Here is a 144,179-nt window from a genome sequence, read left to right as displayed (position 1 = left end):
TGAGTTTACAGGGATTTAGGCACCACAGTGCCTCTGAAGAGCTTGCCCTTTTGCTATCTTTCTGACAATCACATTTTAAATATCCTACATGTTAAGGCAAATAGATTGAATAATCTATAAAAAGTACCTTTAATCTCTAACATTTGAACACAGAGATCATAAAGAAGAGAACAAAGGTTGAGATAGACAAAAATGTGATAACTCACATTCTTTTCCATTCTCACATGTGTGAATTTTGTCTGTCAGACTACAGGATCAGATCTTTCATTTCTTAGATATCAGACTCCAGCTGGATTATATTGCCAGTGAGGTTTTCCATGTATTTGAAGTGGAAGGGGCTTAGTGTGAAAAAGAATTGTGCTTTTCCATAGCACAATTCTAACTCCATACCAAAATACCTAAAACATAGCATGGAAGATTGATCTAAGAAGATTTCTAGACACTTCTTGTGATCCAACAATTTCAAACGCTTCACAGGAATAACCTTTTGTGTTCTTTGAGATTGTTTGTAGGGGTTCTACTGGACTACAGCATATAATTATGTAATACTACCTGTGTGCATCCATACAACATGTTTTTGAAATTTAGGCTTTTTCCATCAGGTAAATGCCAGTCTCCTTGTTCTCATCACACAACACCATTTCATTGAAAATATCAGATCTATTTCTTTAACATCATGGTCTCCGCATCCCTACATCAACAGTCATAGTCCCTGAATAAGCTTATCAAGGTATCAAGGTTTTAAATATGTTAGGAATACCACTAAGTATATTAAGGTCTCTTGTTACTTACTACACGAATAGCTCAATACTGGTCAAAAGAACTGGATGGATGTCAGGATAACCATGGCTGAGAGTATAGTTATTGCCATGTGTAAGGACTGTGGAGAGCTCTTCTAACCCAAGCCTTTCTCTCCTCTGGTACAGCTCTTGGGCCCTAAACAATGCAAAAAAGAATGAGCATCACTTAGCAATCTTGACTGGTAGGTGGGAATCTTATATTTGTATCATTGGAAGGTCTATATTCCTGGTAAGCACTGTGACTTTGAACTATTTCAGACTTGATTCTCTCTCAAATTTCAAGTGTCTCCCCACATTTCTTGTACCAGTCCCCTTTCCCATTTACTTTTTGTGTTTGCATTTTTACTGTCCTAACAGCAGACATTAACCTGTCTAGAACAGGAAAGCCTATTTTCTAATCCTTTATATCCCATTCATGTCCAAAAGTGGCAAGCATAGCATTCTCCTTGCTACTAATCTTCTAGCTATTTCACCTCAAATAAGAGAAGGATGCTCAAAACTTTTCTTATCCACTATGTGTCACACATGGTCTTTCTAATTACTTTCTGCATGTGGTGATAGTATTACTTTTGGCAGCACCATTGTGGAAAACCAAGCTCTGAAGACCTATATTGGGATATGGGGAGAGACCTGTCCACTTTAAGTCTATCATCATACACATACAGCCTTTCCTATGCCATTACTGTCCACTCTTCTTGCTGTAGTATGTATGGAAGAGAGGGTAGGGGGAGGATGTGAGCATTTAGCATCAAGCAAAACAGGAAACAACTCATGCCAAATTCTAAAGCATGTCAGAAGGATGCAGTGTGCATGCTTTCAAATCTTTATCCCACCGCCCACTCACTCTGGTGTAAGTAAAACCTACTAGTCTTCAGGTAATCTGCTTTTTTATTATTATTATTATTTTTCTTCCTTTTCCACATAAGCATCTTAGCATGTTGTCCTTTCCACAAGAAGATAAAAAGCCAGTCTTAGAAATATACAGTGTCCAGTCCACTGATAAGGAACAGCCTAAATGGGTGTAGTTTGTACTCCATTATGATGGGAAGGAGGGAACAATGCAGAGAATCTTTTTCAGCAAGGCCTGTATGTAGAGATGCACAAGTTGTAAAATGCAAATATACTTTAACCAGGAAATGTTTCCAAGTTTTCTAGCAAATTATATTGCCTTCATGGAGAGAGACTTCTGACAAAGACTGAGCCCTGAAAGACAACAAACATTTAACAGTCCTTGAGGAGTCACCTTCTGCTTTGTAGATCTGGGCATGGTTGAAAATCCTCTGCTACAACTGGAGTTTCTAAAAATCTCAGAGTTGGCTCTCTGCAGCCTGTTTTGCTGAAAGAGTGGTATAACAGTCCTGCCAAACTGCACCACTAACCTGATGTTGCTGCTCCCCACAATGACTGTGAACAAACTGTGAATCACGGCTGTCCTCCTTCACATGGTTAACAAGTTATCAGGTTATCAGGTTTGCTTGCAAGCAAATGACTGCAGGCCATGCAAGTGCATGGCTTGGTCTCTGTGTGTGAGGCCAACATTGTGTGGCAGCCCTTCTGCAGAGGTCCAGCTGATAGTGCAAGACTGGGATCAAAAACTGATTTAAATGATGTATCTTCCAGTAATAATGGTCTCAGATCTATGCTTCACTCTTCTTTATAGATTATTCTTATTCCTCATCCCTAGACTCTTTCTTCCAAGATGTAAAAAAAGAGATTAATCAGCACTTGGATCCTGCTCATGCCCATATGGTGGGTTATTGATCTGGTATCTTTGAATCAGTCCTGGAGCGGGCTATGACAAGTTAAGTTGGCATTGTGGTGAGGAGCTAAGGCAGATGGTGGTTTACCTTAGCCTGCAGCAAGACGGAGGGCCTACTGTGTATCCTCACTATAGATCTCTAGGAATATTTCTGTGAATGAAAGTTTGGGAATCCTTTTCCTCTTTCTGGGTGAAGAAGTCTATCCAGTAAAGACAAATTCTGCATGAGCATCATGACCATTTTCCCCAAAACATTTTTAGACTGTCTTTTAGTGAAGGACAGTGCTTGGCATCCTTGACACTGCTACAGGCTTATTTCAATTTCTTTAGTTTACTCCCACCAAAATGTATCAAGACCAACACATGGAAAGCTGTGATTCCCACATTCTCCTTCATTGAGGATGAAGACACAAGTCTGTCTGAGGAACCAAGTGAAATAGTGGGCATATGACATATTCAGTTTTGTCTGAAGTGGTTGCATATGTTCACATTGGTCTGATAGAGGATATCCTAGGATCAAGACAAATGTGGAATCCTTTGCAGACTGCAAAAGGACCAGAGGATGAAGGAAGATGTTCTCTTGGCCATGTTGCTTTTGACACAAGTTGTGTTTTTTTTTTTTGTTTGTTTGTTTTTTTTTTTGTTTTTTTTTTTGTTTTTTTTTTGTTTTTTTTTTTTTGACTGGGCACAAGATCCTCAGCAGGAAAATAAAGTAGGAGGAAACCACTGGATCTTTTCTTCATTCTAGCATGCAGACTTCTTATTTAAGGGACCGTAACCTTTATCTTGCAACTTTTTATTTTTGCTTTTATTTCTCCTTCTGAAGGGTACAAGGGTATGAAGAAAAGAAGGGTTGGCTGCTTGGTTTCTAGGTTTCCAGTGCCCCTCAGTTGTGTTGGCTTTGTAATCTGTTGCATGCAAAATAAGAGAGGATCTTTCTCTTGTTATAGAGAAAGCTGGGGAGAGGGAAAAAAAAAAAAAAAAAAAAAAGGTATTTTCTTTGTTTGAAAACTGTAGCAGATGTCTGTGGCAATAAAAAGGCAATTATACTCATATTATCATGAGAATTTCCAGCAGGAAATCTTGACAAACTCAAAGTTTACTTAACTGAGATAAATACAGTAGATAAATAGCAAACTGAATTTAGTTTACTCTTGTACACAGGTGTACTACACATTTCCTCGAGCCATGATTCACAGCCATAACCTTTCCTAATCACAGGCACAGCAAGATATGTCAGGAGTAGAAATAGGCTCATGTTATAAAATACAGCTATAGATCCAAACTTTGGAGAAAGTTTTGGTGTATTTGGAACTGATAAACAGATTTGGGTTCATTTTTGTGTCTCAAAGGGGGAGGAACCAAAGAGCCCACCCTGCTTTTCACCCTAGACATGCTGCTCTGAGGCTGGAAGTTTTTGATTGAAAATATCTATAGGGTGTCCTCTGCTGGCATGGAGCCTGTGGCACAGCTAAGAATTGATTGCTTTCCCCCTCTTACAGCAACCTGGGAAGCAGCTACTCTCTAAGGCTGCTCTGACTTATACTGGGAGCAAGGTAGATCCTGGCAGCACTTCAAATCTGGGAGGTCTATAGACAGCAGGAGTGCAGTAGTATAAATAAGGGGCAATACTCAGGGAATTTGGAGAGTTCATCTCTTGGAATAAGGATGCCAAGCAGTACTTCAAGAAAAATTCTCTGTTCAATATTGTTTCCAGGCAGGCAAGCAAAAAATATGTAAAAGCCATATGTACTCTGTTTTTACTACTCACCGCTACTAAAAAATCCATACATATCTGTCTGACAATACACCAAAGTCTTACAGTTATGTTTGTTGAATTAGTTCCTTTCACCTCAGTGAGACTCCATTTGTATATCAAGAGTTGCCCTGGCCTGCAAAATCAAATTTGAAGAAGGCTATTTACGCTTTCCATTTTCTTCCCTATCTCTAACAGCAGCTCAGAAATGTGTATGCTCTTTACTGATTAAACTGCTATACTTGTGATACAGATATACCCTCTGGATATATTGACAGCAGAAAAAACATTGCCTTTAGGACCATCACTGACTTATTGAATAGCAGTTTTCACTGTATTTAGTTATTATAAAAACAAATTATTGAATTAACTGCAGATAAATACCCAATCTTCTTACCTGTCTGCCTGTAGATGAAGTTGTATTCAAAAAGTAAAGATTATTGTTTAGATGGAAAAGACCATTTTATAGTTACTTAGAAGCTCTTGCTCTTCAATAATATATACAGACTGTTGGATGATTTGTTTTGTCAACAACTTAATCTTCTTTGAAATACAGCATGCTGTACCACTTAAAAAGACTTCAAACAAATAGTTACTGTCACAATAGACTATATTTGAAAGGACAGAACATTAACCCTTTGTTATCCAACATAGCTTTTTGCTATTCAGTATGTGGAGGTCCATCTGCAACTCTGTTCTTTAGGTCCTCTGGTGCTGCCAAGTTGTGTGCAGGGATTTTAAGACACTTCTTTACCTGCTCTCTTCGCAAGGGAGTTGTTTGGCTATTAGAAGAAGCATAAATCAGCAATCTAAAGTTTACTCTGTTCTATGCCAATTGCTATCAGTATGTTGCTCCAGTAATTGAGTTGCTAGGTATACAGACCTTTCTTCCATATACTATTTTGCCTAGCTGTGTGTGTCCTGCACAGTCGCCAAGGACGAATATCAGAGGGGTGTCTCTATAACATGTTAGAGATCCCCTGTATGAAGAGGATCTTCAAATGGCTTTAACACAGCCCTTTGGAAATACAGAAAATAGGCCTGGAAGGAACCCTTAAGTCTGGTCAACATGCTGACCCGAGATAGGACCAGCTGTGCATTTACTGTTTGCCACATCCTGCCATGAAAGGATAGTATAGCTATACTTCTTTGTGATTGAATCACCCTGCTGAACACCAGTCTTAATATTGAGTTTCATTTTGTTGTTAGCTATTTTTCTTTTCTCAGATTGTGTCTGTCTTGAAAACACTACACACTCACTCAGGGTACCTCATAATAGGCAGAATTCAATCATGATGGACTAAAATGAAAAACAAATTTCACGTTGACCTACAAGAGTATTTTATGCATTCGGTCATGCAGATCACTACTCTGGAGTGTTTGCTATAATATTTATGTTACCAGATAAGGGAATAAGAGGTTACATATATAACTGCCATATAAAAAGGAAACCCAGCTAACCAGAACCACAGTAATGCATACTGCAGTTGTTTTAAGATACAGCGATAGACTGAAAAATGCATGTTAATCTCAAACAATACATTTAGTGTAGGAAATTGACAATTGCTTACTGATACGTTTTGTGTAATAAGTACTGTATGATTAACTGGTCATAGATACATATTCATGTGGATCTGCAAAAATAAATAAACAAACAAAATAATACTTGGGAGTGTTTTTCCCTCTCAACCTGTATGTACTTACTTGCATTACTTCTTTTGTTATCATTGTGGACAGGGTGAGAAGTGTCAGTCCTGGGTATCGATGTTAAAGCCCACTTATAAGACTGAATTTCATCTTCCACCCCTCCATGGGGAAGAAGTTGCTGAGCCTTCTATAAGCTACATAGAAGGGACAGAGCAGGCAAACATAGCCATGATAAAGTTCATGTTTTCAAAAGGAATGAGCGAGTGGGTGCCAAGCAGAAAAACAGTAAATAAGTTCTGGCAAAAGCAACTATCATGTCACTGAAGTAGTGAAGATAACTGCAGAGATCAAGGGCATTAGAAATATCAGTAAGCTTTGCACCATGCTTAAAAACAAAACAAGCAAGCAAGCAAACAAACAAACAAAAAAAAACAACCAACCAACAAAACAAACAAACAAACAAAAAATACATGCTTCTGCAGTGCCTACTGATATGATCTGAAAAGGAAACTTTTCCTCCTTTCCCCAGGCTTTGGTCAATGTAATGCAAGGTGGGAGTAGTACTGCTAACCAGGCAGTGGAGAGTTTTGACCTCTCAGGGGACATCACTGCTTCCTGCAACACTTCCTGCTGGGGTTAGCAACAGGATGTTAGTTTTCCCTCCAGCTACAGTGTGTGCCTCTGTATTATGGCTGCTGGTCTGCCTGACAGTGACAAAGGATTGAGAAAACTGTTTCACTTGTGTACAGATTTAAGTCTGATACATATGGAGTGGTAATTTGTGTCGAGAAAATGGTTGATATTAATAAAGAAGGGGGAGATGTGGGAGTGTGGCCATGGGGGTCGGAAAGCCCCATCGTTGATGATAACATCAGACTCTTAACGATGAGACCATCAGGAATGTAAAAGAGTTTAGAGGGAACAAAGAAGGGCGATTCAGGAGACTCCATGCAGTCTCGGGTTGCTTGTTCTCCAGCCGCTAAGACATGGAAGTTTCTGGGTGTTTGCTGTTGTTGTTATATGCAAAGTTGTTTCACCAATGAAAAGTTGTTTTGAAAAGAACTGCTGTGGGGAGTAGGGTATAAGAGGGGAGCCTGTCCTCAAGATCAAAAAAAAAAAAAAAAAAAAAAAAAAAAAGGCAACACGATATGATGAAGTTATGTCATTAATAAAAAAGCAGGAAAAAGGAATGAAAAGGAACAGGCTGGCAGAATGGAGACCACGACAGGAACAGGCACATTGATCACCTCATGAAGATAGGTTTAGCCAAACTCAGAAAACCACCCTAAGAAGCTCGTACAGAAAGTCGCTGGAAATAGGGCGCACTGGAGCTGGAAAGAAGCTCAAGTTGAGAGAAGCGTACCTGTGCACACAACTGCACCTCGCTGGTAAGCAGGTGTGCATTATGGGGAATCATATGTCCTTAGAAACAAACACTGTCCTGGTAACCTTACAGCTTATTCTCCTTATTAACAATCGGACAGTTTATGATCCTGAAATATGGGACCAAACTGAGGTCAAGGTGTGGGATGCTGCAACTAAAAATGACAAGGTTGCAGTGGGATTGCTCAGCAGCTGGCGAGCAATCTCTGAGGCCTTAAAGAGCCATGTGGGGCCACAATCAGAAACATGTGGTTTGCCAGACAGTGAGGGAGCTGCAGGCTTGTTTACTGATCCGACTGCTACACCATCGGCCCCCCCACTGCTACTGCCATTGAAGGTTTTTGCTGTTACACCCCCTGGTGACCTGGACGTGCCTTTTGACCCAGGCCCTATTGGACTTGAAAAGGAGATGGATATGCTTTTCTTTGATCCAGGAAGAATGGGATACATAAGGCCTGAAGACCGAGTTGCTTAACAACTTAAAGCAAGACATATTGTTCACACGACTAGCCCTGGAATTATAGAAAATGGAGACTGTTGTTTGTAATCAGGAAAATGGAGACTTTTAAGTCATCGAACTTAAAGGATTGTTTGATACCTTTTCTGATTGTATAACATAAAAGGATTGCTCCTTACCTTTCCTGATTGTACGTATGTATAGGCATACTCGGGTTTAGTATGTAAAGCAATGTTCTATATATTTAGAATGTTTGATGTTTGTGTGTGCGTGTTGGTGGAGCGTAGACTCCCCGCACACCCAGCGCTGTTTACTTGCCTTTTATATCTTTTATACTTTTTATGAATATTCCTTTTATGAATATTACTAAATTCAGATTGAGTTGAGACTTCATTTATTACAAGTCCATGGGGAAGAACTATGGGGAAGAACTATTGGCTAAACTCCCTAGTTGCACCACAGCTCAACATGTGTTTTAAACTGCTTTGTCTCTCCTTTGAATATCTGAGAGTCCCTGGCAGTCAGCAGAGCCTCCAGTCTAACACAGAGAAGCCTTGGAGCTGCTCTAGTGTACCTAGATCGCCTCCAAGATGCGGCTGCTGTGCAGAGTGCAGAACAGCCTGGTTCTGGCAGCCCTATGCTGCATTGGGGAAGAGGATGCTGTGCTTACAGCTTAATGAGCTAACTACTGAGGTCTGGATTTATGGTACCTATACTCTGAACAAACATGGCAGGGACCAAAACGCAGCTCAGAATTTATGCCTGAGTTTACCCAGTGTTATGACAAAGGAGTATCTTTTCCCTGCTCTGGAGCCCAGCAGTGCTCAGAATATGAGTGCACAGGTGTATTGCCTAAAGATCAAAATATGTTCCTCAATTTTGATTGCTGTAAGACAGAATAGAAGGAATGCCAGGAAACTTGTCAAGGAACAGATTGTAAAAGCATGTTTAATTTTGTTGTCTGTGAGAGAAATAGTCGGTACTAGCTAAAACCCTTTGAGTTGTAATTTCTAGTACATTACTGTTAATTAGTATATGTGTTACAGCCTAACATGATCTCTCATAGAAGGCACCTTTTTAAAAATAAGATTTATTTTTTAAGTGGTTATACATGCAGGAGGCTATTATAGGTTTTGTTTTTTTTGTTGTTTGTTTTTAATATATATATGTTAAAATATATAATATATCATAAATAATAATATATATATATACACATGTATATATATACATGTATATTGGCCTTTTCCCTAGCACTTTCTCCCATCAGAGGTTGTTCTCATCTATTGGTCCTACTACTGTGCAAATAGCACATGCACAAGGCTATTAGTTCTGCTCTGTCAGAGCATGCAGTGGATGTGGGTGCTACACCAGGGAGGGTGGGAGTGTTGAGGCCTGTCACAGGTAATGACCAGGGGGTGCTTATTTCAAGTGTGATCACACAGTAACCATTATGAAGCTTCCTTCTCTCCCCTTCCATCACCATTGAGGGAGTGTCAGGCTGTGAGCTTTCGTCTTGCAGTTTGTAGGACTTTTCTGAATCAAAGGTTGGGGACCGGGCTGGTGTTCATTCTTCTCTCAGATCCTCACATTAGGATCCTGCAATTGCCTCAGTGGAGCTGCACTGCGTACCTGAGGTGTACCTCTATGTATATTGGTGTACACCCACATATCATTCTTGTTGCACAATCCAGTGCTCTTATAGTTTCTTTGAGTGACTTCTATACTTGATTTTCTAGCCTCTTGTTTTCCAGAACTGTTAGCAAATGACTAATAAGGGAAAAATATTGCTTTGGTATTTAAAAAATGATTTTTTTTTTTCTCCTTCTTTTGATCAGGCAGCTGTTTAAGCTGTTTCCAGAGGCTCCATTTTTTGTGCTGCCTTTTGGTGGAGACAAACCCCTATCAATAAGTGTTTTTTATGTATTGAAAATTTTCTTTTTTTCTCATTTCTGCCTTAAGTGATTCTGTCAGCACTAAAACACACAAATGTATGCATATACACATGCATGCATACACAAAGAAAAGCAAGCATCAAGAACAGTACAGAAATGACTTACTGCATAACTATTTCATTAGGTGTAGATATTGGTTAACTTTTTTGTTTTCTTTGATTCAAATGCTTCTGAATTTAGTTGGATTACACACAAATGTGAGGTTACTCAGGGAAGGAGGCTTTTGCTGGTTTGGAGCCCCGGGTTTGTTTTAGTTCTGTTTTCACTATGTGAAAATACTGTTTAATTTTAGAAAGTATGAAACAACATAAAATATCAGAAAAATAGCTTTACCTAATTGCATCATTCTTACTTAGTCTGGTTTTTGTTTCTGTTTTCCAGCAGTATTGATTTATCTTCTAAAAGACTTCCTCTGATTTTAGACAGAACTGAAATCAAATCCCTCAGGCTTTGACTGTGTAGCTGGAGAAGCCTATTAGGATTTTTAACATTCTAAGTTGCTTTCTGAACAGATTGCACCAGCTAGTTGATGAAACTTGAGCTAATTACTCTAATGTTGACAAATGCACTAGCACAAAAAAGTCACATTTAAAAAAAAAAAAAAAAGGTATCTCTTCAAGAGATGCTAAGTAGATTCAGTGATTTTGTGGGTGTAATACAGCTATTTTTGCAGAGATTTCTTTAGGGAGAGAAGAAAAAAACCCTACTATTTATAAAACAAAAATATGTGCCTTCACCGATCGTTTGTGAATTAATGTTAATGGAAAATGTTCGGGGCTTTAAAAGACTGAAATAAATCTGTTTAATAGTTGATAGGGGTTGAGAAACAGCCTTTACGCTGTGGTCTTGCTCTGTTAAGGGATACTAAGAATTTATACAGAGCATTGTAATGTCAGAGCAGGAGAGCTGGGTCATGATCCCCTAGTGCAGCCACCAGCATCACAGGCTTCTGCAGTTCACAGATCTCCAGTGTGCCAAGTTGGTTGGTATTTCATCAAGTTCCCTGAATTTGACTTACCAGAAATAGACGATCTTACCCTCCAAAGTACAGGGGAATTGCTAGCACTGACAACCTCTCTACAATTCAGTAGCATACAGACTATCAGATCTATAGATGAGATTAAATCCAGTTTTGGAATAACTGCACTAAAAGAGGGAGGGAAAGAAATGTAGCTCCTGAAATCAGGATAAGTTCAGGTTCATACTCATCAGTTAAGAAAGCTTTATTACACATGACTATGTAAGTGCACACTCATTGATGAGAGCAAAGAAATAATAGGAATATCATACTATCATACTCTTAAAGAAAATTTTAAAATAAATAAATTAATTTGAAGACCCTTAAACCTACCCAAATTTTGCTTTTTCAAAGATCAGCCAAAAATGCTTAACTAATTACTCATATTCCAGTTCAATACTCATTACGTTTAAGTGAAAGCAGTGTGGCTGTGGCATGAAGGTTTCCTGTCATTTAAACTTACTATGCCTCAGAGAAATGCACTTTCACACTTTTTTTTTTTCTTTTACTATTTACTTAATAGTTTTGACCTTTCAGCCAATTGTCCTTATCCATCATTACAGTGCATGATCAATCATTTCAGGCCTTGTCATGTACAAAATAGCAGCAATAAGGAAAAGTTTTATGTTCTATTGCTTTTATTTATTTATTTATTTATTTTTAATAGGAGTATCTTCATGTATATTAGAAAGAAAAGGAAAAAAAAGGCTTCAGTTTGCACTGGTTTAATCAACTTCATGGATTCATGAGTGCAAGTAGAAGAAATTTACTGGAAGTTTATTTAATTTGCTAATTTTGATAGATGTTAATGGTCAGTATTTTTAAAATTCATCAAACAAACTGTTTCTGTATGTCACTAACTTCCTTGTGGATTGTTGAGCAATAAACAGAGGTAGAAATAACCAGTGGCATTATATACCTGTGCACGTGCACACACATGTTTGAATATGCTATCTAAAGATGGTTGTTCAGTAAGGAAAGGGCTTTGGGTTTCTGCAGATTCAGGTAACCTTGACTACAACCACCTTGTGCAAGGGTAAATTTTTTGTGAACAGTGGTGCTGCAGGAGCCTAAGCAGCATTTACAAACACAAAGCATTATTTAACAGGATTTGTCTACAGCAGAAAGCCAGAACAATTCAAGGATCGTGAGTTAGTAAAATCGTTGTAATACAGAGTGACACTGAGCACACATTTCAGATTAAGATCTGCAACTAGTCTGCTATTCTGAAAAAGGCCTTTCTGCTTTAGGTATCGTGTTGTGTAAGCACCTCTGTTTCTGTTCCCAGAAGCAGCATGCGAGCTGCTGTGTTCCGGAGAAGACAACACTGCTGGCTTACATGTATTTGTACTCTTATGGGAGCAGAGCACAATACTGCTTATAATGAGGGTTAAGTGATTTAGGATCTAAAGTACTTCTGGAAACCATGCTTTTTGCTTCTCCTGTCTTCATTTTCCCGATTATAAATCAGAGATAACAGCACTTCTTGACTTCCCATGGGCATAGAAAAGATGAGTAGGTAAAAGATTGAGAGATTTGTAGCTACTGCATGGTGACCTGCTAATGGGAGAGCCTAAAATACCTTTTTGTAAACAACTTCAGCAAAAACATGCATTTGCATCCCTAAACTCAAAAATGTCAAGTGGATGTTTGAAAAGATCTTCTCAAATGGTTTGTGTTGTTGTTTTGTGTTGTGTACTGGATTTTTGTTGGTGTTTTTGTAAGGGGGTGGTTGTTTTGTGTTGATATTTTAGGGAGATAGAATAGTCATGCAAATGATTTGGAGAGAATGAAAGAACATGGGGGGATACATATCAGATGGAGTAAGAAGGAAGGAGACTGAGCATGTAACAAACTTCAGGCATGCATTATTTTTGCAATTATTTGGCATTCCTTCTTAACTGAAACAAGTTACTTCCCCTAGTGCCTGTTAACAGTGAGGGCATCATTCATTATATGAACCTTTAAGGTATTCTAGTTTTATTTGGGATAATTGGGGTTGTTCTAACAACAGATTTTCTGTGATCCTAACGCAGAGCATGAAATGGATAATATAAAGAAAGGTGAAGATACAAACATACTACTAAGGTTTGGGGCTTGTAAGGCAAGTTTTGCACAGGTCTAGTTGTAATTCTTTAAAATATACATATGTCCCTTTGATGTTGTATCGAAGTAGGAGCCAGACATAATACTAGCAACTTAGTGCCTTCAGTGGTGAATGGCAACTGAGCAGTACAGAAACAGGGGAGTGTGCTTTGAAGTGCTTGATATTACACAGGAAAATATGCACTTCAATAAGAATGTACCATGTGCAGGAGACTGCTGTTGAGATGAGCTTTAAAGTCAAAAGAAGGGCAGAAGCCAGAAAGTTCATGTTCAGGTTTGTATCTGAACCTTCTTGAAGCTTGTGGGGATATTCATATCCTCAGTCAATGCAACTGATAAAGGAGCAAAGCTTGAAGTTGAGGTCCAAATCAAAACTTTCAGGGTTGATGGATCCATGTTTTCAGTTCCAGTCTCGTTTTGATCTCTAATACCTTGCTCTTCAACAGCTTTTCAGCCGTGTAGTTCAAAGGCCTCTGTAGAAATGGAGGGGAGAACTGTATAATTAACTTCATTTTTGCTGAACAGAATCCAAGGCACAAAGCAATGTCTCAGGGAGGTGACTCGTTCATGCTCCCCCAGCTCTGCAGTACAGTGGGGGTCTACACCTCCATTGCTCTATTCCACAGGGCAGAGTATTACTAAAGTCATTCTCTTAATAGGGTTGCTTCTTTTCAGCTGATTACACACTTATGATTTATATTAAAAAGTTTAATGCATATTGAACATGGGACAAAACTAATGCAGTTGGACCAAATGCGTGATGTCCATTGTCCACTTATCAAAAGATCAACAACTTCTTCTGTTTGCCTGTTTGCTTAATATTTAAATGTTCATTCTGTTATATATGGAGTGGTAATTTGTGTCCAGAAGATGGTTGATATTAATAAAGAAGGGGGAGATGTGGGAGTGTGGCCATGGGGGTCGGAAAGCCCCATCGTTGATGATAACATCAGACTCTTAACGATGAGGCCATCAGGAATGTAAAAGAGTTTAGAGGGAACAAAGAAGGGCGATTCAGGAGACTCCATGCAGTCTCGGGTTGCTTGTTCTCCAGCCGCTAAGACATGGAAGTTTCTGGGTGTTTGCTGTTGTTGTTATATGCAAAGTTGTTTCACCAATGAAAAGTTGTTTTGAAAAGAACTGCTGTGGGGAGAAGGGTATAAGAGGGGAGCCTGTCCTCAAGATCAAAAAAAAAAAAAAAAAAAAAAAAAAAAAGGCAACACGATATGATGAAGTTATGTCATTAATAAAAAAGCAGGAAAAAGGAATGAAAAGGAACAGGCTGGCAGAATGGAGACCACGACAGGAACAGGCACATTGATCACCTCATGAAGATAGGTTTAGCCAAACTCAGAAAACCACCCTAAGAAGCTCGTACAGAAAGTCACTGGAGATGGGCGCACTGGAGCTGGAAAGAAGCTCAAGTTGAGAGAAGCGTACCTGTGCACACAACTGCACCTCGCTGGTAAGCAGGTGTGCATTATGGGGAATCATATGTCCTTAGAAACAAACACTGTCCTGGTAACCTTACAGCTTATTCTCCTTATTAACAATCGGACAGTTTATGATCCTGAAATATGGGACCAAACTGAGGTCAAGGTGTGGGATGCTGCAACTAAAAATGACAAGGTTGCAGTGGGATTGCTCAGCAGTCCCACTGGCGAGCAATCTCTGAGGCCTTAAAGAGCCATGTGGGGCCACAATCAGAAACGTGGTTTGCCAGACAGTGAGGGAGCTGCAGGCTTGTTTACTGATCCGACTGCTACACCATCGGCCCCCCCACTGCTACTGCCATTGAAGGTTTTTGCTGTTACACCCCCTGGTGACCTGGACGTGCCTTTTGACCCAGGCCCTATTGGACTTGAAAAGGAGATGGATATGCTTTTCTTTGATCCAGGAAGAATGGGATACATAAGGCCTGAAGACTGAGTGGCTTGACAACTTAGAGCAAGACATATTGTTCAAAAGGAATGGAAAATGGAGACTGTTAAATCATCGAACTTAAAGGGTTGTTTGTTACCTTTTCTGATTGTACATATGTATGTACATACATATTGTACATACTCGGGTTTAGTATGTAAAAGCAATGTTCTGTATATTTAGAATGTTTGATGTTCGTGTGTGCATGTTGGTGGAGTGCAGTCTCCCCGCGCACCCAGCGCTGTTTACTTGCCTTTTACAGCTTTTATAAATATTCCTTTTAAGTATTACTAAATTCAGATTAAGACTTCATTTATAACAATTCTACGAGAAGGGTCATCCTTCACAGTATAGTTTTAGCTTTGTATTAATATTCCTGAACTTAAAAGCCTGTTTCTTTATACTGTAGAGCACTTTGTATTGTTATTTACAGCACCACTGTGTTGCCAAATAAGAACATTTGTTTCCAGAAAATTGGACAATGGGTTTTTGTGCAATTTTCACATTGTATGTCCCAAGTGTGGGAGGTGTAGATGTAAAGCTTAGGGATATGGTTTAGTGGGGACTGTTAGTGTTAGGTCAGAGGTTGGACTCGATGATCTTGAGGTCTCTTCCAACCTAGAAATTCTGTGATTCTGTGATTCTGTGTCAAAAACTTGACATTATTCTGTTTGGGTATAGGGGGAAGTCCATCAATTTAGTGTCTGTTAATGATTAAACAAAACAAACAAACTTGCTCTAAAAGTAATTTTCCCACTCTTTGTTTCCTCCCTCCCTTGAACCCCTGAGAAAAATACAGAATCCTTTTTTTTTAAATAACTTTATTTAATCTCTTTCAGTTCAAACTGAAAAATTGTGAATGATCATTGCCTAGTCACTTTGTCCATGATACACTTTTTTTTTTTTTTCTTTTCTTTTTTCCCCTTCTTTCAACTACCTCTTCCTTCACAAAGAATCCTACTGGATCTCTCCTTGAAGAGAAGCCATAAAACATTTGTTACTCCTGATTGCTTTTCTGACATGATATATATATATATATATATATATATATATATTTGTAATTCTGTTATATCCTTGTTTAGATTTAAAATCACAATTCAATTGAATGCTAAGTCACAGAAACTTGAAGCAAATAAAATAAATTTAATGCACCAAGTTTTAATAGGGAATTGGTGAGAAGGAAGGAGAGTGAGGTGACTGTGGTGAGTTCATCTGATCATCCTTCTGTGCATTTACTCTTTTGTGATCCTGTAATATTCTCAAACAACATAGCTGCATGAGACCCTTGTTGGACTTGAGTATTGTCTCTATATCTTTAAAAGCCTTCCAACATCTCTCCTTAAACTAAAATGCTCAGTAATATGATGTTTCTAATTTTTGTTTGTTTGTTTGTTTTTAAGATTTTTTAGAAACAACTGCAGCTGCCAGAACACCTGACTTCATTGGGATTTAATTTTAGTACAAAGTCATTGGTATAGATGTGCTGCAAAGATGAGTTTGAGTGGTGAAAAGAAAATCTGCTCATGCAGATGAGAGTATTGGAATAGAAAAAGTAGTGACAGAGAAGGATTTGAATGGTGCAGCTGAACTATGCCTGCTCGGCACAAGGAACGGAGATAAAAATAATTCCTATCCCAAATTAGCAATAAGATAGTTCACTGTTACATGCAGGGAAACTTTAACTCCTTACTGGTACCTACTGGGCTGTTTGCTTACCTTCTTGTTTTTCCTTCCTGTCTATTGTCAGTTTCAACAACCACCTTACAAGCACCCTGCTTTCACAGGCAACAGCTGGCCCAGCTGCTCACTGTCAGAAAATACTTTCTGGCCTTTGCTTACTCCTGTTTTCATTAGCACAACCTATTCCTGCTCATTCAGTCTGAACAGTCACCAAAGAGTTAATTTACATCTTAACATAAATGAAAGGATTAAAATTTCTAATGGGGAGAATAGGAAACAGTAATAATTTTCTTTTTCCAATCAGCTACTGTTTGTGCTTAGAAAGCAAAATGTACATCTCTTGTTAAGAAGGATTAGCTGCTTTCACTTCTTGTTAGGTTAAGTTTTGTTTTCATGCACCAGCAAAATGCTATAATGCTTGGTTTGCAAAACCTTCCTGAGAAAAGTATTGGTGAATATATCAATTAGATGTGCTTTTATTTATTTATTTTAAGATTTTTTTTAAGAAAAATAAGGGAAAAAAACAACAAAGCATGAATTTGAGAGAGCTTCTTTCAAGACTAATTTTGAATTATATTAATCTGTATAATACACAATTTAAAAAGTAAACATACAAAATGCCTAAACCATACAAAGGCAATTAATAAACTAGCAAGGGAAGAGGAGACTGTTTTAAACAAAAAAGGACTCAAAAAAGGACTTTAGCATTTTTATCTAACCTATATTGGAGTTATATGTCAGTTAAGCTTTCAATCCCTACACAAATGACTGAGTATAAATGATTTTCATGTGGCTCTTTAATGTTAAGTGACAAAGAAAGGCAGTCAGTTAAAAGTAGTTGACATTCATAAGCATCCAAAAGACTTTCTGTCATCTTCTATTTATTCATTCACTAGACTAGAAAAAGCTACAGTGCAACAGTAGCTTTTTTTTTCTTTTTTTTTTTTTTCTTCCCTTTTCTTTCAGGGCAGCAGTCAATGAATCTGTGTCTTGGCTCTTCTCATCTATGTTTTGTGGTGTCCAAACCTCTTGCTGCTTTTTCTCTCTTTGCTGTAACCAAACAGCTTTTGTGTGCCTGTTAACGGCAGGGAGTGCCACATCTAGAATTTCCAGCTCTAAGCCTGAAAGGATTAAAGGGACACTGGGTATGCTCCTGCTTCTCCTGAAGTCGATAGCAAAGCCCTTTTCAGCAGAAGCAGAACCAGACTGACTTCTGAAGGAAAACTGCCCTTTGGGGAATGCAGAGAGACCAAACCACTAAACAGTGGTGCTTTGCTCTATGTTTTCCTTGAGCACAGTTGAGTGGTTTTCTGATACAACATGGAAGCTTTTAAATATATATATCTACATATATATATTCAATATATATTAATATATATTGATAGTATTCTTCAACACTTTGGATTTTAGCTGTTGCACACTTGGTTCATATATTTAGCCTTATGTAAATTGTATTCAGGTTACCTGTAATATTCAAAGCAGAACATGGGAATGTCTGGGGTTACTGATGGGAATGTCTGGGATACTGATGAAGGATGCAGGGGACAGGGACATTCAAGTAATCTGTGTGTATCCTGTCATGCCAGCAGTTGCAGGATCTCAGAAATGTCTGTGCAATAGTGGGTGCAAGTGCCTCGCTCCTGAAGTAACAGAAGCTAATGTTTCAACAGAGAGAACAGAAGGAAAACCAATAGCTGTTCTTCCAGCTGATGTAATGGAAGTGGGAAAAATACGTAAAAGTAATAAAGCTTCCTTTTGGAATGACTAATACTAGTGTTAAAACAGTGATGTTAATAACACAAACATGCCAACAAACAGTCACACATTTCATGCTTTCTTCTTGCGGTGTTTGGTGTGTGTGTAAGCACACAAAGGGTATTTTAGCAACATTAGGACTAACATAAAAAATTCATATGAGCATACAGTTTGTTATGTAGCATTGTGCATGCTTCCAGTTACAGTCTGCCTTATATATTTAATTTCAGCTTCAGTGAAAACATGAGACCTGGGAAAAACAGGAGTTTAACAATAGAAGTGCTACTGACGACACAGCTGTAGTTGCAAATGATGCTGTTTTAATACTTAGCTGATATTCAGGAGCTTTCAGTCCTGGGTTGAAGAGATCTGATTGAAAATCAGATACGGGCATACATGGAGAATTCCAAGTTCCCTAGTTGCCATGAAGTTAAGTGGAGTGGGCACTTGATTATTATGAAGGCTAGAATTGGATTGAAGAATCATACTTAAAGGTGTAATAGAGCTCAGAAAGTGTCAGACCTTGGAAGTACCTAGCCCTTGATTGTAGCAGCTGGAAGTGATTTAACAAGTACTTGAGGTGACAGAATCAAATGCTTTATGTGATGAATGGGCTGTTTCAATATAGCAAATGATTTTGCTCTTTAAAAATCAGAATTAAACAGTTTTTTTTTTTTTTTTTTTTTTTTTTGTGGGGATTGAGATCAGGGAGCAGTGAAGTATATGCTTGCACGTGCCCAGAGACAGAGCATTTGATGTTAATCTTTTCTTTATAATATGTTCACTTATTTTTGAATTTACTGTTATGCACTGGTCCTTCTCCTTAAGGAGAAAAATACAGAATGAGGGAGTGTGTATTTTATGCATGACAGTGTCCCTGAGAGGTTGAAATAGCTTGATCTAAGTAGATCCAGCTCTTTTCCTTAATGACTTATTTAGTGAATGTACTTTTCATTTTATAATGTTAGCAGAATTCAAGAGGCAAATAACTTCAAGTATCTGTCACATATTAATATTTGGCAATTTGTTATCCAGGTGGAGACCAGACTTAAGAGGAGATTCCCCAGATTCATGCATGGCATTGTTGTTGTTGTTTGTTTTTTCTCCAACTACTGTGCCAAGTTAGTTTCAGTCACGTCTTACTTAACATTTGCAACTGTAACAACAAACGAAGATTAAAAGAAGTCTTTAAAGGAATTCTGCCCCAATACACAGCAGGAAGACTGTTCTTTCATTCACTGTGGCCAAGTCCATAGTCCTTTATCTTTTCTATTATAGAAGTAGAAAATTCCCCATCCAAGCCTTGCCTTCCTTAAAAATGAAGTCATATAACAGTGTATAGCAATCCAGTGAGCAGAAGAGTTAATTATAATTATATATATATATATGTATATATATATATATTTTTTTTTTTTAAGGAAAAGAAGAGTGGAGATTTTGGAGAGGAAATTTTTATTAATTCTTGATCTTAGTACTGATCAGAATGATTTGGACTGCTCTGATATTACTGAGGTTTGGTTTTTCAACTGCTTTGTAATTAACACAGCCAATTCCAAGAGATAAACAGACAAGATGATGCTTTTTTAGGATTAGTGCTTTAACACATCAACTAAGGGAACACCTCTGGATGGCAGTGATGACATTGTATGGAAGAGGAACTGCACGTACACAGTTTGTTCACTGGCCCCTCGTGGTCTTCATTACAGGACCTAAGAAGATTGCAGAGGGCTGGAGGTTCTTGTAGGGCACGTGACTGGTTGCTTTAGGGATAAATAGTTGGCAGTAAATTACCTTCCTCTCTCCTTTTGCTTCCTCTATTCAGAAATAAGAAAGATGCTGATCTGTGAAGCGGACTCTGAGCTCCTGCATTTGGATGGACTCCAGCCTGGATTCACAAATGCTTGATGTTGTCTCTCTTGCTTGCATCTTTTGAGTTTTATATTGACTGCTGACCTGAGTACTGCTGAGTGCAGACAGCACATCTCTGCAGACTCTCAGAATTTTGACGCAGTCGGTACTGAAATGCTTCTGATTTGACTATTCCTCACATCAGGTATAGGGAGAAACAATGTTTTTCTTTAACCTATGCAGTACCTCTTGACCCCCGAGGGAGCACCATGTCCAACTGAATGGAACGGGAAAAGTTTGGCACATCAGGTTGTTTGGTAGGACAAGGCCTCCAGTCCTACACTAGAAGAAGCTAACACCACTGCTTATTTGGCTGCACATCCGAAACACATAAGGAAAAGCTATACATTTACAACCAACAAACTGATAGAGTTCAGGAAATAGGATATTCAGATATAACAGAGCACATCCTAAGCAATGAGATATCATAGAATTCTTAAGGATAGAAGGAATTTTAGCAAGTCCAACCTCCCTCTTCAGGGCTGGGTGAACTTCAGCATTAGGGCAAAGGTTCAGTATATGAAAAGATTGAGCCACACTGATTTTAAGAAACTGTTCAGTTTAAGTTAAGGAAATGCTTTCAGTAGTGGTATTTTTGTAGGTGCTACCTTTTGGCATCTTAAAAACATATGTTGTTACATTTTTCCTAGAACTGAAAAACGGGTTTGAAATGAACATTTTTTCTTCAGATATATTTACATAATTACACAGAGTGTGAGTCTTAATGAAGAGCTAGTAATAAAACTGGATGAATTAGCATGACTGAGTGACTTAACGCAATCCTGTTGATCATAGAGTTATGGGTGGCTTACGTTTTGCCAGATTTTTTTTTTTTTTTTTTTTTTTTTTTTTTTTAAGTAATCTCTTGCAATTGCACATTTGAATTTGAACTTTCATTAATTATGGCTTTATTTATTTCATGAACATGAAACTTCATTGACTTAAGTGTTTACATCAGTAGAACACCTATTCTAAAATATGTGCACCTGACAAAATTGTTAATGAACAGCTCACCACCCCCCAACATTGAGTGTATTTTGGAGTCTCTCCAGTTAAGGAAAGTTACATTTTCTTTTTTTGAGCACCGTGAGTACTTTTTTTCATTTTTGTATGCCTTTGAATTTTAGACACTTGAAACTAGAAATGGCAAGGTATGTGAAAACGGAAAATGTTTGTAGAAGCTGCATACTCCTTCAATAACAACATTATTCCTCTTTCATCTCCTTCTCTCCTACTATTTCTACTGGTCCTAAGTTGAGTTGGTGACTTCCTCTCTAATACAATTAGCTAGTTGAGTCATGCAAGCATGTTACAAGAGCAGCTGAGAAAGGTGCTCTTAACTAAGACAAATGACCGTTTATTGAAGAGGAGCCACTGATGTGGTTTTTTTTTGCTACTGACTCTATTATAAGGGCAATCACTGGAAAGTATTGAGTGCTGGATTTAAGGAATTAATGTCTTAATTTAAACAGGAATATAGGTGCCAAATCAGCTGGGCACCTATGGCTTTTGTTCTTAGGTCCATTTAAACACCATTGTTTTCAATGAAGCTTGGTCACCGGGCCAATAATCTCACCAAAATTGATGTTGTGCCCCCTTACCTGCTCAAATGTGACTGAAAAGCACCAGTGTGTATTGCAATATGATTAAATAATTTAGATTTTCCCTTCAGCTCTCTCAAAAATTTTACCCTTAAGCTAATAATGGCAGAAGATTTTTGTCATGATATGTTTGAAATTTCTGCTGTCATAATCATTTTGGCAGAGAAATGCTAGAAGTTACAATATCAAGTTTGTTTGAAGGACATCTTTGTTCAGAAACTCTGCATATGTTCAGTCAGAAATGAGGTTTTCCATTAGAGAGTTTCTCACTCTCATTCTCACATTTCTATGATTCCTCGTATTGCCCCATTTATAGGACTGAAACATGGAGAGTATCAGTCCCTGAAGCTAACTACTAAATATTCAAGCACAAAGAAAAATGCTGAAACTTAACATTGAAAGTATTCCTTCCTTGCTACCCTTCTGCCTCCGAAGAAGGAAAAGGCAAGGAGATATCTAAAAGATTTGGTTTTATGAATTATATGAAAATGATCATTTTAACCCTGAAGAGATACACAATTTTAATTCTTTAGTAAAACAAAAGACTGAGCTTGTATAAAAAATGTGACCTGGTATATGATTTCACTACTGAATATGGAAAGTGAGCTTGTAGTTGATGGGTGATTTCAAGTGAAAACTATCACAGGAGTAAGGAAAGAAAATTGGAATAGCACTCCAGAGTTTAACAGCCAGAAATATGTATATTATGGTACATACAGTTTGTGAGATTAATACTGTCAGAAAGTATGGCAAGGGTGAAACAAGTCTGAAGTGAAGTTGAAATAAAGTTGGCAGGCCATGCGTGGTTTTTTTTTTGTTTGTTTGTTTTGTTTTGTTTTGTTTTGTTTTGTTTTTGACAGCAAAATAAATAAACCATTTTGTATGGTTAATGCACTGTAAAACAGCCAAGTCCATACTGAATACCAGGAATTAAGAGATTCCCTTCTGCCTAGTCAAATGTGTCTGAGCACTCCTAAAGTGCTGTTTGTAGATACAGATGAGACAGGCTGGTTCAGAATTGATCAGGTCTGTAAGAAAATAGGTGAAGGGGATCCCCATTCAAAGCAGGACGTATTTATAGAGAGCTTTGCTAAACACAGAATCACAAAATTGTAAGGGTAGGAAGGAACCTCAAGAGATCATCAGGTCCAACACCTCAGCAGGTTAGTTAGAGCAGGCTGCCCAGGTAGGCATCCAGACAGGCCTTGAATATCTCCAGAGAAGGAGACTCCACAACCTCCCTGGGCAGCCTGTTCCAGTGCTCCATAAACCTCAGTGTGAAGAAGTTCTTTCTCGTATTGGTGCAGAACTTCCTGTGCTCCATTTTGTGGCCATTACCCCTTGTCCTGTCCCCACAAACCACTGAAAAGAGGTTGGCCAAATCCATGTCTCCCACACTTCAGGTATTTATACACATTGAAGAGATCTCCTCTCAGTCTTCTTTTCTGCAGGCTGAACAGACCCAGGTCTCTCACCCTTTCCTCATAGGGAAGATACTCCAGGCCCTGTATCATCTTTGTGGCCCTCCGCTGGACTCTTTCCAGGAGATCCCTGTTTTTTTTCTACCGGGGAGCCCAGAACTGGACACAGTACTCCAGGTGAGGCCTGACCAGGGCAGAATAGAGCGGGAGGGTCACCTCCCTTGACCTGCTGGCGCTTCTTGTGTCAAGTGCCCTTGACACTCATGCATGCCAGAATCCTGTTGGCCCTCTTGGCCAACAGGGCACACTGCTGACTCACGGTCAACCTGTCATCCACCAGGACCCCCAGGTCCTTCTCCTCAGAGCTCTCTCCAGCAGGTCATCTGTGCTGTACACCCCAGCCTGTACTGATACTTCGGGTTGTTCCTTCCCAGGTGCAGGATTCTACACTTGCTCTTGTTAAACCGTTTCTTCCTCACAGAATCACAGAATCACAGAATCACAGAATTTTCTAGGTTGGAAGAGACCTCAAGGTCATCGAGTCCAACCTCCAACCTAACGCTAACAGCCCTCCACTAAACCATATCCCTAAGCTCTACATCTAAACGTCTTTTGAAGACTTACAAGGATGGTGACTCCACCACTTCCCTGGGCAGCCTGTTCCAGTGCCTCACAACCCTTTCAGTGAAGAAGTTCTTCCTAACATCTAGCCTAAAACTCCCCTGGCTCAACTTAAACCCATTCCCCCTCGTCCTGTCACCAGGCACGTGGGAGAACAGGCCAACCCCCATCTCGCTACAGCCTCCCTTGAGGTACCTATAAAGAGCGATAAGGTCGCCCCTGAGCCTCCTCTTCTCCAGGCTGAACAAGCCCAGCTCCCTCAGCCGCTCCTCGTAGGACTTGTTCTCCAGGCCCCTCACCAGCTTCGTCGCCCTTCTCTGCACCCGCTCAAGCACCTCGATGTCCTTCTTGTAGCGAGGGGCCCAAAACTGAACACAGTACTCGAGGTGCGGCCTCACCAGAGCTGAGTACAGGGGGACGATCACCTCCCTAGCCCTGCTGGTCACGCTGTTCCTAATACAAGCCAGGATGCCGTTGGCCTTCTTGGCCACCTGAGCACACTGCTGGCTCATATTCAGCCGACTGTCCACCATCACTCCCAGGTCCTTCTCTGCCTGGCAGCTTTCCAACCATTCCTCTCCCAGCCTGTAGCTCTGCTTGGGGTTATTGCGCCCCAGGTGCAGGACCCGGCACTTGGCCTTGTTAAACTTCATGCAGTTGACCTCAGCCCATCGGTCCAGCCTATCCAGATCCTCCTGCAGAGCTTTCCTACCCTCAAGCAGATCGACACACGCACCTAACTTGGTGTCATCTGCGAACTTACTGAGGGTGCACTCGATGCCCTCGTCCAGATCATCGATGAAGATATTAAAGAGGACCGGCCCCAGCACCGAGCCCTGGGGGACGCCACTAGTGACTGGCCTCCAACTGGACTTGGCTCCATTCACCACGACTCTTTGGGCCCGGCTATCCAGCCAGTTTCTAACCCAACGAAGCGTGCGCCAGTCCAAGCCAAGAGCAGCCAGTTTCTTGAGGAGAATGCTGTGGGAGACGGTGTCAAAAGCCTTGCTGAAGTCAAGGTAGACCACATCCACAGCCTTTCCCTCATCCACCCAGCGCGTCACTCTGTCATAGAAGGAGATCAGGTTCGTCAGGCATGACCTGCCTTTCATAAAGCCATGCTGACTGGGCCTGATTGCCTGCTTCCCCTTCAAGTGCTGCATGATGACTCTCAAGAGGATCTGCTCCATGAGCTTTCCTGGCACTGAGGTCAAACTGACAGGCCTGTAGTTTCCTGGGTCTGCCCTCCGGCCCTTCTTGTAGATGGGCGTCACGTTTGCTAGCCGCCAGTCGATTGGGACCTCCCCCGATAGCCAGGACTGTTGATAAATGATGGACAGTGGCTTGGCCAGCTCCTCTGCCAGTTCCCTCAGTACCCTTGGGTGGATCCCATCTGGCCCCATCGACTTGTGCACATCTAAGTGCCGTAGTAGGTCACCAACCAGTTCTTCATGGATAATGAGGGCCACATCCTGCTCCCCATCCCCTTCCACCAGCTCAGGGTACTGGGTATCCAGAGAACATCCGGTATTGCCGCTAAAGACTGAGGCAAAGAAGGCATTGAGCACCTCCGCCTTTTCCTCATCTCTTGTAACTAAGTTTCCCCCCGCATCCAGTAAAGGATGGAGATTCTCCTTAGTCCTCCTTTTTGTGTTGATGTATTTATAGAAACGTTTTTTGTTATCTTTAACGGCAGTAGCCAGATTGAGCTCCAGATGAGCTTTGGCCTTCCTAATTTTGTCCCTGCACAGCCTCGCTACTTCTTTAAAGTCCTCCTTAGTGGCCTGCCCACTTTTCCAAAGCTTATAAACCCTCTTTTTCCTCCTAAGATCAAGCCACAATTCTCTGTTGAGCCAGGCCGGTCTTCTTCCCCGCCAGCTCGTCTTTGGGCACGTGGGAACAGACCGTTCCTGCGCCATTAAGACTTCCCTCTTGAAGAGCGCCCAGCCTTCCTGGACCCCTCTGCCCTTCAGAACCGCCTCCCAAGGGACTCCACCAACCAGTGTCCTGAGCAGCTCAAAGTCAGCCCTCCGAAAGTCCAATACAGCGGTTTTACTGGTCCCCTTCCTGGCCTCGCCAAGAATAGTGAACTCCACCATTGCGTGGTCACTCTGCCCTAGACAGCTCCCGACGATCACGTCCTCCACCAGTCCTTCTCTGTTTGTGAAGAGAAGGTCTAGCGGGGCACCTCCCCTGGTAGGCTCACTAACCAGCTGCGTCAGGAAGCTATCTTCCACGCTCTCCAGAAACCTCCTAGACTGCTTTCTCAGGGCTGTGTTGTGCTTCCAGGATATGTCAGGGAAGTTGAAGTCCCCCACGAGTACAAGAGCTGATGATTTTGCAACCTCTGTCAGCTGCCTGTAGAATTCCTCATCCGTCTCCTCATCCTGGTTCGGCGGTCTATAGCAGACCCCGACCAGGACACTAGCCTTGTTGTCCCTGCCGATCCTAACCCAAAGGGACTCGACCTTGTCATTCCCAAATGGGCATTCCTGCCCATCTCTCCACCATTTCCAGGTCTCGCTGACTGGCAGCACAGCCTTCTGGCATCTCAGCCACTCCTCCCAGCTTTGTGTCATCGGCACACTTGCTGAGGGCACACACTATTCCCTCATCAAGTTCGTTGATGAAGATGTTGAACAAGACTGGATCCAGCACCAACCCCTGGGGAACACTGCTAGTCATAGGTCTCCAGCTGGACTCTGCGCCGCCCATTACTACCCTCTGAACTCAGCCAGTCAGCCAGTTCTCAACCCACCTTACTGTCCATTCCTCTATCCCACACTTTCTCAGCTTTGCTATCAGGATGTCATGGGAGACAGTATCGAAAGCCTTGCTAAAGTCAAGGTAGATGACGTCCACTGCTCTCCCCCCATCTACCCAGCTGATGATGCCATCATAGAAGGCAACGAGGTCAGTTGAGCATGACTTCCCCTTAGTGAATCCATGCTGACTACTCCTCATAACCTTCTCTTCCAATTGCTTGGACATCGCATCCAGAACAAGCTGATCCAACACCTTTCCAGGGACAAAGGTGAGACTGACTGGCCTGTAGTTTCCTGGATCCTCCTTCTTGCTCTTCTTGAAGACCAGAGTGACACTGGCTATCCTTCAGTCTTGAGGCACCTCTCCTGTTTTCCAGTATGTTTCAAAGATGATAGAGAGTGGTTCAGCGATCACCTCTGTCAACTCCCTTAGCACACATGGACGCATCCCATTGGGACCCATGGATTTGTATGTGTTGAGCCCACTCAGACGCTCCCAAACCACTCCCTTGTCAAACAGGGGGGAGCTCTCCATTTCCCAGACCCTGTCTCTTCCCTCCAGGGTCCAGAAGTCCCGGGTAGGGGAGTCCTTGAAGCAAAGACTGAAGCAAAGAAAGGACTCAGTATCTCCACCTTCTCAGCGTCTCCCATTAACATGACACCCCACTCGTTCAGCAAGGGACCCACATTATCCCTGGTCTTCCTCTTGCTGTTTACATACTTAAAAAAAAAAAAAAATCTTATTACCCTTTATCTCTTTTGCAAGCTTCATCTCTAGGTGGGCTTTAGCCTTCCTTGTCGCATCCCTGCAGGCCCTGACAACATTTCTATAGTCCTCCCAAGAGGACAGGCCCTTTTTCCACATTTCATAGACCTTCCTCTTCCTTTTGATCTTGCCTGTCAGGTCCTTGCTCATCCATACAGGTTTCCTGCCCCTCTTCCCCAATTTCCTACTCTTAGGGATGCACTGATCCTGAGCTTGGAAGAAGTGCTGTTTAAATGTTGCCTGGCTCTCACAAGCACCCTTGCCTTCTAGTAATCTAGCCCATGAGATACCCCCAAGCAGGTCCCGGAAGAAGTCGAAGGTGGCTGTCCGAAAGTCCAGGGTTGTAATCCTGCTTTTTGCCCTACTTCTTCCACCGAGTTCCATCTTGAACTCCACCATCTCATGGTCACTGCATCCCAAGCTGCCCTCAACCTTCACATCCCTAACAAGCCCATCCCTATTGATAACGACAAGGTCAAGAAGCACCCACCGCCTCATCTGCTTCTCCACCACCTGCGTCAGAAAATTATCTTCAATGCATTGTAGGAACTGTAGGACTGCACGTGCCTGGCTGAGTTGCTTACCCAGCAGATGTCTGGAAAATTGAAGTCTCCCATGAGAACCAGTGCCCAGGACCGTGAGGCTACTACCAGCTGATTGTAGAAGGCCTCATCGACCTCCTCCTCCTGATCTGGTGACCTGTAGTACACCCCCACAACAGTGTCCCCCATATCAGCCCACCCCTTAATTCTCACCCACAAGCTCTCCACTTGTCCTTCACCCTCCCCCACATGGAGCTGGGTACACTCTAATTGCTCCCTCACATAAAGGGCAACCCCACCCCCTCGCTTCCCCAGCCTGTCTTTCCTAAAGAGGACATAGCCCTCCATGACAGCATTCCAGTCATGTGAGCTATCCCACCACATCTGTGTGATTGCAAAGAGATCATGGCCCTGCGACCACAGATCTCGAGCTCATCCTGTTTATTTCCCATGCTCCGCACATTGGTATACAGCCATTTTAGGGAAGCAGCAGGCACAGTTACCCCTGAAGGGATGCAAGAAGATTCCAGACAGGGTATCGGGATCATTACCTTCTCTGAGGAGCCCTCAGATAATCCCATGGGACAACTCAGAGGTTTTTCTTCAACAGTGACAGCAGTGACAACTTCCCCCAGCCCCCCTCTGTCACTTTTAGCTCCCCTCCCTTCCCCCATCAAACCTAGTTTAAAGCCTTGGTAATCAGCCCAGAGAGCTCACTGCCCAACACACTTGAACCCACTTGCTGAGATGGAGTCGGTCAGCAGCCCACATACCCGGCTTCTCAAATGGCTTCCCAAGATCAAAATACCCAAATCCTTGGCCCAGACACGCCCCCCCCTCAGCCAGTCGTTCATCTGTCCCGTTCTCCTCCCTCTTAACAGGTCCCAGTCACCCAGCAGGAGGACAGAGGAGAACACTACCTGCACCCCCAATCCCTTCAACAACCTTCCCAGGGCTGTATAGTCCTTTTTAATATGACTCATTTTTCTTGTCTCAGCTTCCCAGGACCCAGCCTGAATGACTATTAGGATAGCAGTCTTCTGGTTTAATGAGCTGTGGCAGAGCTTTCCTAACACCTCTGACACATGCTCCAGGAAGACAACACACCTCTATGGAGATGTTATCTGGGTGACAGATGGGAGCCTCAGTGCCCCCCAGCAAGGAGTCTCTGATCGCTAAGACTCTCCGCCCTTTTTTTGTGGAACTGGTTGTGACGCAGTGCACCGTCCGGCCCCACTCCCTATGCTTGGTACTTCCCATGATCTTGACATGCTTCTCAGGGTTGATTCCTGGCTTCCGACTACTGTCCAGTCCCTCTACCTTTTTATTTTCCTGCCTGAGAGCCTCAAATCTATTACCCAAGGACACCATGGGGGTTGGTGGAACAATGGGTGTTAAGGGGCAGTTGCCTCTTTCTGCTTCAAGCTGACATGAGGGTCCAGCCCCTTTCCTCTTGTGGGCAGTCAAGCCTTCTGTACTGCATGTGATCAGCTGGGTCAGCTACTACCTCATGTAGGGACTTAGGAGGGGTCTGCTGGGCAACAGCAGGGGCAGGTTTACACCTCCTGTCTGTCTCCCTCAGAGGCTCCCAGGAGCCCCTCAGGCTGCTGATTTTTCACTGCTGCTCAGCCACCTGCTCCTTGAGCAGGGCACACCTGCACCCATGTCAGCCCTGTCTTCCCTCAGGACCCAAGGGGGGCCTCCAGATTCCGGATCTCCCCGCAGCCTCCAGTCTGGACTGCTACTTCCTCCCTCAGGGGATCCACCTGAGTACCCACATGAGCCCAGAGAGGCTGTATATCCTCCGTGTGTGTTGCCGCCTTGGACCAGCCGCTGCATTGGGTGCCCACCATGACAGGTGCCCACCATGGTGAATTCTAGGTTCTAAGGGGCAGAGTTCCCCAAGGAGAGGACGAGAAAGGGAGGTGGGAAAGGGAGGAGAGGATCCTTCTATTCACTCCTCCCTGCCCTGCCTGAACTGCCCGCGCTAACTGCCGAACCAGCCCCGTGACCGCATTCTGTTGGTGACGCCTTTAGGCCATGGCGCTCCCTTGGATTGCTTTTATAGCACCAGGGGGCAGGTGGGTGCGGACTCCTGGCTCCGCCCTTGGCACGTGAGCGCCCGGCGGCTCAAGCACAGCTCCTACCTGCTGTGGGGGGGTGATGCGCCGGGTGGCGGGCTGTGTCTCTGAACAATGTCTCTGTATTGGGGGGGGTTAGGATTGAGGGGGGCGGGGGTTGGGGGTTGGCTCTGTCCCTCTCCCTCTCCCTGCCAGGAGCCCTCGCTGCAGCCAATCTGCGCGAGGTCCTCGTTAAAAAGTCAAACAGAAGCAGAATTCTGCCCCAAAGCAGACACAGTGCACATTGTACATTAAAAAGCAGGGCTTCCCCACTATTTTATTCTGGGCTTTGTTGGGCTTTGGTGCAACAGATTCATACTTTCTCTCTTCTTACCTGCTGTAAAACTATGCTAGTAAATTACCATGATGTTGCAGTTCCTGAAGATGCCTGTTTCAAACACATACTGAAAGAACACAGGAGGGAGAAAGACAATGGGATTTATGATTTTGAAATTATCCAGGGAGAGTGACTTGTGGAAAACGAACTCCAGTAAGATTGTAAAGTAGGTATGTTTATTCAGCTCTGGGCAGCACGGGGTGGGGAGAGGGGGGTAGTCCCGCCAAAGTTGTGCACACCTGACGCAGCAACTTGCCTTGGCTTTATGCAGTAAAGAGTTATATATGCATGAAGTTTCACAATACGCCTACACATATTCATAACCTGTCCCTGCCTTGTATTAAAATTAGTTCCAAGGAATCATTTCCATAAACTCCTCCCATCTGTGCTTGTGCAGTGTATTCTGGTGGTGGTCGTCAGGGATTGTGGGAATGAAGGTTGGTGACTCTTCCTCATCACCGCTAGTTGACCTCTTGTCTGTGCAGACTCAGTTGCTCCTTGGCTCTTGTCCATCCGCAGGACCAGTTTCTACCAGTTTCTTAAGATAGGCTCACACTCTTGTTAGGAGACTGACCTTGGTAAGAGGCCCAAAGCTTCTTGCTTTAGTTAATTTGCACAATGCACCATAGTTAGCAAAGACCCTAAGTAGCATCCCAATTTAATGCTGTCAGTACTCTATCACTACTTGATAAGATTATCCTAATTCCCTCTCTCAAGAGTAGGTCTGTTTTAAAAATGGAAAACACGAGTTGTATTTTTTCCAGTCAGTCTGTTCCTGTGCTGAGTTTATAACTTATTTCTAAGAAATAATTTCAATTTTAAACATTAATTTTGATTGTAAACATGTAGCTATATCCTCATAGATTTTCCAACAGTTATTAATTTTACCACAGTTAATTATTATCTTAGTAGTTTTATTCCAAGTTCAATCTTTTTCCTACCTTTTCATTTTGTCAGCTAGCTATCAACACTCTCTTGACTCATACCATTACATGTGTATAAGTGGTATTCATAAAATTGTCCTTTCCCAAAATGATTATCCCAGAACATTTGAAGGCCACTAAGCAAAGTAAGAGTGGCATTTTTCTAGGTGCTCCTTCCCGATAAAGACTGGGAGTTTTGCATATTGAACTCTTGGCCTACCCTTGTTCTTCCTCTCCCATGTTGGAAAGCTCACTGACATCTTACACACATTTTACAGTGTTATTTGTCTGAGACCTGGTCAGCTGCTGTGGAACATCCTTGGTGTAGCCGGATGAGGGAAGAAGGCTCTTGATATGGGAATAAGATATGACATAATCAGCAAAACAATTGTAAATGCTGAATTTTAAAGCTCTGTACAATGATCAGAACTGGCAGCTAGGTCCATACAGAATTATTCACAACTTTGTGAATTTCAGTCTGAAGGTTTCAATTCAGGCCCACTATGGAGAGCTCTTCATCTGAAAGTGAAATGCTGCAGGCTCCTCTAATTTCTTCTATGTATGGAAAAACTCTTCTTCTGCTTAGAGCTTCTGGTTAAAAGCACTTCAGCCTCTTAGCCTTGGAATCTACTCTTTCCAATTGTCTTCCATAGGCCATGTTACAGCTCTGCAGGTCACGACTGTCAGGAATGCTCTATGCCAGTCAGTTTTCTCCTGGAGCGAGGTTTATCTGGTGCCAGAGTGTCGTGGAGGGAAGTGTTATTACTCTAAAGCACATCTAGTGATGCTTGGAGAGGTAGGTTAAGAGAAGCTCTGGTTATCTGTGCAAGAATGACATGCTCTGTTCTCTCACACTCCCTGCTTTGATCTTGCTTAGCAGTCTGTGAATGAAGCACCATGTAGCTAAGCTCCTCAAATGCTCTCCTGTCCTGTTGTACTTTCTGATATTTGTCTTGAACTGCTTGCCTCTTACTGGTTAGGAAATGATCTGTCTCTAGTTAACTTACACAGGGGCAGCCATATTTCATGGCACCTTGACTTCTGTTTTTCCATTTGAGAATTCAAGAACTTTTTTTTTTTTTTTGTATTTGTTTTTTCTCCTTTAACAAACCCAACATTGATCTTGCAGATCATGCATGCTGCACTGTCAGACAAGATAGATAATGACTTGAACTGCAGAAAATGGGACTATATGACATCACACTTTTGTGAGCAGACAAATCTGTAATCTTATTTAGTTTGACAGGTATAAAGGGCATTTCAAAAACTGATTATATCTCCTGTGATTTTAAGAAGTTCTAGGATATGACTGGAAAATCTTCACTCAACCTATTCCCTAGGGAACAAACTCTTCAAAAGAATAATGCAATATCACTTATTTGGGGCATGAAAAAACACATTGTGTTTTTTTCCATATCATGGAAAATCCATAATAATACCCCCTTGAAGACTGCAAGTGTGAGTGTGGGGTGCTAGAGCTGAATCTCAATCAAATCTTGAGTCTGCAGCCAAGCTTTGCAGATCAATGTGCAAGAAAGCTGAACAGGAAAAATCATCTGAACTGCTTAAATGAAATTCACTGCAGGTCTGGAGGATATATGGATCTTCACTGATTCTTTTTTTTTTTTTTTTAAATTTCTTCTCTTATTATGAAAGTCCCATGACCAGTTGGGGTGAGAATCAAAAGCATTTTCTGAAGTTTCCATTAATAGTCCCACTGACTTTCAGTGCCGTGTTGGTCAAGATCAAAAGGTGTGACAGCACCTGCTGGTAGGGGCCCAGTTTTAGTGGGGGTACACACAGACATCAGCTGGATCCTTAATCTCATAAAAGAAGGGTTTTGGTAGCACCTCGATTGTTGTGATTGCTCAGCTGCACCCCTGGGAAAGGTTGGTTAAAGGAAACACTGAAATTTAGTCACCTTTGCCTCTCTAAAACCAAGATTTAGCACCTCTGGGTCTGGGATTCACAGAGCTGCTTCTGCTTGTAAGTGTCAAAATGGCCTCTTCAGATGCAGATAGCACATCCTATTATTTTTTTTTTTTAAAGTATAGCTGAATAAGTGCCCCTCATTTACATAGTAGACTTGTTCTTAGAGAACTCACAGGTAGGAGGGCTTCATAACACGGATGGCCAGGCTACTGCCCCCATCCCACAAAGGGCCCTGATCGGCTGGCTGTTGGCACTTCCCCTGTTCTCACAGCTGCACCTTTGGGCAGGTGGATAAAAAGGAGGCAACCAAGTAGAGGGAATGGTCCTCAGGTTAGGGACAAGGGACTATAAAGTACTGTCCTGGGACACCCAGGGGACAGTTTGCATAGGACATGAGGCTGACCTCAGCCTTGCTCCTCATCCAGTTGTTGAGCTGCCCACTTTTTTTTTTTTTTTTTTTTTTTTTTTTTTTTTTTGTCTAGCCCTAAGATGCTAGGATATGGTCATCTGTTGGAAAATGAAAAAGTTGCATCCAAATTGCATCCAAATACACTTTCCTGAAGTGTATTGCTGAAACAATAGTTTCTAAATGAATTAAGCATAGCTTGCATGTTTTACTCTAGGGTCACTAGAATTTTGTCATGAGAAGGTGATTTACTCTGCAAGTTGTCTCTGATGCCAAAGGAAAATATTTCTGCATATTCTTAAGAAAATGCATAAAAATAATTTTTTATTGTTATAAACCATTAGAAAGTGTGATTTGTCACACTGATAAATCTCTAGATGTATCTCTATGGTTTAAATTGCCATCCTTTAATCTCGGGCTGCTAGTCTAATCTTTACAAAGGCATTTCTATTGTAAATATTTTTGTGAATTCATTTCTTCTGGCTTTTGATACTAAGGGTATGAGATGAATGGAAATATTTTACTGATTAAGTCTGTGATGACAGAGCTGTGTATGGGTATGTCTTCCCATTATGTCCTACTGGAACTTAATGATTTTGCCAGTGCTTGTATTAAAACTTTTAAGCATGCCTAGTATGAATATTAGTGAACTGGTAGAAGAGATGCATCATTTCTACATAATGCACCTTGCAGTACTCATGCAGGATGAAATTAAGGTTGGTCTCACAGAGTCTGGGGTCTTGTCACACAGGGATTTTCTTTCTATTTCTCCTTTTGGTTCATGGAGCATGGTGGTTCCTCAGGTGGGTCAGGCCCATATTCTTCAATGTCTGAAGAGCAATGCTCCTTTGTGGTCACTCCTCATCTGAGCAGCCTGGAAGCAAAGGAAAAAGAGGATGACTGTAAACTTTCTGCTGCTGAAGGACAGTCTGTGTGCCAGAGTCCTGATACAGCGTGTTTTAGAGTGTGTGCTTTGGTCCCTGAAGAAGCAATACTGTGTGCCAGAGTACTGATTCAGTGCATCTTAGAGGTTGTGCTTTGGTCCCTGAAGAAGCAATTTTGTTGAGTGTTCTCTGAAGTCTGCTTGAGTGTACAATGAGGAGTGAAATATCAGACCTTGAAGAACTGGACAAGTATGTTATTGGCCCAGTGCTTCTTAAAATTTTGCTTTTGAAAGAAAAATGAAGAAAAGAAAAAAGAAAACAACATTAAGTACCTGTATGACATCTTTAAGAAATCACAACTCACAACTTTGGAAAAATCTGTTTATTTCTGAAAACTGCTCTCTGTAAAATCACTGTCGTCTTCATTGTTTTGTAAGCTCTTAGTGAGGGGCAGCTTTGAATGCAAAATCATACTGCACTTACTGTATAGTTTGAAACATCCTCAGTCACTTGGTAGTTGTAAAAGGACAAACAAAGGACAGATTGGAAGTGGAAAAATCCCATTTCACTACAATCAGATCTTTTTGACTGTTAATTCTGAATATGAGATAAAGACTCTAAATCTTAAAAATAATATTTTTTTTCTGACATTTGAGAAAACAAAAACCCTGATTAAGGGGGAGTGGGAAAAGGCATTGACTGTTATTACCCCCACCCCCAAAAAAGAAGTCCATAAAATGAATACTGGAAATCAAACCCACAAAATAGACTTAAATATTTGTAGTGTCTCTTCCTGTGGGGAAAATAACCTATTGTGTTAAATACTAACAATGAATAATCATGTTAAGATTTGTATTCATTCACATTCTCCTTGACCTTATGCTGGTGAAAGCCTCTTGATTCACCTAAGAATTTTTATTTGGAAGGCAATTTAAGCACTGTATGACTTATTTTACTGATAGTCTTAGGTATCAGAGGTGGAAGGAAGAGGAGAGAAAAAACAGCCTTACCTAGGGTATGAATAAGACTCTATAGTATTTTTTACCATTTGTGCCCACTATGCACACTTTATTTCAGACATTATTAAAATATTTAAAAAATACACTAGGTAGTAAACTGAACAATATAAGTCTTAAAAAAAAAAAAAAAAAAAAAGTAATACTAAATGAAGGTTACATAGCATTTCTTGAGGACAATCTAGCAGATTCCTACTGTGAGCTTTGTAAATTGTTTCTTCATTTGTTTTTTAAATTAGCAAAGGTTTAATTTAGTTTATTTTCTTTACTTCCTTGTTCTCTCATAGATATTATTATTATTATTATTTTATTTTTAAGGAAACCTGATCTCTTGCATAAAACTTGAAGTCAAAATACTCAGGTTTTAACTCAGATGTTCATGGTTTTTGTAATTGAAATTCATGGCCAGTGGCTAAATCCTGATCAGCAGTCTCGGTATAAGTCTTCATGGGGGAGCAGTTATTGTACTAACTCATTGTTTCTGTCAGAGCATGGCAGTTCTTGTTTGCTATACAAGCATGTAACCAGTGGGTTTATCCACCAAAACAAGCTTCTGAAAACCATTTTTAAAAAAGAGAGAGAGAAAATAAGTGCATCCCTTAGGCCACCCCTCAGCCCGGTCTATTTTACCCCTTTAGAAAATTACTTTGGTTTTCCACAGTATCCCTGGAAGAGACTGAATTTCTACCAAAGAATGTAAAATTCCCTCACAGCCTGTCAAGTGACACACTGTGACAACAGTACTTTTTGCTTCTGTGCCTCTTCGTTCCAAGTGTTAATGAATTATGCCCCATGAGAATGTCTCAGATAACAGGCTTACAATAAAAAGACTTTAACACAAGTCTGTTGTCAAGCAATTTTTTAATTTTTTTTTTAAATATACAAAAATTTTGATATAAAATGAGACAAACAGCTGTCCTACTTGCCTTATTTTCCCCCTCACTTCCTTGGTTCAGAAAATGTGATTAACTACTTTTCAAACTTACAAACTGTTTTGCAAGCCGACAGTGCCATCAACTTCCTAATTCCATATGGAGCTGCCTGTTTGTAGGGGAGACATTAACACAGTCAAAAACATGTGGATCTGTAATATGACATCTAAACATGGATATGGATCTAGACATGTTTACCTCTGAAGTCTTAAATGCAAAACTACAGCATGCTTCGTCTATTTTGTGTTCTCTGAATGACGTGAGCCCATTGCAACCATTCTCCATCTTTGAGCAGAAAACCACTGTAGTAAATACATGTCAAAGACCAACATCTATACTTAATTTTGCAACATGCACAATTTTATGGAAATAAGGGGGGATACCTGCCCACATTTTCAGAAGCTTTGAACCACAAAAGGAAAGTTTCCTACAATACTTAAAGATGAGGAACCATAACAAAATGCCAAGAAAAGACAAGAACAGATTTGAGTCAAACTCAAATGGAGGACAGTGAAAGTTACTTTGCAAAATATTTTTTGACTTCTCTTGTGCTAAATTCTATTAAAGTCTCTTTGGAATACCTGTCGCTTGTGAAAATAATTCATTTTGTCATGCCCAGTAACATACTCGTAGTCATTTTGTGAAAGCTTGTGTAGCAGTTTCACCTCTAGCTTTACCCTCTGTTATACTACATCACAAACTAATTTAAATAGTGATATTAATGTTTTTAGAGATCACTACAAATGGTTGGCAGCATCATTGCAGTTAATGTCTCAAGGGAGCTATACAAGGGAATTTTATCAGCTTGAGGCTGAGGTATTTGATGAAGTAATAACAAACTAGCTTTGAATTGTCTTTCATTACCCTTTATCTCTCCTAGAGAGAATATAATCTTATTCAAATTATAATGGCCTCTGTTATCAATGAGGTTTACTATTTATTTACTTGCACATGGACATGCAAATGTACAGGCATTCTCTTCTTTTTACCGTACCTGTAATGAAATTCCTTCTCTATCGGAATCATGCATGATCACAAATTACAAACTAGTTACTAGGAAGTGTAATTTCCTTAGCATTAAAAGCATTAAAAAATGAAAATAAAATCCAACTTTTATTTATTTATTTATTTTTAGGGAAGAAAACAGTACCTTGATAAGAAGTAAAATCCAATCAGTAGAATTTAAATGTAGCTTCATTTATCTTTAAGACAAATATGATATTCTACTTCAGAAACAGATAGGCTGTCTCATGTCTGGGCAGAGAAAGAGATAGGAAGAAATGTTTGAGTAACGGTCCTGGGGGAGTGGAGTCCTGGGGCTGGAGCAAAGAATGAAATTCAGGTGGCAGAACCATCCCTGAGCAAACTCTTTGACCCAGTCACCTAATCTTTTCTGAGGCCAGGATTATTTCCGTAGAACAGGCAGGAACATGTGACACCGTTTGAGGATAATTTTATTTTGTTGTTGGTTGTTGAACACTCGCTAGAGAAAAAGAATGTATAAGCACAGAGTTAAGGCATGACTGTGCAGACAGATACAGGGGAAAATAAAAATGTTTAATGACTGGGCAGCAAGATAGCTGGATGTATGATGCTCTATTTAGCTGAAATATATATCGAGAAAACAAAGCCTACAGCCTTGTGCCAGTGGCTGTAGAGCTGCAAATCAGACAGCAGGTATCCAAACATTTTCCACTACTCTTTCTTCCTTTGAAAGGCTAATAGGGTAAAAAGAAGCAGGCAGACTGTCTTTTTGCTGTTCAGTTCATTCCACTCGCATTGAGTCAGGGTCTTTTTCCTTTTTCTGATAGTGTTTCAGGATCTGAATTCCTACAGCCTCAGCACAGGCCACATGACAGCCTGAAAACCATCTTTTTCCCTGATCTCGACTGACACACTGGATTTTTCTCTGCCACTTTGCCATAAGGCCATTGATTCTGATCGATTTCTAGTCAGTGTTTACTTACTGCCACTTTAATTAAAAACAGACAAGGGGAAGTGATTATTTAAGCCCGCCTTATCAGACCAGCTCTCCAAGTGAGGACAAACATTCTGCTGCAAATTACCGATATTTTTTACCATACAGTCTTCAGGCTTATGTCACAGGCAAGCATTAGATATGATTTCTATTCATTCTTTTAAACAGAACTAGATAGAATCCAGGCGTGTAGCTATACACTACACCCAATAATATTTATAGCAGTATTTATATTAAGCTTTCTTTGCAAGTGAATAATTTGTTACAATGTATCTAAAACAACCAGAAGTACATAAATACTGCATAGACAATAGGTATAGTCAATCCTCAACAGATAAAAGGCTTACAAAGAGTTTAAGAACAATACACATACATATCAAGGAGTTTAAGTAGAATTAAAATAAGAAAGGCAGTTCAAAGTTTGCTGAATGATAGAGAAGCAAAGATGCTCAGCAGAAAGTATAGAAATATCAAACATGTAAAAGCTGATCAAGTAGATTTTTTACTTAGAACTCAGACTTGAAATAATTTTAAATTGAGAGGTAGAGCTCATAAATTTTAACCATTTTGCCAGGAGATTAAAACAAACAAACAAACAAACAAAAAGTAGCATAATAAATAGTCTCTATTTCAGAAAACAATTTTGTTAAGGTGAGGCTGGCTACTAGGCTGCCTTAGAGTGTAATTCTTTTCTGCTGTGAGAGTAGATTAAATTCATCAGAAAGAGTTTGCCAGATCAGTAGGTGAAACACAACCAGCGATGTCTAGATTAAAGGCTGAGTAAAAGAAAAAAAAAGGTGATTTCGCACAACAAAACAGGCACACTCAAAGGCCATGATATATTTCATGCAGCTTGTGATAATATGTCTCGTCCCTGTTGATATGGTAGGGGGGACATCTCTACAGAAATGAAGGATACAGGCTGGTACTTTTGAATAGGAAAGTAGAGAGTAGTTAGCTCTCTCTAGAGCATAAGAACTTCCCCCAGAATGCCAAAGATGAAAGATGATGGAGCTCTGGGCTGGATGTCAGTGTTAAGAACAAATGGGTCTTTGGGGTAGAATTTTTGAAATCGTGGTTAAACTTGGGCCTTGTTTCATACAAAATAAAGCTCTGCTACCCAAAGTGCTCCTTTTTACTAGATAAAACAAAAACCTAAATGCTGCCCGTTATTTCATCTATTTAAACTTCCCTTAATACTCATAGAACAGAAATTTCAACATTTCCAAAACAATCTTATATAATCCTGTACTCCCAAATAGATCTGACATTATAATTCCTATCCTGTTTTAAATTTTTGGTGATCATTTCTGCGTGTGTTTTAGTATTAAGCTTACCAATGAAATAACCTTTATAATTTTGATGAAATGACTATAAAATGTCTTAGTTAAATTTATTACATATTTTGCGTTGTCAAGGCATATTCATTTTATTTTTTTTTTCCTAATATGTAATGCCAGTTTATCCACAAGCCATAGAGGATAACTAAGTTCTGTTTACTTGCTTGCTTAACTTATTTACAGCATTATAGGCATGATTTTCAGTTATTCAAACATCATACTTAATGAGAATAGCATAAATGACAGGATAGTAGTCTTGAAAACTTACACATTTAATAACAAGAGAAACTCAAATCATAATTGGAAATTACTTTTCTCTCTTGAGGTGCTTAAAGTTTGGATCCTGAGCTGAACTTTTTTGGCTTTAGCTCTTCTTATAACCTTTAATTCCCAATTCCTGTAATTTTCTTATATTAGTCTATAATTATTACACACTTTCTAGTTATAAAAATAAACAAGCAAACAACCAAACAAAACAAAACAAACAAAAAAAGCACACTTTCAGTTAATAGAAATCATATTCATAGTTTGATGATCATGTTTGTGAGTCCAGCAGTTTTAAATAACTGGCAGTGTGCAAGAAGCAGACAAACCTACCCCATGGAATTTATATTCCCTTCAGGCTGAAAAAATTCAAGTCCATTGACCTTTCAAGATTATCTAGAGGCTTACAAATACACTCAGAACTTCTGATGGTGAGAGAATATAGGATTTTGTCTTTTAGCCTGTCTTGGCATTTGTGAATTCTGAATATTGTGTGCATGCTTTTACAAAATGTTTACCTACTTACACATTTATCAAGAAACGTCTCTCATAAATCAAGACAGTAAGCAAATAACCTTTTAGATAGCTATAACATGAAGGAGTTCCATTCAGTGTATCCCCAGACCAGTGTCTGTCAAAAAAAATTTTGCTTTAGTTCATCTTTCTTCTAAAATACCAGGAGCATTTCTGTACTTGTTTCTAAATGTCTTTTCCTATAGACTTCCTTCGCTGCCAGAAGCAGGTATGCTTGCTTTTTATTACATCGTGATGATTACTTATCTGAGTCGATGGGTAAAGAAGAAAGAGCATCACATCTTCCAGTAGATAAACTAGTTCAAAGATCAGTCAATGCCCCATTAGTGTCTGTCAGAGTGAGAGGAATACTTTTCTCTAGGTATAACAACAGGTTTAAAGTAAGGTTCATAACTTACATCCAGGCCTTAACTGAACTGGCTGTTATGTCTGCTAGAGGGAATGAACCTTATTGACCCTACCAACCAATCTAGTAGAGCTGTCGGTAAGTCTGTCCATGACTGATGCATTTCACTAATACTGCAAATGTTCCTAATTGTTGTGATAGTATTGTTATTGTCAAACAATGCAATGTAGGAATACATCTGGATATAAAACAACAGTAAATCTAGGTAAAAAATGATTTCAAATATAAAGTGGTCGGGAATATAGAGTACTAAGAAAGAATCAAGAGTTAGGTTTCACCTTTCAAATGGAAAATACTGTGTCAGCAAGTTCTGTAGTTTGTGAGGGCATGTAATTTCCAAATTTCATGATCTGTGGTAACAAAGGATTTGGGATATGTGAAAGGTCCAGAAACAGAAATGAGATTCATAATAACTGACTTCATTTTTACTTTAAACACATATAATCAGGCATAGACTGTTTCCAATGAAGCATAATTTTCCACATACCTTGTAGTCAGGGAATAGCCCCAAATCCTTTGATTCCGTGGGCACCCTGTTGTGAAAAATGGGAAGTCTCTTATCACTTTGAGGACCAAGCACAGTTTCAGTCACTATTTTCCAAATATAGCAGCCTCACAAAACCTCTCCCAGTATGTTTTCACTCTGAATATTTTTAAAAGATCTATTATTATATAGCTTATGCTATTAATTACCTCTTGCTCAAAACAGCACCCAGGAACATCAGCACTGAACCCCAGCTAAGTGTCTCAGCAAAAGTAAGTAAGTGATTTGATGTTAAGTGCTTCATTTTCTCCCTCTGCATCTGGTCATCTCATCACATTAGACCTCCTCTATCTACCTCCTCTGCTTCCCATTTGTTAGACCTTCATAATACCTAAACTGTGACAACTTAACAATGTTATCCATTGAATTAGCATTTCAGTTCTAGCTCATGATATAAAGAATGCAAAGAAAATTGTTTTGGCCTCGGCTAATCTGGAATCTTCAAGGACAGTGTGCACATTCTGCTTCCCCTTCATGTGAACTTGGTTCTCTGTGACCAACTTCATTAAGTGAAGGGTTATGGGAACCCCATTTCCTTTTCTTCATGTCTGAACCAAAATATCTTGGTAAGCCCAAATATGTGCGAGGTCTGTAACCCCTACCTGAGATCTCTGGGAGGAGGAAATGGCATGGAGGTAGATACCATCATCTTCCTTCTGACATCATTAAAATCCTGCACCTGAATTGTAAGTGCAGCATTGATTTTAAGTCTATCCACTTAAGTCTATCCTACTATCAGGTATTATTTATAGAAGAATTTCATAGGGGACTTTACAGGATTAAGCACTACTCATTCATTAGCATGAGTAACTAATTCTGTCTCTATGTATCCAATGTCAGCAGCAAATTGTTTCACAGCAACACTCAGTGGAATCAGTGCTGAATCCCAGCTGAGTATCTCTAAGGGAATCAGTAATTTCATATCAAGTGCCTCATTTTCTACTGCACAGAAATGAACCCACAAAAAGCCGAAGACTGCTTGAGGACGCATCATGAGTTGGATAGCTTCCAGCAGGTGTTTCATATCAAAGCTTGAATATTCTGATACTCCCTGTGCCCACCTAATTCCAATCAAGTCAATCCTATGGGGCACTAACTAAGAAAGGTGCAATATCTGTGCACTCTCTGCAGATGTAACTTTCAAAACTTCATATATATATTTATATATATACACACAGGCATCAGATCTCTGCTCAGGCTGTGTTAAGAATGACTATCTATAAGAAGTCCACTGTCTGAGCTCAGTTTCTGTTGTAGACTAGACTTCTTTGTCCTTTCATTTGCTCAAAAGAGAGAGTTGGGATAGTACATCTGTTTTATTATCCATCCCCAGCAACAACAGGGAGAAGGGACACTTGAAGTGAATTAAAGGGTGAGGAATTATACACGTATTTGTGAATTAACACAGGAAATTCTCTTGTCATCTATGATAGTTTCTGGGATATGTGAAAGGGCCTTGGAATACATCAATTGCAACAATAGGTTCAGAAATCAATACAATTTACTTCTCAGACCTTTGGCATGGATTATGCAAAGGTAACATTCTGGTGCTAAAGTGAATAAACAAGTTCTCTGATGCTGAAGTGAATGAAGAACAATGCTTGTTCTGTCATTAGAAATTTTGTACCACTTCCAAATGACAGCATTATTTTTAAATTTAATTTTAAAAGGTAGTATATTGCCCAAACCATCCTAAACAGAAAAACTCTGTGTACTAATATGCATTTCTGTTTTGCAAAGAGGATACACAAGCATACAACACAACTCTTTCTGTGTGTGTCCAGGGACACAGTTTCTTATTTTAATAACATAAATATTTCATGTTATTTTCCCTTCAGGATCCATTCACCTAGGGAGGGAGCAGGGGGTAGATGGGATCTTTTCTTTTTACTCCTCACCACCACCAAAACTTGTTGTTCATTTCCAATCATTTAGAAAACTGGTTAAGGTAATATATTTACCAAAATGTTATGGAAGACATGATTTTGTCAGCAGAACTTTTATTACTTGTATTGCTAGTTGTTACTGTTAATACTTAGGAAAGATAATTCCTAATATTTAGGAGTTTAATTTAAAATTGAATTAGGATTTTTAACATCCTACAGACAAACTGTATCATCAAAGGACAAGAATGCCTTCTAACCACCAAATTTTACTACACTGACCTGAGTTGTGAGATGTATTTGGCAACTTCTACTGCTTTGTTACTGTAGCTTGTAAGCCCAATAATTGCAAAGGGTGTGTATTACACACAGTATTACACCCTTTCAAAACAGGAAGATCATCATGTGATCTACTCTAACCACAAGCATAGCATGAATAAAGACCCTCAATAAGTAATTTCCACATTAAGCCCATAATTGTTGCGTATTGATATAGTCAGTTATTGCGGAATTCAGCGAGAACCATCCTGTGGATGAGAAAAAAATTAACAAATACTTTATAATATGATTTCAGAAATATTATGTGATGATGAATTAAGTGCTCAATAAGAGAGTAGATAAAGCTCGTGTTATTGGGAAATTTGGTATGAAAATAAATGTTCAAAGCCCTGAAAATACTACTTTCCTCTGCAAGGAGAAAAAGAACAGACTCTACAGCCTGCATAGTCAACAGGATTTGCCTTGGAATGGTAAATGACAGAAAGCTGGTCTTATAATTTACCACCAGAATTTGTAAATTTCATTCTATCCCTTTCCTCAGTGTGAAACATAATTGGAAAGAATCCAATGAATGCTTTAAATAATAATAATAATAATAATAATAATAATAATAATAATAATAATAATAATAATAATAATAATGAAATATTAGAATATGAAATTATTTGAATATATTAGCTAGTAAAAAGAGCCATATATTCTGTTCACTACTCATTTTGATACTGTCACTGAAATATTCTGGTTTCCATTGCCCTTGAAAGGTAGCAGTGCATGACAGAGTTTAATGTTGAAATCTTCAGGATCCTCAGGCCTTAAAATGTGTCGGTACTCAAGCTCTTCCATGTTTCCTCATCTAAGATCCCACCAAAATATACTAAAACAAGAATTCCTGTGAGTAGACCTGTTTCCAGGATTGGGGCCTTTTTTGTTAAACTTTCTAAAGGCCTGGAGAAGATTTGGAAGACAAAGCTGGAATAGTTCAAAGAAGCTGCTGCTGCAGCTGTTATAGATAAAATACAACAAGCACATGCTATATCGGTCATACACCATCCTGAGGGCAAGCTACCGGCCTAGCAATTGTACAATGAATATGGTCTTGCATATAAATGAAAATCATTTAATGATACAGAGAAAAACAGTGAGGACCATTGTTTCCAGATAATTTATACAGATATCTAAGCATTCTTTATTATTATTATTATTATTATTATTATTATTATTATTATTATTTAAGAATTGAATTATCAGGAGATTTGTGAAAGTTGACTGTCAGGTCAAAGGCTAGTGCTTTATCCACTTAATCATTCATCCATACTTGATTAATAGACTTTTTAAACAGAGTCATATATTAATAATGTAGGCTTTAACTGGGCATCTCGATCAAAGAGCAGATTTTAGAAGTTGATTGGTTTGTATCCTCTAGGCTTGTGATAAATGTCTAGAGATTTCTTGTAGTCATTTTTTTCTTGTCATTTTTTCATTCTGATATTCATTTCCCTCTTCAACATTGTCACATGAATATTTAAAACAAGAAATATAATCAGTTCAGTGCTTTTCCTCCTGTGCCAGGCTCATAAAGAGAATAGCTGTCATTCAATGCAAAACCTCTTTATTACAATATTTAAGCGTTGTCTGTTTTACCTTGATTGTTGGGGAGCATGAGCTGAAAATCTTATGTGCATCAATAGGCTTATGAATTTAATACCATTCCATAGATTTCAGGGTAAGGAAGATTAAGGAGAAGAAAACTTCTTAAAGTTGTGGAGTTAATAATTAGAGGAGGTAGAAAATATTCAGCAAAACAATTCTTGATGAAAAATGCTGTCTTATTCAGATTTAAATATTTCTTGGAATATGTCAGTGATCAGGAAATTCAGGTATATCCGGTTAAATTATTTCAAATTACAGTCTTTCATTATTGTTGTTTAGAGATAGCTTTTTATGTCCAAATCTTAATTACTTCAAAAGTCAAAATATGAGGAGGGATTACTTCTATTGAAAGTAAATACTGCAACTAAGCTAAATATTTTTGAAAATTTTTAATGAACATTTTTTTTTAACTTTTTGTTAAAACTTGGAACAAAATCAGCACTCAGTGTATGAGTAATTCCTGTTCCAAGCTTCCTGTAGCATTCCTATTAGCAACAGTAGTACACTTATTTATGATGTAAAATTCCATATCTTAAACAAAAAATTCCATATCCTAAACAAAAATAAGCACTTTTCTAATGCCCTGAGCTTCAAAGATCAGTGAAAACTGATTCTGAAGCAAAGCAAGCTGACTTATCTGGTATTACTCAGACGTGAATAATCGCCTTTCATGCCTAATTCATAGTGTATCTCTCTGCTGCCAGTTCTGTATTTATTGCATCTACAAAAAGTTCCAATGATACCTAAAGCACTTCCAACCAGTCCTCTCCCATATAAGCTGTGGATTTAAAGAGATCACAGTGCCCTCCTTTGCACAGTGTTGTTTCTGGTCCAGTCCCACCAGCCCCATGCACTTGGAGCTGCTGATGGCATTGCTGTTCAGCTTCAAACTCAGCATGAGATAGATGCCCGAAAGGGATAAAATAGAGCCTCACTTCTGACCACACACACACAAGACACAGTAATTCCTTGATCTGGAATAGAAACGGTGTTCCACATAATTGTATAGGTGTACTCTTCAGGAGCAATGTTTCTTCTCACCATCGTTTATGATGCTGTGGGGTCTGGAGATCCTTGAACTCATCAGAGTAAACAACTTCCTGAAGGATCCAGTTACGCTACTGCAAATCTTAATTGCCATTTGCAGGATGCACCTCCTGCTTGAATTTAGCATAATAAAACTGGGAGTTTCCGATGCAGTTACTTTGTATTGTTGATGTTGTCCTGGTGTCACTGATTTCTGTAGGGAATACAGATATTGCCACCACCCTGTACAGTCTCCTTTCTTCTCTCCCTTGGTTTGGACGTAATAGTTACTGGCTATCAGTCCAAGTTGTGTGTTGTGTCATGCACTGAAGGGGCATGATACATATATCTGAGGCTTTTGGTGTACAGAAAGATTTAAGGCTCAGGAGCCTGTAGACAAGTTCTGCATTGCTGATCAGGAAAAGAAGTGCAGCAAGGGTGTGAGGGATAAGTGTTCCTGTAAGCATACTTATGATAAAATGCCAATTGTGATAAGGTACTCTGGACTGAGATAGCATCATGGGGTGGATCCTGGAGGTCCTAAAAGCTTACTCTAAATATTGTCACTGTCTCTTCGTTCCTGCAGTGTGGTAGTTCTCTATATTCAGGAATGGCAGAAGCAGAACTATTCCATTCTTCAAAGCACTCCTCAAGGTAATGGAAACTAAAGGTTGCTTGACAGTTGATCTTAATATATCCATCTATTCACAGTAGATGAACTGTGTTTTCTGAATTGTTGGAGTCTCACCATAGTGGCTTCTGCTATTTGAATGTTATTGGCAGGCAGACCAAACCAAAAACTGGTCCTAAGGGTCATTGACTTTAGCAGAGAGTTTAAGATCTGCATTGTTTGTGTATTAAATGTTGCCTTCACAGCCAGAAAGTCTCTATGCCAGTGTGAGTGTAGAGATACAAGAAAATAATATTTTTTAATGCTGCTGTATATTTACAAGTATATTTGTATATGAAAGTGGAGATTTGCATTCCTTCAGGAACAGAGGCCCAAGTTTCCTCTGTTTTAATCAGGACATGTGTGTATATATACTTATATTAATGACAGTTTAGTTATAGTATAAAAGTTTCACTATGTACATGTATTTGAGTTGATTACATTGTTTCCTGGCTTCTTTTTTCATTTTAATTCATCAAACATAACGTTGCATGGATGCAGTTATCCCACGTAATTAGGGTAGCTTGTAAACATCATTATGTTCACAGAGTTATCCATTCCTTTTCTATGTCCATCCACAGATTTCTGATAAGGTCCTTCATCTGATCCCTGCAGAGAAGTTTGTTTAATTGTTTCTGATGTTCTGGTTATTCTAATGAGTTGTTTTGTGCTTAATTAAAATTAAATTTGAGGAATGAAGAAGACAGCTGTCCTTCTACACTTTACCTTATTTAATGGTTATGGTGGCAGCATGACCATTTTACTTTACTTTGTGAAAAATAGATTTCTAAATAGAGAAGGTATTTTTTAATTGTCCTCTGAGTTTTCTTATCTACTCTTCTGCTCTTGCCTTTCTTTTGTTTGTTTCTCTTATGTGGACAAATGGATTTTTACCTCTCCTCATACAAATAAACTGTTCTTCTTTTCACCTTCAATGAATGTTTCCCCTGGTCTTTTGTCACACTGAGGACGGACATTTCTATCCCATGCTGGCTTCTCTTTCGATAACAGCTTAGGGAACACAGAATATTTCTTCCATGAGAACTTTTTGTCCCATTAAATTCATCTTCCTCCCCCTAAGCTAGCTGCTTGGCAGCTGTGCTGCAAGAAACACATGAGCTATTTAGATGGATGATATCGACATCTTCTGCTTCCTTAGGGATTATAGCAAGCTACCTTTCAATGATCCATAGTTAGCTTTGGTTTCTCTACTAATTCAGTCCTGTATGACTGAGGGGATATTCTGTGAGTGCCACAGGCAGAAACTGCGGACAGACGAGTTTTGAAAGCCAAGGGGGCCAAACAAAATCTTATCCCTGGTACAGTAGATGCTTCTGCCAGAGGAAAAAAATGAGGAAAATATTAAGTCACATGAGTCCTGTCAAGTCTACAAAGTCTGTGGTAATAGCGAGAAGGGAGCCTGGGGCAAACTGTAAGAGAGAGAGCAAAAAACACTCGCTACTGACCATTTGGGTTTCATAGCTGCTGTTGCTGTTAATCCGGCAGCATTAGGATTTCTTTCAGATACTGCTAGAAGCAATAGAGTTGACACATAACTTCCGTAATGGAACAGCACTAACTGACAAACAGCAAAGTCTGCTCAAACTGTGGATGGTGGGTCACCCACTGCATTTAGCAGTTCTACAAGAAACATCCAAGGTGATATCACAGCTTGTCTCTTTTTTTTTTTTTTTTTTTTTTTTTTAATTTCGTTTTTTTCCACCTACCACAAGGAATTAAAAAAAAAAAAAAAAAAGTGTGTTCATGAGTATGAGTGCATGCATATGTGTGAGAGAGGAAGATGTGTTTTTTCAGGCCCATGCACTGAAAATAAGTTGGCAGGCAGAGCAGTAAGGGTTCTTCTTTCAGAAACATCAGAGGTATTTCCAGTCAGTGACTATTTAAGTGCCAAGACAACATATCCCAGATAACAGGAGAGAAGGGACATACCCATAAGCCTGTGCTTCTTTATATATATAAAGAGAGAGAGAGAGAGAGATCTTAAAAATAGAAATGGAAAACTTTACTTTTAAAATTTTTTGAAAGTTCTAGGGACATTTTGGTGAAATTGGTTTTGTCATTTTTTTTTTTTTTCATGATGTAGGAATATGTATATTTTTTTTTCATGATGTAGGAATATAAAATTTTTTTTTTTCATAGTAGGAATATGATCAGATGATGTAGGTGGCAAAAGAGCTTCCTCCCTCTTTGTTGATACTCTGAGTTGTATTTGAATTGGGGATGGCAAAACTGCTTTTGTCCTCTTGTCCTAAAGTAGACCCCATAAAAAACTATGAAGAGCTCCTGGGGACCTTTCCTTTTGTCAGACAAACACTTGTCAAGCCTGAGATTTATTTATTTTTTTAAATGGGGAAAAAAAAAAATAAATATATATATTAAACAGGGTGTGTTTTCCAACTAGAGCAGTTTTAATAAAAAGAACCTTGTCTCCACAAAAGATTTCATCAGCATCTCTCAGTGCTGCAAACAGCTGCACCATAACAGAGGATACTTCATAGCTCATCTGGGAAATGAGCTACCACTTGCTTGGTTATGTCTGCTCAGCTCTTCAGAAATATTATCACATTTTGCATACATGCACCCATTTTGTTTAAAATATTAAAACCGTTTGTTTTAGCTGAAAAATTCTAAGACTTCATTGTTTAACCCAGTTTATAGAATTCCCTCTTTCTTGGTAAAATTAAATCTTAAAAACACAACCTTTCTATAAAGAGGAGGATAGGGATACTGCAATTCAGTAAACAGACTTTGAACTCCCTAAGTGTCTGAAGTTGAACTTTCTTCATTCATCTGAAAAGCAAAAAGTCCTTCAAGCTTCTCCATATGACCAGGCAATTTTCCTGAGGACCATTCACAGCTTTTAAGTCTTATTTTTCTTAATATAGGGAATGCTCTATTATCAGCAACTTCATCTCTGACAACTGTCTTATTACAGATTAGGCTTTCTATTCCAAAGGCCTTGGGATATGCCTAACAGCTAAAGTCATATTATACCTTTCCATCTAAATAGCAAAAACTTCCATTAAGCACCTCTGACAAGCTCCAAAACCCTTCTAACAGAATTTTTTAACCATCTATATTTTTAAAATTTTGCTTATGCAACCATACAGCTTTTCCTGTAAATGCAGTTCTCCTTTGCTTTTTAAGATGCAAACTGTGTTGGCAACACAGTCCAATGCCCAAATGAATGTAAAGCTACTATGACAATAACAATGAAGATTTAGAAACATTTAACTAAACCTAGATTTGTTTCTTACTATTGAACACACAGACAATCAAGCTTTGTTCTAGCTTTAAGTGTTTATTATCCTTTTTTTATTTAAAAAAAAAACAAAAAAAAAAAAACAAAAACAAAAACAAAAAACAATCCTATACTTTTGGTCATCTAGAAGCAGAATTCCAGAACAGCACAGTTATATTTTTATGTGATGACCCAGTAGATAATTATCCCCTACATACAGAGGACTACTATTGAATTTGTTGGTGGGGATTTAGGGAAAAGTCTCAACCCTTTGAGTTAATGCAACTTCACATATTTGTTGATTTTGCAAACCTGTTTTTACACAGGTCTGTCAAGAAAAACACATTTATGTAAGTATTCAAAATTACTTTAATACAATAAAATCAGTATTAATGAACGAGACAGTATCTTTGCAAATGGCAGTTAGGGGCCATGTTCACATCTTACTGGAATTGTAAAATATGATATATTCATTAGGAGCTGCAGAGTATCAAAACAGTGACCCGATTTCCATCAGAAGTCATCCAGAGGCCTTTCTTTTCACAGTTTGACCCTTCAAGTGTCTGTTGAGCTACTATCTTCAAACAAGTTATTGTTTTCAACTATTGCCCTGACATTCAGTATACTATTCAATTTACATGGCTGATAACAGGAAGGAAAATAAAACATGATGTTTCAGCCACAAGTCACTGAAAGGTCATCAACCTATGAATTTGGGAGAATGGTGTTAATTATATTAATGAGGCAGATGATGCTGTATATGAGGCCTTCTGCTTGGGGAATTAAGCGTAACCCAAGAACACTGTTTAGTGTCAAGCAGTTACACAAATGATAAATACTTTCATCTAAATAACAAAGTAATTTGAGTAACAGCAGAAAATGTTGTAAAACATTTTATAAACACACTAGCATTTTTGCATCAGTAGAGACAAAAAACAGGCAGAGAACTTTCACTCTAAAACAGCCTGTCAGAATTCAGGCAGAAGGGCAGCTGTTCAAAACTCTGGAAGTTGTGAAAAATGTTGAGCATGGGTTGGAGTTTCAGCTCACTAAAATTTGAAAGGAGCATGGGTAGACTCTTTTTTAGCCTAGAAATGACCTGGAAGTTAACTTTAAAATGCAGAAATAAATATATTGTAGGAGATGTGTAAATACGGTAGGAGAAATGACATCATGTAAAATAAAAATATCTGCAAAGAAAATAAACTGTGTTCTGTATATCATGAACAGGCAAAGTATATTATCAGTGTTCTGCTTACTTTAAAGAAACAATAAGTGGAAGGAAATCCTACCATAAAGTATGAGGGATATTACAGACAACTAAGATGAAATAGCATTTGGGAAATCTCATGTACTAAAATAAAACGAATATACATATATATATATATATATATATAAAATCTGATTTAAAATAAACATTGTTCATTCATATTGTGAAAAGAGAACATCTTTCAGGAATAGCTAAAGAAAAATTTGAAAAAGGTAAATATATTCCCATTACATTGCTGCACTGGTTTTCTTACAGGCATGGGAATTTGAAGTATATGTGGTGCAATGGTGCAATTGTGGGCTTTCTTAACTTTGTTATTTGACTCCTCCATCTGCAATTTTATTTTATTTTATTTTATTTTATTTTATTTTATTTTATTTTATTTTATTTTATTTTATTTTATTTTATGCCTAGAACAACTGCACAAGGAAAATTAAACTAATCCTGATAGCTACCCTATCAAGATATTTGGTTATTTTTTCCTCTCTAAAAGCCCATATTCTTCCACTCATATGGTCACAGGAAAAGGCAAATAAGCCTTTTTAAAAAAGACTTGATATCTTTCAGGCTAAAGCATTTAGTTAACTCCTGAGTATCGAATCCTTGGAAATGATATGGATCAGCATCTAAAAATAAGGTGGTATTGTTTGGCATCGGGAACAAAAAGAAGAAATTAAATCTCCTACAGTAGCATTTTGTTTGCTTGCTTGCTTTTTTACCTCTTGTAAATTCAGTAGCTAGGGATAAGTAGATGACTGTTGTCTTTGTCATGACCTCAAAATACCTAGAAATGCACAAAATTGAGTGTCAGAGGCAGATTTCATTGTTTCTATTTTGAATGGGTAGATAGCAGATACTGCAGCCTGAAGATGAATCCTGAGGTAAACCAGAGGCCATCTCAACAGTCTAAATGAACAAAATTTCTCTAAAATCAACAGTCTTGTTAGTTTACTCTGGCTATAAATACAGTTCCATGTGGAAAAATTTGGCTCCTAATGTCCCTTGAGGATTTGCATAAAGGGTCAAGTTGAAATTTCAGCTTGTTTTCTGAGACACCAAGCATATGATACTTTTTATTTATTTATTTATTTATTTTAAGAATAGTAATAAAAATGTTGAATAGGTATTCACAAAGCAATTATATGACCTTAATTCACAGAGACAGTGTTTTGTTTTATTACAGACTCCACAAAACCAGTAACTTTTAGTAGTCAGTATTGGACTATGTTAGGAATGTTAAGAATTTTGAATAAAAAGCTTTGTAAAAAATGTCAATTGTTATTAGGGATATTCTTTTGATATTTTAAGTTTTGCTTAATACAATATGTGACAAAAATTTTGAAAAATGGCATCTGCTGTCATAAATCTTGGGAATTCCTCTAAGAGATACTACCATGAAAAAATAAGAAGCTCACCTTACAAAGTCATCATATCAAGAAAAAAAATAATAAGAAAATCAAAGTTCTTCATGACATTCAATCACTGTTTCTGTTCCATATGGGAGAAAAAAGAAGCAGAGATGACTGATAATTTCTGTAATAATTCTTAATAATTCCAAGAGGCAGAAGGACAGATAATAATATAACATATTCTTGTACTAAGCTGCTCTTCCTTCCTTGCTTTTTAGATTTGACCATTGTGTTCTGTCTATTGCAGATAATCTGTCAGGTCAACAATATCAATAGTTTTTATTACAGAAAGCAGATTTTATCAGCACCCTATCTGTCCATTTAATTAGAAAAGTGGTACTGCTGTTAAGCTTAAGAACTTTGAGGAGGAAAAAGAAAAACAACATATTTCAGGATTCTTAAAGAGGTCTAGCATTTCCAATAGGAGAAAGGTGAAAATGTCTTTAGGAAGCTGTATGCAAGCTAAGCATAATTTATGGAAAACTGTAATATTAGCTCAATTACTTTTACATTGTACTGTGAGATGACTGCAAATTAGTGTATTTCAGTTTGTTTCAGGAGTATATGCATTTTCAGCAGCTGAAATTTGTCTCTCATTGGCCTCTTATAATAGCCTCTGATGGTACCTGGGTTTTAGCAGGTGTTACAAAGGGTGGATGAGTGGGGATAAGCCAATATATAAAGGACATAAAACTATTAGTGTCCAAAGGAGGGTAACAGATGATGAAGGGTCTAGAGGAGATGTGTGAGGAGTGGCTGTAATAATTTGGTTTGTTCAGCCCAGAACAGAGCAGACTGAGGAGAGGCCTCATGGTGGCCTGCAGGTCCCTTGCAAGGGGAGCAGAAGGGGCAGGCGCTGAGCTCTGCTCTCTGGGGACAGTGACAGGACCTGAGGGGATGGTATGGAGCTGGGACAGGGGAGAGTCAGGCCGGGGGTTAGGGAAAGGTTCTGCACCCAGAGACGGTGGTCGGGCAGGTTCCCCAGGGAAGAGGTCATGACACTGAGTCTGCCAGAATTCAAGAAGCATTTGGACAACACTCTCAGACATAGGTCTGTTTTTTAGGTGGTCTGTGTAGAGCCAGGATTTGGACTCAACAGTCCTTGTGGGTCCCTTCCAACTCAGCATATTCTTTGAGTCTATGAAACTGCTCTGAATATCATACCTCAGGACCAGAGATCCCCAAAGAGGATAGAAATGAGCATCTCCCTATTGCCCCTTCATTTTGATCAGCTCTCATCCTGCTGGTTGCTCACCTCTAGTCATCTCATTGTGCTTGCTGCTCTCCTCATTGCCTCTGCTACATTGCCCTACTTCACTAAATTGACGGTGGCCCCACTGCTGCAATTATTTCTGCAAGAACTTGGTTTATGCTCACTTAGTTTTCCTGGTGGAATTCTTGCAACTGTGTGGCTTCTAGTCTTGTTGATTTATGCTAGGGTTTCAATGATTTTAAGCATTTTCCTTGCTTTTATCTGTACTGAGTGCTCAGTACAGTTTATTAAGCTTCTTAACAAGTACATAATTCTTTTGTATTTTATTTGTGTGCATCTGTTTTACATTCTATGTGAATTTTGCAAATGCATGTGGGCTTTCTTCAGCTTGGAAAGAAGTCTCCTATGAGGGAAAAATGCTTGTCAGGCCAGGAAGAGAAGTGTCTTGCATCTGTGGTCTCATGCTGAACGGCAGCTCCATAAGGGCACAGTGGCATAATTAGATGACTCAAAATCTGCTGTGGATTTACATCCTAAAAGAACACATTCAAATGGATTTCAGCTTAGAACATTAAAACCAAGAGATAGATGTACAGGAGAAAAAGCATGATTTAGGCTGATGGGCAGGATTGACTGTGCTAAGAAATGCCAAGTGCCGGGTTCTGCACCTGGGGCGCAATAACCCCAAGCAGAGCTACAGGCTGGGAGAGGAATGGTTGGAGAGCTGCCAGGCAGAGAAGGACCTGGGAGTGATGGTGGATAGTCGGCTGAATATGAGCCAGCAGTGTGCTCAGGTGGCCAAGAAGGCCAACGGCATCCTGGCTTGTATCAGGAACAGTGTGACCAGCAGGGCTAGGGAGGTGATCGTCCCCCTGTACTCAGCTCTGGTGAGGCCGCACCTCGAGTACTGTGTTCAGTTTTGGGCCCCTCGCTACAAGAAGGACATGGAGGTGCTTGAGCGGGTGCAGAGAAGGGCGACAAAGCTGGTGAGGGGCCTGGAGAACAAGTCCTACGAGGAGCGGCTGAGGGAGCTGGGCTTGTTCAGCCTGGAGAAGAGGAGGCTCAGGGGCGACCTTATCGCTCTTTATAGGTACCTCAAGGGAGGCTGTAGCGAGATGGGGGTTGGCCTGTTCTCCCACGTGCCTGGTGACAGGACGAGGGGGAATGGGCTTAAGTTGAGCCAGGGGAGTTTTAGGTTAGATGTTAGGAAGAACTTCTTCACTGAAAGGGTTGTGAGGCACTGGAACAGGCTGCCCAGGGAAGTGGTGGAGTCACCATCCCTGGAGGTCTTTAAAAGACGTTTAGATGTAGAGCTTAGGGATATGGTTTAGTGGGGACTGTTAGCGTTAGGTCAGAGGTTGGACTCAATGACCTTGAGGTCTCTTCCAACCTAGAAAATTCTGTGATTCTGTGATTCTGTAACCCTGAAAAAAACTTACTTGAAAATAAGGGAAATAAAGCAATGAAGCTCTAGAACAGACTTCAACAGGATGGGAGGAAATAAACTCTGGCTGAAGTAGTTTTATGATGAGTGTGATCAATTAGCATATAAGATTTTGTCTTTTGTCTTTTGTCTTTTTTTTTTTTTTTTTTAATAAAAGAAAAATAGACTCAGTGACCTAGGGAATCACTCACAGGCTTGTCTTCCAAAGTATTGGCTTGAAATAAGCCAATATTGAAACAAGCTCTGTCCAAGTTACAGCAATGTGTTTTTACATTTGACTGTAACAGCACTGGCAATTTCTCGGACTAATAAGATTTGAGTGTGTTTCAAATACTGGTGAAGTAATTTGAAAACATCCAGATATTTAGAGCCCACTATAAGTTTTTTTTTTTTTTTCTTTTTTTTTTTTTCACCAATTCAAGGGCATAACATGAAAAGTTTTTGCCTGGTTTTGCTCCTAAGACTATAGGTGAGAGGAATGCTTTTGGGTATGTCATTCTAGTTTGTGCAGCACTAGGGTTAGCAATATCTGCAGGCTCAAATATGAGCTGGAAGCAAACCAAGTCCTGTCCAGATAAAAACTCCTGCTAAAGCACATTTGAGCCAACATTATTTATGCCATCTTTGGTATCAGCTGGACATGTTTACAGTGGAATTGATGGCTGAGCTATGGTAGCTTATACCAATGAACCTATTTCTCCAAGTTGTATTTTCTTCTTATGTTAGCCACATACTGCATACCAGAAAAATGTAGATGAAATCTTGGACCTGCTGAAGTTTATGGGAGCTTGACTTTTATCTTTAGAGAGATTTAAGTTATCTCTTTTTTGTTGCACCAGATTTCCTTTGGTTTAGTTCTGTGTGGTTGTGTGCAGTGTCAACTTTGAAAAGTGGGAACTTCAACAAAGTGATGTTTTTTTCTATTTTTTTTTTTAATTTTTATTTATTTATTTATTTATTTATTATTTTATTTTATTTTTTTAACCTTGGTCTCTGACTGGAGTAAATTCCTGAGTCAAAGTTGTTCCTCTGGTACAAGGAATTTCATTCTATGGTGTTTCATAACATTACATTCAAAATATGATGTGGTCATGTAGGCTGTGTTGGCAATTCTTCCTGCAGAGGAACTCAGCCACAAAAGTGTGTACAAGCAATCAGAGGCAACACTGGGAATATGCCATCATTGAACATGCACATCTCTGCTTCAGCACTAGTGCAGAAATATTATGTTCAGATATTAAGAAAAATCCATATGAGGGCACTACAAGAAGGAGGTTAAAACCTTCCTAGCAACTCCACAAGTACATTTATTCTCCCAGGCCCTCAATATTAGTTTGCTTCTTCAAGGCAAGCATTTGCTTAGTAGCCCCAGGTTTCAGCCAAGTTTATGGAGATGTGGATATTTTTTCAAGAACAATCTTTCCAGGACCCTAAAGTAGTGTTTAAGTGGAACTCAGACATTTTCTAGGTGTTGTGGTCTACATTAAAGAAACAATCTCTTTTGTATAGTTACGTATTTACTTTCAGAAACTCTTGATACACCTTCATTTTTATAGCATATATTCTCAAGTACAATATTCATTATATAGCTGTTGCCAACATCAAATATTCCAGAGCTGTCAGAAGAAATTCTTCATTGTCTAGCAAAGCTAGGAGGCAGTACTTTCATCATTTCTGCTAATATATACATACTAAAAATATATTTAATTATAAACAGAAAAAAAAAAAAAAAAAAAAACAGAAATAAGAAAAAAGCATCTCATCTGGGAAAAAAATATGTTTCTTGCTTAAAAAGATTTTTTTTTTTTGTCACAAATCTCAAATGTTTCTTTTTAAATGGACATTTCTCTCCATGATGAACAAGCAGCCTATGTTAATGACATAATAGAGCTCTGGTACCACAGACATGCTCTGCTATAGTAGATATTTGTTTTTTTTTCTTTCCCTAGTAAATAGTTAAAATTATTTGGCTAAAGTTTAGCTATACTGTCTGTAGCTTTTCTGTGACTAACGTTATGTGTACATATTGCAAACTGTGTTAAAACAATACTCTTAAGAATCTATCTGAAGCCCACAAACACTAAGAAAATCCAGGTCCTGTAAGATTATTACTTTACCCTTAACTCATCTTGTTACAATGAGATACAGGAAGGGTTTGATCAGGCGTACCAGATGCATTGTATGATATCCAAGCACAATGGGTGGTTTTTAGAGCTGACAGAGAAAAGAAATGTAAAGCAAAACAGACAGTTTCTGTGTTTATTCTGGAAAAAAAATAAATATTACAGAAATCAATTTATTTGTTGCTTGGCATTACCATGGACAGATAATGTGTCTCTGTCTTTTGTTCATAGTCACAGATTCACATAGGATCTGTGGCTGCCCACTGGAAAAAGAAAGTTGAAGAGCATCAGCCTGGAATTAACATGCTTTTTAACTGAGCATAGTCATTTTAAATGCAGCTTGATCAAAATACTGCTATTAATTTCCAGTCTCAAAAGAGAGCCTGAACTCATCTGGCATGTCTTTGAAGGAGGCAAACTGGGAAAAAAAGCCAGTGTTTTCAGTGTTAACAGCACAAATGGGACTAATTAATGACACTAGTTCCATTGTGCTAGTAAAATCTACTTCAGATTTAATATCACAGGACAAGAGCAGAAAATTTTCAAACAACCTGCACCTCTCAAGCAAAATATTTTTAGATACTTGAGAATAAATATGTATTCTTATATTTTCATTTAAGTGTCCTCTCATCTTCAATATCTTTTGCTTTAAATATGTATGTTCTATCTGATATTTATCAGAATAAACTCCAGTTACAAAGTGTTGGACTTCAAGAGCAGCCAAGGAACATCTAACACTCCTTATGTTAAAACAAGGGTCTAGTAAGACTCTCTGGCAGTTTCTGTCACCTTTTCTGATCACCCTCCCTTTGTATCAGCTCTCCACTACACATGCAAGCAGCTTGCAGTAAATTCAGGCTCACCCTAGCAGCTAGCATGCATAAGGGACTTCATTGGTAGCAAGGATGTAAGGATTGTTTTCTTCTAGTATTCAACATCTAGAGGAGCTCCAGATTAAAAGCTAGACCTTTCTAATTGTGGCTTTTTTGAAAGTCAACTTTAAATTGGTATATTTTATGTATTAACCCATAACAAGATTCCTTCTTCTGAGGCACTTGCCTAAGGATCTGTGAAAGCCAATTTGATTTTTCCAATGCATACCTTCACTGCCATCCTGATGATTCGGGATATGACTTTCTTGTACAGAATACCAGTAATTAATCTTTTCCAAGGATTTTCATTTACAATTCTCTCTCTCATCTAATTTGGTTGGTGCTAAAATTAATGATTGATTTTTTTTTTGTTCCTAAATTCTCTTCAAGAACAACTTTATGTATTGGAAATGAAAATACTGAATTCCCAAACCTAAAATTAATTGAAACACTTAACTATGTTCTTGTGAATGCTGTCAAAAATAAAAAAGACTGAGACAGTAATCATGGTACTAAGGCAAACAAAACATGTCTGAACCAACTAATTTATTTATTTATTTACTTACTTACTTATTTTCTAAGCTTGCCCATTGATATTCCATATGTCATCAATGCTGTTAGGACCATAATGTAGCTTCTCAAAACTTAGGAAATTAGAGCTATCTTCTTTCTGAGACGTTGCACTTCTTTTATTAGAATGGCTGTAGCATTGATAATTCATGTTTGTGCTTGTGTCTGCCATTAAACACACATCAAAATGTAGCCAACTGAATTTTTGACATTTGAAGAGGTGTTAGCATATAACTAACAAATGAAATGTATTCTGGGTTAGTTTCATATAGCAATTTAATTTAATTCAAACAATTAAATACATCTTTATATCAAATAATAAAAGATCAGATACAAGATGACCTTTTGTGAATGAGGTATAGATGGGGAGAAGGTAGGCCAGTGTTAAAATCCAGAGAGGGAGCCTCTCTGACTCTGGAACCAGGGTCAAAAACAACTACACACAGGACCATTGGTGTGTGACAGAGCACTGAGCCTGAGAGCAAGGGATTGGGTGACAACATGTTGATGTAGTGTGTTGGTGGAGAGACCATAAGACCTCATTCACTCTCTTCATCATCATACTTTGAAAATGTCCAGGAGCTTGCTCCTCCAATCTAGTACTTTGAGTCTTCTTTCAGGAAAAGGGCAAGTCCTTGTCTCAGATTGGACTATGGATTCCACTTTTCCAGTTCATCCTTCAGCTCATGCAAAATTCATTTACTTTAGCTTAATGCAGTATGAATTTCTTTCCAAATGTATGAATAATGTCAGGGAGATAATGCACCATAAACCTGTGTCTTTGCAGCTTAGGGATATTGTAGTTCTCAGAGCATCTGAATGCAAAGGGCCTTCTTTATGTGGTTATCCCAAATTGTCTTTCGAAGCACTTCCAGGATTTCTTTCAGCTGAATCAGAAGTAGTAAATATTTGAGTGTGGGTGGGCTGACAAAGGAAGAGAGAGAGAAAAAAGAAATGCTAGAATAAATCTGCCAATGAATAAAGCCCAAAAAAGTTTTGCCACCGCAGAACTGTAAAAGCTTGTAGAGCTCCTCTGGTCTGAAGCACAAAATCCTGCCTGCTTTTTTATTCCTTGCTATTGGCAGACACCAAAAGCTACTATACCACTTTGAGATTCAGCAAATTGATATGACTACAGTTCTCAAGGCCACTCATGTTACCAGTACACAACAGAAGTTTTTCAAGACAGAATAACGTTTTCATAGATGCCCTGTTGTGAAGTTTGATCCACTACCTAGCCATGGAATTTATTTATTTTTAACCCATGTCCTTTGTATTAGTCCTTCTTATTTCTGATTCCTTTACAATTTTTCTGATGAAGCCCATCTTCTGATCCTACCTCAAGATTCTTCTTCAAAATGATCTTTTATATATTGACAGGAAATTTTTATTCATTTCATTTATTACAACTTTAATGACTCATAAAACTATACAAAAATTATTATTTGTTATTACATATGTTAAGAACTGTCAGAGCATACTATGCTTAGATAAACAAATATAAATATCTAGAGACCTAGATTGTTTGATGCACAGGCCCTAAAGTGTAATTTTCTGCTTCTGCAAATTATTTTACACTTTCATCTTGTAAAGTTCAGATCTAATTGGAACTTAGGGGGTGAGGAATGGAGTATTCATGAGAGGCTTTCATGAGCCACAAGAAATTTGGTAGTAACAGCTCAGCCTAATGTTAGCTTCTCCAAAGCTTGTGGGCTTTAGATTTGAAATCTGCATTAGCAAAGAAGTCCAGTTGTGAAGTTAAGGCGTGAATTTGAAAACATTCTCTGCCATTCTGTTGGATATGTGTTTGCATTAAGAATTATGTATAGAATAAATGAATTGGAATGAAGAAATGAAAAGTAGCACCACTGGATATATAGAATTAAAACACAGGTAGATTAAGGGATATGAGTATCTATTGTATGTTTCTCCCTCTTTCAAATTGGGAATTACACAGTTTTCAGATCAGAACCTCAGTTTATCTTGCCTTTTTATTGTTGTGGTTTGCTGTTTTTTAAATCATTACAAACCTGAAGTCATCAGGTGTCACTGGTCTCAAGACAGCTAGTAATTCATCTTAATTAGTTTTACTGTTCTTGGAAGTTGCAAAGGAAGTCTTCTGAACATGTCCTGTGAATGACCAATATACTCATGTCAAACTGTTTCTTCCTACACAAAAGGGAAAATCATTACAATGGAGTACTAACTTTATGACCAAGAAATGCAAGCAGAGTTACTGCTGCTGCTGCTTTTACATGTGGCAACAGGAGGATCACATGGCTATTTACTTTCCAGTGGGGAAGGAGTGGGATAATCGCATAACAGGACACCCATATCATGCTTGGAGTTTTTAATTGTTTTAATCTACTCTCTGTTGAAACATAGGTGTCTCTCAAGAAGTAAACAAAGTTGGACCAAGATGAGTTTGCTCTGAAACATTTATAAGAATTGCTTGCATAGTTAGTACTACAGCATGAATCTAAACTAGCTTTGTGCTGAATTTAGAGAAGGCAGTGCACGGCCCTATTCAATGAGATGTTGAAGATGCAAAGCTGTTCTTTATATTACAGTGCAGGGCCCTAGTTACTGTAGCCACAGGGTATTTGTCATAAATTAGAATACCAATTACATTCATGTACTCTTCATATCTGAGAAAATAGATTGGTTTCAATATATTTATTATTCTATATACGCTGTATTAGGACATAGCAATTCTCTGCAACACTTTCAGAGTATTTGCTCAATAGATGTAGAGCTGTAGAGGGTTATTGAAAATATTGTTGAAACATAAATCAGAGAAGAGGAGAGAGATTTGTGGTGGCCTTGAGACAAAAAGTTTAGAGGAGAATTAGTATTTTCGTAGGTGTGTCCCTTCAATGTTTTCTGTATTACAGGATGACAGACTTTACAGATGAATATGCGCAATTTTCCCCTCTAGATCAGATACATAAAACAAGGATTAAAAATAATAATAATAATAAAAATTTGGATAAAATTTGGATTGAAGATGCAAAATAAATGAATTTTCGGTCTAAACCAATTGCTTAGTTACAAAGAACTTAGTAATTTCTGTATGTCTTCTCTCCATGGTGAATTATTTGATGGAAACATGACTGAAAGACATCAAAGAAAGTTTTGGGAATTCCTTATCTGTTGCATATCAGATCACATTACACCTTAATGTGGCATCAGATTAAAGTTTCAGTACCCTCTTAGGTGAATGGAAAAGGGAAATGAATGCATGTATTCCCTTAGATCATATTGCTGTATGTATCCATTAAGTTTTTCCAGACAGTTTTCAAAAGGCAAGATGATTCCTTGGTTACAACCTCTTCAGTTGTTCACTGACGATTATGGTCAGATCAATTAATTTTAATTTTTAGTATGGTTGCATAGCAAAGTTTCACTTTTCATAAATCAAGTTTCAGTTGAGCATCGTTAATAAAGACCACAAACTATGAATTTCCATGTCTCATGATATGGATGTAAGTCTCGTTTTAAAATTTTTACAAGCAGGCAGGGTGGTAAAGGATATTAGAATATGCTTACACGAGACAATATATGTATCAGAAGTCCCAGCCTAGCTGTGAACAAGTTGGTCTGTCTGTGTCAGAAAATCCATTACTGCACAAAGATCAGGGCCTGGAAGTAGTATCAAAGGTGGACTTACAAGGGCAGGAGCTGCAAGGACTGTGACTGCCTTGATCCTTAGCACTGTCTGGTGCTATGTTCATTGCTTTTCACATAGTGCACTAACAGGTGCACAGCCACAGACCAATTCCATGCAGCTGGCATAATGTCTAGTCCTCTCTGTATCCAGGTTAACATGAAACTGTGCTCAGACAAATTAAGCTTGTAGCTTAACAAAGTAGCATGTTGCTGAGCTGTTTCTATACAGTCTTCCATCACTTGCCATAGGTACACTTAACATGGTGTCCTGTGGATTTGGGCTTTTAAGGCACTTTGCTGCATCTGTAAAACGTATTCAGACAAACAAATCTTTGTGAAATACCATAATCTTTTATTATTATTATTATTATTATTATCATCATCATCATCATCATCATCATCATCATCATCATCATCATCATATATTTAATAATATGAAATAATACATTAATTGAATATCAATTAATTAATATATCATTAATATATTAATCAATCTATATATTATCAATATATTATTAATATAGGAATATTATTGTTACATAATAATATAAATTATCATGGTATTTTAATAATATTTAATAATATATTATTATTATTAATGATAATGATAAAGATAATGATAATAATAGTAATTTTTACCTGTTGACCACTAACTCAACATTTCTGGAAAAAATAAAGACCACTTCCACCCTCTTCCTTCTTGAAGGCTTTATTCAAGAAGGCTTCAATTTTTTTTTTTTTTTTCAAAAATTCCCTCAAGTTCATGTGTAGATCACAGCAAATTCACAATTAGCTTAGGTTTACTTTAAATTTAGGCATGTGTGTGGTAATTCCCTGAAGAGGAATCCCAAAGATATGATCTTGCATCACACTGTTCCTCCTGCATATTTTTTCATATTTGTGCTACTTTAAATGGTGCAGGGCTGTGAAAGGAATAAGGTTTTTGTGTTTATTTTTGGAATCATTAATTGAGATTTCTGATAATTTAAAAAGCATAGCATCAGTCTAATAGACATTAATCAACTTGAAGAAATCAGTAGGAAAATGCAGAAATTTTCCTATAGCACTTGACCCATTCTAAGGTAGGACAGGTAGAATTCTATCTACCAGTTTCTGTGAAAAACAGAGAAGGCTGAGCATTGTTTAGGGTTGACAAAATAAATCTATGAAGTTTGATTGAAAATCTCACAAGGACTGACTTCCCTGTGAGCAGAAAAATTTATTGTAGGTAACTAGAGGCTCTAATGCATGTCTTTTTGAAGGATATATTTCAAATAAGAGATTTTTAATATTTCACTTTTTAATCCATTAGTATAATTCTCTTCTGATTTGTAGTTTATTCTTGCATTCTGTCACATGCAATCAGAAGATTTTGGTAAAATGGGCAAGGATAGAAGGACAAGTCTGAATTCAACTCAGCTTCAGGATTTAAAAAACTCTAGATCACCCAGCTATTCTCAGTCTTAGTGATAAGACAAGACAAATCCTCTTATCTTGACAGATTTGCAGCTGTGGGGAAGTGCAGATCCATGGGGTGTAAGCTCGTTTTGAGATATTAAAGACTTGCATAAGGCTTTCTCTTCTATTTGTTATATTCATTGTATAAAACATCACACAACATTTTCAAAACCCTTTTGCATTGAGCCATGGCTTTTGTTTCTTTTGTGAATTCATGAAGGAGAGTTGAACGAGATCACTTGGAATGTTTGAGAAGAATAGTCACCCAAAATACAAGTAATTAGATGCTATTTTATTTCATGAAATAAACAGTCTGTGGACTATATCTGAAATAAAACTCCTGCATAACTCATAAAACTATTGGCTCATTGCCAACATCCTATGTGACTTCTTTGAATTATATAAATTGTACATTAAAATCTCAGAGCAAAAAAGTCAGTATAACTTCACAAATGAACAAACCCAAAGCGTGCTAAAACTTTTATTGAATTCTGCTATTTCCAGGCAGAAATTAATGGTCTATGTGGTCTCCAAAGGACAGTCATAGCTATTATCAATCTTAGCATATCTTCATGGAAAAGACTGAGCAAAACTAATCCAGTGCTTTTGGATGAGAAATAGTTGCTTAGTCTGTAAAGATTCCCTAGCATGTTTTGCAAGAGCAAAAGTGTGTGTGTCAGATGCCATCCCGATCCCTACTTCAGTGTATTCTAAGGCCTGAAAGCCAGGAGGTTTACACAGGATGAGCTATTTTTCCCCTCCTCTGTGCTACCGTGCTTTGTTACATTGCTGTGTTTTCAAAAGCTTTCATGAAGCTACCATGCTTTCATTTACCTAGCTGAAGTTATTCCTGATTTGCAACTGGATTTATAAAGTTTCTCAAATATATTAGGTGCATAGGATAAAAGACTTTTCATTAATGTAGCAATAAAGATTAACACAGAAATATTGTTAACATGGCTGTCCATGCTAATGATTTTAGAAGCTTTACTGACTGGTAGTTAAGTGCTAGGAGTTGAGTGCTGAGGTCTCTCACACTTCTTCATGCAGATCAGCCCCTAGGAATACTCTTGCAGCATTTATTTTCAGCTTCTGTGTGGTGGTTAACTGAAGTGCTGAGTTCTGCAGGTCCTCCTGTGATAGAATGAGCTAATGAAGCTGCTCTATTTTAAAGAGCTTCTTAATCTATGTTAATACAGTGAAGATTATTAGAGAAGCAATAATAATCATGGAGAAATTGATAATGACTAGAAATCAATGTCTGGCTTGTTAATTATAAAGCTTTTACTATAAAAAGAAATAATTTAGCAACTGCAATTAACCAGTTAGGATTTTTTTTTTTAATTATTATTATTATTAGAAACTCCATTTTAGAGGTCTTGTGGTTTTTAATGTAGTGGCTGAACCATTGCTATTTTTACTCTAAATCCCTTCTCTCATTTGATGGTTGAGATGCCACACCAGGTGAAGATTAAACTGACATATTCTTGTCTTAAAAGAACAAAACATCTTTACTTTCAAGTGCAGACATTTGCCAAGACACGTGGGTTGTGTCTTCCCTGCTTGACAAGGGCATATATATAGATCATGTATAACAGGAATGCTTTTACTTCCCAATGAGGTAGGGTCTACTGCCTCAAAAGGGCCAACAAACAGAACACACGTGGTGGCCGAGTTCTTCAGGGGTTGCTTCAGGGCCAGTTTGCGTAAAGGTGTTTAAATGAACCTCCAACTCTTTTTCCCTCCCCCTTTATCAAAGTCTGTTGTTATTCTTATGTCCTTAAGAAGAGCTGAATGCTCAGAAGTTGATCTAGCTTTTTTCAGCTACACTATTTGGTTTAGTAAAAGCTGTTATTTGTATTCAAGTTTTCTCTTAAAGATATGACAGATTCTACTACAAGCACAAAATATTGCAGATTTACTTGATTTCTGTAACAATACATATTGTTTTAATTATTTCTAAATTCATTTTCTGCTTTGTTCCTGCAGAACTGTGGTGGGGTGCAACTTTTGCATTCTACCTGAAGCTATTCATGCAACCCTGTTATAACATAGAATAAAAAGGTATGTATTTGACCAGACATCTTTGGGTTGGTTGGTTCTGCTTGAAAATCTACTGAATTTCGTAGCCTCCATCCGTATCTAACTGCAAGTTTTGGAAATACCCCAGGTACGCTTACGTAAAGCCAGAAAATACTGGACTTCAGTTATTTCCTTCATTATTTCCTTCCAGGGCTGCCTGCTTAATAGTATAAGAGTTATATTACAGCACTTAAAAATAAAGACAACCTGCAACATGGAACAAAACACTATTCATAAAATCCATGTACTTTATCTAGGATTTCCAGGTGTTTTATGACTTTTATTTTTTATTTTTTATTTTTTATTTTTATTTTTTTCTCCTCCTGGAGCAGCTAGTCACTTTTATTTACCCAAGGGATTCATGTAAAGAATTGGTGTAAGTGTCAAAACTTACTCTTCTGACAAAGAAATAATGGATGAGCAAATCTATGAGATTCCCACAAAAAAAAAAAAAAAGACATTGCAATATGTGTGTAGCAGTCTGATTAAAAAAGCTAATGCTAAAGGGGTTCTTGCTTATCTACTGAAGCTATGAGAAATGTTTGTGATGAAACAAGAAGCTGCATGGAACATGTTCAGGTTTCTGTTATCATCTGGAACTTGAAATTCACATCAGGTGTGACAAAATGTTCATGAATCTTTAAAGGAAATTTGGTGTCAGGTTTTTTAATTACTGACACTTTTTTAAAAGAAACAAAAATTCAATTAACAAAGCATTTATATAAGTGTAATAAATATTATCTCATGAATAAAAATAAATATCTAATATATGTATATTTCTTTGGTCTCTTAGTGCTTTTTATTTTTTCTTTCTTTTCTTTTTTAAAGTAATTAAGGATTGGTGATGTTATTACAGGTATTTTCTTTGAATGATGCCATACCATATAATGAAATATTCATTAATATATTGCTATTTTAATTATTTTTTGAAGTTTCATCGTATTTCTGAGTACAAATATTTGTCCCTGCATTAGTCAAGTATATAAATTAAGTAGCTGAATTAGATCTTCCCATTAACAACAACAAAATATGTTTATATATATATATATATATATATATATATATTTTTTTTTTTTTCAGTAAAAGATGATTTGCCTTTGGAAAATGGGAATCTGCCATATCCTAATTTTCTGCAAAATTTTTGAAAATATAGAGCCAACAGCTTTTGTAAGCCTACTTATAGAATCACCAACTTGAATTTTGTTTCCTTGTCAGATTTCTATTTCACATGGCTATAGTTTGGTGTTTGATAGTTTTGTACTTTAGTTCATGATTTTTCATATCTAAAACCAAAACCAAAAAAATGATCACGCTAGTGATGATGGTGGTAGTATTCCTACCTTACTGTCTTCTAAGTGAAAAAAAAAAAGCTTTGTGTTTGTGTCTTTTTTTTCTTTGGATGCTCTAAAGAAAGCATTTGGATAGTCTAGTATTTCTGATGAATCTGAAGTTGTGATGGTTTACGTGAACTGTATGATACTGTGCTTACAGAAGTGTCTACTATCAAAATATACTGCTTTAATTCTTCAGGAGCAGAAAAAAAAAAATGTTTTGAATCATGCATCTTTCAAAAATCTCGGAAGCTTCTCTGTGTAGATCTCAAAATCTTGATGAATAATTTCTACTAGTTTCAAGGGAGGATACTGCTACAAAATATGAGGCAAAAGAAAAATAACTGCTGGGAATGAGGGCCTGAAACAGAAATGTATTCATCTAGGCTGGAAGCAAATAAAATAATATCATGTTAGCAGGACTAGATAATTTCCACCCCAGAATTGTACAAGAAATGTTGGATGTCTGAACATGTCCAGTAGAAAGAAGTTTTAATAAACCATCTGAGCCAACAGTGATACCATCTGACTGGAAAACAGCAAATGTAATATTCATACTGGGAAGGATTATGAAGGGATAATGCCAGCATTATTAGCTTTGAAGATTTTCCCTCTCTCTGGCCAACCTATAAATCTGCTTTGGACCAGAGTAGGAGAAAGCCCGCCAGCATAGAACAGCATACTCTAATGGGACTAAAGGGACCATCCTTCAAAAGAGAATGAGTTGTATGAGACCCAGGACCACTATGGGGAGTAGAAAACTGAAAAAGCTAGGGCCATCACTCATCAAGATGTGATAAGGCTTTGTAAACTAGGTATTTTTGAAAATTGCCTTTTTATTTTTCTTTATTCTCCAAGTAAGATTATCCCTATTACATTTGCTCTTGCAAGAGGAAAAAAAAATAATCTTCAGTTCTGACCCACTTAGATTTTTGAGGACTCCTCTGCCACTGCATATAGTTATTAAAACTTACCCCAAAAGGACTGCAGGTTTACAGACTCTTTCAATCAGGCAGAATAAAAACAATAATCCTTGGACTGATGTAGTCCAAGCCTTTGTCTTCACAAGAGAGCAATGAGTGCTGGTACCTGAGATACATGCTCAGAGTTAGGAAAGGAAGTAGCAGCAAAGAGATCCCTGCTGCCGCAGCAGTATTGAGTCATGGAGGCTGAAGCCTCTTCATGTCAGCTTTCTGCTGTGCTGTGGCAGGTATTCTCAGAAGAGTTCCTGTGAGACTGGTTTCATTGATGTTATGATATACAAGAAGAAAGTTGGCTCTGGCACTTTAGAAGTACTAGGCTAGGCCACTTATTTATTTCTTCCCTTATAACACTGTGGATGTTATGGAGGGTAGTGGCTACACTGAGGAATTTTCTAATATATTACACTTTAATTATTTTGATTATTATTTATTTAACTATAAATTATTATAATATTTTTCTAGTGTACTTATGCTGACATAAGAATCTCTGTGGACATCCTTATTCTGCTATAGTTGTCTCCACTTGGAGACTTACCTGCTGATGTAATTCTTAGACAAGGCCCTCGTTTGCAATGTGCTCCAGTTACCCATCTATGAAATGAGAACTATGGCACCTCCATCCCTCACTGAGATGCTGTTAGCATTAAATGTGTCACAGACTGTGAGGCACTCAGGTATTGTAATGTAGTCTTAGAAGCACTATAAGGTGCAGAGGAGAAAAAATGTGTACCTGTGTAAATCACAGCTTTGGCAATAGCATCCCATAGCTCAGGGGATGCAATCAGTTGAGCTTAGATCAAGTCTTGGTCATCAGTGGTCCAGACTGTGCCTTTTTCCAGCCTTGAATCCTTCTCTAGGGGTTGGAGGTGGGGGTCAGAAACAAAGTTGGAATTGGCTTCCAGTTGTACCTGACACTTTTATTTTAATTCTTAGGGTGAGGTAGAGTGTAGAAGGATTCCTTGTTAGGTGGATAGGCAAATGGACTAAAAGAAGTCTTCAAATACTTACCTTTGTCCTTATAGTACCCCTCTGGTTCATAATGTCTGAAAAGGTTTCCAGTCCTTTGGATGAAAAATTTCACCCAGGAACTCCAGTAATTCAAGTTGTATAAGTTCAGAAGAGATACTATAGACCACAGAGATAACAGTGTGTATCCCTGGGGGCCCTGGCTGAGCAGGCCACTAACAAACAGATCTAAAAGATAGTGAGTGCCACTATTCTGATAGTGACAACACTGAAAGTAAGGGAAAAGATTTCTTCTTTTTATGAGGTGAAACAACAGCTCAGGACCTCAGGATCTGAGGGGCCCAACAAAGAATTAAGGGAAGGCTGGAAAGAGAAAGGAACTGGATTGCAGAATAGACAGAGGAGATCAGATGATTAACCTCTTTAATACAGAGTTCTCTGAAACAAAAGGAGTGTTTATTGCTATATGTAAAGCCCCCAGTATGACATACAATTTGCTTGCCCTACTGTTCTCCTGCGTCAGACAGCTAAATTTGGTAATGTGGAGGCAGGTCAGATGAGCTGCTAAGATACTGGCTGCAGCACCCTAATTTTGGTTAAGTGATCATTCTACGCTGCTGCAGAGTGAAGCTGCAGCATGTGGTGAGGTGTTGTGTTGCCACCTTAGGGCATGTACTCCAGCAGTCCACTTAAAACCATGGGTGAAAAAAGGCACTTCAGAATGTTTGTGTGGTTCTGCAGTAGTTCCTGAACTGATTTTAATCTGCCTGCACCTAGCATTTCTGTCATAATTGTTTACTAAGATTTGTGTACCATGTACAAGGACTGCCCACTTTGGATCTAAGTTTTCTGTTAGAATTTGAGGTTGGCCCCTTAACATGAGAGTCATCTCTCAGAGGCAGTCAACTGATTGTATAAGTTTAAAAACAGCTTACACTTTGAAAGGTGAAAATGTACAAGTGAGTAAGTATTTCATTTACATTTTAGACTCTGTGACAAATTTACATGCTTTCTGCACTAAAACATTTTATTTGTCACCAATCTAAAATAGGGTGATTAAAATATGATTTCCCGTTATTTCTGTTTTCTGGATCTTTACTAATATCTTTATATTCACATATAAAGATATAAATACAACTAGAGTCCTTTCATAGATATATAACCTCCTCAAGATATACAGTTATATTGGAGCAACATTAGTATAATGTGCACCCTCAGCAAGTATCCCAGTGATATCACGCTGTGTGGTGTGGTCAACATGCTGGAAGGAAGGAATGCCATCCAAAGGGACCTTGATGGTCTTGAGGGGTGGGCCTGGGCACACTTCATGCCATTCAACAAAGCCAAGGCCAACATCCTGCACCTGTGCCAGAACAATCCCAAGCACAAATACAGGCTGGGCAGAGAATGGATTGAGAGCAGCCCTGAGGAGAAAGGCCTGGGGGTGTTGGTTGACAAAAAGCTCAACATGAGCCAGAAATGTGCATTTGCAGCCCAGAAAGTCAACTGCATCCTGGACTGCATCAAAACAAGTGTAGCCAGCAGGGTAAGGGAGGTGATTCTCCCCTTCTGCTCTGCTCTCATTAGACCTTACCTAGCATATTGCATTCAGCACTGTTTCCATGTGTATAAGGACAGGGACCTGTTGGAGCAAGTCCAGGGGAGGGCCACAAAGATGATAAAAGGGCTGGGTACCACCTCTTCTATGAAGACAGGCTGAGAGAGCTGAAGTTGTGCATCCTGGAGATGAAAAGGCTCTGGGGAGACATTATAGCAGTTTTACAGTATGTAAAGAAGGCCTACAAGAAAACAGGAGAGGGACTCAGGGAATGTAGCGATTGGACAAGGGGTAATGGATTTATACTAAAAGAGTTTCAATTTAAATTAGATATAAAGAAGAAATGCTTTACTATGTGGGTAGTAAGGCACTGGAACAGGTTGCCCAGAGAAATTGTGGATGCCCCGTCCCTAAAAATATTAAGGCTATGTTGGATGTGGCTTTGTGGCCACACCTTCCTGGTCTAGTGGAAGGTGTCCCTGCCCATAGCAGGGGTTTGGAACTAGATGATCTTTAATGTCTCTTCCAACATAAGTTATTCTGTGATTCTGTGATAACATTAGGTGGGCCTAAAGGCCAGAGTGTCTAATCAAGTATTACAGTTCTCTCTTAGTTGTGTTATACTTCCATGCCAGTCAGCTTTTGGTCATGAATAGATTTACTTCAATAGAATAATTTTGGTGTGCAAATAGTATGTTCTGTTAAAAAGCCTTCATTTGGCCTTTAATCTTCAAAACATGTAAATGCTAACCACTGGAATGAGGTGGTCCCTTTGGAAAATGAACACACATTTATAATCTGAAGTATGGACGTAAAACTGGGAGAACTAGAGAGTGATGAGAAAACAGTAGGACATAAAACCTTAACATAGCCTACTCTTCTCTTCTGGTGTCATTCTGTGGGGCTTTCCCTTCAGTTTAATGTTTTTGTGAAATGTGTTCATCTGATTTGTGTCAATATGTAACAATGCTAGGGCCGCATGATGAAATGTGACCTTCTGTCTTACATACCCTTGTATAACCACAAGTACATGTATAAGAGAAACAGAGGGGTTAATGTATATAGTTCTTGTATCTTGCAAAAGTATGGTCTAGGAGTTTGTGTCAACAGAGGGTTTGAAAGGTAAACCTTGAGACTTGGGTCCAGGGGTTAAGAGAACAAAAGAGTTTCCAAAAACTGCTGACTTTTGCATGGGACAAGTCTCTGATATCTGGGATAAGAGAACAAAGGGGTTTCAAAATAACTGCTAACTATTGCATGGGGTGCTGCATGGGTCTCTGATATCTGGCTAAGAGATGACCAAATAAGGAGAAGGGATGAAGATGAAGAACGACCGAAGGACAAAGCCTGGAAGGAAGACTTATGAGCCTTCAGTACGAGTGACCCCCCCAGAGGGACCACCGGAGACCGATATGCATGCGTCTGTGGGATGGTTCGGATCCCGGGAAACTAATTATAATAACCCTGCCTTTTCAAAAAAATGGTATGGAATATGTATTAGCCTAGCAGCATAAAAACCAGCCATCTGATCTAATAGGTGTGCATCTTGGTGGAGCGGAGACTCCCGGCGCACCCAGCGTTGTTTGCTTGCCTCTATTCATTTAATAACTTATAAACTTTAATTGCAATCCTATTTGGGACTCAGTCATTTATTACATTTTGGAGTGGTAGCTAGATTTGTTAGCTGAATGTGGTTTTAAATATTTTTATATGTTGAGCATGAGCTGTTAGAGCAAAGAAGAATCTGAGGTTCTGACAAAAGAAGAGAATACAAATAAGGTGTCTTTTACCCTATTCAGCGGTCTCAGAGGAGCAAAAGGAGTAAACTCACAATGTAGAGAAGGCCTAAACCTTTACAATCTTGTGGTCTTTCTCACAAGTCTTATTTTCTTCAGCTGCCTATTCCTATTCAGATAACTTCTAGTCCAGTTCTGATCTGTGTAAATAACATTTCTCTCTCTGCCTAACTTCTTTTTATTGTTTCTATGAAAATGGGAATTCCATTTAAACTCACTTCGATGCTGGATCTTACCTCCTGCTGGGGAAGCTGAATGCGAGGCTTTGGTGCCCCTGCCTGTGTTGAGCTCTGCATATAATCCTTATAAATGGAGGTTTGAGGAGGCACACTTACTTCTGAAGTGTTTGCAAGGAAAGCATTTCAATGCAAACAAAGAGCCATCTCATGGTTCAGCTAACAGGTTTGGCATTTCTCTTCACCCCTTTTCAGTATACAACGTGGCAACGGTTATTTTATTTTATCTGAAGGTTTCAGGCCTGAAGTTTTTTCCCCACTCGGGAAGTTCAACCAAAAAGATTCAGGTTGAATAAACACAGGGAAAAAGAGTTTCCTGACTGCCACTTCTGGAAGTTTTTGGGAGGAAGGATGGGTTTAGAGTCCATCATGATCCTCTGCAGCACAGGTGGCCACATCAAGTGTCTTCTCTTACCCTTCCTAAACTTGTGCAGATGTGCAAACTGAAGCCTTTAATCTGTTTGCTGTGCACAATGTTTTGTTTCTCAAGTTTCTTGTGAAAAGATTTCAATAAGTACATTTGACTCACGGAAAGCTGACTCCACAATCAGTAAGATTATAAAGTAGGTATGTTTATTCAGCACTGGACAGCACAGAGGGTAGTCCCACCAAAGTCGTGCACAGCTAACGCGACAACTTGCCATGGTTATATGCTGTAAAGAGTTACATATGCATGAAATTTCCTAATACGCCTATACATACACATGCATAACCTGTCCCCGTTTAGTATTAAGATTAGCTACAAGAAGTCATTTCCACAAATTCCTCATCTGCGCTTGCTCAGTGCTTTGTGGTGGTGGGCACTGAGGGTCATGGGGATGACGTAAGATGTCTTCATCAGGGTTGAACTTTTCACCTCATCTCTTGGCGCATGCTCTCTGAGGACTTGGTCACAATCTGGGCCATAAAGTTGTTTTGATCTGGTTCTTGGGGTTTGAGGGGCTCCTGTTATCTCAAGGCCTTGTATGTTTAACATTTCTTATCTTGTCCCTTTGTAAACAGTCCTGCTTATCTCTGATGCCTTGGTTAAAGTCTGAACCATGAGGTTTTTTTGGTCTGGTTCTTGGGGTCCGAGGGCCTCCTGTTATCTGGAGGCCTAAGTGCAACACAGGCACAGTACATTGCAAATATAGCACCTATTCATTCTTAATCAATCACTCTCTAATTTCTAATCCCAATGATTCACATTGATAATCTTGAGTTAAATTTGTATATTTTCCTGTGCATAGTATAAGCACTAGTTAGGATAGGAAGTTAAGGGACTGTTTGGAAAGGCGTTTACGTCTGTGTGTGTGTGTTTATATATGTTTCTGTGATTGGAAATCAGTTTGTGTACTGAAAATAGAAATAATAGAACAGAAGGTGTTTTATCCTCTGTAGATTTGATGTAATAGTGTTAAGCTGGCTTTATAGGCTCCATTTATGACTAGGATGAAAAATTAACTTTTTTTTCCCACTAAACCACACTCTTTGCAACTCTAAATTAGAGAAAAAGACAGATTAATGATTTGATATATTAACTCCGGAATTTTGAGAATCACTATTCGTAGACATGTTTGTTCATTTAAAACCAATATTTTCATTCTATCAGCAGCAAAAAAATTATTTGTCCTTATTATAATGCCCAGGATAGGAGATTTCATTAAAATTAAGCACCACAGGTGTTTAAAAGACACTGTCAGGTGGAGAGCAAAGGCCACTTTGATGCCACCTTCCGAGTTTTCTATTTGCTGTGTGAACTTAACAACAACCAGAACAACAACAGTCTATCAGTTATTTTCCCCCTTGTTAAAATGTACTTGTTTTCTTGTCATGGTCTGTTTGAGAGGCTTTTGTGAAGAGGTACATGATGGAGCAGTGAAGGAAAAAAACTTTTTTTTTTTTTTTTTTGTTATTATTATTATTTTAATCAGCCTCATGCACAGGCAGAAGTGTGCAGCTGCCCAGAGAGGGGAGTGCAGTGGGGCACTGCAAATGCCTCAACGTGGCCCCTGCTGCCTCCACAAGGCCCTGGCCTGGCACAAGCTGGCATGAGGCATGTGTGCACTGAGGGGAGGCTGTGCCTCAGCCATAGTCCCAGGTTGTTTACAGCTGCAGATGTGGTGGCTGAGCCTGTCTGTCTGTACGTCATCCTCAAAGTAGTTGCTGTCCATTTATTGTACAAGCTGTAACACTGAATTTAATTAGTGGAATATCTTAGTAGCTTATCTCAGGTGAGCTATGAGCATGTACTTTCTACATAGCTGGTATATAATAACAAAGGAGATGTATACAGCCTGCTTGCACCTGAAGCATTTGCTGAGGTTTCCCAACACCACTATGAAACCCTTAACTTAGGCAGAGTTTTGGATGCCAGTAGGCCTCCGAACCCATGATTTTCATTACGCCTAGTCCCTGTAAATATTTAAGGTGTTCTGCTGGGGTGCATGTGTGATATATGGAGTAAGAATTCATTTCAAGAAGATGGTTGATGTTAATAAATAAGGGGGAGATGTGGGAGTGTGGCCATGGGGGTCAACAAGCCCCATGGTTGGAGATAACATCAGACTCTTAACGATGAGGCCATCAGGAATGTAAAGAGTTTAGAGGGAACAAAGACAGGTGATTTGGGAGATGCCATGCTGACTGGAGGAAAAGACTCCACAACCATAGGGTTGTAAAGTAGGTAGGTTGCAGTGCACCAGGCGCGCTGGGAATAGCTTCCCTCATAAAGGTGCATGCCTGCCCGGTCATCTCTCACAACTTTATACACGAATACTGTTACATATTACATGAACTCTATGTTACAGATTACATGAGCTCTAATACATATTCATTAATTTCCCTGAAAAGATGGACCTCTTCCAAGTACTCATTTCCATACTCCCCGCCCTTAGCTCCTTCTGGTTGCGCCTGCGCGGTGTAGCCTGGTGGTCGTGGGCAGGGGTCTTTCAGGATGAAGGCAACGAGGAAGAGGAGGTTAAACTTTTTACCTTTCTGGACTTTGACCTGCTGTTGGACAGTATTTAGAAGTTTTTTGTTTATCTTTGCCTTGTTTCATGCCAACAAGTTGTTCATCCTTCCCTAATGAGTTTGTCCTTCTCTCATTGCTTGGTCTTGAACGAAATCTTTTTTACATCTCTTTCTCATCTACATCCCTATAATTAGGATATTTTTAGGTTCTCATCCACATCCCCGATAATTAGGATATTTTACCATATATGTAGCTAAATATTAATTCGGGTAAGTTTTATCATCTTCCCCATCTCAATGCCATCTCGTTTCGGGTTGCTTGTTCTCTAGCTGTTAAGGCACGGAAGTTTCTGGGTGTTTTCTGGTTACCGGGCAAAGTTGTTTGACCAATGAAAAGTTGCTTTTGAAAAGAACTGCTGTGGGGCAAAGGGTATAAGAGGGGAGCATGTCCTCAAGATGAAAAAAGGCAACATGATATAATGAAGTTATGTCATCAATAAAGAAGTAGAAAAAAGGAATGTATAGGGACAGGCTAGCAGAACAGAGACCAGGGCAGGAACAGGCACACTGATCACCTCATGAAGATAGGTTCGGCCAAACTCAGCAAACCGCTCAAAGAAGCTCGCATAGAAAATCACTGGAAATAGGTGCACTGGAGCTGGAAAGAAGCTCAAGCTGAGAGAAGTGGACCCACGCACACAACTGCCCCTCTCTGGTAAGCAGTTGCGCATTATGGGGAATCATACGTCCTTAGAAACAAAGACTGTCCTGGTAACCTTACAGCATATTCTCTTTATTAACAATCAGTTTATGATCCTGAAATACGGGACCAAATTGAGGTCAAGGTGCGGGACTCTGCAGCTAAAAATGACAAGGTTGCAGTGGGATTGCTCAGCACCTGGTGAGCAGTCTCTGAGGCCTTAAAGAGCCATGTGGGGCCACAATCAGAAACATGTGGTTTGCCAGACAGTGAGGGAGCTGCGGGCTCATCCACTGATCCTTCTGCTACACCATCACCAACGGCCCCCCGCCTCCTCTTCCCCCTCACCGCTACTGCCATCGCAGGCCTTTGCTCTTATGCTCCCTGGTGACCTGAATGTGCCTTTTGACCCAGGCCCTGTTGGCCTTGAAAAGGAGATGGATATGTTTCCCTTCTATCCTTGAAGAATAGGATACATAAGGCTCGAAGGCTGAGTTGCTTAACAACTTAAAGTGAGACATATTGTTTCCACGACTAGCCCTGGAATTCTCCGGTGTTTGTAATCAAGAAAAGGAATGGAAAATGAAGACTGTAATATAATCTGAGAAAAATTAACGAAGTCATGGAAGATATGGGAGCACTTCAACCAGGATTACCAACTCCAACTATGCTCCCCCAGTAATGGACATTAATAGTAATAGACTTATAGGATTGTTTGTTAAACTCTTGCTTTTTAAAACTTTGCCATGTTTATGTTTCAGTTGATACCTTTTCTGATTGTACATATGTATAGGCATACTGGGGTTTAATATCTAAAAGCAATGTTCTGTATATTTAGAAAGTTCGATGTTAGTGTGTACGTGTTGGTAGAACATAGACTCCCTGTGTACCTAGCACTGTTTACTTACCTTTTATAAATATTACTAAATTCAGATTGAGTTGTATCTTCATTTATAACACATGGATCCTTGGGTGTCTTCCCCATTAGTGCAAGTGACGTGCAAGAGCAATCTCAGCCCTCCGGATTTACAAATTTTTAACTATATATTCAGGATCCAGTGAAGTTATACAATTTGAAATACTGGTGAGTGTTTTCATGCATGAACAGTGTTAGGTAAGATGTCTCAGTGTACCAGATGCTGTTTCATTTTATTTATGTCATGGAATAATTGAAAATGTCAGAGATGTGATGTACATAATGTGCATAGCCAGGTCATCGAGGGAATAACATCTTTTTTTTTTCTTTTTTTTTTTTTTTTAAATGTGCTTTTTTTTTTCTTTCTTTCTTTTTTTTTTTTTTTTTTTTCCAGTTAATCAACCCAGGAGATGTGGATATACCTCATTTTTATTAGATCCCCTTCTCTCTAATTCTTTTTTTCTGTTACAGTGGTTTTCTTTCTGTCAGGAGAGCTTAGATATAATTATAATTATATGTAGACAAATGTATATAGAGCAGAGTGAGTGAGTATGTATACATGTGGTCAATATTAAGTGCCTATCTTTAAGAAGGAGGAAAAAAACCTTATCTGTTTTACCACTGACATCTCCTCTTTCAAAATGAAGAATATAGATAAGAGTTTTCAAAGCAGCCTACGGGCATTGTACACACAGCTCCTGAAAGGCAATTCCTCCTCTAAATTAAGGGAAATCTGTCACCTATTAATCTTGCTTTTGCTTTTAAAGTTTGTAAATCAAGTCATATGGGGGGTGGCCAGTACTTTTGTTTGCTTAGAGTGAACTACAGTAAGTGTTTGTATGTTTTGTTTTGTTTTGTTTTGTTTTCTGCCTGTACTATTTGGTGCAAAATTTCACTGAGTAGGGAATATATAAGTCCAGTAAGCTACCATTTCCAGAGGATGTTGTGATGTTTTCTACAGTTTTAAATACATGAGTTTTAAATACATGAGAACTGAAGGGCAGGCACAAGAGCACAAAAACATACCAGGAAAATTCAAGAGTCTTTTGATGGGTCAAATTATGCTTTGTTGATTCTAAGTCATGAACTGTTTTTATTCATTTGAATAATGGCCATGCTTTTTCTTTAGAACATGAAATTTTAGACCTCAAAAGTATTTGACACAATTCAGTAAAACACTAAAAGACTGAAAGCTAAAAAGTATAAATCTACAAGAGATAATTACCAAAATATTTGTAGTAGTGTTTGGAGAGGCTAGCAGTCCTCTTGAACTGCACCAAGAATACAAGTTGTATAACTAGTATATTCCAACCTCCAAATGCCTTTCATGTCAGTATGAGAGATACCATCAGGCACATTGAAAGCACCAGCCTATTTATAAAGATACCATCAAAAAACCTGCCTGATGCAGCTGACTTATGAATCAATTATCTGGACTTCACCAATGATATATCTGTTCTGAATTTTAGAGCCATATGTTTAGAGCAACACCGTACAGAGATAGGCTATTCAGCATCCCAACAGGGTTCTTATCTTCATGTATAGGTCTGTCAAAAAAAGGGAGAAAAATATCCTAACTGTGGGACCTGTTTCCCAGAAACAGTTTGTTAAAAGGAAAAAAAAAGTTTGTGGATCTCAAGTTATTTATGTCTTGAGGCAGAAGGAAAAGATTGATTAGGTGTAGGGTGTATGATTGGTGCTGACAGCAGACAATAAATTTAACTTATTTGAAAACTATTGAAGATGGTCATTGAGACATGTATTTTTATTTTTATTTTTTTAAGTTTGACTTAAGTGTTCAAATCACTTAATGGATAGACAATCTTTACCACAGAATTTAAGCTATTGTTGGAAGCATAAATAATCCTACTTGTAGGCTGAAGCATATAATTCTGCAGACATTTCTATGGGCATTGAGGCCCAATAAAGAATTTCACCAAAGCAACTATTTCACCTGTTACATCTTAGCTCTTTTCAGTTCAAACAGCTTTGTTCCTCTTTCCAATTCTAGATACATTTGAAATTTCCATTCCTTTACATTAGTGTGCTTATGTTCTATTAGAGATTTGCTCCTGCTTTGTTAATGTTTTGCAAAGGCAGATGAAAAGAAATTTGTAAAACTTTTAATGTGAAGACTTTTTGCCAGTTGTTGCTTCTTGCACTGTCCTTGCTGCAAGAGGCTCTAAACTAATGCCATGTAAACTGGAAAGTGCCTTGTACTGAGCAGCCTGTAAAATAATAGACACAGCAGCTGCAGTTGGGAGTAAGAAGCGGCACGGGTTGCTGAGGCAACTTATCCAAGGTCATGCTGTCTCTGTTTCACTTAATTTGTTTACTTCTCTGAGGAGATTATGATGTTGGGCTGTTGAATTAAGTATTAACATTTTACAGGTTCTCTTGGGAAGTCTAAGTTGTTACACACTGGCAACTAGAAGTGACAAAGCTGGCACATCCTACCAGCCCACAAGAACCCACTCATGGGCTATAGGTGGCTATAAGCTCCTCAGAAGGGGCAGACAGCTAAGAAAGGGAGGTGGCATGGCTCTCTATATTAGAGAGTGTTTCAATGCTGTTGAGCTCAGGGTTGGGAATGATGAAGTAGAGTCCTTGTGAATAAGGATCAGCGGTTTGGCCAACAAGGTGGACATCCTGATGGGGGTCTGTTATAGACCGCCAAACCAAGATGAAGAAATGGATGAGACATTCTATAAATATCTGTTGGAAGTTGCACAGTCACCAGCGTATGTCTTCAGGGGGGACCTTAACTTTCCAGACATATGCTGGAAATACAATACAGCCCTAAGGAAGTAGTCTAGGGGGTTTTGGAAAGCGTGGAAGACAGCTTTCTGACTCAGCTGGTTAGTGAGCCTACCAGGGGGGTGCCCCACTAGACATGCTGTTCAGGAACAGAGAAGGACTGGTGAGAGATGTGGTGGTAAGGAGCTGTCTTGGGCAGACTGACCATGAAATGGTAGAGTTCTCTATTCTTGGTGAAGTCAGGAGTGGGGTCAGTAAAGCTGCTACCTTCGACTTCCAGAGAGCAGACTTTGAATAGTTCAGGACACTGGCAGGGAGGATCCCTTGGGAGTCAGTCCTGAAGGGCAGAGGGGTCCAGGAAGGCTGGACACTCCTAAAGAAGGAAGTCTTAAAGGCACAGGAGCAGGCTGTCCCTGTGTGCCATAAGATGAGCAGGGAAAAAGATTGGTATGGCTGAACAGGAAATTTGTGCTGAGTGTCCAGGAGAAAAAGAGAATTTACATCTGGTGGAAAAAGGGACAGACAACTCAGGGAAGTACAAGGAAGTTGCCAGCATATGCTGAGAAAAAATCAGGAAGGCTCAACGAGAACAGCATGAACTCAACCTGGCCACTATGGTTAAGGATAACAAAACGTGTTTTTATAAATATATTAATGACAAGAGGAGGGCCAATGAGAATCTCCATCCTTTCCTAGATAAAGGGGGGAACATGACTACTAAGGATAAGGAAAAGGCTGAGTTTCTTAATGCTTATCCTCAGAGTACTCAGCCTCCCGACCTGGAAGTCCAGGATGGGGAGCAGAAAAAACCCGCCACAGTTCAGGTGGAAACAATTAGAGACCTGTGGCACCACCCGAACTGTCACAAGTCCATGGGGCCAGATGGGTGCAGAGGGAGCTGGTGGATGTGATTGCTGGGCTGCTTTCCATCATCCATCAGTGGTCATGGTCATCTGGAGAGGTCTCAGATGACTGAAGACTTGCTAATGAAATGCCTATCTATAAAAAAGGTTTGTAAGGAGGACCCAGGGAACTACAGGACTGTCAGCCTGACCTCAGTGCCAGGGAACAGGTCATCTTGAGTGCAGTCACCCAAAGCATGTGGGACAACTGGGGAATCAGGACCAGTCAGCATGGGTTCATGAAAGGCAAGTCCTGCCTGATCAACCTCATCTCCTTCTTTGACCGGGTGACCTGCCTGGTGGATGAGGGAAAGCCTGTTGATGTAGACTTCAGCAAAGTGTTTGACACAGTCTCCCACAGTATTCTCCTGGAGAAGCTGGCAGCCCATGGCTTGAACAGGTATGCTCTTTGCTGGGTTAAAAACTGGCTGGGTGGCCAGCTGAGGGAACTGTTTAGTCTGGAGAAGTGGAGGCTCAAGGGAAACCTTATTGCTCTCTACAACTATCTGAAAGGAAGTTGTGGGGAGCTGGGGGTCACCCTCTTCTTGCAGATAACCAGTGATAGGACTAGAGGGAATGGCTTCACCAGTGGAGGTTTAGGTCAGAAATGAGGAAACATTCATTCTCAGAAAGAGTAGTCAGGCATTGGAACAGGTTGCCCAGGGAAATGGTGGAGTCATCATCCCTGGGGGTGTTTAAGGAAAGGTTGGACATGGTGCTTAGGGACATGGTTTAGTGGGTGATATCAGTGGTAGGGCAATAGTTGGACCAGATGATCTTGGAGGTCTTTTCCAACCTTAATGATTATGTGATTCATTTTATGACTGGTATTTGGGACAGAGGAGAAAAAAATACCTGGGAAAAGAAAAAAAAAAAGCTGTAAATCCAAATTTCTCTTGCTAATATAACAAGTTGCAGCAAAATACAAAATGAATGTGGGCTCACTCACACCTGTAAATATGAACATACTGGTTGTTTGGGGTGGTTGACATTTGAGTATGGATTGGAATATATACTCCAGAAAACTTGTCCTTTGTCATTAGCTAAGTGATGCCAGTGTCCTAGAAGATGTACAGGTGACAATAGTGTTCATAACCCCTCAAAAAAAACTAAAAATCAAGATGCTACATGACTTTATCCATACGACCTAGTCATAGTTTCTGTTTCAGATGTAATTTTCTATGGGTGTGAACTCTAAAGATAATCCTTCTCTAAAGAAAAAAAATTACCCCTGCCCCACAGAAACAGATGAACAATAAATGTTCTCATCTGGTGATGTAATCAGCATATGGAATTCATCATTTATGTTGAAGTAAAATTATTCCTTGTGGATGGAGATGGTCCACCACAAGATCTATAGAAACTGTAACTGCAAGTAAACTCCCAAAAGAGGTCTGAAGTGGCCAGGCCACATTGTGGGCCTTTCTTCAAGGGTTTAATCCTAAAATTTATGAATAACTTGTGGCTCTCTGAATTCATAAGTGCTGTGTAAGTTCTATGGGACAGGTTGGATGCTTGGTACCCAAGCTCCACCCAAAGTCAGTAGGAAGATGCAATGGCTTTACTCTAAATTCTGGCCTTCCAGGCATTAATGGATTTGAGGAATTAAAAAAGTATCAGGCATAGCAAATATTGACCTCTCCTTAGAAAATATTTACCATCTCATTTATTGTTGTATGTCTTCTGCACTAGGATGATATGTTCACAGTAGAAGCTAGGTGTACTAGTGTTCTAAACTGACAAACTCAGCTATTTTCTTAAAGGCCCCTTGGATTGATTTCTAGATGCTTTGCTTGTTGTAAATGTTTCTGCTCCATGTTAAAATGTCACATTGGCTTTAGGTATTTCTGGCTTTATAACATAATTTTAAGACTCATTTATTTTATATTAAAAACTTGCCAATCTTGTGAGTAATAATATGGCAAGTTTTCATATACATAAGGCATGTTGTAAGCTGAACATTTATAAGCCTTGTTTAAAGAGACATTTGAAGAAGTACACACATTTTACAAACTGGGAAACTGAGGTATATAGCTAACTAGCTGTAATACGTTTTCACAGCTGCTAATCCACCTTTTTATAAATGACTTCAGCCTGTAGTCACTTGAAAAGAGGTGTATTAGGCTTCCATTGACTTGGGAGTTCTGAAGCACTTATTTCTATATAGAGTCCATCCCCTGATTTCCAGAACCTTGATCTACAGTCGAACATCTCGTGTCTGTTTCACACATCTCTTTCTCTGCCCATTGCTAGAGCTCTTACATATTTCTTCAGTGAAGTAGTCAGAAACCAGAAATAATTCTTCCCATTGTAGCCATGCTTTGATATGCAAGAACAGTTCTGCATTTGAAATTAAGCTAAGCATTGAGTTCATCATTTAACAATTTCATGTTGTATTTTGACTCACTTTTACCTACCCAACTGTAACATTCAGAGGAAGTTGGAATGAAAATTTAGGGAAAGGAGAAAGGGTCAGCTGACAACCTGATCAGACCAATTAGACATTCCCTTGCTGTAATTTGAAATGAAAGGTAGAACAAATGCTAGGTCTATCCTGAATTCTCGTTGTATCCCAGTTTAAAAGCCTGTCACTTATGCTCAAAGTATAAAAACATAAGAACTGGTTAAGATGTTATTCATAATATGCTTTATACTCTGCTTTATAAAGATTGGCTGATAAAGGAAAATACACATGTCAAGACAACACAGATATTTACAGTGAGGAAAATATTTAGATTTTTCTTCTATTTTGATTCTGTCAAAAAGCCTTGAGCAGAAAAGGGTTCTTCCCTTAAAGCCCTCCCAAGCTGCCTATAAAACAACTGTTTTCTTCTTTAAAGAAAATTTTCCATAAGCTTTGAAAGGAGCATTGAAATAACTCACAAAGACAGAATCAAGCACAAGTTGGTACACAGCATAATTATGGAGAGCACATGTTTTAATGGTGATAGTCTATTAAGTTTTATAATCTGAAATCAGTGACATTTGCAATAATTATTATTAATAGTCCATTTTTTTATTATTCATATTTAAGTGCAGCTTTATGGCTTAACTAGCTAAAATAATCAGCTTCCAATGGTGTATTATATTAGCCTAAATCATAGGACTGTTGGGTTTTAAGTTGGGGTGTGTAATCAATAGCTCTACTTACTTACTTTGCTATAAATACATTTCAAATAACTCTCAACACTATATACACGAAATTAGTCAGAGGTCACTAATGGAAAGCACCACTAAAATCCAGATCCAGTTTTCCATAAAGTAAAAGGAAAGACTATGACCCTTCATTGAACCTGAGATCATGTGAGATGATGCATATAGCACCTTGACATCAGTCAAGAGGTATTCAGTGATTCTAGCATCTTCAAGTGGATCAAGTCTCTCTCCGCCTAAGTCTTGCATAACCTGTTCTGTAGATGTTGTGTCACTGTCGTGGTTTAACCCGGCCGGCAGCTAAACAGTCACCAAAATGTTATACTCCTAATTTCTTTATTGTTGACATATTTTCTGAGAAGACTGCTGCTAGTCATCTGAAAGAGAAAGAATAAATGAGATTAAAAGCAACAATAATAATACAGGTGAACAGAGGCTTAGGAAAATGATTACAGCAGAGGACAATTTGGGAGACTCCTTTCAGATATTAGTAGTGGGCAGAAGTGTTTGTCTGCAAGTCATAGTTATATCTGCTAGGGACTTGAGAACTTTGTGTAGCTTTAAATTGTCTGAGGATCCTACGAAAGGTCTTTTTGAACAGCAAGGGCTGATATGCTTTAAGGAGCCACTGGGAACAGTTTTTCTGAATAGAAAGCTGACACTTTTAGAGCCTTTTTTTCTTTTTTTTTTTTTAATGTAATCATGCTTTTTTCAAAGGCTTTTTGTAGAACACATTTTATTTTTTAATAGCTATACAAGCAACATTAGCTGTTCTCTTTCAAATAGTTTAAAAGTTAAATTCAAAGTTAAATTCAAAGTAAAAAGTTTTCCTTTTTTTTTTTTTTTTTTAAAGGATATGCAGCATCCAGAACATTCTTCCTAAAAGAGTTTCTGGATATGATGCAAGCAGAGAATATCCATTCAAAGAGATCAGAATATTTTCAGAACATTTTGTAACAATAAGTAAAATCTTTCTTAAAAGGTAAGAAACTAATTGACTCTTCAAAGCCACTTTTAAAAAGGAATTAATATCCACAGGATGTATGAAAACAACATGTTTTTCTTCACCTTTACTGACCCAGCACTTCTTTCTTTTTAACTTGACTATGTGTTGTGTGCTAATTTTACGTGAATTAAAGACATGAACAATTCACAGAAGTAATGCATTTTCTGTTTGGCTTGTTTTCTCAGCATGTTCTGCAGATCCATCTAAAGACTGGATCCTATTATTGCAAAAAATCAATCGATGTGCAAGGTAGTCAGCATTTACCAAAAACAGATAGCACCATTGTAAGTATAGAATGTAAAGGACATGCTCAAAATATATTTTCATTGGTCTATATTTTGGTCTGTTAATGGTGCTTTGTGTTATAGGTTGTTGATGAATGTCAAGATTTGCATTCATTCTAGATACTGAATGCTACAATGCCTGTTAGTAGCTGTGCATCTGGCTCATCTCTCAATTTAGTGTCTTGTCCTCTGAATCTGCTACTAAAACATGCTGTATACCAAAGGTAAGTCAGGACTGTGTTTGGATGACAGATGTCATAGCTGAAGCGAAAGCAGTTATCCTATCACGATGTTTTTTGAATATCATATAATAACTGATATTCTAGCTATTCTCATTTTCACACTTGTTAAGACATATTTGGCCTTTTTCAGATAGGCAGGAATTTGCCTCCAACTCAGAGTTTAGAAGCTAGATCAAGTTGCTCAGAGTGCTTTTCAATTCAGTTTTGGAAATTTCCAAGAGTGGAGGTTACACAGCCTTACTGGAAAACTTGTTTCAATGCTTAGGCACTCATTTTTTTATTTCTTAATGTTCACTTGGAATTTCCCTTACTGCCAATTGTATCTGTTGACCCATCTCTTTTTGCTGTGCACTTCTGAGAAGAGTCTGGTTCTGTCTTGTGCAATTAAATCCCACATTAACCTTCCCAAGTCTAAATAAACTTAGTTTCCTCAGCCTCTTCTACATCATGTGCTCCAGAACCCTAACCATCTTGGTAGCTCTGTGCTGAACTAATTCTCTATTTCTCTTGCACTGGAGGAGTGAAAATTGTACAGTTTACTAGAAGCAGCCACACAAGAGCCAAGTAGAGGAGAATAATAACTTCCTTCAGTCTATGTTCTTACTAACACAGTCCAGGATGAGGTTGACCTTCATAATGACAAGGTCGTGCTGCTAACTAACTAGGACCACCAACTCCCTTTCTAGCTCTCACCTGTTCAGTCCCTAGATTGTACTATTGCACCCTCAATACAGAACTTCACATTTGTTTTGTGCTAACTCCCGTTAGCAGTCTTGTCTCTGTATCTTTCCAAAGTGTCAACCCTTGCCCCAGTTTCAGTGTCATTTCCAACCTGCTGAGGATGGGATCTCTGCTATTGTAGCAGAGAAGGAAGATGCTAGTCAATGAAGATGCTAAACAGTGTCAGTCCCAGTATCAGTCCCTGACAAGTGCCTGAAGAAACCAGTCCCAGTTAGATGTTTCATCACTGAGCACTACCCTTTGAGCCTGACCATCCAGCCTATTTTCAGCCACCTTGTAGTTGTCCTATGTAGTCAATCTCTCCTATGTGCTAAGATAGACTGTGTCAAAAGCATTGCTAAACTGAAGGCAAATTACATCTACCACTTTTCCGAGGTCTACATAGACACCAGTTTCATGATAGCAATCAGTTTGGTCAGGAACAATTACCCTTGGTAAATATGTTTTTGCCATTCCTAGTTATATTCTTATCCTTTAAGTGCCTGGAAATGGCTTCTAGGGAGACTTGCTACATAATCTTCATAGGGATTGAGGTGACAGTTGTCACCTCAGCCAGGTGTATACATTCCTTGTATGTTTTACTGAGGAAAGCTGGGATTTGGGGAAATGAAGGTTGGAATCTTAGAAGAGAATGTTACAATTGCAGAGGCTTGACCGTAGTGCAAGAAATATGAAAGCACATGCAGTTAACTAAGCTGGATTCACGTATGTAGTATCCTCATCTGCGAAGGAAATAATCAAGACATGCCCTAGACACAAAGTCAAATTCAGACAGTAATTTCAAATTGAAGGAGATCTGTGTTCCAGGGCTACAGTCCATCCAATTTATCTTTGGTCACTCCACTTCATGTACCAAGGGCAAAAATGGAAAATCTTGGGCATCAAGAATTGCAGATTCTAATCCTAACTTGTCTTTCCCTGCTTACAGAAGTGCCTGTATAAAATGAATATCATTTTGTGGCAGTGAAATATGGAGTAAAGCTGAAAATTTCAGTATTGAATAGTTAGAAAAATTGCCATCAACAACTGGTTATTTCAGTAGAACATTTTTTTTTCATTGTTAAAAGTATTATTGATTTCTGCTTTATTTTTTTCTCCCTTTGGAAAGTACAAAGCCTTTAAATAATTTGAGTTTTCCCTTATTCCTCAGAATTGCAGCATATGACTGATAACTGCCTTTAGAACTCCTAATAGCTAAATTACAATTATTATGCAAAGACCTACAATAGACAGTTATATGGATTGTTAAATGACTTTGCCTTTTTTGCAAACCATAATCATTTTCCTTTATTAGCTGAAGGATTTCATAATTTAAGGAAGATGAGAACCTATAAGTCACACTTTCAAATAAGGAACATGGATATTGCAAACATTAAATTCTCCCATAAAAATGTTAAGGCATCATTAAACTAGGATCAGATTAATACAATTCAGTCAACTCTAGATAGATATCTCCTGTAATAGGCTGAAACAATACCTAGTGATATAGGATGTATAAGATTTTACTACAACCAATTTATAAACCTATAAAACCTACAGGTATCACTCAAAGCCATCATTAATTGTGCATGCCTTGTATTAAATCAAGTGAGTTTGGTAAGGAAAAATATACCCCTCCCTTACTGTATCTCTCTTTCTATTGTTAGCTGCTATCATAGCATCTTACTTCTACTGTAAGTCAGATGAGAGATTCCTTCTGGTAGAGGTTGACCTGAGAATCTGTGCTTGATTTATCCATCTGTTTAGGTGTCTGAAAGATTTTTAAATAATTTTTTCAGGCCATAATTTAGTTCTCACTTGTACCACTGTTAATCTGGAGTTATTCTGGGTTTGTTCCAGAAAAACAGCAAGCAGGATTTGACCCTGAGTTTAATAAAATTAAAAACAAAGGCTTGCATCTCTTCTGCTCAGCTGGGCAAAGGAAGAGAGAGAGCTGGGGAAAAAGGGGATATAGACTATTGTCTCTGTTCCTTCCACAGGTAAAAGGTATCTCTGTGGATGTTGAGAAATGGCAATTTTAGAAAAGTGGGGCAGAAGCAGTGAGACAAGTGTGCTATTTCAGTATGCCTTCCCAGTCCTTCGACTGTATAGCTACTTAGAAGAAAAAAGATGACATTGTGCTGGACTGCTTCTAATTCATAACCTGCACGTTCAAATTTAGCTTAGATCAGTTTCCATATGATTCTCAATAGGGCTCATGGAATATGTCTGTGATACTTTGGTAATTTTGGCCCACTGCATGGCTTAGTAAGCAGTGACTGAACATATTTGGTGCAAAAACAGCTTTTTCATTTGGGGTAACAGGGATAAAAATACTGATTAATAGTAGGGGGTATGTTGCTGGCTGTGGAATCCTGTTATGAACAACTTTCAGAACTTCTTTGACACTAGAGTCTTTCTCTCTCCCTTTCTGCCTGTAGGCATACCTACTCCACAGCCAAAGTGGAAATGCAGGATTTCTGATATGTGCTCTGTGTTACCTATTTGTTCTGTGACTTATGCCTGAAAAGTGCTAGTATGCATACCTAAATTGTTGTATACATGTATATTAACCTACTTTAACCTCCATTCAGGTATATATTTATTTCAACATATAAGCACAGATTTTCATAAAAATAGCAGTTTTTCATGTGTGCGCATAGGAAAGAGGAAATTATTTCTCACACACCCCTCACATGCATACCTATACGTCTGTGCCTTATGTTAAAAACAGATCAGGGCGTGATAATGCTCTGTACTGTACCTGTTCTGTGTATCAGTAATACACAGAGTAATCAGTAATACACAGAGTAATACACATAGCCTCTGCTACTAAATTAATCACAATAAGATCCAGAGGTTGAATCTGAGAAGGGAAGAAGAGAAAGGACAAAGATTAACTTATTAAAAACAAACTAAACTCCCCAAACTGAAACGAAATCTGCCAGATTAAAACATATATAAAGAAAAGGGTCCAGAAAGATTATTAATTTCACTGAAAACGTTAAATAAAATTTCCGAGCATTACTCCAAGTGGTTATAGTAGCTATTTTGACACTTGAGCTGAAATAAAGGGTTCTTAACATATAGAATATCCATCAACTGCATCCTTCCACACTCATTAATTTTACTTTGCAATAATTACATTAATATAAACAGAATTACTTATAATTTAAACCTTTAGGTAATGGAGTAAAATCTTACTTCATCCTTTTTTTCCCAGATCAGTAAACAAGGTTAGTAATGTATCTTTGTGACTAAGTGACTGTGCACTTCGTCACATGGTCTAAACTTATGAGTAGACCTGTGCGGTGCCATGAGTTGGACTTGATGATCCTTATGGGTCCCTTCCAACTCAGGATATTCTATGATTCTATGATTCTACCTTGCTCAGCTGAGCACTGCTCGTGTGGCTCCTAGGAGTATTATAGAAGTAGTACAGAGAAAAGCTTGTTGGAGGCACTGGTTAAGGCCCAGATGGCAAAAGACCAGTTTAACTAGTTCTGTGAAGCCAGACTAGATCATTCAGGACAACCTTGTGTACACTGGCCTTCTGGCCTTTTTTTTTTTTTTTTAATATAGGCTAAACTGAAGACTAGATGCATTCTGGGCAGTTGAAAAACACATACATGAACAATAGTATCTGTTTGTAAATCTGTATTAATGATCAAAAATACAAGCAAACAGAAGGAGATTTCAAACATTGTAAAAGGTGATTATAGATTAGTTCTTTTGTAAACATTTTCCATTTGTGCCTAAGATAAGTTATGCGATTTAGCTCAGTATTTGCAGTATTCCCTAAGGTCTGTATAGGACAGATCCCAGAGTACCTCAGTACCTCAATGCAATTGATTCTGAGTGACAGCCAAAATTATATGTAGTTAGTAAAAAATGTTGTATTTAATCATGTAATTGTGCATCCATTTAGCTCAGCCCAGTAATCACAAGAACCCTTATACACAAGTAGTTTTGCCTATGTGACTCGTCTTTAGTAACTAGGAAAAATTCACTCACAGGGCATTTTCATGCAGAGAATTTGAAGAATGAAGCTTAGCTATATGCCAGCAAAACACATGTCTAGTAATCTGTTATTGTAGATGGAGGTTGTGTTTAAATTAAGATTTTTGCATGCAGCCATCTTGTGGGAAAGTAAAAGATGGCTACTCTGCTTATATTTCATGTGGAATAAACTATGAAGCAATTTCTATCACATTTTACCAATTTAACTGCATAAAGCAACAACAACAAAAAAATTAAGGTAATATTTCAGCCTGGATTCCAGACTAAATACCCATTGAACCTTTTCTGAACTGCCCTGTCAGTTCATTCTCCCACTAACAACTTCCGCACCTGTTAATAAATACTGGGTTTGAAATAGAAAGAGGAAGTAAAGTTTGCATGTGCCTTGTGTTCCTCTAAGTTTCATAAAAAGGAGACTGAGAATATAACACACAGAACTAGATCAGCTCTGTGAGGGAAAGACACAGTTCAGCTGCTGCGTATATTCTACAGCAGCAGCACATGGTCCATCTGTACATACAGTTTTCTGGACTTCTCATACTATTGTTTGGATAATGTAGTGCTGTAATAGTTGGAGATGTGATGGGAAACCGGTGTGACTGTGACCTCACGTCAGTGGTCAAAAGGAAATAGCTCACTGAACCACTTTGCTGTTTAGTTCAACCACTGGTTTAATGAAATATTTTAAGATTGGAGCCATTTGGTGCAAAATCCTCTAATCACAAAGAGAAGGATGTACAACTGCAAATCAGTTTATGAATGATAGATCTTAAGCTATCTGTTCGCATGTAAAGAGCTTGGTTCTTTCCATATGGCCAGCAATTCCTATCAGAATAAGTCACAAAGTGAGCCAGTGTCACACACATTGTTGAAACATATTTTCCAACTCAGAAACCGATTAATTGAATCACTAGCTTGGTACTCCAGAGACCTGACAACTTTCTGCTTCACCTTAGGCTTTTTGAGTTACCATAGGCAAATATTTAAAATGTCTGTGCTGCAGACTGCAGTGAAGCATCAAGATGTGCTAGTTAGTTTTTAATGAGCTAGCTTGGAAGCAATCTGCAGCAGTATTCAGTTAACTTATCCTCAGCTTCTTTTCAATTCAGCCCATCCATTATTTCAACATGTGACAGATGGATTTTAGGGTGTTCCATTAAGTTCAGCAGGGATCAAATATAATCCAGCATCCTGATCAATCATAAGAAATAAATTTAGCATTAAATGACCCACTGGTCAGCTCCAGTTAGATGTTAATTGTCTAACCATAGGGACTAAATTGACTTTGTAAAGTAGGACAGATGGCTCTGTAGAGCTGAAGAAGGGCAAAATAGCTAGCAAAGAGCCCCTAGAGGTCATGTTTGGAGCATGATTCATCTCACCTAACTTTAGAGATCTCCAATCCTAATTATGTTTATAGTTGGTGGAGAGTTTAATGCCTTTTTGAAGTGTGATTCATCTACATTATTTGAGGCATCACCTTGATGAGGTAAATCCTTTGGTAGAAAAGCATCTAACTGAGATGGGAATCTAGAAGGAGACCTCAGTATTTGGCCAGATGAAGCCACCCCTGGAATCTTTCCAGTAAATGACCTTACTCATTTAAAGATTGAACTAGTACATCTGTGCTACAGCTTATAGATAAGAGAAGAAACGTTGCCTAACTGTGCCTTAGCTCCCTGTCATGCCTCTCTGCCATGTTCTGGGGATAAATATCTTCAGGAAGGAGTAGAAGGAGAAAGTGGAGGTTAGACCTCTTATGAGGCTAATAGCAGTAGTTGGGAAAATGATACAAGCTCTCAAGCCCTTCTTGAATATATTAATATACAATGGCAGTATGTAAAGTACTGAAAGTATGTAAAATACTTTCAGTATTTTAGACAAGGTAGCTGAACTTTATTTCAGTGAAACAGCTGAGCTCAGAAATGTTATTCACAAAAAAAAAAAAAAAAGAAAGAAAGAAAAAAAAAAACACTTTTAAATGCACGCAGTTTTGTTAGCAAAGATACAGTCAAAAGAAGCCTATGAAGCCAATTTCTTATTGTTAAGATCAACATAATCTATAGCAAAATTTTGTAGTATTGGGTGGGAGGCTGGTTTTTACCTGTAGTTTGTGGACTTGGGTTTATAGAATTGATTTTTTAACCTGAGGAGAAACTGAAATGTTTCATTGCTCACGGAGGAGGATGAAGTGTGAGCAAAACACCACGAGAGGGAGCTGTTGGAAGCAGTAAAGCTCTCGTTTTCCTCATTAAGCAGCGCGTTACTTTTTGCAGACACGCAGATAAGGTTGTAAAACGTTCAGAAGCTCGCAGAATCTTTACAATAGTGGTTTTTTGTTTGTTTGTTTGTTTGTCTGTTTTTGTTGTTGTTTTTCCTTTTCTGGGATGAAACTCACCTGAAAGGTTAGCAAACAATTCTGGGGGAAAAAAATAAATAATAAAAAAAATAACAATAAGTTGCGAAGTCTATTTAAAAAGTTGTCTATTAAAAATGAAATCTTTGTTAGATATAACATTGCCTGTAATTTTAAGGTCAAATGTTTTAAACTTGATTTCCTTTGTATTTATCTCAGGTAGTAAAATACATTATGCAATATAGATATGATGCCATCTTGCTGCTGAATATGAACATAAAGTGTACAAGGGGACAGACATGCTTAGATCATGTGGTACAAACTCCATGATAACAGCTTTGTTCCCCACTTGTTTCACTTCTGGTAGCTATTTCTCTGTACTGTTAGAAGCCTTCACAAGAAAAACTCTGGATGCTTAACAAAGTTCAACAGAGATTAAATGCGTATCTGACCTCCTGGTCAGTCTTAAGAAATGAATTTAGCTGTAAATGGCTCAGCGGTCATCTCAAATATATATGGCTAAATGTGGATATTAATTATGTAACCAGAGGGACTCAATTTACTTTATAAAGCAACTAAAAGAAGACAGAGACTTACAGTCTGTTTCTGAGAGAGAGTAATGTCTGTTTAAAAATAACTTCCTAACCAGAATAGCCTTCCTGTCTTGAAATATGAGGGTGGGGTGGCACAACACAAACATTTACAACACTGCTTCATTATGTAAAAATCAAACCCAAGTTTTAAAATGATAGAATTTGACAGATTACCAGTTCCTCATTCAGGCAAACAAAAAGAAAGGATTTGCTTTTCAAACCGTCTTAACCAGTGTGTCAAAATTTAGCTTCCCCTTGTTATTTATTTTCCATCGTCAAGTAAAGGCTAAGACTATGAATGTTCCTGGTTTAAGGAGGAAGGGGTTCCAATTTTTTTTTAAAATACAGTGAGAACTAATTTTTTCAAGAGTATAAGCTAATATCACTTTATATTATTCTAGGCTGGTAGCCTAAAAGTTTTGCTTTGAGTGGTGTTCATAATAACTTCTTAATAATTCTCCACAGTGCACCCTCTGAAAATACCACTGAGTGATCTGTCGGTGACAGACAGCATCATGCCTGTTCAGGCTGTTAGCTACAGCATCCATCCCTCTTTCTACCTCCTTGCTGGACAGAGCACCGCAATCAGATATCTTCAAATATCTACTGCTGCATCACCCTCAAAATAGCGCAGCCAGATAGAGAGAACAGAAACAAGGTTGTCCCTGCATGACTCACAAGGTTTTGATGCTTCAGTATTTACCTTTCATAATTACTTCTGAAGTCAGCTTCTAGCAGTGGGCTAGGCAACCTGTGATACTTGCTGTTGTTTTCAGAGTATAGCACAGCTTCAAAACATTCTGCTCTACCTCTTTATTGTTATCCTGATTTAAATTTTTTTGTTTTTGTTCTGTTTTCAGAAAGAAATAGTATGTTTGTTTGCATACTCAGTGCTACACCTAATTACTCCTCCTTCCAGGAATATCAGACATAAGGAATAAGTTTTTCTGTGACATTAAGGAAGTAAGGCTAAAAGCAGGATTGCTACCCTGGACTTCCGAAGAGCCAACTTCGACCTCTTCTGGGACCTGCTTGGGAGTATCTCATGGGATAGGCTGCTAGAAGGCAAGGGTGCTTGTGAAAGCTGGGCTCCATTTAAGCAGCACTTCTTCCATGCTCAGGATCAGTGCATCCCTAAGAGTAGGAAATCGGGGAAGAGGGGCAGGAAACCTGTGTGGATGAGCAAGGAGCTCATCAATAAGATCAAAAGGAAGAGGATGGTCTATGAAATGTGGAAAAAGGGCCTGTCCTCTTGGGAGGAGTATAGAAGTGTTGTCAGGGCCTGCAGGGATGCGATGAGGAAGGCTAAAGCCCACCTAAAGATGAGGCTTGCAAAAGAGATAAAGGATAATAAGAAGGGTTTTTTCAAGTATGTAAACAGCAAGAGGAAGACTAGGGATAATGTGGGTCCCTTGCTGAATGAGGGGGGTGTCCTGGGCACGGGAGACGCTGAGAAGGCAGAGATACTGAATGCTTTCTTTGCTTCAGTCTTTGCTCCAAGGACACTCCCCCAGGACTCCTTGCCCCTGACAATAGGACAAAGGGTCTGGGAAATGGAGGGCTTCCCCCTTGGTTGATGAGGGAGTGGTTCGGGAGCATCTGAGTGGCTCAACGCACACAAATCCATGGGTCCCGATGGGATGCATCCGCGTGTGCTAAGGGAGCTGGCAGAGGTGATCGACGAACCACTCTATCATCTTTGAAACATCCTGGAAAACAGGAGAGGTGCCTGAAGACTGGAGGATAGCCAGTGTCACTCCGGTCTTCAAGAAGGGCAAGAAGGAGAATCCAGGAAACTACAGGCCAGTCAGTCTCACCTTTGTCCCTGGAAAGGTGTTGGAACAGCTTGTTCTGGATGCCATCTCCAAGCAATTGGAAGAGAAGAAGGTTATGAGGAGTAGTCAGCATGGATTCACTAAGGGGAAGTCATGCTCGACCGACCTCGTTGCCTTCTATGATGGCATCACCAGCTGGGTAGATGGGGAGAGAGCAGTGGATGTCATCTACCTTGACTTTAGCAAGGCTTTCGATACTGTCTCCCATGACATCCTGCTAGCAAAGCTGAGAAAGTGTGGGATAGATGAGTGGACGGCAAGGTGGGTTGAGAACTGGCTGACTGGCCGAGCTCAGAGGGTGGTAATTGGAGCAGAATCTGGCTGGAGGCCTGTGACTAGCGGTGTTCCCCAGGGGTTGGTGCTGGGTCCGGTTTTGTTCAACATCTTCATCGACGAACTTGATGAGGGAATAGTCTGCCCTCAGAAAATACACAGATGACACAAAGCTGGGAGGAGTGGCTGAAATGCCAGAAGGCTGTGCTGCCATTCAGCGAGACCTGGACCGGCTGGAGAGATGGGCAGGAAGAAACCAAATGAGGTTTAACAAGAGCAAGTGTAGAGTCCTGCACCTGGGAAGGAACAACCGCATATATCAGTACAGGCTGGGGGATGACCTGCTGGAGAAGAGCTATGAGGAGAAGGACCTGGGGGTCCTGGTGGACGACAGGTTGACAATGAGCCAACAGTGTGCCCTGGTGGCCAAGAGGGCTAATGGGATCCTGGCATGCATTAAAAGGAGCATGGCCAGCAGGTCAAGGGAGGTGATCCTCCCACTCTACTCTGCCCTGGTGAGGCCTCACCTGGAGTACTGTGTCCAGTTCTGGGCTCCCCAGTACAAGAAAGACAGTGATCTCCTGGAAAGAGTCCAGCTGAGGGCCACAAAGATGATATGGGGCCTGGAGCATCTTCCTTATGAGGAAAGCCTGAGAGACCTGGGTCTGTTCAGCCTGCAGAAAAGAAGACTGAGAGGGGATCTCCTCAGCGTATATAAATATCTGAGGGGTGGGGGACAGAAGGATGTAGCCAACCTCTACTGTTCACTGTACATGAAGGATTCATTGTGTACAGGAACTGCAGCTAGAGGCTGTCTTTTGCACAAGTTTCTGATTCTCAGATTTATTTCTTCTAATTCAAATTCCAGATCTGCATGGTGCTTCCCTTTTATAGAAATGTTTAGATGTAGAGCTTAGGGATATGGTTTAGTGGGGACTGTTAGCGTTAGGTCAGAGGTTGGACTCGATGATCTTGAGGTCTCTTCCAACCTAAAAATTCTGTGATTCTGTAATTCTGTGAAATATATATATACACACACATGTATTTATACCACAGTAAAACAAAACAAAACAAAAAAAGTGTTAATACATCCATCTTATATTCAGTTTATTGGATACCATAGCAGTAAATAGAAACAACAGGTCAACACATTTCTGGACAATGCTAGAAATGGCAATATACAGCTGCCCTGGCATACTGACAGCTATCAGCTGTTCTGGAATTGCAATTTTGGTTGTTCTTTTTGAATGTAAGTGGTTTGTTTCTTACTCTGTGATCACCCATGTGCACAAATGACATGGGGATTGCTGCTAAAGGCAGCTTTGGAGAAACTTATAGTATTAGATTAATTTATTGTAGGACACACTTTCTCTGAATTCCGCACTGGTGCATCTCCATTGGTAATATGAGCATTAGTAGGGGAAGCAAAAGCACAGGATGACTGTGATAGCTTTTTACCCACGTAAATCACAGCAGGCAGATTTATGGCAATTATTTGAAACATATTGCTGTAAGAAATGAAAACAAAGATCTTACTACATTTGGTTTTGGTCACAGTGCAACAAGTTTTAATCTGCAACGCAATTTACCGTCAAGTATTGTATTGTCGGCATTACGCTATGCTGCTGGGATGCTGCTGGATTTTGATTGTTACTAGGATTCCTACAGCTTTTTCATATGTTTTGCTGAGAGAAAAAAACAATACCACTTACTTTTTACAAGCTCCTATGTGAGACTCTTGGATTCTGTATAGCAATGCTTTTGCAAATGCAAATGATGCTCTGTCACTGATGTCATAAACAATGATGAATCCATCAGCCCAGTGGAGTTCATCTGTGAGGGAGAGCTTCCCCTGCCATGGCTGAAAGAAGTTCAAATTCACATGAAAAAAGATAGTTACTGTTATCACTCTTGAGTATTTTCTTTGGCAGTGTGAATGTGAGAACACTGCATCTTTCATTGCAAAAGATATTAATAGGTCTTGGTGCCAACATGGAATTCAGGTGAGTCCTACTCCACAAACCTAATAAATAACTACCACTACAGATTGCATTTTGGAGCACTAACAAATTCATTGTGAAACACCTGTGCTTTGTTTAAGCAATAAAATTGCATTATCTGTACAGCCACTGCTTTTGGCATATATATGCTGAACATTCTGCAGAGTTACAGGAGAATTAAGTGTGGGCCATCCGTATTTGTGGTGTTTCTGGTTATGGCTGTTATGTATGCTTCTAATAGCCTGACTACAATAAGCTTCATTATTTCGTTAAAATTTCTTTGTTCTCTTCTCTTGTTTTTTCTTTGCTTTGTTCAAGTCTGAAGCAGTGTTTACCCACAAGATAAATTTCCATAGGGTTATACAAATCTCCTTTCAAACCGCAGTTGATTTTAACACCACAGGTGACAAAAGTCACTCAAGGGATAATGGGAGTTAGTGTTTGGGTCCTTTCACCCCAAGAAAGTGTCACTGTCATGATTTCTGGAAATTAACAGCTGCAAACTGTCCCATTAAGCTCAGGAAGGTAATTTCAAAAATACTTGAAGTTAGCTTATCCCTACCAGATGGCTGCAGTTGGCAAGAACCACGTAATCCATGATAGGTAAGATACTGGCAGTTCACCAGCATAGACTAGAACATGTGCTCTGTGGAAACCACGTTGGACAGCAACTTGAGGACTATTTAAGTTAAATATTGTGCTCTTTGCAGTGTATACACCCACCAGTATCCCACCCTGGCTGCCTTGATTAGCTCAGCACCACAGCTGCACTGTAGCACCATACACACAGGTGTACCAAGGCTCTAATTTTGAATGAGGGATGGTGACAATGCTGGCAGTGATATGGGGTGCATGAAAAACAAAAGATGAAACAAGTTCCCAGAACTGTCTGAAGACTTCAATGTCTTCACAAGAACAGTTTTTGAATGCTGTAGTGACTGTGCAGCAGGTTTAGGGGCAAGAAAGGTGACTCGTGTGACAGCTGTTTCCCACAGATGAAGAGACAGTGAGCTTTGGAAAGAAAGGCTTTAGTTACCAGAGGGAAGCATCAGAGAGCAACAAGATTTCAGGAAGCAGAAATAAAGATGGTGACTTTTCCTTCACCAGTTACTTTAGCCTTCTTTCAGGATCTGTTTTTCTTCCTGAGCTCCCAGGGCATACAGGACATCCATACCCCATCCATCTCTTTCTAAAAATCACCAGTCCTATTGGAAAAAAGCATTACCATCACCTTCGCTCCTGATCACTACTTACTCCTCTGCAGGTGAGAGAAGCAGAAGGCAGTTCAGAAAATGTTAGATATTGTTCCTAAGGATGAACACAACTGAGTGATAGAACAGGGCCTCCAAGAGGAGTTGCCCTCAACAGACAGCTGATTTCTAATCTCCTTAGAAGCTAAGAGTGTCCATGCACAAGCAACCAAACTCCATACCCATACATACAGCAGTATAGTTTGTTTTGACCTAGCTAGCTGCCACTGTCAGTGTTTCAAGCATGCATTTAAGAAGTTGTTCATGTGCCACAGGATTGGAATATACAGTAAGTAGAAGTTATAGGTGGGCTTAGGAAACAGGTCTGAGATAGGCAGAAACAAGTCTACAGAAAACTAGCTTCTAACAGAGCTTGTAATAGCAAAGAAGGATTCCATGTAATATATTAAAATGGCCCCTGTGCCATGTTACAATCTGCTTTGTCCTGAGACAAGTAAAATTTGCCTGTCTCTAAGAAGGCAAATCTCTTTAGGGGTTTGTTTTATATACTCACTGGGTTAAGTTTTTACGTCCTTGAACTCAAGTCTGAGCTAGACTCTCAGTGCTTTGGCTTTAGCATTCATTATCCTGGTCAGCAAAAGGCAAGATCAAGATCAAAAAAGGGATTCTTGTGAACTAATAGCCAGACAGACCTATCTAGGTCTGTCTGCGTTATACAGTACCAAAGTTTCCATATTCCTGTAACAGCAGGAAAGAAATTAGTACAAACCCCATTAATTTTGGAGTGGTTTATTGTGATCAAAGTTCAGCTGTCAACATGTAGAAGCCTGCATTATAGCTTTCCTTGGATGTGTGAATAGAAGACTTATTTCCAGGCCTATCTACTTTGACTGTTTCTGCAGCCATTTAAGCCGTACAATTTGCTTATAAACTAAATTCTGTCTGTTCGGAGAATTTGAGAAAATTGTGTTTCCTCCATATTTACCTAAATGATATGGAAGTGGGAAAGATTATTCCTGTTAATATTCCAAAATGCAAAAGCATTTCCAGAAAGATATAAGCACTGAAGGGCTTCTTCCGTGAATTGAGGAAATACATAGTTTCTGAGCCACAGCAACTATAAAGATTCAGTCTTTCCAAATAAGTAGAGCAAGCACAAATTCCAAGTACAGACAGAATGCTTGCAACTCCCCACCATCACACTGGTAGAATGAGGAATAGATTTTGTCAGCTTCCTAAAATTCTTACCTGTGAACAAGGGTCATAAATTTCCAAGTGTATCTGCCTCGCATCCAGGTTTAAGTGTTTAGTAGAGATGCATTCTATAAATAAATAAATAAATAAATACATTGCATCTAACAAAAAGCAGCATTAAAGTTACTGGAAATGGTGGTAAAAAGAAATGTGATGAAGATGAGATTTGGTATTTAATTCTGAGACGCCTTTTAGTTTCCTTGGTATTGTAGGTTTCCTTTACTTATTTTATTTATTTCAGATGGAAACAATCTCATTTCATTTTGCACCACCTGAGCTGCCCAGTCTATTAGGCCAACCAACACCATTTCACTGGCGTTCCCATGGAAGCACTACTTTTAGACCCTAGCTTTCTTCTCAAATGGAGGCATAAAGGACACACAACACTTTGAAATGGCTAAATGCTGATGACTTTGTTATGAAGGTTCAGGATTATGAAAGTAGTAAGTCAACCTACATGTAAATGCTGATTCTGCACAAGTCACTTTTTAGTAATAATGATTATTTACCCTGAAATCTGATGCTTTAAGAGTTATTATACTAGGACACATACTAATGTTTACAGGATAATGTCCTTAGACTAAATCCTAAAACTTTTCTGTAGAGTCAGCACTAAGATTTAAGATTCACTGCCAGCACTAGCAACCCTGGGAACTCTACTGTAGCCAGGTGGTCACTATTATTTTAAGCTGTAGTTTGTTCTGAGAAAATGCAACCAACTCACATTTACAGTGACATTCATCAGCAGGCTTTCTACAGTATAATTCCTCAGCGCTACTGAACTACAAAGACAAGAACTGCTGTTGGTACTACTGAAAATATACTTCAAACTGCACGTAAGGAGGGCATGGTTAGTGCTATGATCTCTGGAACCGAGTACCTTTGGTTCAGCACCATGCTCATCTGAAGCGTTCTTCTTGCTTAAGTGTTCATCTGATGTGAACTATGAGTTGCAAGCATCCCAGGGAATCAAACCCTCAGCTCCTTGATGTTTTCCGCAATTAATTATTATTATTATTTTTAAATATGTTGATTCCACTAAGCTTTCTGGGATGATGTGCACTTTAACACCCATTTTCCTACTTCTCTTCACCCTTTTGCCTCTCTAGAAATTGAATTAAACTTATCTTCCAACAAACATTTAGAAGTAAAAATGTTTTGGGGTGTTTATGTCTTTTTTGAGACTTGCAGTATCAGAGGCTCAGAACAAGGAAACCTGGTTTTAGCTGTGATTTAGAGCACCCAGGGAGCATTGAGAGCACCACATGATCTGCATGTGAACATTCAGATTTCAGATAAGCCATCTGGGACTCAAACTGTCCTTAGAGCCTGTTTGCATAGTGGCTATTTTGTGAGAGCACTTTTGTACAACTGTAACCTACTTTCAAAATAAGTTAATTTAGATGTCTGACTGAAATTCAACTTATTAATGCTTTTTTTTTTTTTTTTTTTTTTTTTTACTTTTTACATTGACTACTCTGATTTTCGTAAAAAAAAAAAAAAAAAAAGGGTTTTGGAAAGATTTCTTGACTTTAGCAGAACAAACAAGGTAGATGCAGTCTTCTTGGCATTTTAAACTCTGGGCCTTCTCATGCCACTCCAGCTGGAATAGCACACTTCCAGAGGTGTTTGCATAGCAGTTTAGCAGTGCTTACACAGCTTCTATCCAAAATGTGAAAGCTCGAGTCCTGTTTTGCCATCTTCCAAGATCTTAGAGGTGCCCTATGGATCACTGCACTTATTCTGATACAAGTGAGACCTTTTACTCTCAGCACAGTCAGTCCTCCCAAAAAGCTATCCTGCAAAAGCAGGGGACATGGCATTATGCCCTGATCAATCAGGGCTGCCTGATAAACAACGTTTCGCTGCTCTTATAGGGCTGGTAAAGAGGCACTCAATAGCACTTTTTTAACAATCTATTGCTTTACTCTCTGCTTTATCGCCTCTGCAGTTGAGGTCCCTATGACCTCCCCAAGCTTCTCACAAGCAGCGGGTTACCTGCCCTCCCCGAGCCCGGCTCACACGGGGCTGGCTGCAGGCGCGACCCCCTCAGACACCCGCCCCGCCTCCGGAGCTCAGGGGCGGCCAGGAGCTCCCGCCGACAAATCAGCTAAAACTCAAACCTTCCCGGAAAGTTGCGCTCCTGCCTCCTTCCCCCCGCTCCCCGAGAAGCCCCCGGCGCTCACCGGCGTTGGAGGCGTACTCCCCGATGAAGCGCCGTGTCAGAAAATCGCACCGACAGCGCTGCGAGAAGGAAGCAAACGGCTGGGTGAGGGGCACAATCACAGCGCCTACCGAGCCGAGGCCGTCCCCCAGCCCGCCCCCTTCCCGACTTGCCCGATCCGCTGCCGCCCAGCACAGGCAGCTTCCCCCCACGTATAGCACCCCTGTCGCCCGCTCCCCGCCGCCACCGCTTTATAAGCGGCCCCGCCGCTCCCTGACACCGCCCCGGCACGGCTCGGCCCGGCCGCCTGCTACCGCTCCGGGGGCTGAGTTTCTCCTCCCTCCACTCCTTCCCTCCCATTCTTTCCCCAACACTCGCTGCCCGTGCAGAAGACGCAGGAAAAAACCATGGAGAATAATAATAATAATAATAAACAAGAAACAATAATAATAAAGAGATGCTTTACAGCAGGGGAGGGTGCTTGTTTGTCTTGCTTTTAAGTTTCTTTTCAGATAGCCATCTTCTTGTACCAGGAATGTGAAGAAACTAGAGAGATCTGCACTCCCTTTGAATGCTACTGAGGCAATTTGTTGGAGATAAATGTTCTGCACCTCTGTAATATTTGCCATTCAAAGGTTTCAAAGCTCTTGTCGCTCACTAAACCTCTAGTCCTGCAGATACTTAGGTGGGCATGCTTTTTGTGCCTATGAATGTTTTTACTGAATTAAATCAGCCTGGTGAAGAGCTTAAATGTGCTGGATGGTGCCTGGATAACACTTAAAGCACTCATCTGTTGCAGGAAAATACGACAAATGTGCAAGGTGAGGCACAAAGGGCTGAGCCTGCTACTGCATTTTGTTAGGCTCCACAAGTGCTCTCTACAGGCTGTTTGACTCTGAAAGTGCATAAAATGTTTGGGTATAGGTTTAGATAGTCCACTGGTAAATAGGAGACTTCTCAAATATCCAAGTTGCACTTACTTGTTCTTTTCATCTCTATTTTATTCTGTTTATACAAGCTGAATATATTTATTTAGTCTGATATATTTATTCACTTCTGTTGAAAAGAATAAAACTTATGTTTTGTATAAACACTTCAGTAAGTGCTGTTTCGATGTAATTTCTAGTGGATATGGATACAACAGATTTACATGAGATCAAAAAAATGAGGCAGAGAAGGAATTTGAACATATGTTTGTTACAGTTGAAGGGAACATATAAGGGAATGCTTAGCAGAAGAAAATATATTTAAGAATAAACACACAGACATAAATTGGCTCCAAAGTACTTAAAATTAAGTTGCTAATGGCTGGAAATGTATTTGGAGGGTGCCCCTACCTAGCTGTGTGGGGTGTCTTTTTTGTTTGTTTGTTTGTTTGTTTGTTTGTTTGTTTTCTGGTAGTTTCCTGCTACTGTTCACTGAGAAGACAAAAGTTACTGACTGACCAAAAAGAACCATAATTTGACCCTCTATGGCTATTGTAACATTAGGTTTTGAAAAAAAGGATGGATGCTAAGATCACTAGGCTGGACTTACCAATGGTATAACTAGCATGGTCAGTTTATTTTACTCTTATTTTACTGTTTTGTAAACACTGAAACCTCTGCAACAGGAAAGCCTAAAGCTGCTTTTCCATGTGCACCCATCATCAAAATTATGACTTTCACAGGTGATGAAAGAAGAAAGAAAGAATCCAGCTCTCCTGTTTCCACTACATGGTCTTAACTACATTAGCACTTTCTCACATCTAGACAGCAGCCATAATAAACAAAGTAGGGTGCTGACCATTTTAAAGAATATACTGTGTTGAACTAGTTCCCAGAACTAAGTGGAATTGAGAAAATTTACAGTGGAAGGAATTCCTGAATATCCACTCTAAATCAGTTAGTCTTAATCATAAACTTTGCTATTAATTTCCTGTTATTATTATTGCATTTGCATTTTACAAATATATATACAGAGATATTTTTGAATTTCTCCACACATGGAGGGGAGATCTCAAATTTCTTTAATGTGCGCACCCACACCAAACTCAAATGCAACAGTTACTCATCTATGAGGGAGCAAACCAATCTTCTTCTAAACAACATCATTTTTTCAATATGCAATTAACACATTTGTTGATCAGCTTATCTGAATAGTAGTATGCTTGAAGGAAAGTATAGTCTGCTAGAAGAAATTTTGCAAAGTAAACACATTCTTTATGAATGATTTGCCTAGCTTTAACATTTAGTATAAAAGCCTGTGGCTGTAGTTGAACAATATGGCAACTGAAGTAGTGATGCCTCTAAAATGCATCAGCTGCCTGGTTTCTCTATCTGTGCATGCTTCTCTCTCCTTTTTGTCAGTAGAGCTGTTTGAACGGAATTAGTGCAATTTAAAAATCACAGAATCACAGAATCGTCTAGGTTGGAAGAGACCTCCAAGATCACCTAGTCCAACCTCTGACCTAACACTAACAAGTCCTCCACTATGCCATATCACTAAGCTCTACATCTAAATGTCTTTTAAAGACCTCCAGGGATGATGATTCAACCACTTCCCTGGGCAGCCCATTCCAATGCCTAACAACCCTTTTGGTAAAGAAGTTTTTCCTAATATCCAACCTAAACCTCCCCTGGTGCAACTTTAGCCCATTCCCCCTTTGTCCTATCACCAGGCGTGTGGGAGAATAGACCAACCCCCACCTTGCTACAGCCTCTTGTAAGGTACTTATAGAGAGTGATAAGGTCGCCCCTGAGCCTCCTCTTCTTCAGGCTCCCTCAGCCACTCTTCATACGACTTGTTCTCCAGACCCCTCACCAGCTTTGTTGCCCTTTTCTGGACTCACTGGAGCACCTCCATGTCCTTCTTGTAGCGAGGGGCCCAAAACTGAACACAGTACTCGAGGTGTGGCCTCACCAAAGCCAAGTACAGGGGGACAATCACTTTCCTAGTCCTGCTGGCCACACTGCTTCTTATACAAGCCAGGATGCTGTTGGCCTTCTTGGCCACCTGAGCACACTGCTGGCTCATATTCAGTTGACTATCAACCAATACTCCCAGGTCCTTCTCTTCCAGGCAGCTTTCTAACCACTCATCTCCCAGGTGCAAGGTGTTGTTGTGCCCCAGGTGCAAGACCTGGCACTTGGCCTTGTTGAACTTCATACAGTTGGCCTCAGCCCATCGGTGCAGCCTATCCAGATCCTCCTGCAGAGCCTTCCTACCCTCGAGCAGATTGATACACACACCTAACTTGGTGCCGTCTGCAAACTTACTGGGGGTGCACTTGATCCCCTCATCCAGATCATTGATAAAGATATTAAAGAGTATTGGCCCCAGTACTGAGCACTGGGGGACGCCAGTATTGACCAGCCTGCAACTGGATTTAACTCCATTCACCACGACTCTTTGGCCTGGCTATCCAGCCAGTTTTTAACCTAACAAAGTGTACGCCAGTCCAAGATGTAAGCAGCCAGTTTCTTGGGGAGAATGTTGTGGGGAATGGTGTCAAAGGCCTTACTGAAGTTAAGGTAGACCACATACACAGCCTTTCCCTCATCCATTAAGCACATCACTTTATCACAGAAGGAGATCAGGTTTGTCAAGCAGGACCTGCCTTTCATAAATCCATGCTGACTGGGCCTGATCGCCTGGTTGTCCTGCAAATGCCGCGTGATGACACTCAAGATAATCTGCTCCATGAGCTTCCCTGGCACTGAGTTCAGACTGACAGGCCTATAGTTCCCCGGGTCTGCCCTCCGGCCCTTCTTGTAGATGGGCGTCATGTTTGCTAGCTGCCAGTTGACTGGGACCTCCCCCGATAGCCAGGACTACTGATAAATGATGGAAAGCGGCTTGGCCAGCTCCTCTGCCAGTTCTCTCAGTACCCTTGGGTGGATCCCATCCGGCCCCATCGACTTGTGTACATCCAAGTGCTGTAGCAGGTCGCCAACCATTTCCTGGTGGATTATAAGGGCCACATTCTGCTCCCCATGCCCTTGCACCAGCTCAGGGTGCTGGGTATCCAGAGAACAACTGCTCTTGCACACTGAGGCAAAGAAGGTGTTAAGCACCTCCGCCTTTTCCGCATCCCTTGTAACTGTTTCCCCCCGCATCCAGTAGATGGAGATTTTCCTTAGTCCTCCTTTTTGTGTTGATGTATTTATAAAACCATTTTCTGTTATCTTTAATAGCAGTAGCCAGTTTGAGCTCCAGATGAACTTTGGCCTTTCTAATTTTGTCCCTGCACAGCCTCGCAACATCCTTATAGTCCTCCCAAGTGGCCATAATATATATAATATTTCCATATTATATAATATATATAATATTTCCAAAGATTATAACCCCTTTTTTTTTTTCTCCTAAGCTCAAGCCACAACTTTCTGTTCAGCCAGGCCAGTCTTCTTCCGTGCTGGCTCGTCTTTGGGCACGTGAGGACAGACCACTCCTGAGCCATTAAGATTTCCTTCTTGAAGCGTACCCAGACTTCCTGGACTCCTTTGCCCTTCAGAACCACCTCCCAAGGGACTCTATCAACCAGTGTTCTGAACAGCTCAAAGTCAGCCTACCGGAAGTCCAAGACAGCAGTTTTACTGATCCCCTTCCTGACTTTGCCGAGAATGGAGAACTCTACCATCTCGTGGTCACTCTGCCCAAGACAGGTCCTGACCACCACATTTCCCATCAGTCCTTCTCTGTTTGTGAACAACAGGTCTAGTGGGGCACCTCCCCTGGTAGGCTCACTAACCAGCTGCATCGGGAAGTTATCTTCCACGCTCTCCAGAAACCTCCTAGACTGCTTTCTCTAGGCTGTGTTGTGCTTCCAGGGTATGTCTGGGAAGTTGAAGTACCCCACGAGAACAAATGCTGATGATTTCGCAACTTCTGCCAGCTGCCTGTAGAATTCCTCATCCATTTCCTCATCCGGGTTTGGCAGTCTGTAACAGACCCCCACTAGGATGCTAGCCTTGTTGGCCTTCCCGCTGATCCTAACCCATAGGAACTCAAAAACTAGAAAGTAAAAAAAAAAAAAAAAAAGCCACCTCCTCTCCTTGAAGTGTTATGGGGTTTGCGGTTGATTGCCCATCTCTGCAACTTGTACAGTTGTGTGGATTTGGTCCTTCCAGCACCAAATCTGTTCTGGCCAGTCCTCTGTACTGGAATGGTTTTGCTTTCATTACTCAGGGGTGTAAATGCCTGTTCAGGTGCAGAGGTGAACAGAACATAGTTCATTCTTCTAGTGAACAGAAGCTCACATGTGAGTTTCAGGTCTGGTGGCCAAAACTGAGTCAACTCTGAGCTGTTAAGTTAGAATCAAGTGAACTTTGATTACATGTCTAAAACTTTGCTATGGAAAATAGTAGGTTTCCAATGTATATAATGGAAATAAATCATTATCCAGGTCCATGAACATGGTAGAGGATTCATTCTAAATTAAGCTGGAAGTTTTTGCAAGTCTGCAGATCACTGATCAGCTGAGGTCACTTTGCATTTCACTCTCCAGTTCTGTAGATGAGGATTTGTACAACTTGGTGCAAGGCCTTCCTTGAGTCAAAACTGCTTGTGGAGAAAAGTAACATCTAAAAAACATATTTTTTTTTGTTTTCCCTGCAGTGTAACTGCTGGAAATAAGGTGGAATTTGGAGTACATGACTATCTGTATTCTGTGTACAACCATAATGCCTTGATCCAAAAAGTATAGTTAGAAACCACCTGGTGAAGCACATGGTTTTGCACCAAATGGCACAGGATTTCTAAAGCTTGCTGGTGTTTCCATCCCTGCAGTCTCCTTTTGGCTTAAAGAACAACGTTTTCCAGACAAGATCTGTCTCTTAAAGCCTACTTTTCACCAGATCTTTAGGAAGAGCACTGCAAATTTTACATCTGGTACTTTAACAGTTTCCACAGCATATGAACTGGCTAACTAGAGATCTAAAACCACAACAAACTAACAGAACTAGAAATACAGGCTTTTCAGCCAAATGTGATGTTTTCATCATCTATGAACTTGGATACGTTCCTCAGTGAGATACTCAAAGGTATTTAGGCACAGGAACAGTTGCCCAGAGAAGCTCTGGATGCCCCATCTCTGGAGGTGTTCAAGGCCCGGTTGGATGGGACCCTGGACAACCTGACCTAGTGGATGGTGTCCCTGCCTATGCTAGGGGTTTGGAACAAGATGATTTTTAAGGTCTCTTCCAACCTGAGCCATTCTATGATTCTATGATTCCAAGATTCTATGATTCTATGATTCTCTATGATTTATTCATGACAGAAGGAAAACAGAATACAGCATAATCCCATGGATGTTGTGTTCTCTTTACATGAACAAGATGCAAACATCCGTTTTCCCCTTGAAAATGATGAATTGTTCTTGGAGGCATGTTCTTATGTTCAATAATTAGAATTTTACCATGCTGACAGTGAAAAAAAAAATGTTTTTCAGCAGAAATTACAAAACTGATCTGTGATGAAGTGCTGTTAGTACACAAGTCACATTGGATGTCACAAACAGAACTCCATAGCTTTTCAGATTTCTCACAGTCTCTGTAAGTGTGTTCTCCATGATATCATGAAGGATTTTGCAGTCTCCTGGTAGGCCTCCTAGCTGCTAAGGTTTAGAAGTAAGGACGGTACCACAGAGTTAGTTCTGTTGTAGAGGCCATTACCTTACCTGCCCCCACAGCGGTGCACACCTATGGTCAAACACTGTCCCAAAGACAGATGGTCCCAAAGAAAGTTGGGATACTGGGTAGCATAGTGAGAACAGCTTGTGGTCGGTGTGGGAATGAAATCAGAGGCATCTAAACTTACAAGTTGATAGTTTGAACCATCTATTATCCAGGTAATTAGAAGTTTTTTCTCAATAGCATGGAAAGTATGTTCAGAATCTTTAAAAACTGAGCTGTGTGATTCTTGAGTAAATAGGGTACTTTGGCATGTGGAAGTCCCAGAACAATATTGCATTACTACACAGTGAACTGTCAAGTTGATTTTCAGTTTCTTACTTAACGTAATTAGCCACACAGAACATCTATTCTGTTAACATCTGCTTTATGCAAACTTTGGGACACAGCTTATGTTCAGTACATATAACTATTAAGGGACTAACACACGATAAATGCCTTTAAGTTTCACTCTAATGCAAACATTAAAGCATAAAAATAGTCTCTTCATATGGCTTGGGCTGCCATAATGGAGCTTTAAAAAAAATCTTTCTTAAATTCTTGAGTAATTAGGATGTTAATGACAAGAGGCAAGAGATTTTAAATGGCATACATCTTCTTTATATATAATTATTGTAATTTCCAATTTTAGACTGAATTCTGCTCTGCTCAGTAAGACTTTTTTCCAGAAAACAGATGACTTTTTCTGTGTAGTTAAACATTTAACGTAATATTTCACAAAGATCAGCACAATCTGAGTTACAAGACTATATGCTTATAAGAGGGTATTTATACCCCAGATTCCAATATAAAGTTTATATCTTTTTTATTTTTAGTGCCTAGGGGAATGTTATCTCAAGTTTTGCAGATGTATTTGTACCAAAAATAACAATAACAAAATACTTAAACAGTGGTTTGCACTATAACTTAATTTCTATGATTTACCTTAATAAATTTACCATCATATATGGAGGAAGTCATTAATAATTTCAGAACTTAATATATATATATACATATTTTTAAAGAATGTAATGAAATTGTCCAGAAATTAATGTTACTTTTTGAAATAATTCAAGGGCATTAAGATTTTTTTCCTCTTTTGGCACTGGAAGGAGAATCTGCACTTCCAGATATCCTTTGCAAGGTATTTAAAATAAGAGTATCATCCTAGAGTAACTAAATAATCTTGTCATTGAGGAGTATTTATTTAGGATTTTTAACAATGAGCTCAAGTCCCTACCTGGAATCAGATAGAATAAGTATTTGAAATTCTTTCTCCAACATCTCAGGCAATTGCAATGCTCTTAAGGGAAAAAAACAGATCTTATTCTCTGTCATTCACCTATTTGTACAAGCTGGTTTTTGTTTTGTTATGCAGGGTTTTTTTTGTTTGTTTGTTTGTTTTTGGTTTTGTTCTGTTTTTAAAAGCTATAATAAAAATATTGTAAGGAACTCTCATACTCCAGGCAAGTACCTTTGCCACAAGGTTATTGGGTGCATTTTTTTTTTTTTTTTTCACCTAAATTTTCTTCTCTGATTTGAGAAGAGTTTTGACCAAATAAAATTGTTGATACTTTTAAAACCATTCTTAATGCTCAGAATGAGATCCTAAAACAGTTGCCATTGGTTGTGCTTACAGACTAAAGCAAAAAGAAAGCATTCAAGTTTTGTTGTTTGTATGCAAAAACAATGAAAAAATGTTCAACAGTGGAAATACTTCATTTGAAATTCACATTCTAATTTACAGAAAGTCTATCTTGATTCTCCTAAAGTGTTTGGACCTAAGGTCCAGAAGGCTTATTAAAAATACTTAGGGTGATCACTGTTATTTTTCAACGGGCAATTTTACTAGCAGTAAAACAGTCTAGCCAGTGCCCTGCCTAGAACAGCATACAAGATGAACAGTGTGTACATTCATGGTTTCTATTGTTCTGCCAGTTCAGATGTTCATGTTTTGTTGTTGATTTTGTTTTAGTAATAGTTAGGATCTAGGATATATAGTGAAAAAATACTGATCCTGTTCCATCAATTCAAGAAAAAAAAAACACATAAGCTCACCTAGTAGGAGCAATTAAGACTTGAGCACAACCAGGGAAGTAAGGGAAAAAAAAGCCACAAGGTAGTTGCTGTCTTTTAAAAATATATATTTATATTTATATTCATACTCATATTCATATTCATTTTATTTTAATTTTGATTTTTAACTCCATAGGGAAAAAAAGTTGTTTTGGGTTGTGTCAAAGAGAAAGTAGCAAATCAGTAAAATCAATCCAACCTATGATTTATATTACTTTTCCCTCAATCTAGAAATAACGCATATTCAAAAACCATAGAAAATGTGACTGATCTATTTTCCTCAAAATATATGAAAGAAACAGAACCCCAGAAGTAGATAATACCAGCACAACATTAGATGCCAAGATTCCACTGACAATAAAGTAGAAAAATCAGACTTGGAATGGACTTGGAAATAGATTGGAGTGCCAGTCACTTTTAAAGCTTCTGAGAATAAATGATACCTGACCTATTTCTGCAGTGAAGGTAAATGTCTTCTGGTGGTCACTGATGTTCATTCAGCTTACTTAGTGATGAAGGTCCTACTGAGAGCTCTCAAATGAGTTACATTGAGGTAAGCTAGCATTTGAATTTACATAATTTTAGTTGCTCTGCAATAAAGAACAAACACATATCTTCTTATCTCTAATAAACTTGTGAGATATGGTGATGCTTAATGATAGCAAGGTCTTTCTGGATGGTATTAAGATGGTAGTGTTGAGCTATAAAGTCTTACCCTCTCTTTAGGGCCAGTTTGACAATTTAATGTCAGGTATGTCAATAAACAGAGGCTTGAGGTTGCTTCCATCATTTTAGAGATGAAGGAAGACTCCAGCTGAGCATGTTCCCTGTCATCTGCAATTCTCTTGCTTCTCAGAATCACATCTCCTGCATTTATTGATTGTGGACATGGTCTGCAGAATCTGAATGCTTGAACAGTAGGTATGAGGCAGACAATAGATTTTTTTTCCCTCAGTGAGTCTTACATCTCTATAAATCCAGAATTTGAATCATTATGGAAGGTTAGAAAGAGGAGCACAGTTCCTTTTGTAAAGTTTTGTATTTTGATATTATTTTTTTTTTTACTATATTTTTTAAATGTTTGCTTGTGTTCTATCTGTTATAATGTTTTGCTGCTAGATCCGACATCTCATGCTAGTATCTTAGAGATGAGAGGTTATTTGATCAAAACATAAATAAGCAGTTCCTAAGCTTCTAGCTTCTGCTAGGTTAGTACTGCGAAGTTTAGAGTGCTTTCAAGTTGAAGTTGTGTTACATCCAACCTGTATTAGTGAAATAAATTAGAAAATTAAAATAGTCAAAATTTATTCATAAATTTTTGTGCTAAGGGAGATGTTCAGTCCCCAGATAAAATGTTCTAAAAGTATCAGAATCTAACCCTTGCAGGAAACTACACATCTGTTTCCAGCTCTGAGAGAGAAGTTTCCACAGCTGGTAGAAGATGGTTTGCAGCCAAAAGGGGTAGTCTTACTCTCCTCCTATTCTTTCCTGGGGATTCTTGCAGTCTCTCCAGCATTTCATTTTGTGGACCCTTGACTGAACAGATCAGCTTGCTGATTTTATATAAAAATAAATCTCAAGAAATTGTATTGCATTTTTTTTTATCATTAAAATGAATTAGGCCACAGGGTGGCTAATTTCACTGTCTTTTTTCATCTAATCAGACGGTACCTAAGATTCTAAAACCACAAGACTGTCAAAAGAGAAACAGTAATATTTCCATTAGTACAAATACCCAGTTTTTTAGAAATATTTTTACTTGATGTAAACTTACTTGAATGTCATTCAATTTTAATACTTTATGTTAATTCCCATTGCAATTATGATTGAACTACAAAAGCCATCTTTAAAAGATCTTGGAAGTTCTTTAAGGTACTGATATTGCAAGATGTAATTTATATGAAAAGGTGCTGAGCACTCTAAAATATATCAGCCAGAATAGGTAAATCATAATATAGCCACATGATTTTGCTTGCACTCTCTAATAAGCTTCTGCACCTTTAAAATATTCCCAGAGACTTTGCGGGTAGAATATAATTAGAATTATTTATTAGTGTATAGTAGTGTGTCTTTCTAGCTAGAACACTGCAGTGCCTCTTGGCCTCCTGTTAGAATTGTCCTTGGAAAACTAGTTCATTTAATATCTTGAGGTTGTTGTTGTTTTTTTTTTTTTTTTTTTTTTTAATTATTGTTTTGTTTTTAAATAACCGTTCTTATACTAAAGCCTATGATACAAATTTAAATTTAGAAATGGTTTAATTTTTTTATGGTCACTTTTTCTAATTTTATATACTATATCATATTTTCATTTAGGGCTATCAAATGTTTTACTACATTTAATTTCTTCAGAGTAAGATGCTTATAGTCTAAGATAAGGGTTCAGATATAGATACTACTATACCTGAACCTGTAGTAGTATCTATACTGGTATAGATACTACTATATAGATACTATACCGGTATAGATACTACTACAGATAAAAAATGTAATAAGTAGATTTTTTTATTTTTTTTTACATTCTGTGTATAGGTGAAATTATTTGGAAGTTTCTTTTTTTTTTTTTTTTTAATATATATAATCCAAATTACTATTAATAGTTATATTATTTATGTACCTTTTGAATTTTTTGTTACTTTAGGCAATGGAAACTGTTACAGTTTAGTATGGCCAGCATTACATTCAAGTTCTCACTCATGGTTTTGTTTTGTTTGGTGCATAGAGAATACAAACATTTCAGGACTAGGTTTACTAATTTAGAAGCAATTACTGCCATTGGAATTAAAACAAAAGCCATGAAATGTTTTTCTTGGTCAGAAATTTAGTAGAAGCTATTCTGACTCAACATTGATTTGTTAATGCAACATTAAAAGCATCTTTTTACTAAGACCTGAAACGGAACCAATTTAATTGAAACTTGCTGAGCTGCAAAGTGGTCAAAACCATTTATTTTTTTTTCCACACAGACTCTCATGAGAAATTTACAGATGACTTTATTCTTGTGCATATAGTAAGGATAATAGTAGTAAAAAAAATAATAAAATAAATCAAAAGTAGCAGTAGGATAGTTGAATTCAGGAATAGAATCAAGCCCCAGGTATATACCACCACAGAGCATACTGTAGAGACAGTAATGCAACTTGTGACTGTGAGGAAAAAATTCATCAGGATTTAACACCTGAATCTTAAATTGCTGTAGATGCTTCATGTGCCCACAGCTGTTGACTCTGCTGCTGAAAGAAGCAGGAGGGAAAAGAATAACAGAAACACATTCATCAGCAAGTATCTGCATCATATAAATACCCACTTACAGTCAGTCTGTTTCATACTTAATTTGTTGGCTTTTTAATTAGCTCAGGTTCTGTATGAAGGTTTAATTAGACTGTACAAAACTGTAACTGCTCAGAGCCATTGATGTAGTGATGACAGATCAGTATGTGGGGTAGGAAGTGTCTCTGTTTCCGATAGAGCTAAACAATTTGAAAAAGGTGTACCACAAGGCAGGAACTGAACAGACCAGGAACTATTACTGACTAGATTTTCAAGAACAGATAATCCAAACAGGTGAAAATGTATCCATTTTAGCATGCTATGCTGAGCCCATTTTTAAAATTTATTTATTTTTTTTTATGTATTGTGGTACAATATACCAGAGAAGGGAATGTATTTTGATTTTGGAACTTGTATAAGAATTGTCTTTTTTGTTATCTTTTTGTTCTGTTTACCTTTTGAAGCCTGCTGGTACCTCAGAATCTATTGTTGCCCTCAGAATCTATTGTTGTGGGCAATTCAACAAGGAGTTGTAGTGGCTCTGCAACTTGTTTTACGCTACAGTATTCATGCTCTGTTTAAAGGGATCAAAGAAATGTTTTCAATATAATTGCAGAGCAGAGTGAAATAGTCTGAGTTTGATAAGCAAAGAATGTTGTGACTCTGACAGCTAACTTTGAGGCTAGTGACAAGAAGCTCCAGAGCACAGATGGCACGTACCTAACACATTTGCAGTTGAACATTCATTTTTCTTTAAACTTCTTGATAAGCCAACAATGATGTTGCCAGAAATGATCAATCAAGGATAAAAAAAAGGAGAAGGTCCATCCCCCCAACCCTTGCAATTTATTTTTTTTTATGCATTACGACTAGAAAAAAAAAATATGAAAGGGCCCTCGAACATCTAGGAAATTGCTTAGGTTAAGAAATGGCTTATGCAAGTTGACCCATTAGACAGAAAAAGTGCAGCCAATGAGTTTTCCATACACTTACTTTTTAAAGATCCTTTATTCTCACAAAGTAACCCAAATAATCAATATTCTCTGTTTTACATGTCTGAATTCTTTCTTACAGGACATAACGATAAAACACATTTTGTTTCCTATCTAAACAGCCAAACATCCTACAACCCACATATCATGACTTTAACATGTCAGGAGTGTTGCCTTCAGAGGGCAGTGGCAACCTGGTTCAGGAACAGCACGGCAACCAACCCCAGGCCGCTCGGTCCATCGGCTCACAGACACCAATGTGGTGGATAGCAAATGGCGTTTATTGTCGAGTCACATGGTGTTATATACCCGAGGCCCATAGCGTCACTTCCGCTTGCTTACGTCACAGACCACACGCTACTGTCCATCAAGGGAGGGGCTTCACCTTTCCGTACAGCGCGATATCTTCCGGCCGCCAGACCCTAACTACCCACACAGGAGTCACAAGATTCCTAGATCACCTTTTGGAGGGCAGATGGGACTGTCTTTTGCCTTACTCCTCCACCACCTAGAAACTGCAGGTCGGTATAAACTCATTGCCTACTATGAGATGCCCCTGGGGGCTGTGCTTGCCTTCCAAATGTGGTGTAAATTTGGAGATTTTCTACTTTGTTACAAAACTGAAGTTCAGTGTTCTACCTAAAATAGAGTAGTTTTTGTTTTCTATCAAATTCTTGCCTTGATTTGGGGAGGGTGTGTGTGGCGGGTAGAAACTATGCTTCTGTTTGTTGAATGGAGAACAAATGAATGTAGGTGTCTAGTGTTCTGAGTTGGGTCAACAGGGTATTTTCTGCCTGCCAAAATCATACTGAGATTTTTAATGATTATTTTATGTGTCACAAGACCATCACTTATAAGGCAAGCACTATCCAGAACCTCATCCTCCCCCTATTGAAGTCAACACGTGTTTTTGCTATTGCTTTTCAACAGTAGTAGGATTGATGACTAAAACTGAACAGTTGTTGAAAGGTTAATTTTAAATTAGAATTGTGGTCAGAAAAGCAAAGGGACCCTGTCAGGCTGACATGCTGAGAGCATTACATTTATTTTTTTCTCAGTGACTTACAGACTAAATCTGTTTAGTTTACAAGTCAAACATTTTTTATTGACTTCCTGAACTGCAAAGTCAGCCTCAGTCTGAAAAAAAAAAAAACAAAAAAAAAACACAAAACTGTTATTTCTGCTTTAATCTGCAGAAGATTCTGCGTTTAGAACTTAGATGACATGTCACTGATACATGGCTGAATCCAGCCTTTTTCTGTCTGTCCTAGCTCTGGAGGGAGAAAGCTGCCAGAGTTAACATTCATTTGTTAGGATAGTAAACAGATGTGACTTGCAGAGAAAAGAGATAGATATACTAGGGAAGCAATGGCCATTTTTATGTCTTCTAGTTTTCCTTACACTTTAATCCTTAACTTCTGCAATCATATCATTTTAGTGATTTCATTTTGCTTTAGTTTGGCAATACAGAGTCTAAAATGCCTTCACTCTGAAATGTATTTCTAAAAATGTTTAAATTTTCTGATAAAGTCATGATATCAATATCACGTTAAGACTTCAAAACCCACACCTGAAAGAGGTAGCTCCTCCCATGTGTCCTGGTTTCAGTTAGCACAGAATTAATTTTCTTCCTAGTAGCTGGTGGAATGCTGTGTTTTGGCTTAGAATGAGAAGAGTGCTGATAACACCCCGATGCTTTAATTGTTGCAGAGCAGTGCTTATACTAAGCCAAGGACATCTCAGCCTTTGCTCTGTCCTGCCAACGGGCAGGCTGGGGGGTGCAGTAAGAGCTGGGAGGGGACAGACCCAGGACAGGTGACCCAAACTAGCCAAAGGGGTATTCCATACCATCTGACGTCATGCTAAACAATATATAGGGGTGGCTAGCCGGGGGGAGGGGGCCGGACTGCTCGGGGTTAGGCTGGGCATCGGTCAGCGGGTGGTGAGCAATTGCATTGTGCATCACTTGTTTGTACATACTATTATTACTTTCGTATTATCACCATTGTATCATCATTATTATTATTGTTATTATTATTTTGTTATTTTTTTTTTCCTGTCTTATTAAACTGTCTTTATCTCAACTCACGGGCTTCACTTTCCATTTCTCTCCCCCGTCCCAGAGAGGGAGGGGGGAGGGTGAGCGAACGGCTGCGTGGTGTTTAGCTGCCGGTCGGGTTAAACCACGACACCATGTCATGCAGTTCCTTGTTTACTCCAACGATTTACTGAGTCACATAGGAATTTCAAATGATGAACTAATTCACTTTAATATTGCTATTGAAAAATTGTTAACATTATATAAATCTCAGAAAGGAATTCTGGAGATGATGGTTTATCACATTTTTACCTTAATCTGACCCTAACCTCAGAATCTTGAAATGGATCCCCAGGCAACACATATATCATCTGATCTTAAAATGGTCACTTGATTAATACACTGTTAACAAGTATGCTCTTTGTTAATGTTCAGGCCAAAACTCTTCCCTTCCATCACAAGGGCACCAAGGGCAAACAGATTTGTTTAAGGTTTCACAGTGCTTAAGACGGTCCATAGCAGAACTTCATCTTTCTATTTCTTCATATTTCTATTTCTATTCTTATTCTCTGTGGTGTTGAGTGGCCTCCACTGCTATCAAAATCACTTGGACTTGTAGTTGTTTATTATCAATTATATGAGAGCTTTCATAACTTCATGTTATTTAAAACCAGAAACCTTTGGTTTGTATACTCCGATCTATATGCAGTTCATAAATTGTGCTATATTCCCCTCATTTCAACATTGTTACTTGTCCCATGAATTCTGTTAACCCTAGCTTTAGTCAAACAAAGCTATTTGTATCTTCCAGAAAGACTACACTTTGTACTGTGTAAACCAGTACTGGTTTTGAGACAGTCAGAAAGGGAAATCTTACTACTTATGTGGGTATTTGGTTCAAGTAAGTAAATTTCCTGAAGTTTAATAATAATTAGGCATTCACATCAATCTGAAGTTGAGTACAGCTTCCAGTGACTGTTTCTTATAAAGATTTTGGATGCATCTGCATTACCTCATCAGTTCCCATTAGAAGTGCACTCTGAAGCAAGTCTTTTTGTTTGTTTGTTTTTTGTTAACCCCTTCCTCATTTTTTTCCCTCCTCCATTCTTGCCAAACCCTCACTGTGCTGTGACTGGCGTTGGAGTCACCTCACAGCCTGTGAGCAGATTCCTTTCCAATGAGACTAGACCAGAAGACGCATTCCAGGAGTGTAGCTAATGTGCTCAAGCTGCAGAGAGGCACTGAGGCCACAAAAGCAGGCTGTGGCTGATCTAAAATCCTTCTTTACCTCTTTCACTCTGCAAGTCTGTAAAGGGTGTGTGTCAGGTCCTCAGCACCCTCCAGATCTCTTCCTAGTGGGGCTGTACTGTCTGCTAACATCAACAAAACAATCGCTTTAATACGCAGTAACTTCTTCTACCCATGAAAATGTTTACATAGTGGATTGTAGCATGATGATTCTCTTGTCTAATCTAAAAATACTTCAAACTGATAAGTCTTTTGCTAAAAGAGACTGTTTTCAGTTCATGGTTCTTCTGAGTAGAATACCTTTTTTCTTTAATTTCTTTGAAATTGTTTTAAAACGAGTCTTTAAATTTCTCAGGAAAAAATTATAGTCTTAAAATAGTCTTATCCTTACTGTTTTTTTTTTTTTTTTTTTAAAGAAGGATATTCTTTTTAAAGAGTGCTGATTCTGGAAATCTGGCACATGGGCATCTGCCTATTGCTAGGAACTTTTTTTTTCCTCATGGAGTTTAGGCATGTCAGCCAAATTATAGTGGCAGAAGCTTAAATGTGAAGAAGCCTGAATTACAATTTCTGGCTTTTCCAGAGGCTCTGTTAACCTGAGACAGTTACAGTCAGAATTTAAAGGCCTTTAAGTTGCTACAGACAGTAGCGGGTTTCACATACTTGTATGGGATTTTCTTTCCTTCAGTTTCTTGTGCTCTTGTTTGGAAAAATAAATCTGCCGTTTTCACTAAACAAAGCTAGTAATATATTGTTAAGGGGGAGCAGGGACAGTCTCACACTTTTGAGACACTGTCATTGACAATTTTGTTAACAAATTATTATTTTTACCAGAGCATACTAGTAAACTATTACTGAAGTAATAAAGCTTGAGTTTGTGGTTACTCCAAGTAGGGCGCTCAGCAATCCAACCTACTAATGTGGTGGTGGTGTGCTCTACAGAGACTGAGTAGACTACCTGATTACTCTGCCCATATAGAATTGAGGTGTATACTCTGTTCATGCTAAATTAATATTTCTCTTAGATGTCTACTTAACAGTATCAGCAGATGCTTGTGGACAACTGAAAAGAAAATGGTCATTCACCAAAGATCCGATTTAGAGTGACAGTGTCTTAAAAAAAGGTTAACAAGTACCTTATTCTGTCCTAAAAGCTTTAGAGAGAACTTGTTGCACTTTATTTCTATCTTTCAATCTGTGAAGGTCCTGGTTTTGAAGAAATACTACAAACTGAGCCCATCCTATTTATATCTGGCCTTTTTTCTGCAATTAACAGAATTGCCCACGTCTCCTCTTAAATACAACTTAGCTGCTTCCTCTGTATTGTTCTTCCATGAAGAGTATTCTTGACTCCATTGACATTCAATAATGTTGAGGTATATTGCTAATTATTCCCAGCATGTATACCTGCTTATAATTGCAATTTATCATGAATGCATAAGATTTACTAATGATTTCTTAAACTTCTTTTTTGTCTTGAGGGTTTTATTGTTTCTAAAGCTGCTGAATAACCTGCTGGTTTGGAAATAGTAGTTAATGCATACAACCTATTGGTAATAATTACATCAAAGCTTTTTACTCCTACTAGTGTGTTAATACTGCCAAGCATTATGGATTCTTTCCAGGCAAAAGCTCAGTTTTCCTTCAATGTATTCAAGTCAAGAGGCGATTCCTACCAGAAAAGGACTGGTTTCCCTTTATACTAAATGGGCGTGTATATATTGCATCTGACTACTGGGAATTTTCTTGTAAAGGTGTTCTCTGCCAATATTACTGGGCATAACTCATCTCTTGTGTAGGCAGTAAAAAGCCCTAAAAGACATTTTATCTGAAGACAGGGCAGCACAAAGGAAATAGAGAAGTTGGCATCCCTAGACTAAGAAATAGTAATTCATACATGTTGTTGACATATGCCTGGCTATTGGCTTTTTGAGATTAACTTTCCTGTAGCTTAGATCAAGGTTGTGCTAGACACAGTGCAGTTTGTTCCAGCTGATTCCCAAAGCAGTTATTTAGAACTTGCTTCTCTTAAGCCATGCTGCAGCACTAGATATAGTTTCCATGCTGCATAAGGCAGATTGGGTGAGGTGGGAGTAATGGACATCCTGTTGGTTTGTCCTTCTGCACCAACTTAAATGCTAATTTGCATGATGGAATAAGATAAGCGGTTCTTATTTTGAAGTCTACTGTAATTTTCTAGAAGAGGAGAAAGCAAAAGAGGAGGTATTTGTGTAGTATCTTATCCATTGGTAAACTCTAAATAGTCCTATTATGTATCTTGGGTTTGCTGCTAGCTACAAGATTCTTGATACTGTTAATTGAATGTGGCACATAGGCTCTCAAAGAGCTTTAATTCCCGTTATATTGTCTGTATTCAGTATTGTATATGAAGATTGGCTGAAATGTGCAAACTAGCAAGGCATATAAAAAAAGGAAATAATGACATGAACCCAGGGTGACTGGAGAGATTCAGGAAAAAACTATGATTAAGTTATGTTATTACTGTTTGTTTTCTGTAAATTTGCATCTGGACTGTGACCTTGAAAGCATCATTACTGCCTGTGAAAAGCGGCTTCTCTCTCCACTGCATTTTTCCCATGCACCGATGAGAAAAAAGAGGTAGGATTTGCAGAACAACATATGAAGCTGAAATCTTTGTTTTCCACTGATTTACATAATCTCATGCTGTCTTGGCACAGGGACAGGAAGACCTTTATGTTAACTTTAAGTTATGTATTGCTTTGGTGGGAATGCAGATCTTCAGGAGGGTTGTAGTGGTATGAGTGTTGGGAATATTTAGTATCCTAAACTGTAAAATGTTGAGTGTTCTTGCTTAAAAAAAAACAAGTGCTGTTATTGGGATGAGGGTAAGGAAACAGAACTGTGTACTATCTGCCTAATTGGTGCATACCATGAAGTTTTCACATGAGTTGTAATATGGAGTCTAAATATATTCAAACTCGATCATTGATCCTCTCTCCACTGGGACCCAAATCTGAAAGGCTTGGAAGAACTGCTACTCCTTGAACAAGGAATAACAAGAAGGTGAGCTATGCAATATGTAAGGAGATGCAGGGCTCAGCTGGGAGGTGATTTTTGGATCTCTTGCATCAAGGTGTTAGACACTTCTGAAAAGACGTTTAGAGGATCAGCCATTTAAGCTTGTCTCTCTTCAGAGAAGAAAGTGGGTTTCTTTCTCCCTTCTAGCTGATGGGGAATATAGCATGAGATATCTTACTTTTGGATAGGCTGTGAACATTAGGGAGGGACATGGTTTTTATTCCATGTGCACAGACTTCAAATTATGTTAACTGTGAGTCTGGTAAAATAACTGGAATGAAGTAAGGACTTTTAAGCACAAGCATGGAGTGGGAATCAGGGGGTGTTGTGTATTTTTTTGTTTGTTTGTTTTAATTAAACATTAAAAAAACAAACACATTTCAGCTGTTCACAGTTGAAGTACAACTCAAAGTAAACTGTCATAAAGACTTGAAGTATGTCTTGTTTCCAGATCTGGAAATGGGGAAGGGAATAAGGGGTGGTGGGTAGGAGCATGAGGCACTGAGCACTGCATACCCTTCCTGCAAGTTGCAGCACAATGCAAAGATCCCAGGTGAATGCAGAGCTGATACTGTTTATGTTATGGGCCATGCATACTCCTGAATGATACTGGCATAAAAGCCTTGCCAATACTACTTTGTCCCCTTTTATCTTCTGTGTTCTAGCTACAACTTGATTGATGGGGAGGAAATGAAACTCAGTATTGAGTGATTTATTTGGGGTCATGGGCAGCCAAAATATTTAAGCAAATTTATTGTTATCTTAAAACTTCACTGAAAACCACTCTATTTTTAGATTTTTGTTTGCTATTTTTGTATCATTCCAATTTCTTTAAGAAAAGAGGGCCTGTGTTTTTTTTTTTTCCAGAAACATGATATTTATGTTGCTGTAGTGCTGGTACATGTAGAGGCAAAATGCAGACAAAGCACTGTTCTTGTAAAAACCTGTGGCCATCTTAATATGGAGTAATTCATATGGTATGGTGAAAAATGTAGTTAAAATCAGGGAATTCTGTACTCAATTTTATGTGTCCATGGGCCAAAGTAATTCCCATTTTGCAGTTTTAATAAAAGGTTCAGTAGAATGTCAGGTTCCTGAAGTTCAGCAGGACTAGGAAAGACAATTCCTGGTTTAAAAGGCAGTACTTCTGAAGTTATTGGTGTCATTAAAGAAGTGAGGCATGCTGTCTCACTTTTGTTCAGCCACAAGATTCTGGGATAGACAGAAATGCTATTGGTGCTATGGTTTGCTATAGTAATGTGGGATGAGGAGAGGAGGTTGTAGGTCTACTTGCCCAGATAGCCGTTGTCCATTCCTCAACTACTAGCTGCAGTGAATAGAAAGGATTGCTGACTGCTTTTCAACATTAAGACAACTCTCTGTCCCAAGACTGTTAGTCAAATGTTCTCACAGGTTTGGTCTCTGCCAATTCAGAGTAAGCTCTTAAAAACTCTCTGACATGTATGACTGATTCCCTCAGTTAAAGGGAACACAACAAGAGGAAGATAACTGTTGGCTTAGGATGCATTTCCCATGAATTCCAATGGGTGCCGTGGAGAGTTTTGCCTCCAGCCACAGCCTAAGGAAGCAGGACTTTAATTAAACTTCCTAATCCTGTCCCTGCAGAGACTGCTGATCCTGGTACAGCTCTGCAGGAAAGGCTGTGATGAAGTGAGTATTATTACTTTTATTTCTTGACCTACACATGCAGGTAACACATTGAGAAACTTTTTTATTTTGTTTGGAAACATCCGTTTTATGTGGCATAATTTCACTAAACCTTTATAATGTGAAAAAAAAAGTGCACTACTTACTCTTTCATAAAAATGCTCTCAACCAAAAAAAAAAAAACTTATTTTGATGTCCTGCTGTTACTCTACAGCGTTAACGTCTGACTTAAAAATTAATTAAAATAAATATCAAGTGCTACTGAAATAATTAATAAATTATACAATTTACATTCAATTGGAAGAGTGTCTTGCACTTCCATTTAAAAAATCAGCATGGTTCCAGAAAGGAAGGAAGCATGCTAATTACAATGCCTACATGAGACTACAGTTCATGGTTGAGAGTTGATCAGAAGATGCAAAGAAGCAAAGCAAGTATATTAATATTGGATAATTCAGTGGTTCTAATCCCATAGAGAGTAAAATACCTAACATTGCTTGTGCATTTCTAGTAATTTCATATTTCCCGATCTTTTACATCTAGAAGAGTTAGATATGTCTAGGTCCAGATGCTGGCTCCACACTACTTTTATATTGAGGTAACATGGCTGGAGTTGCTTCTAACTTATAGTGGTTAATGTGAAATCAGAGTTAGGGTCTTCAGATTTTTTACAAGGTATGCTAGTTATTAAACATCTGGATATATCTCATAACCAGGATTCACATACCTTTTCCTGGCATGTGAAAGCAAGAGTAGAAGTTCTTTCTTTGATTCAAGCAGTTAATGTAGTGTGTCACAATCCATAGTGTTGCGTATGAAAGGTTATGAAGATATTGATGCATAATTGTTAATAGATACTATTGCTTTCTAAATTAATCAAACAGTGACAAAAAAAAAATAAAAATAGAAATGTCTGTTAAATTATGCTGGTTATAAAGACATTTTCTTTTTGAGTTATAAAGTAAATATGATAAATGAGTTCAAGCCTAACAGTATCTATGATTTCTTTTCTAAGAATGTACATCCTCCTCTAAGGCATATGAGTACATAATGAGATGGGTTTGCTCTGATTTCACTATGACCTGAGTGAACTACTTGTTAAAACACCTCAGTGTACAAAGTTTCAGTTCTCAACTAGTATTAATTACCATGGAACTGATATATTTAATCAGTGTAATTAAGTTTCTAGGATATATTTCTTGCCTAGGTTCATTAGAACGAACTTCCCCTTCTCTCCTTAGTGATCCTCTTTTTAAAAAAAATTCTTTTGTGGCCATCTTAAACATTCAGTCTGATCTGCGTGGCTGTTCTCATGATTGTAAATATTGCTTGGAGGCCAAAAATGATTCCCAAAAGACTTGTATCAGTACAAGCATGGTGGTACTTTCATATGGTTTCTTGGCTTCCAGCCTTGTGACTCCTGAACTAGAGGCTATACTGTTTTGTCTTTTCACTTAATCTTTGCACTGACTCTCTTTTGCTCCTATTCCATTATTGTTGTAATATTCCTGTAGTTAAATCAAATTCCCCTTCCTTCATGATATCCCTTTACTCCACAGCATCAGCAGTAGAAGTACTGAGAATATAGTGGAGGCAGTCTGGATGCTTGTCATTTCTTTCCCCTACTAAACAGGAAAAAATCAACTGCAGTAAAAATCCAGTTAAGTTTTTGGTTCAAGTATATCTATCATTTTCTGTGTTTAGCCTGTGCTCTAAATGAGGAGTTGAAAGGCCCGTCAAGTGCAGTACTGTGAGCTGTTGATCTAAACAGGTCCTAACAGTGAACACATATAAGCCTTTGGGTGGGTGGAGGGTGGGGCTTAAGTTTTGGCAGATCTGTAGGACATTTAATGGGAACTACAGAAACCTCATTTATCATGTCAAGGCTTTTGCTGTTTCCTACCAACCATCAAATCTGTTTGATAGCATTGCAGGCTTACAGCCTCCCAGTAAAATGCATTTACTGTGTTCTTGTTTTTTGTTTTCCCCTGCTGTGTCATCATTCCTCTGCCTCATCAGGAAGGCAGGCAAATACATAGAAAATATGAACTAAAGTGGGTAGTCTTGGTAAGTCCTGTTAGGAATGTTTTAACAATTCGTGTCAATAAAGAACAGTCCTGTCTGCCTCTGGGTCCTGCACTGGCAATTTAATTCTTGAACCACAGATGCAGTGTGTCCCAGTCTCCCCCTCATTCTAGTCAATTTATCAAGTCTTCGGAAAATACTCCTCAAATTTATGAACCTGTTTGCCTTTGTTATTTCAGACTTCTATTTCTAACAGTTACAGCCTTTTTTTTTTGTCTTCTTCGAGATTAACTTAACACTGCTATAGGTGTGACTGTCCCTGTGAATGGCTGGTGAAGAATGTTTTAATTACTGGTGAAGTGTCAATAAGAAAGCTATTTGTGTTTGTATGAAGTCTTTGATGTCTGGGGGTTTCAGAACAACTGATAACAACTAGTGACTGTTATGGGATACTATGCAAGCCTCTGATATCTGGCCAGGTGGCCAAGAGGTTAAGAAGAAGAAAAAAAAAAGAAGCTGAAGGATGACTAGGAGACAAGACCTGCAGGGGATGCTGTGTAAACTTGACACGGTGCCAAGGAAGTACAAAGGGGAAGGACAAGAAAAAAACTTAGAGAGGAAGACTACAAGCCTTCAGCATGAAAGACCCCTAGAGACCCCCAGAGGGACCACCGGAGACTGATGTGCATGCTCCAGTAGGAGGGACTGGGCCCCGGAAGCTAATTATAATAACCCATTTTTTTTAGAAGTAGTAATGAATATGTATTAGTCTAGGAGCATAAAAATCAGCTACTTGATGTGGCTGGTGTGCATCCTGGTGGAGCGGAGACTCCCAGTGCACCCAGCGCTGTTTGCTTACCTCTATTCTTTTAATAAATCCCATTTTTTTATTTAATCCTATTTTGAAGACATTTCTAACATGTCCTATGAGTACTTAAGTCAAGACTTTTTAGTAGAAATTTGGGGCATATGCTGTAAAAGCCTATGCTGCTTCTTCTGACTTTTTAGTGAAGCCTAGGCAAAAGGTTTCAAACCATTATATCAAGAGATATCTAAAAGTGCAATTTAATTCAACCCTGTATCAGTGTTGCCCCTCCTGCCAGCAGATAGTTTGCCTGTTACACTTCAGGCTGCAGTCTTCCTCTCCCTCTCTGGAGTGCCAGGGTACCCTACCTTATGCAACAAAGACTGAATGAAATTGAAGGCGATTTCCTCATGAATAGATTGAGGGAGCATCCAAGATCTCTTCCTCTTAATGTACATTGCCCTAGTGCTTGGGGATGAGAGTTTGGGAGACAGTCTGAGGTTTGGGAAATTGTCCATCAGCTTGTCTAACAGTTGATACCCAACTGAGGTCCTGAGAGCAGACAACATCTTTGGGGGGTAACTGTTTCAGCCTGTTATGTTTTTTGCACCACTTCATGTGTTTCATCACTACTGCTGTTAGCCGTAATTCTTAGCAGGGGCTGAGGGCTTCCTTTGCAAACAGTTAGGGGAGGGTGGGTACTTGGCATGATCTGTACAGTTTATAATACAGTTTATAAATTCATAATCTAGTTAACGCAGTAACACTTTACAGGATGTAGTTTAAGCTTATTGCTCTTTTTTTATAGAAAGCTTTTCCTGGAAAAATATATTTGATCACTGATCCAAGTAAGAACATGGAAGAATATAGTTACCCAGGACTTATTAGCCTATTCCATAAATCTTTTTTCCTCCATTCCCCAAATATATAATTTAATGCTCTGGAATGGTGAAACATAACTGAAAATAGTCATGTTAGACATTCTGCAAATGATATCAGCAGATATGAGTAACTGCAGAAGGATGTCTGCTAACTGTGACTATCATTAATGTCCTCACCATCCTGACTTTGTATAACCATTTTTTTCCTAATTTTGGGCATATAAGCAGAAGTATTCAACTTATAAATTCAGTGCATTTTTATTGCATACCTCACTCCCATTAGCCTTTTTGTTTAAGTCAGTAAGCCTTTTTTGAGGTAGAAAAGATTGTGCTTTTTCAAAGCATGGAACAAACTAGCATCTTGGATTACAGTTCAGAAAAAATCAAATAGAAATATCGTATTGGATGATTCAAAGATCGAAGCCGTAATTCCTTTAAGTGGTATATTCTTTATTGCAGCGCTGGATGCACGGGGGATCTCTCCACCTATCGTGCATACCCAAAGCAAAAAGCAGTCTTGAATTTATACAATCAATCTATCAATATTCTACAAGCACCTATACATATGCATTACCTATCCCCGCCTTCCCTCGCTTCTCATGCTAATTAGCCTTTTGGCACCTTGCACCTGCGTAGAGCCTTCCAAGAATTGTGGGCAGGGGTCTTTGGGACGTGGGCAGGGGTCTTTGGGAGGAAGACCCCGAGTCTTCCTCACAGTGTACTTTTCACCTTTGGTCAGGAATCTGCTGAATTGGCAGGTTTCTTAATTGCAAGAGCTGGTTGTTGCTAATTCTTCCGTTTGTTGTATCTTTATAATGAATTCCAATGTCCAGTTTTGAGATTTATAGTCCTTACGTTTGTTTCTCTGTCCGTCTGCCGCTTCCTTATCATGAGTTCCAGTGTCTTGTTTCGAGATATACAGTCCATGTCTGGGGATTGTCCTTGCCTCCCCAATGCCTCCCCAATACCTCCTTAATCAGGATAAATAGGTATGTGATAATATAGGGGACTGTTGGATTTGTGTGTAACATTCATGCTGGGGAGGGGGCAGGGAACTTCTTCAAGTTTTTGGTTTGGGCTACCTTTTTAACTAAGGCAAGACAGGAGAACACAACAAAAAGAATAACTGTTTAATTGGATCATGTTGACTTATATTGGTTTTTGACCTAAAGTCTTGTTAACCTTTGTTCCAAAAAACTTATCTAAATAGATTTATAGTGGGAGAGCAGAGGGTGTGAACTTCTGAACTCTGTTGGAATATTACTGGCTCTGCATTTAGAACAGACTTGACCTTTGTCAGGCTTAGGTCCTGGGCAGAGTGTTCGCAGGACTTTCTCTATGTTTCTGTAATGAAAACTTTCGAAGAATTTTAAAATATGGAGAGCATCATAGGTTTTAAAAACCTGAGTCAGGAAAAAACTCCCCAAATTTCCAAAATTCCCAAATCCTGAGGGCAGATAATTCAATTGTCAGTTATGCAAAGGAGAGATTCTTACCTGGAGTTTAATTTCTTTGCATGGTTTATGGATCATGAAAGTATCAAAAGTGTATATTCTTCATTTTTCCATGCAAATTTCATACAACTGGTTTCAGGTTCTGTATGGGAAAAACAAAAAAAAACAAAAACAAAACCAGCACCCAACACTGATCATCTAAAAAAATAATTCAAGCAAATTAACCTTCATTGCATTCACTGTTGCTAAACAAATTCAAACTTCCGAATAAGTTGTAAGAAACACATTTATTGGAAATGTAGTCTGTGAGGAGATATTGGGGGTGGGGGGGTGGGGAGAGGGGGGTGGAAATAAACATTCACTTAAAAAAAACACACCATATGGCCTTTTCAGAAGTACTGCACACATGAGCACTTCAATTAAAGGCATGAAGAATTGGGGTGGGTGGGGGTGTAATCATGTGCAAGGGATATCTGGGAGATTCATCTTGCCTAAACTTAAGATTCTGCTTTGTGTTTCCTGTAGTGGAGGTAGATGTTGGATTCTCTGTGAGGTCAATAGAGACAAGAGGATGCTTTCATTCACATGCCATCTCATCCTAAAGTGTCTTCTTCTTTCATTTGACTTAAAGAAGGAAAGAAGTCCAGACTAGGTTATAGCTGTCTGAAGCTGGCTCAATTGCTCAGTTGAGTCCTATTTTTTTAATGTCAAACTTGATACCTAAAAGTAAGGCTTCCAAAACAAGGTGGTTGTGGGGTTTTTAATGTTTCCTTAGAATGACTTATAACACAGAAGGATTACAAGGGTTCAGGTTACAGGGTGAATTTACTCAAATTACTACTGAGTAAAGGCAGTAGAACAGAAACAAACTGGTTGCATTGAATAAACCAGCACCTCAGTTTTGTATTAATTTTAAGCAAAGTGGTTGATTTTCTTTAATACATCTGTTCCGAGGTGGTGATTGCTTTTACTGTAGGATTAGACATAATGATTTTTCAATATGTAAATAATTGATGTCTGTTTCTGTCAACTAAAGAAATACTGTGTGACTGCAGGTCTGAAAGCACATAGCAGAGGTATTGGAAAGACAATGTACCTCTTACTCTTTGTGCTATGTATCCTTGTTAATGCTGCTTTGAAATCCATAGATGGAAGACTTAGAGCAACGTAAAAGAATTATTTTGTTTTGTCATAACACAGTTGAGACTTCAGAGAAGATGGGCACCATTCAAATGCTTCACTGAAAAAGCATATCAAAGGAATATTTTTTTCTTCTGTGCAGTGGACCTTTCTGACTCTGTAACTGCACAGATGTTTCTGTCAGGCCCTAGGATACATACTTATTCATGTTCCAAACAAGAATGAAGGACTAAAATTCATCATCAGCATAGTTATCCACTTTCCAAGAGAAACATTCCACTCATAAAGAATTAAACTCCATAAATCGATTAGAAAAAAAATAAAAATCATTATAATTTCAACAGAAGAGCTTCCTCATGGAAACAATGATTATCTTTTTGATGAGAGCAATCTTAAACTACAGGGTAGATGTTGTTCTCCAGTGGAGCAGATAGACAACAGTGTAACTTCACTAGCTTCAGTCTTGCTGCTTTGTTGAAAGAAATTCTTTTTGCTTTAGATAAGCTATGGTTTAACATTTGCTTTTTTCCCCAAAGGAAATTTAAATTTACTTGTTCTTTCTTTAAAATACAGAGCTGTGCCCACACCAGCAATGTGTGTATTGGTACAATTGGAAAACAGAAACTGGGCTTAGTTTCATTACTTGAAGCTGAGATAAAGGATGTAATTACCCTGTACACTGAAATTGAGCATGCTAAACATCCTCCAGAAGCCACATGAAAAAATGCATGCTATTATATGTTGTCTTTGTGCTGTGCTTTGAAAATATGTTTTTTTTTTTTCTTTTTTTTTTTTTTCTTGGAACTTGGTAGGAAAGACCGGTGTTTGCTGTACAGTTCACTGCTGTTGTGGTATTTGTAAGGAGTTTCTAGATGATGACTTCCTGTTTTTTATCATGAGTCACATGTTCTGAGACTTTGAACTCACTTATTAGTTTAAATCTCCAAGATCTGTGAATACCAGCCATTACATTTTTGGTAATACCTAGCCTTCCTTTGTAGGTTACAGAGAGAGAGGAAGGACCTTGCTACAGTAAATATTTTCTTCATATTTCTTGCTGTGTGTTAAGTTGGACATAATTCAATATGTACAGCCACCATCAAATTCCTGAAGTAAACCATTAAATACTACTTATGGTTTGGAGACTGCTCTATTTTGGAATATATATTGGTAAACACTTAGGATTAGAAAAACTGTTCTTCTTGATAGACAAATTATTAATTTCTAGCTCAATTCCATCAAAGTACAAGGAGTAAATCTTCTTTCAGTCTAAACTATTATTCAACTTAAAGTGTGCTGCCACAAATTAATGTGGTGGCTAATATTCAGAAGAAAGTTGTGGTCTGTCTTCTACAAGACTGAAAGGTAGCCTCATAGATGGATATGAGTGGATGACACTGAGGACTTGAGGTTGAGTTTTTTTTTTTAATCTCTTGTTCATCAGGCTGAAATTCCTGTCTGGGATTAGTAGCTGTGCTCCATACAATCAGTGGGGGCAGAATTAAGAGGTTTATAATAAGTGTATTAATCAGGAGGCTAAGAAAGAAGCTACTTCACATTCTCTGTCAACAATCTGGATGCAGGACTGGAGAACATTCTTTGCAAGTTTGTTGATGACACCAAACTGGGAGGTGCTGTTGATTCCCTGGAAGGACAAGAGGCCTTGCAGAGGGCTCTAGATAGATTAGAGCACTGAGGGGGCAATCTTGGAGAGAGAGAGAGAGCCCTCTTTTCTAGTTTCATGACTTTAACAATTCTATTTGAGATATTCTGCTTTGTGTTGAAAGCTAGGTCCTTGGTCTCTGTCTCAAGATAACTTAATGCTTGCTCAAATTTATAATAACTTCTCTTTTCCTAGGTTGAAAAAGAAACTTGGAGTTTTCCCTATTTACAAGTGTGTTCTGTAATATTGTGCACATGCTGTAGTGTGTAGTACTGTAGTACACCATTTTCAGATCTCACTTAAAAACAGGGAATAAAACACTCCTTGCCAAGATCAGATTCCCTGTGTCTGGTAAATGTGCTGAGTATATAGTAGGCTTAAGTCTCAGGACAGTCAGGAAGAAAAACACTTAATTTAAATATACCTATAGTACTTATGAAAGAGGTGATGAGGGGCTCAGGTTAACAGTACCGAGGCAGTTCTGAGCATCTGCAGGTAAACTTTGTGTCCAGTGACTTAACTGGTGGAAACAAAAAATATCCCTCCTTAGTCCTATATCTTGCTGTAGATGTTTGTGAATATTTTTGATTTTTGATCCTCCATGCTTTCTTTCACAATGAAAATTAATCTTCCATGCTGAAGATCATATAGTGAAGAGATATTAAGTGAAGCTTCCTGTTCCTAAAGTGTGGGTGATTAGAAGAAATGGAAAACCAGACTTAAATTGCCCACATGATATGCAATTTTTTAATTATGTGTAAAAAAAAAAAATTAAAAAAAATAATAAAATAAAATTTGTTTTTCTGATAATGACCATTTTATCTAAGTGACAGCAAAAGATAATGAAAATGTTCAAAGTTACTGTCTCCATATGTGCATGAGAAGTCTTTGCTTGACATTAATTGTGGATAAAGAATGCTTCTTTCTTAATTTGAGAAACTTTGATTAGGTCAACTGATTTGATGTGTGTTTTCTGTATTTGCTTTCTGGAGTTGTAGTATTTATAGCAAACTATATTTTTGTTGAGTATAATTGATGTTAATACAACTTATGTCATCTTGACTCTGGGAAATTGTCCCTTAACAGAGAAATTCCAGTGCAGTAGAGAAATTTCCCAAGCTTTTTGCTTCATCTCTTGTAGCCCAAACAACTCCATCAGTTTAAGTGATGAAGATAACACAAGTAAGAAAGTAGGAGGGCAGATGGTGTCTTCTGCAAGGTGATTTTGCTGTCCTTTGCTGTTTAGAAGTAAAATGAACTTTCAAGTCCTTGCTGTCCCCATCAGTTTAAACCTGTAACTGCATCTTCTGATCTGCCCTCACTAACCTACTTCTCATGATCAGACTATTTTCAATACAGCAAGTCATGGACAGCAATGAAGAAAAAACCCCTTCAATCTGTACTATTTGCACCAGCTGTGGCAATGGTGGTCCTGAAACCAAGAAACTTTAGTATTAATATATTGCTTCTGACCTAAACAGTGCATTTTACAGAAAGCATTGAAATTTTGTTCTTTTCAGCACTAAGTTCTGGATTCCATTGCCCTGCAGGATAAGTGCAACCTATACTAATTTCATGATTTTAGATTTATTTTAAAGACCTACTGGAAGAAGTGTATGTCTTTCAGAAAATGTGTTTAATAGCAGTATTTTTAATTTTCAGTCTTTAGCATTATACTGTTTCATCACAGATATATAGAGATCTATAGTCTTTTTAGAGAACATGGGTTCTGTTTTTCTTGGTATAATACTGTTGTACAACTTTTCCTTATTAAGTTGATCATTCAGAAGGGAGTATCTTTTTCCTAGTTTTGTTTATTCTGCAGTGTTTGATTGTTCATCCCCATGTGTTTGTTTTTGAGAATGGCTTTTTTGAAAACAATATGCTTGTTGGCAATTTTAGGGTGACATTCTTGCCTAAAGTGTCACGTTACATTTCATCAGGGACTTGGTACATTTCCTCATTTGCTATTTTCCATAAACAGAAAATACATCTCTGGGGTGCATCACACTCTTGAGAAGCCTTAGTTCTGTACAAGGGTACAAATGCCAAGTTAAACGCACTTTTCAAAAGTACTTTTCTGTCCGTGCAGGGGAAAGGGGAGGAAAGGGTTATGTATGTCTCTGCTTTTAACGATATTATCTTATGTAAAATTTGTGTTTTACCTTTATGCCCAACCTCAGTGTAGAATCCAAAGAGGTGAGTATTTCAGTTTTTTTTCCTTAAGGCATGTTTTTTTGAGTCCATTTTTCTGTGCATTCCATGTTTTTATGTCCTTTATCTCACCACTTCATTTTTTTTTTTTTTTTGTGGGATTCACTATTTGTTCCAGAACTTTAAACGAAACTTAAATGCTTCTCTAAATATACATTCATTAAATTGGTTTTATCCATATAGAGTCAGCAACAACTTGGAGGGGTAGGTGGTTTAATGGGTTTCATGCTGAATCTGAATAAGCAATATCATATTGCTGTGAAAAACATCTTTCTGGTATTTGTAAATACAAGTATAACCTGAAAAGCAAGTGATGTTTTGTACAAGTTCTAGCAGAAGCATTGTCTATGTGCATGTGCTCTACTTGACTGTGTACAAATTAAAGATGAAGTAGTGAAAATGAGCAGTTAACTTTGAGAAAGCTACAGAAAGAAGACAAAATAGCGTGCATTTACATAAATAGCTACTTCAGAGGGAACAAGGCTTATCTGTACCCACACTAGAACAGAAGACAATAGATTTTACAGCTGGGAAGATGACTTAAACTTTTGGGGTTGTTTTTAAAAGGATGATAACAGATTGGGACATATCATTTGGTGCTGGGGGGGGAGGAGGAGAGAATCAAATAACCTATATGCAGTGGTACAAGAAATTTAGTTCTAGTCATATGTTTACAGCCTTTGACTTCCTTGAAACTGTTAATGCCTTTTCATAGGATCAATGTTCATAGGAAACTTCATATTTTCATGCAGAGCTCTTCTGGAAACCAAATCCTGAGTTTGCATGCAAATTCTCTGCACTGGCAGGATGTAAACAGTGAAGTCATTGGCCTAGCAATTGTTTTCTGACAACCAGAAAAACACTGCCTAAAATATCATCTGTCAAATAAACAATCATTTACCTGCAAATTAATTGTGATTTAAAAATAAATAAATAACCAAAGTGAATAAAGTATTAAAAGGACAGTGTATTTAATGATCAGGAAGAAGCCAGATTGATTTGAAAAAAATGGTTCATTGTGCTGCATAGTGTCTAGTATTCAAGAGGCTATTTTCTTCTGGGAAGTTAACTTGCACTGAGGATGAACAAAAAGTGTGGTGACAAGATGTAAAGAGCAGAGCTGGTCAAAAACACTGATGGAAGAAGGAGCCTAAAAGTTGTCTCAAGTCCTGCTTTTCACTGCAAGGGTTCACGCTAATTTATTAGCAGTGTACATTTCACTAACAATTAATCTGCAGCATTAAGAATAGCTGCTTATTTTCTGTAACTGTCTATCCAGCGAGAGCCAGGTATACAGAATGCATTCCATAAAGATGATAGGTCATAAAGACTGAAATCAATGTTGACAGCTCGTGACTTATGGATCTGAACTAACTGCTTTGCTTATTTACAGTTGTCTGTAAGATGTGAACTTCTCATGCCTTCTTAGAAATATTTTATGCTGTTGCATATATTAAGCTCCTTTCTGCATAGACAATCCATGATGCATAACTACATGCTGTGACAAGTATCTGCAAATAACCAGTTACTAATTATCCCAATGATAGATCAGATTTCCTTACAGTTAAGTTACCTTGAACGTATAACATTTTTTAAACTTTCCTAATTCATTTTTTTTTTCTTGCTGGTCATCAGAACAGTACATTTCTTGGTACTGGGCATAGTAAATCACCTTCTGGAGAATCAAGTCAAATGTTTTGGATCAAGTCTTTGTATCTTGCAACACAAAGCATAATTAAGGAATCTATGAAAATCTCCTGTTCAACAGCTATTGTGAAAGTGGTAGGCTTTATTCCATGTCGAAGTCTCATCTAACATATTGGTGTAGTTTACACTTGACAAACTTCTTAATGAAATGGCATAAAGGTTCTTTCCCCAGACAAGCTGAACAGCAGTCAGATATCAGTACCATGTTCATTTGATTTGTTTATTTAATCTTTTGGTGGATGTCAGAACCATTGCTAGGGATTAGGAGGCTTTTGCAAGGATACAAGATGCTCAAGTCAGCTTCAAAGTTTCTGGTGTGTGGACTTGCATATCTTCCTAAGATGTGTAAGGTAGCAATATAGTCATTAGTTTGTATTGTTAATGTCCTCAGATATAGCAGTTATATCTATGATAAATGTGGAACCTTTTTAACGAAAGATGTTTCTCTTACACTGTTAGAAGGAATTGGATGAAGTATTACCTACTGCTTTTTATTGAGTATTTTTAATGAGAATTTATCAGAACTTCATAGCTATCATTTGGACATGGCTGTAGCTTACACTAACTTCCTTTCAAAGTTGGCATAGCATTGCTTTTGTTAAATGATAGCAGCCCTAAATCAATCTGAGATGCTTCTATCTCTATCCTTAGGTATTTGCAAATCTTCACTAATTTGGACATATATTTCAGGGAAGAATTCTTTTGTTCATGTTCTGCTAAATTAAAGTACCAGCAGCTGATAGCCTCTATGCTGTTAAATTACATGAGGGGTATGAACTGTATAAGGGAAAAGAAATCAGACTCGTCAGACAAGTTATTTATTGTGTTGATATAGTCCTCAGTGAGGAAAACAAGGGATTATGTCTCTAAACCTATGCTTTGATGCACAGAGAGTATTCTGTCCCTGCCTTCTGTGGGGCATTCTGTGCCCTGGCTGCTGTAGGGCAGGTTCGATGGGGGTGGGGGTGGTTTGATGCCCCATACTGGGGGTAGTTTGGTGTCACTTGCAAGGCCCCCATGCACACGAAGTTCTACACCCCTTTCTACACAGATGATACAGGAAATTCTGAACCGCGTTCTGGGGGGGTCCTAAGGGTAGTTTTAGGGGAGGTTCTATGCCCCATTCTGCGGGAGATTCTCTGGGAAATTCTGCACCCTGTTCTGTGGGAGGTTCTACATACCTTTCTACTCCCCCGTTCTATGCAGAGCTCCTACAGGAGGTTCTATGCCCTGTTGTAAGCCAGATTCTATGCCAAGTTCAATGGGAGATTCTATGCGTGAACCTACAGAAGGCTCTATGCCCCATTCTAAGGAGGGTTTCTGTGCCCTGTTCTAGGGAAGATTATATGCCCTGTTTTATGGCAGATTCTACAGGAGATTTTATGTCCCATTCTAGGGGAGACAGTAGGGGAGATTCTACATGCTGTTCTAGATGAGATTCTAGGGGAGATTCTATGCCCTGTTCTATGGGAGACTCCGTGCGAGCTTCTACGCCCCATTATATGAGAGGTTTCACAGGATATTCTTCGCCTTGTTGTATGGGAGGTCGTATGGCAGATTACACGCTTTGTTCTCAGAGAGGCGTTCTATGCTGGGGGAGCAGGAGGGTTCTAAAGGGGGGGCGGGGTGGTTCTAATAGATATACTATGGGAGATTCTAGAAGAGATGATGAGGAAGGTTCTATGGGAGATTCTAATGCATATTCTAAGGAAGATTTTATACCCGGCGGGCAGTCTTGTTCTGCGGGTGGTTCGACTGGAGATTCTACCGGAGATATTATTCTCCATTCTATGGGAGGTTCCATGCCCTGTTCTGCAGGAGGTTTTACGGGATATTGTACGGGATTTCTGTGTCCTGCTCTATGGGTAGTTCTATACCCATTTCTATGGGAGAATCTATGCCCCTTCCATAGGAGATTCTATGTGATACTCTTTGGGAGCTTCAAAGGTAGGTTCTATGTGAGGTTTGATGAGCGACTATTTGCCCGGTTCTGTGGGTGGTTTTAGGCCCCCTTCTACGGGAGGTTATACAGGATGTTGTATGGGATTTCTACGCCCAGTTCTGCAGGAGGTTCTATGGGGGATTCTACAACCTGTTCTATAAGAGATGCTAGAGGGGATTCTGGGCCCTCATCTATAAGAGATTCTGATAGGGGATTCTACACCTAGTTCTGGCGTATGGGGGTGGGGGGGAAGAGGAGTTTGGCGTCCCCTCCTGCGGTGGGGAGTTCTACTGGGCATTCTATGGGGCTGCCAACTTGCACTTTGATGGGAGCGCCCCTGCACCCGCCCGCGTCCCATCCCCTGAGGGTTTGGGTGGGGGATTCTGCGGGGGATTCTACGCACCATTCCATGGGGGATTGGATGGGGGATTGGACGGGGGATTCTACGCACTGTTCCATGGGGGATTGGACAGGGAATTGGACACACTGTTCCTCAAGAGATTGTACAGGGAATTGTATGCACCGTAGATCCCCCGGGAAATCCCCCACAGAATCTCCCACAGAATCCCCCGCGGAGTGGTGCGCGGAATCCCCCACAGAATCTCTTCCAGAGTGGCCTGCAGAACGGTGCGCGGAGTGGCCCACGGTATCTCATGCAGAAAGGTGCGAGGAGTGGCCCTGGAATCCCCTCTGGAATCTGCCATGGAATGGTGCGTATAAGCCCCCACTGAATTCCTCGTGGAATCTCATTTGGAACAGCAAGTAGAATCCCCCATAGTGTCCCCCATTGGAATCTCTTTCAGAACGGCACATAGAATCCCCAGTAGCGTCCCCATATGGAATCTCTTTTGGAATGGTGCATAGAATCTCCTGTGGAAATCCATGTGGAATCTTTTGTGGAACGGCGTGTAGAATCCCCATGGACTCCCCAGAGAAATCCCTTGCGAGACAACACTTAGAATCCCCCGTGGAATCTCTTGAGGAAGGGCGCGTAGAATCCCCACCTAGTATAACCGGCGGAATCTCTTGCAAAACAGCGCATAGAATCGCCCCTAGAATCTAGTGTGAAATCTCTTGCGGAACATTATGTAGAAATCCCCATTGATTCCCCCATTGTATCTCTTGCAGAATGGCAATTAGTGCCCCCCATATAATCCCCTGGGGAATTTCTTCAGGAACGGTGCGTTGAATCCCCCATTGAATCTCTTGTGAAACGCATGTAGAAGACCGCGTAGAATGCCCTGTGGAATCTCTTGCCGAACAGTTTGTAGAGAACCCGTAGAATCCCCAGTCAAATCTCTTGTGGTGCGTAGAATCCCCCATAGAATCTCCCATAGAATCTCTTGTGGAACAAAGCGTAGAATCCCCCATAGAATCCCCTGTGGAATCTATGGCGGAACAGTACATAGCATCCTCTGTAGAATCCACCATGGAATCTCTTGCAGAACAATGTGTAGAATCCCACATGGAATCTCCTGTGCAATGTCTTGTGGAACGTTGTGTAGAATCCCCTGTGAAATCTCTTGTGGAACAGCACGTAGAAGACCCTGTAGAATCCGCCGTGGAATCTTTTGCGGAACGGTTCATAGAATCTCCTGTAGAATTCCCCCTGACATCTCTTACAGAATGGCCCGTAGAATCCCCCCATGGCAGAATGGCCCCTAGAATTCCTCCTGGAATCCCCCATGGAATCTCTTGTGAAACAGCGTGGAGAAGCCCCTATAAAATCCCCTGTGGAATCTCTTGCGGAATGGTGCATAGAATCTCCTGTAGAATTCCCCCTAAATCTCATATGGAATGGCCCATAGAATCCCCCATAGTATCTCCCATGGAATGTCTTGTGGAACAGCACATAGAAGTCCCCATAGAATCCCCCGTGGAATCTTTTGCGAAACAGCACATAGAATCCCCTGTAGAAACCCCCTGGAATCTCTTTCGGAAGGGCACCTAGAATCCACCTTGGAATACCATGTGGTATAGCGCATAGAAAACCACGTAGAGTCCTTGGTGGAATCTCTTGCAGAACAGCATGTAGAATCCCCCGTACAATCCCCCGTGGAATCTCTTGGGGAAAGGCCCGTGGAATCCCCAGTGGAATCTCTTATGGAACGGCACGTAGAAGCCCCTGTACAATCCCCCATGGAATCTCTTGCGGAATGGTGAGTAGAATCTCCCATGGTATCCGCCATGGAATCTGTTACGGAACCGTGTGCAGAATTACCTGTGTAATCTCTTGATGAATGGCAAGTAGAATCCCCTGTAGAGACCTCCATGGAATCTCTTGCAGAATGGGGCGTAGAATCCCCCGTGGAATCTGTTGCGGAACTGTGCATCGAATCCCTCACAGAATGTATTTCAGAACAGTGGGTAGAATCCTCTGTAGAATCCCCTGTGGAATTACTTGTGGAACAACTCGTAGAATACCCCGTAGATTTATTGCGGAACAGTGCGTAGACTCTCAAGTGGAATCTCTTGTGGAGCGGCGTGTATAATCCCCCATAAGGCCCCCCGTGGAATCTGTTTTGTAATGGTACGTAGAAGCCTCCGTGGAATCTCTTGTGGAATGACGTGTGGAATCTCTTGTAGAATCCACCGTAGAATCTCTTGAAGAACGGCGCGTAGAATCCCCCATGGAATTTCCCATGGAATCTGTTGTGGAACGGTGCATAGAATGCCCTTTGGAGTCTCTTGCGGAACGGCGCATAGAATACCCTCTAGAATCCCATGTTGATTCCCTTGCGGAACGATGCATAGAATCCCCACTAGAATCCCCGGTGTAATCTCTTGTGGAATGGCGCGTAGAATCCCCAGTAGAATCTCTTGTGGAAGGGTGTGTAGAATCCCCTGTGGAATCCCATTGTAGAATATCTTGCGGAATGGCACACAGAATTCGACGTAAAACCCCCCATGGAACCTTTTGTGGAATGGCGTGTAGAATCCCCCCTAGTGTCCTCGGTGGAATCTTTTGTGGAACAGCGTGTAGAATCCCCCGTAGAATACTCCGTGGAATCTCTTGCAGAACGGCAATCCACTGTGGAATCTCTTGTGGAACGGCACGTAGAATCCCTGTGGAATCTCTTGTGGAACAGAGCGTAGAATCCCTCCTAGAGTCTCCGGTGGAATCTCTTTCTGAACAGCACATAGAATACCCTGGAGAATCTGCCGTGAAATCTCTTGCGGAACAGCACGTAGAATCCCCTGTATAATCATCCTTACAATGTCTCGTGGAACGGTGCATAGAATCCCCCATATAATCTCCCGTGGAATCTCTTGTGCAGCGGCGCATAGAAGCCCACGTGGAATCTGCCATGGAATCTGTTGCGGAACTGTGCATCGAACCCCCCATAGAATCCCCCACAGAATGTATTTCGGAACAGTGAGTAGAATCCTCTGTAGAATCCCCTGTGGAATTACTTGTGGAACGACTCGTAGAATATCCTGTAGATTTATTGCGGAACAGTGCGTAGACTCTCAAGTGGAATCTCTTGTGGAGTGGCGTGTATAATCCCCCGTAGGGCCCCCGTGGAATCTGTTTTGTAACGGTACGTAGAAGCCTCCATGGAATCTCTTGCAGAACTGCGCGTAGAATCCCTCGTGGAATTCCCCATGGAATCTTCTGCGGAAATGCGCGTAGAATTCCCCGTAGAGTCCCCTGTGCAATCTCTTGTGGAAAGGCGCGTAGAATCCCCCATGGAATCTGTTGCGGAACAGCGGGTAGAATCCCCTGTAGAGTCCCCCATGAAATCTCTTGCAGAATGAATCGTGGAGTCCCAGTGGAATCCTTTGTGGAATCTCTTGTGGAATGGTGCGTGGAATCTCCTGTGGAACAGCGTGTAGAATGCCTCCGTTATCCCCCGTAGAATCTCTTGTGGAACGGCACGTAGAATCCCCCGTGTAATCCCTCATGGAATCTGTTTCGGTATGGCGCACAAAATCCTTCGTGGAACCTGTTGCGGAATGACACGTGGAATCCCCCGTTGAATCCCCCTGTAGAATATTTTGCGGAACGGTGCACAGAATTCCACATAAATTCCCAAGTGGAATCTCTTGTGGAACTGCACATAGGATCCCCTGTGGAATTCCCAATGGATCCTTCTGTGGAACAGCACATAGAATCCCCCGTGGAATCTGTTGAGGAACGGTACATGGAATCCCCCTTAGAATCCTCTGTCGAATCTCTTCATGGGTAGAATCCCTCATTGAATCCCCCGTGGAAGCTCTTGTGGAACAGTGCGGAAAATTCCACATGGAATCCCCCATAGAATTTCTTGTGGAATGGTGTGTAGAATCCCCCATAGAATACCCCACGGAATCTCTTGCAGAACAGTGGGTAGAATGCCCCGTAGAATCCCCATGTAGAATATCTTGCATAACGACTCACATAATTACACGCAAAATACCCCATGGAATCTCATGTGGAACAGTGGGTAGAATGCCCCAGAGAATCCCCCTGTACAATATCTTGTGGAGTGGCGCACAGAATTCCACATAAAATCCCCTGTGGAATCTCTTGCAGAACGGTGCAAAGAATCCCCCGTACAGTACCAAGTGGAATAACTTGTGGAATGAATCTTGGAATCCGCTGTGGAATCTCTTGCGGAACAATCCATGGAATCCCCCGTGGAATCTCTTGCGGAACGGTGCTTAGAATCCCACATAGAATCCCCTGTGGAATCCCCTGTAGAATCCCCCATGGAATCTCTTGCAGAATGGCCCTTAGAATTCCCCGTAGAATCCCCCATGGAATCCTCCGTGGAATTTCTTGTGGAACAGCGCGATATACCCCCATAGAATCCCCTATGGAATCTCTTGTGGAATGGCACATAGAAGCTCCATACAATACCCCGTGGAATCCCTTGTGGAACTGCACGTAGAATCCCCCATGGAAACCCGCATGGAATCTTCTGCGGAACGGCACTTAGAATCTCCTGAAGAATCTGTTGCGGAACAGCCCATAAAATTCCACGTAAAATAAAACGTGGAAACTCTTGCAGAATGTTGCGTAGAATCTCTTGTGGAAAAGCGTGTAGGATTCCATGTAGAATCCAATGTGGAATCTCTTTCAGAACGGTGCGTAGAATCCCCCGTGGTATCTCTTGTGGAACTGTGGGTAGAATCCCCTGTGGAATGTCTTGTGGAATGGCGCGTAGAATCCCCCCTGAAATCCCTGGCAGAACGGTGCATAGAAGTCCCCGTAGAATCCTCTGTGGAATCTCTTGCGGAACGGCACGTAGAATCACCTGTGGAATATTTTGGAGAACGGCGCATAGAATCCCTGGTAGAGTCCCCCGTGGAATCTCTTGTGGAACGGTGCGTAAAAAACACTGTAGAATCCCCTGTAGAATCTCATGCAGAACGGTGCTTAGAATCCCCCATAGGACAACCCCGTGGAATCTCATGCGGAACGGTGCGTAGAATCCCCGGTGGAGTCTCCTGTGGATTGGTGCGTAGAATCCCCTGTAGAAACTCCCTGGAATCTCTTGGGGAACAGCACGTAGAAGCCCTTTTAGAACCCCCCTGGAATCTCTTTTGGAATGGCGCCTAGAATCCAACTTGGAATATCATGCAGTATGGCACGTAGAAAACCACGTAGAGTCCTCAGTGGAATCTCTTGCAGAATGGCACGTAGAATGCCCCGTACAATCCCCCATGGAATCTCTTGCGGAACGGTGTGTAGAATTATCTGTGGAATCTCTTGCTGAATGGCAAGAGGAATTCTCCGTAAAGTCCACCATGGAATTTCTTGCGGAACGAGCATAGAATCCCTTGTAGAGTGCCAAATTGAATCTCTTGTGGATTGGCCCATAGAATCCCCTGTGGAATCCCCCATTTAATCCTCCGTGGAATCTCTTGCGGAATGGTGCGTAGAATCCACCCTCCCCCCTAGAATCTAGGGTGGAATCTCTTGCAGAATGGTACGTAGAATCCCCCGTTGAATCCCCCGTGAAATCTCTTGTGGAACGTTGCGTAGAATCCCCCATGAAATCTCTTACGGAATGGCACGTAAAAGACCCCGTAGAATCCACCGTAGAATCTCTTGTGGAATGGTGCATAGAATCCCCGGTGGAGTCTCCTGTGGAATGGTGCGTAGAATCCCCTGTAGAAACTCCCTGGAATCTCTTGGGGAACAGCACGTAGAAGCCCTTTTAGAACCCCCCTGGAATTTCTTTCGGAAAGGCGCCTAGAACACAACTTGGAATATCATGCGGTATGACACATAGAAAACCACGTAGAGTCCTCCATGGAATCTCTTGCAGAACAGCACGTAGAATGCCCCATACAATCCCCCGTGGAATCTCTTGCCAAAAAGTGCGAAGAATCCCCCATAGACTCTGGTACCAAACGGTGCGTAGAAGCCCCCATAGAATCTCCCATGGAATATCTTGTGGAATGGTGCGTAGAACCTCCAGTAGCATTCCCAGTTAAATCTCTTGCGGAACTCCGCGTAGAATTCCCCATGGAATCTCTTACAGAATTGTGCATAGAATCCTTAGAATCTGTGGAATCTCTCGCAGAACGGCTCCTAGAATCCCCTGTGGAATCCTCCATGGAATCTTTTGCAGAACGGCATGTAGAATTCTGCGTAGAATCTCTTCCGGAACAGCGCGAAAAACTAAATGTAGAATCCAACGTGGAATCTCTTGAGGAAAGGTGTATAGAATCCCCCGGGGAATCTATTTTGGAACGTCACGCAGAATCCCATGTGGAATCCACTGTGGAATGTCTGGAGGAACGGTGCATAGAAGCCCCTGTAGAACCCCCCTGGAATCTCTTGTGGAACAGCACGTAGA

At 39.3% G+C, this 144,179-nt stretch overlaps 1 protein-coding gene and 1 long non-coding RNA gene across 2 annotated transcripts; one reads left to right on the top strand and one right to left on the bottom strand.

Annotated features, from left to right (window-relative positions):
• The first annotated feature begins 46,931 nt into the window (after nt 1-46,931).
• On the top strand, nt 46,932-94,911 carry LOC311439881. The gene is made up of 6 exons (XR_014695055.1): nt 46,932-46,965; nt 66,261-66,335; nt 85,457-85,585; nt 85,795-85,893; nt 85,978-86,117; nt 94,685-94,911. It is a non-coding gene; the product is annotated as an uncharacterized lncRNA (long non-coding RNA).
• Nucleotides 94,912-97,172: 2,261 nt separating this feature from the next.
• RERGL (RERG like) lies at nt 97,173-103,554 on the bottom strand (the record flags this gene model as incomplete). The annotated part of the gene is made up of 4 exons (XM_084496270.1): nt 97,173-97,793; nt 100,392-100,465; nt 102,584-102,742; nt 103,542-103,554. The coding sequence occupies 4 exons, from the start codon at nt 103,552-103,554 to the stop codon at nt 97,641-97,643; spliced, it is 399 nt and encodes a 132-aa protein (XP_084352396.1). The 3' UTR covers nt 97,173-97,640.
• Between the last annotated feature and the right edge of the window lie 40,625 nt (nt 103,555-144,179).

The sequence above is a fragment of the Aythya ferina genome, assembly GCF_964211825.1.
Source record: "Aythya ferina genome assembly, chromosome: 1".
Classification (NCBI taxonomy): Eukaryota; Metazoa; Chordata; class Aves; order Anseriformes; family Anatidae; genus Aythya; species Aythya ferina.
Note: the sequence above shows the minus strand (reverse complement) of the source record. Positions and strands in the feature narration are given on the sequence as shown.